General features: G+C 41.4%; 2 protein-coding genes across 4 annotated transcripts; both read left to right on the plus strand.

Annotated features, from left to right (window-relative positions):
• The first annotated feature begins 12,816 nt into the window (after positions 1-12,816).
• Positions 12,817-110,561, plus strand: LOC147891218 (homeobox protein knotted-1-like LET12). Of its 3 annotated transcripts, none has more exons than XM_087389955.1 (6): positions 12,817-13,219; positions 13,417-13,834; positions 35,932-36,052; positions 36,177-36,367; positions 36,590-36,718; positions 110,302-110,561. In XM_087389955.1, the coding sequence occupies exons 2-6, from the start codon at positions 13,487-13,489 to the stop codon at positions 110,422-110,424; spliced, it is 912 nt and encodes a 303-aa protein (XP_087246081.1). In that variant the 5' UTR covers positions 12,817-13,219; positions 13,417-13,486; the 3' UTR covers positions 110,425-110,561. The 3 variants fall into 3 exon arrangements, with proteins under 3 accessions (XP_087246081.1, XP_087246082.1, XP_087246083.1); XM_087389956.1 differs by having other exon boundaries at positions 110,311-110,561; XM_087389957.1 differs by lacking the exon at positions 110,302-110,561 and adding an exon at positions 109,829-109,901.
• A 14,946-nt stretch (positions 110,562-125,507) lies between these two features.
• Positions 125,508-125,912, plus strand: LOC147891219 (toll/interleukin-1 receptor-like protein). The gene has a single exon (XM_087389180.1). The coding sequence runs from the start codon at positions 125,508-125,510 to the stop codon at positions 125,910-125,912; it is 405 nt and encodes a 134-aa protein (XP_087245306.1).
• Positions 125,913-144,179: the final 18,267 nt, after the last annotated feature.

The raw sequence follows: 144,179 nt of genomic DNA on the forward strand, positions 1-144,179 counted from the left end.
AACTCTGGGAGTTGTGCTATTCGTTCCTCATGTCAAAGAAAGTGGTCGTACACAATGGAAATTGTTGTGACCAACTTGTTTGGACTAAGTCATGCATTGATCACAACTTTGTTCTTATTTCGAATGTACTCAATAATGTTGCCATATTACTAGAATGACTGGTTCTAGCACATTTGTTATTCTATCCATTGGGTGATAGGTAGCCAAGTGAGTGACTGGTGTGGTCTGTGTTGACCATCCCTGTTTAAAAAAGTTTCCATGTCTTTAATACATGGACTATGTTAGAACTTTGCTCGTTGCCACAAACAGTTATGGACTTAGAGCTTCCAAATCTCAAATGCAATTAGATGTCCATTCTACTATAAGAGCCCACCGATCTTATGTTTGCTTAATTAAAAAAAACAAAACAAAAAATAGCCCCTGAGAGGCCCAGGTGCACGCAGGCATGACTTTGGGCCAGACGGGGACCTCATCTGGCCCAAAGTTGTGCCTGTGTGCACCTGGGCCTCTCAGGGGCTACTTTTTGTTTTTGTTTTATTGGGGGATGCATCTCCCATCACTTACACACACACTCATCACACACACAATAAATACATTAAAGAAAACAAAAAAAAGTCACTATACCACTGGCCCAAAGTCACGCCTGCACGCACTTGCGCCTCTCAGGGGCTTTTTTTGTTTTTTTTAAATTGGGGGATGCATCCCCCATCACTTACCCACACCCATCACACACACAAGAAATACATTAAAAAAGACAAAAAACCAAGAAATACACAAAAAAAGTCCCCCGAGAGGCCTCTTAAGGGCTTTTTTTTGTTTTTTGTTTTTGCGGATGCATCCCCCATCACTTACACACACCCATCACACAAAAGAAACAAATACACCCATCACAACCTGGGCTTTTTTTTGTTTTTTGTTTTTTGGGGGAATGCATCCCCCGTCACATACTAGTGTCTAATCACATTCTACCATGATTATTGACTAATTACATACTAGTGACTAATTACATTCTACCATGATTATTTGCCATCAACAATCAATTACATTATATACATACATCAGATATGGAAGTAAATAATACATTGCAAGATTCCACTTGAAAATGAAAGCTCAAAGTTGAAAATCTACAAGAAAAATAGTTTCCAAAGGATTCTATTACAAAAAATATTTACAACCATCTTTGCACAAAATTGCTTTTGACAACCAAAATTGGTGTCCATAGTGAATATAACAAAAAATTTGATCTATGGCCTAAGTTGTGGGTCTTCTTTGATCCGCCTTTCCAGCTGCATGTCTTTTGCCATGATCGTAACCCTCTTGGCATGGATTGCACACAAGTTTGTGTCCTCAAGAAGAGTTACGATCGCCACTTCTACTGCTTCTTGTATGGCGGCTAGTGCAATTGATTGAATACGATAGTCGTCCCTGTAGGACTACATAATGTTTTTCACCAATTGAGCAAATGGTGCTCTTGGGATTAGAAGGTTCATGCTACTTTGATATTTTCTTATCTCTTGAAGTGCCTTCCTTCCAGGCTTTCTGTGGTGTCTCCTAGGGACTCCACCTCCTCCTCCACCTCCACCTCCACCTCTGTCTCCACCTCGCCTACTACAAGCTTTGCCTTTTCCTTTTGCTGTGTGATGCAATTGTGTGATGCAATTCTGGCAAAGATTTTCCACCCTATCTAGAATGTGGAAAGTCCTGAGTAGCTTTGTGCCGTGCGGGTCATAATTGTTGGCTCTCCATTTGTGCCCTTTGTTGTTGAGCCAATTGAATTCGCATTTGCCTTACATCTTCTTGTCCTTTGGCCTATTTTTCCTATCTGTGTCTTTTGCGCTCCTGTCCTTCTAGTCTGCTTTCTGGCTCTTGAGGTGCCTCGGGTTGTGACTCTAAGGATTGGATTGCTCCCCATGATCTTCTTCGTTGTCATGTGTTTGCTCATTGGTTTCTGTCTCCTCCTCCTCCTAACCCCTCTTTCTTCTCTCTTCGATCATTACATTGTATACATCGGGAGGGATTGGGAGCTTTGTCCTGGAATCAACCGGTCTTCCAGTTTGCTTTGTTCTTGCCATGTCGGTGATGGTGGAGCTATTTGAAATGTGATGGTAGGAAGGAATATACTAGTATGGGAGAGTATTGGCACTGGTACTGAGAAAATGAAGGTATTTGCATATATATAGGGGTATATTTATTTTGTGCATCATTATTAGTTAGCCCCCACCTCTTCCCCCTTTACCCCCCCTCAACCCCTCCTCCCCCCCCCTATTTGTCATTGTCCCCTTGGGGGTTAACCTCACAAAATTTTAGTGTACCACCTGCATTGTAAAGAAGTCACATTTATCAAAAAATTTACTTAGTTTATTAAAACATTGGGTTTTTTCATTCAACTTTAGGAAAAAATTACACAAAGAAGAGGGGTGTTTGTTTTGGGGAAAAAAACTTATTTAAGGGGTTTTTGAAATTCCCCTTGAACTCCCATGAGGTCGCTCCCCCAACCTTTTCTCATTGCTCGCCCTTGTTGGGTCCACAAGTACAAAATTTAACGCTTGTTTTAAAAAAAAAGAGCCAATTAATCAAATGTCCTCAAGAAAGATTGAAGTGCAATTTTAATTAACATCAAAGTACATTTGGTTTAGCGATCCAATGCTTTCCAACACGACTTCTGGTTGCTATCCAACTTCTATGTATTTGGGAAGCTTGCGAAGATATCCATGAATGCCTTCTTTTACTCATTTGAGTTCGATGAACTGCTTGGGCTAAACTCTGTTTGCAAAGCTTTATTCCTTGCATATGAGGACCTGACTATATCATGATAGAACCACTCGAACATCTCATGAAGAGCATTACTTCCATTAATCCACCCTCCATGTCATGTACTCTTGAAATAAGCACCTCGAGCTCTATAACGAGACTTTTCCATCGCTTGGGCACTCCAAGCATTCAAGGAACCATATTGGCAAAGAAACCATGGACCATGAGCATAAAGAATGTGCTGCATACATAGAAAAAACACAAGGTAAACAAGAATAAATTGATTGCAATTAAAATTTTGAAAATAGCAAAGACTAAACACACCATGTAGTGAGCAATGTGTGATTCACCCCATCCAGCTACCATGGCTTCGATGAACTCTTTCATGCTGACTTTATATAGTTGGACATCATCATCGTCTATGGAAGGCTTCCTCAAGATCTTTACCGGAGTATCCAATTCTTTCCAAACACGTATTCTCAAGGTTCTGACATAAGGATCAGCTTCCAAATTAGTCTTGCAATCACATAACTTTTTGCAATAATTCCAATGCAAATTTAATCGATGTTTTCCATGATTGGACAAAAACCTTCATGCCTTAGAGCCTCCCATGGACACTTTATTTGGAAGATTTCTTGATTTTCCTGAGAATTGTGCGTCTTTGATTAGCTTTACATTCCCCCATATAGACCCATGCTCAAGAGTAAATCTTTGACCCTTGCTATACATGATGCCACTCTCTCCTCCGATTTCATGTTTCATGCATATACAATGTGCAAGTAAAGCAATAATTTATCAATGAGCCGCATCTCCGCACGTAACACACATAAATGCACTCTTTGTAATGGAATGTTTAAAATTGGATCCCAATTTTTATTGGTTTGATTTTTGTTGGGTGCAGCATCTTGATTGCAGCTCATTACTCCATTGCTCCAATACATCCATTTGTTAGCCTCATCATTTGTGATGTCATTCATTACATCTTTAGCATTCCCAAAGTCTTTTCCTCTTTTTACTTGCTCTTTCCCTCTATGTATTCCTATGTTACTACCTCGACTTTGGTGTGAGTGCATACAATAAAGACACGGATATGTCGCATTTACACTCAATTCCATTCCAAACATACACTTCAATGTCTTCAGATCTCCTGCCATGTGCCATTCAACTTTAAATGATCCGAACCATTCAACTTGAAGCAACTCTCCTTTCATTTGCCCATCTATGACAGTTGGAATTGGAGATCTATCAAATACCCATTTCAAGAATGAGTGTGTCTCTTTAGGAAGTTCAAACGTGGCAAGCCACCAAATGTGCTTTTCTGATTGCACACTAAAATCTTCCATAATTTCCTTATCTTTGGCATGTCTGAGGGCTTTATTCATCAAAGTAATACTAACCCTCTCTAACTTGTGGCCTTTTACAACCTCACACTCATCCAATTTGATAACGAATACTAACTTTCCTTCACAATCTGAAAGATTAAATATTTACATGATTAGAAAAGATTTCATTAAAAATTCAAGCTCTCTAAACAATATAATTTTAACATACCCAATGCTTTCATGTTCGTTTCCTTTTGCTATGTTGGACATTTGTCTTGTTTGTGCCTTCCAACGTCATGCTTTATGAGATGTGTATAAATCCACCCAACAAATCTTGAACATCAAAATTTGTTTCTTTCCTTGCATTTCTAATGTATACTGGTCTCGGCAATAGAGGGTTCTTAATTCCTTGACCTCGAAGTGCATTTACAAAGATATTATACACAGCTAAGTACCCTTGCTGACTAATGCCAGCAGCATCACATGCATGGACAACTTCTGATGGATCTACAAGATTCTCTAAATCGGTTGCAACCTCTTGTAATATTGCATGTCGCAATGCACGCCAACGAGGGTCCTTAAGAATAGAAATGAATTCTTTCTTCTTAATTACACTCTTTACAGCACAAAGTTTGTTAGAGGAATTTCTTCCAATAACCTCCTCCATAAAATTTTTAGAGAAATCATGATAACATTAGAAATAGTTCAAGTCAAGTTACTTCATGCAAATCTCTAGTAGCTTGTGATAGTTTGGGAGCATGCAAGGGAAACAAAATTGGATAAGGTGGACTAAATACATGAGATTTTGGGAATTTAAAAGATAAAAAGTTGAAAATACGTTCTATTAGGTACTAGTATGGGTGTAAAGCATGCATCTCCATACAAATTAAAGGGATTTATTCAATTATACAATATAATTTCTCATAAGTAGTGTCTACTTCAACTAACACTGAAATGTACAAGAGGAGGGCAAAAAATATAGCCTCCTCAAATTTAAATTTATTGAAGGGATATAATTATTGATAAAAAAATTCACAGTAGGGGTATATAAAATAGATAAAATGTGGTTATAGAGGGGTTTTTTAAATACCTTTTGAATGCACGTTGTATAGCTGGCTTATGTAAGGTGGACCCCCCGAGCTTTTCAGACTCATTTGTAAGTAATGCTTCATAATTACAAAATAGTCCAAATATACATAGCTTTCACCCTGCATTTCCTTGCTCCACCACCATATGCCAAGCTCTCCGTTGGTTGCACGGGCTTGATCCTATGCTTGTAACCTAGAGGGGTTCTTTTTATCCTTTCTAATCTCCTAGTCAAAGTAGCAAGCTCTTGTTGGATACACCAAGCCTTTTTTAGTAGTTTATTCTTCTCATCTGTTAATCTTGTGATTGTCTCTTGTGACCTCTCTTTCGCAAATTCTAAGTCAGCAAGTTTTTTTTGTTCTTGGGTTAGTTGTTCTTGGAGGTTATGCATGATATCTCTAAGTATCTTTGTCTCTCCTTCCATTCTCAACAAGTGAACCTTCGCAAAGTGTGCTTCAGCACTGGAATGGCCGATGCGTTTACAATATCCTAGTAAGCCTTGAAGACCATCACCTACGTATTGAATCAAACTCTCATCACATTTTCAAACAAAGATGGAGCACCTATCAAAGGATCCATTGGATAGAGTCTACCAACACTCCATAAGTCAACATGCTTTGTTCCTTGTTGTCGTAATTGATCTAGTGTATCTTTGCCAGTAACCTTGTAGCCATAACATTGACGAGTTGTGGCATACTCTAGTGCAACTTCGATGTGCAAGGTGCTTTTTCGTGGCTTGTTGGTGTGATCTTCCAATGGAGCCATGAGAGAGATTTAGAAATAAGGCCTTGGATCAGTTCAAAGAATAGAATAGCATCAATGGAAACAAGTTTGGTACAATGGAAAGATATAATAGGACCAATGGAAGCAAGTTTGGGACAAAATGATGAGAAGAAAATGGATTTGGGTGTTGCAAAGTGCTCACGATAGAAGGAGTATGAATGTGGGATTGAAAGATGAATACGGTGAGAAAGAGTAGGATTTAGATGTTGAAAAGTGATTTGGGTGCATAGGCGTGGTTTGGGGGAAAGTTTTGGGCCATTTTGGGCACTTTTGAAAATTTTCAAAATTTTGGGCTAGGGTGTACCCTCGAGATACTTTTTGGGAATCTGGACCACTAAAGGTTGTTAAGAGAGTTAACTTTTTGAGAGTGGGGGGGCCCTCCAATGCAGAGAGGGAGGTGCACTTTTGGGGACCACCAAGGACCTAGGGAGATGTAATTTTTTGTCCCCATATGGGATGATGGGACCCTTTGTAGGCCTTATTAGTTCTTAATCCATTTTGCTAATCCACTCCTTATGAGGCCCTTTTGGAGTCCAAAATTCCCCTAATGAAATGAGAACGAAAGAAAAGGATAGAAGAAAGAAAGACAGAGAAAAAAGGAAGAGAAGAGAATAAGAAGAGGAGACAAAGAGAGGAAAGAGTGGAGAGGAAAAGAGAAAGAGAGGAAAGAGAGAACAAGAGAAAGAGAAGAGGGAGGAAAAGAGAAAGAAAAGGAAGGAGGAGCAAAGTGAAAGCAGGATAGGAAAAAAGAAGAATAGGAAGAGAAGAGAAATAAGAGGAGGAAAGAATAAGAGAATAAGAAGGGAATAAGAGTAGGAAGAAATAGAGAAAAGAAAAGAGAGGGAAAAGAAAGAGGAATAAGAAGAGAGGAGAAATGGAGGAAATAAGAGAATAAGAAGGGAATAAGTAGAAGAACAAATGAGAAAGAAAGAAAATGAAAGAAGAAGAGAATAAGAAGGGAATAAGAGGTGAGAAAGAAGAAGACAGTGAGAATGGAATAAGTAGAAAAAGAAAGGGGAAAGAAAGAATAGGAAGAAGTAAGAAAGAAGGAGAAAAGAGGAAGAGAAGAGAATAAGATGAGGAGAGAAAGAAAGAAAGGAAGAGTGGAGAGGAGGAGAGAAAGAGAGGAAAGATGAAGAGAAGAGAATAAGGAGAGGAGAGAAAGAGAAAAATAAATAGAGGAAAAGATGGAAAGGAAAGAGAAAAAGAGGAAAGAGATAACGAGGGAAAGAAATAGAGAAAGGAGAAGAGGGAGGAAAAGACAAAGAAAAGGGAGGAGGAGCAAAGTGAAAGAAGGATAGGAAATAAATATGAATAAGAAGAGAGGAGGTAAGAAGAAGAGTATAAGAAGGGAATAAGAGTAGGAAGAGAGGAGAGAAAGAAGAAGAAAATAGGAAGGGAATAAGTAGAAGAAGAAAGGAGAAACTTTAAGAAAGAAAATGAAGAAGGAAAAAGAGGAAGAGAAGAGAAGAAGAAGAAGAAAGGGAGAGAAATAGAGAAAGAAAGAGAGGAAAAGAGTGGAGAGTTCCTATGCCCATCACTGCAGGCCAATGTATGCCTGAAAAGGAAAATAAGAGAGAGTGAAAAAACATTCTTACCTAGAAAGTATATGTCTTACGCACGACCATGGATGATCCCGCTCAAGGTTTTTCTGTATTTTACGCTATAAAGAGAAGAATCATACTATTTTTAAGAGAACTAGTTAGTGAAAGGAGGAGTTTGGAGAAGCAACATACCAAAGGAATGGAGAGGAGACAAAGCGAAGCCTACAAACAAGCTTTCTTACTCCTCTCTTTCACGATTTTTTTTTCATACATTGTTCTTTCATTTCATAGTTTTGAGAGAAAGAAAGGGAAAGGAGGAGAGGAACATAAGAGAAAGGAAGGGAAACTAGAGAAGAGGGAGAAGGAAACATAAAGGAAAGACAAAGAAACAAAAAGAACTTGAAATAGAAGTAGATGAGAGAAATTCTTACGTTGAGGTGGAGAGGGAACTTTTGCAAGGCTTGTAGGTGGAGAGGGCGAATGTAGGAGATGATGGAGAGGTGGCAGGGGAGGGAGAGGCAAGGATGGAGGGCGACCGTGAGCTAAAAGCAAGGAGGGAGGATGTAAGAAAGAAAATGCGAATGGAATTGCGAGAAGGGAAATTGCGGGTTTTGTCTTCGGTGCCATTAGTTAATCGATGGTATCAACATCGTTATATATACCAGAGGCTTCGGTATGAGTGTTAGTATATACTGATGCATATACTAAGAAAATAAGGGTTTGGGGGTTCTGGGTTTAGGGGCTTGGGGGGTTTTAAGTATGTTTGAGGGGATTTAGGAGTGATTTAAGGGGGGTTTAGGGGGTGTCTGAGGTTTAAGGGGATTTAGGAACTAGGGTTTGGGAAGGTTTAGGCAATTTGGATGGGTTCATGGGATTTGGGAGGGTTTAAGGGGGCCTGAGGGGATTTAGGGGGGGTTAGGGGTGTTGGGGGTTTAAGGGGGTCAAGGGGGATTTTGGTTTTGGGTTGTGGAGGGGGGGTTTGGGGGTCTCCAAGGGACTTGGGTGTTTTACTTGACTGGGGGGGATGGTTTTGGATGTGTTCAAGTGGAGAGGACTATGACACTATCCACGCTAGCTTGCCCTAGTGATTGTATTTTGTTTCTCCATGAGTATGGAGATTTGGTTAATTGTCTGGAGTGTACTGGGGTACAGTGCTATGAATAGGACTTGTAGGGGGAGAGGATCCCAGTGAAGTTCTTGAGACATTTTCCAATCATTCCCAAAATATAGCACATGTTCAGATGCAAGTCCATTGCATAGCTGATGACATGGCATGCTACACACTAGTCCACCTATGACACTTTGAGGATCCATGCAAATTATGTTGCTTGGAGCTAGCACATAGACAACATGTGGTTGGACTTTGTGAGGGAGCCACATAGTTTACATCTTGGGTTCGCAATGGATGGCGTGAACCCTTTTGGGTTACGCTTGACAGCGTGGTCAACATGGCCCATAGTCCTGGTAAACTACAATATTCCTCCATGGCTAACAATAATAAGAGACACCTCATGCTTGCCTTACTTGTGCCAAGATAGTACAAGGCAAAAAATATGGATGTGTACATGACACCCTTGATAGAGGAGCTGCAGACCCTATGGCAACGTATGTGCCTTTGATATTTCTAGAGCCCCAAGGCGGGCCGTAGACATTTTCATCAGGGGGATTTTGATCTGGACCATGTAATACTATCCAGGATGCACAGGTACATGCTTGTGCATGCCTATTATAACTTTATGCTTGATTGTGGTGTGATCTATGCATGTCTAATGACCGTGCCTCTCCAACTGACAAAGCAGTGTTGTAAGATGTCAGTACCACTTTGACCATGGTATGCCTCTAAAGATAAAGGGCACTTTGATGACATTTGATGGAATGACGACTAACTATCTAGGTGTTTGGTACTCCTCTCATGACATTTGATGGAATGACCACTACCTGTTCAGGTGTTTGGTACTTCTCTCATGACATGGAGGGTGGCTATATCTAATAGGTATTCTAAGAGTTCAAAGTTGATTGTGAGGTGAAACCTAGCCTTAAAGGATGTATGCAAGGATAGGCCACTAATGCCACCCTCCTTTAATTTTGATGCACTAGGCTTCGCTTTTGATGGTGACCAATTGTTGGTGTGAACTAACAAAATGGGAGGAGGGTGCTAGATCCCTATCTCTATACGTTAAGGGTAGACATTGATGGTGACTAATAGTTGTTGTGAACTAGCAAAATGGGAGGAGGGTGCTAGATCGCTGTCTCTGTACGTTAAGGGTAAATGGGAGTTAGGCAAAAGGACATAGCTATCATTGCACCAATTCAAAAGTGACCAAGCTATGGATGCACAACTTTAACAAATGGATGAGCATTTGAGGGTGTTGACTCAAATGAGGGAAACAACCATGATGAAGAGGGGAGAGGAATGGTGCAAAGGCAAATAATAACATGAGATTTGTTCATGTGCATGTGAGTGTGTACATTCATAATGACTTAAACTTGGTCTCATATACATGTGCACGTGACTGTGCATGTGTGTGTGTGTGTGTGTGTGTCGTGTGGGTGTGTGCGTACGTGCATGTATGTGTGAGAGTTCACTAAAGAGAGAGAGAGAGAGAGAGAGAGAGAGAGAGAGTGCGCATGTGTGCATGTGTGTGTGTGTGTGGGTAGGGTTGTAAGTGTTTGTGCACGTGCACGCATGCTTGCATAGGTAGATGCATGCATGCATGTGTATGCACACAGGCATACACATGTGTGTGTGAGAGAGAGAGAGAGAGAGAGAGAGAGAGAGTTTGTGTTTGTGTGTAACACATCTAGCCTTGGTCTCATCTGTGTGTGTGTGTGTGTGGGGGGAGAGAGAGAGAGAGAGAGAGAGAGAGAGAGAGAGAGAGAGAGAGAGTTTGTGTTGGTGTGTAACGCACCTAGCCTTGGTCTCATCTCTATGTGTGTGTGTGGGGGGGCGGGTGCATGTGTGTACAGGTGTGTGTGTGTGTGTGTGTGTGGAGAGAGAGAGAGAGAGAGAGAGAGAGAGAGAGAGAGAGAGAGAGAGAAAGAGAGAGAGAGAGAGAGAGTTTGTGTTGGTGTGTAATGCATGTAGCCTTAGTCTCATCTCTATGTGTGTGTGTGGGGGGGTGGGTGCATGTGTGTACAGGGGTGTGTGTGTGTGTGTGTGGAGAGAGAGAGTTGGAGAGAGAGAGAGAGAGAGAGAGAGAGAGAGAGAGAGAGAGAGTCTGCTTATAACAATTAGCTCATATGCATGTGCATGTGACTATGTGTCTATATGTGTGGGACCTGTGTCATGTGCATGTGTGCGTGTGTGTTGCACCTTGGTTTCATGTGTGACGTGTGTATGTGTGCACGTGCATGCATGGGTGTGTGTGTGTCTCTGTATGTCATCCCGTGTGTCCCATGTGTGTGCACGCTTGTGTGTGTGTGTGTGTGTGTTTCTATGCATGTCTGTGTGTGTGTGTGCGTGCATGCATGTTTGTGTGTGTGTGTGTTTGTGGTCTCGTATGTCCTCTATGTGTGTGTGTGTGTGTGTGTGTGTGTGTGCATGCATGTTTGTGTGTGTGTACGTGTTTGTGGTCCCGTAGGTCCTCTGTGTGTGTGTGTGTTAAAAAAAAAAGAGAGAGAGAGAGAGAGAGAGAGAGAGAGAGGAGAGTTTTGTTTTCCTTTTAAAGTTTAGGTGTGTGTGTTGGCAACGTCTTTGCCTTGGTCTCATATGCATGAGAGAGAGAGAGAGAGAGAGAGAGAGAGAGTCTCACAACAATGCCTTGAGCATGTGCATATGAGAGTGTGTAAATGTTAGGAAATGATAACTTAAGCCTTGGCATCTCTCATGGCTGTGCATCACCACCACCTTCCTTACATGATAGTGCACAACCACACACACAAGCACTTGCACTATAGCAGCCTTTGCTAATCCCCCTCCTCCCTACCAAATTGACTATGTAAAAACAAGAAAAGAGTAAGTCTATATAACCCTTATGTGCCTTATATATGTACACATATTCTACATGACTGCACAAGAAAATAAAACTGCTTTATTGAATATGCACACGGTGACTTTTGTGATACTCATAATGACATTAGATGTGTGCATCTAGTCATAGCACTGCTTCTCTTGTGAAATTATTGGTAGTCTCGAAGCTCCTTGGATTTTCTCCAGTTTCATGCATACATATAATTAGAGTTAAAGAGGATCCAACTAAATTTCCACCTCAAAGAAGTACAGAAGCCCTTAAACAATGTCATTATTTATAGGTTGATAATGGGTGGCATGGTTGTACTAGCTTATTATAGCTTCTCAGGATAGAGTTCTTTGATGACATTTGATGGAATGACCACTAATGGTTTAGGTGTTTGGTACTCCTATGATGACATTTGATGGAATGACGAGACGACTACATATTTAGGCATTTGGTACTGTTTCTCTTATGACATGGAGGGTGGCTATGTTACTCTCACAAGTATTCTAAGAGTTCAAAGCTGATTGTAATGTAAAAGCTAGCTCTCAAAGGAAGTATGAAAGGTAAAGCCTCTCATGCCACCCTCCTCAAATTTTGATGCTCTAAGCTCCATATTTACTTTGATTATGATGGTGTTGGCTGATAGTTGCTGAGAACTAGCAAAATGGGAGAGATGGTGCTAGATCTCTTTCTCCGTACATTAAGGATAGGGCAGAGTTAGGAAAAAGTGACATAGCTATCATTGCACGAATTCAAAAGTGACCAAGCTATGGATGCACAACTTTAATAAATGGACGAGCAGTTAAGGGTGGTGAGTCAAACGAGGGCAAACGACCATGATGAAGAGGGGAGAGAAGTTGTGATAGGGCAAAGGCAAAGGGAAAAGGGGGATTTGATGCCTGGCAAAAGTGAGGACAGATAAGAGTATGAGATTTGTTCATGTGCATGTGAGTGTATACACTGGTAATAATTTAGACTTGGTCTCATATGCATGTGAAGGGGTGTGTATGTGTGTGAGAGAGAGAGAGGGAGAGAGAGAGAGAGAGAGAGTATGTTTGCAACATCCTAGGTCATATGCATGTGCATGTGAGCATATGTGTGTGTGTTGCACCTTGGTCCCATGCGCATGCATGCACGCGTGTGTGTGTGTGTGTTTGTTGGAAAGCTCATAAGTGCATGTGGGTGAGAGAGAGTGCATGTGAGAGAGAGAGAGTGCGCGAGTGTGTGTGTGTGTGTTAAATTTAAAAAAGTGTAGGGGTCTCACATGCATGAGAGAGAGAGAGAGAGAAAGAGAGAGTGTCATGCGAGAGTGTAAGTATGTTAGGCATTTCCCGTGGCTGCGCACTATCACCACCTTCCTTACATGACAGCGCACCACAAACACTTGCACTGTAGCAGATCCCCCTCCTCCCTCCCGAGTCCTTCTATCCTTCTCCCGTCCCCCTCCCCATTTGTTTCCTCTCTCTCCTTCGCCTCCCCCCCACAATCAACATCGTACACTCTACACTCGCACTCTCTACAAGACAGCAGCTCCGCTTTCTGCTGCCTCGGTTTTCTGCAACTTCCGCTTCGATATTCTGGCTCTCTAACATCTCACCGAGGCCTGCTTATGCCGAACCGCTCCACTATCTTTTCACTTGCCGCCTGGGTGACTTCTAGATCAGTGAGGTCACTGAGGTGTAGGCTAACGAGATTCTCGTCCCTTGGACCGTAGCTGCGACGCTCCCGTCTCTTCGACGTCAGTACTTAGACCTGGCACTGGCAGGGCCAAGACACGGTATGGATCTGAATATTGGATGATCAATTTCTCTAATTCGACACACTCAGCACAAATGAAAATCAGCATTATAGATTCCAGCTTTAGCAGCGTCAGCGCTTAGCAAGCCCTACTTCGAACACATTTGGCAAAGGATTTACATTTCTCTTTTAAAATGTATCATTCCGCTGACAGTCCTACACCTTGTCTGTCTTCAGCGAACAAGAAGATAAGTGAGCGAGTGGTTCGGAGTACGCAGCTCTACTTCAATCAGATCTGTCTAAGGGCATGGCCGAGCATGCTTTTTTTCCTCCGCAGCCTATGGAAGGCAGCTATTCCAACATAACAGTTTCTGCGGAAAGGGAGAACGACTTTTGTAGCCATGCATCACAAAGCTATCTTCTTGACGAGCTTCGGAACTCCGCAAAGTTGAAAGCGGATATACTATCACATCCGTTGTATGAACAATTGTTACAAGCCCACGTTTCGTGCTTGTGCGTCGGACTACCAGCAGATTACATTCAAGCGCTCGAGGCGCAGCTCGCAAGCAAGCACGATGTGGCCATCAAGTATCTTATGCTGGGCAAGGACACAGGTCCAGAGGTCGACGCCGGCACAGAGATAGACGATTTCATGGTAAGTCCTTGTAGTCCTTTTTCAAACGTTGCAAGATTATTCCAATTTATTTAAAGTAAGTCAGAGCATTTATTTTAACATTGCGAAATTGTTTCAATCTACTTCAATTACGTCAAGAGTATCTATTTAAACATTTCAAGATTGTTTCAATCTACTTAAACCAAGTTAGAGTATCAAGGCTGAACTCAAAGTATTGTATCATAAAATTTACAGTCTTCTTAGCCTTTTAGGCGTATTTGCTCGATCTTCTACTGCGTTACTTGATCTATTAGTACGTTCGATTGAGTTGTCTCCCTTAAATTCTGCGTCTTACCTAGTTTGCCTTTCCTTTCACCCCGAACCAAGTATTCGCCATTTTTTGCTGCATCTCTTCCAACTTCAATAGCAGAAGGACTTTTGCTTCAGTTGGAAAGAAATTACAGGGTTCGTACTTGTATTCCAAGGATTGTCAAATATAGATCGTTATCGGAACGTCTGTGTCCGTTTCTGGGTTCCGTTGGCGTATTAATGAACAGGAAAGCTCTGAAACAGTAACGTACGAGTCTGAAGTAGTAATTGTAATTTGTGAGCAAGAAGTGTTTAACCACAAGACAGTCTCACACAGGTTCATTTTTCTTCAAACCCACGAGCTTGCAGTCCCTTCCATTGGGATTGTGAAGCGTGCAATCCCCCAAGTTCACGTGAGTGGTTGCATTGCACCCCCACTCGTACCAGGGAATGAGACAAGACCTTGGATGGCAACTTCATGTGGCTGTAATTAACGCAACTCGAAGATCAAAGTTCCCCTTAACGGGAGAACCGAATCTTGGAACAACACACACGTTCATGACGTATAAGGAAGGCACAAGGGGGATGTTTGGAAAGAAAGAAGTTAGGAAGTATCATAGTGACTTCCTCACTAGCATAATATCTTCTCTGCCTGTTTCTGATAAAAGACTAGCTAACAGGCATCATCTTCATCATTTGAGACTCCACTAATTAACTGAAGATGATGCAAGGGCAATGACAAAGAATAGCCTACAATACAAAGAGCGATAGCTACTTATAGGAGATGCTATGGTGATTCTATATTTTTCATAAGCATCACGAGGTTATATCTTTCTTTGGATATAATAGAGAGAGAAAGAGAACATGGCTGGCCTGTGGATGGATTCAAGATTTTTGGTAGCAAGGAGTTGTAATCACGGTGCTGTTATATCTCCTTCCATTTAGATTGAAGAGGTGTTCTTTCTTAAGATAGTAGATAGAGCAATTATGTGGTAATATATTTGGAGCTTGAGAGCATCTTATATACAATAGCATGCTCACTCTTTATGAGTTTATGATCTCAATTGTGTAAAGGAAACACTCGATCATGAATTTAAAAACAAAATAGATTTAGTTGGTCATTCCACTTTGAGCGCATCTAGAGATTACATGCCTAATCTATGAGATTTAAAATTGAAGGTCTATATCGTATTTAGTATTTGTGGCATTTAAATTGATTTTCACTTTTGAAATAGCATATATTTTTTAGCTTTTGTATGCAATAGTTCTATCATTCCATAGTATCTCAAAGGGTATCTTACAACATAATCCATTGAATATGTCAAGTCTTACATGACATGATGGCATTGAATGCGGAAGAAAGGAGCTATCAGCAATAGTTCAAATGAGGAAGGATGGAGGCCTCTATCGAGAATATATATTAAATTGAAACTTAGACTCAAACATATGCCTTGATGAATGTTCTATTAGCAAATTTACTTAGAGAGTTCTAGGAGGACAATGAGCATTGATTAACCCCATAGTTGAATATTACTTGGATATATGTGTAGTAGATGACAAGGTTTATATATTGTGATACCATAAAGATCTTGCAATTCAAGCCAATTCCTACACATGGATTTATCAATATTGTAAAATATATTAGGAATATATGTCAAAATGTGTGTGGTCTATCTTGCTCTTCATTGTTTACTCAAATATGTTACACTTGAATGAAAAATTTTACCTATCTTCTAGCTAGTGTCCATTACAATTGCTCTTTGCTTATTATTCAAGTCAATGTTCACTGAACATTATACTACCTTCAAAGCACCATGAGCCATAAAAGCTAGAGAAGTAAAGAAGGTAAGTGTAGTATTTGCTCATGAGTTGCTCATTAACTCTAAATGCAGTCCACTTCCATGTCCTAAACATTGTAATGCTACATAAGTTATAAGATCTCTCTACAAAACCCTCTTCCATTAACCATCCATTTCCTCCATATGTTTTAATGCATCTTCATGGCTTGAAAACTCTTTATAAAACCTCTTGAATATTAACCATGCACTTGACTAGTAGGTTTTAAAGCATCTTTACGTCTATCACTTAGTATGTGGAGAATTTGTCAATCAATTTTCTCACACATATTCTAATTGATAGTTTCCACATTATATACGTAAGGAAAACCTCTTGGTCAAAATAATAATTAGATTTAGACACCTAGTGATGCAAAGCCATCTATTAGTAAGGAAGTAGCAATATGTCATGTAGAGGATTGCTAATTATGACTTCATTTAGAATCCTTGCAATGAAAATTAATGATATATTTAATGAGATCATTACAAAATTTTTGGAGTTGAAAGCTCATATAGATGCATCATCTATAGTTGTGACAAGTCAATTGACAAAATTTTGTTACGTCGTTTATATATATATACATTGGTTAGTATGAGTATTTCCGAAGTTTTTATGTTTGTACCATCAGCTATATGAGTCAAAATGTCTATACCATAAGTTATTATGAGTCAAGCAATTAGTTTCAAAAATAATTTTAGGCTTAGAAGTGTTAATATTCGTACATATTTGTATCATTTAGCTTGAATTCATGAGTCAATACTAAGCATAAATAATACTAGAGTTAAAGTATTCTCTTAGTACTTGTATGGCTATATAAGTGCCTATATGACATACATTGACTATAAAGGCTTATTCTGACCAACATTGACCAATAGATCCACAATATGGTCCTCTAGGAGCCTACATGGCTCTATAAAATCCTATAAATGTATATATGGAATATACAAGATTTATAGAACACTAAAACATATATTATTAGGTCTTGTATTCATTAGTGCTTGTTCTAGCTAGTGAATGGCTAGTATTAGTCAGTAAGCATATAGAATATTTGAAATTTTATACATTATAAGTACTGCGATCATGTTCTACACTGGTATCCATGGACCTATAAATTATTACATGGCCTATTGGTTCTTATATTGATGTACATGTCCTTATAATGGTCCTATATCTACTATAAGGGCCGCTCTAGACATATTTATAGTAGCCGCTCTAGACATACATGTGCTTCAGACCTATACTTATGTAGAAAGGCTAAAACGTAGGTTTATAATGAACCTATAGTCCCTTATAAAGGGCCTACATGAATTATAATGAGCGTATATGGTCTTATAAGACCTTGCATGGCCTTAAAATATCAACATGAATGTGTACACACCTACATGGCCCTAAAGGAAAGCAAATGTGTGCAACTACATATACATTGCAAAGAGTACAATTGCTAGTTTTTTTAGAGTTTTAGTGCTTGTATGAGTTAATATGAACCGTGAGTACTTGTAAGTATTAGCATTTTCTGAGTTTAGTGTTTTAATGAGGTGGCATGAATCTTAGTTATTCCAAATCAACTTTTATATTCATACAACTCTTATTTTTTAGTCATATATTAATGAGTCGGTCCTAATGCCATAGAGAATACTTGTTAAAAGCTTAGAATCTTTGTATTTCAAATGTTAGCTCAATAATTGTTCTAGTATTTTTAAATTGCTTCTTATAAGTACTTACATGGCCCTTTAAGGGCCTAAGGGCCTACATTGCCCCACAATTGCATTTCGCTATTACAAACTAAATGACACTAATTACACTTACATGGCCTTGTAAGAGACTAACATGGCACCGTAAGGAAGTACTTTTAATGGACCAATATAGACTATAGAAGACAAAAGTGGCCCTATAAGTGACAACATTAATGTATAATAGCTTATATTGTTTCTATAAGGGACCTACATGGACATATAAAGGCTAACATGGACATACAATATATTATATGGCTTCTATAAGGGACATGCATGGACTTATAAGGACCTACATAGCCCTAAAATGGCCCTAAGTAAACTTGCATATACATGTAAGGGCTGATATGGTCTATTTGACATATATAAGAGTATTGATAGAATCTTAATATTTGGTTAGTTTAACCATATAAAAAGTTAGAAGCAAATACCTTGATGTGGGGACTGGCCCATGGGTGGTGACCAAGATAACCGCGAGGAGCCAACGTTGGAAGGCTTCGAACTAGTTTATGAAAGGATGCCTTTTGGTAGTTCACACATGTATCAGAGAATGGTGACTAGAGGTATGGCACAAGGGACGGAATATGCCTCAGAGACAGGGGGTAGAGGGTACTGCAATGGACACCAATGATCGTATAGAGGCCAATGATGGTATTGTAGTGAACACTCGTGGTAATACAGTGCCCGACGTTGATGACATTGGTCAAGCTAATGCTTATGGTACTCTAGCATACAATGATGGTACTACTGTATACGATACTAGTATTGCACAGGACACCAATGGTACTCCAACGTACAATGATGGTACTACGGAGTACAATGATAGTACTACGGAGTACAATGGTGGTAATTCAGAAGATAGTAGCACTAGTGGAGAAGACATTGATGGTGATGGTTCTTTAGAAGACTATTGGCCCTATAAGGAAAAACCTAACCCCAAAAGACAACCTACATGTCCCTACAATTGGCTTATATGGTTCGATAGAGACTTACATGGCCCAAATTGGATATAAACCCCTAACAGCCATAGTCTAACCATGACAATGCATTCAATTAATCAAGTGTATACTTGTGCAACAAACAAATCACCTTAGTGTTCATTACACCATTCATTATGTGTAAAGTGGGTCTTAATTAAAGTTCATGAAAGCCAGTAGATTTTGCTCAATCATTGTTAGCAGCAATGATCTAGTATTTTAGAGTTGTTGCTCCTATTAGTTCAAAACAAAAAGGAGCCAAAAGAAAACTAATTCTGCTTCATAATATCTATAGAGACCACTAAAGAGTTTTTCTTCTAGTAGCTACTCTAATAAAAACTTGGGGGGTTCACTCAATAACTTATGTGACTATTACGTGAGTTTAACATAAGGGAATATTTAATTTAATTTTTTCTCACGTTTTCACAGATAGAACAATGCCAAAGAAGATATTTTGGAAAAGAATTTACAGATCGAATAGGAAAAGGTTACACTTTATTTGTGAAAATTTCACAAATAAAATCCCTAAGGGATTTTATAATTAGATATTAAACACATGTGATATATAGGGTTCATACAAAGTGACCCCCCTGCCCCCGAGAATAAAAAAGAGAATAGGGTTTGTTGAATTAGAATTAAAATGGATTTAAGTGGCTATAAAGGCCTTGCAACAAATAAGCTTTATCTCATCAACTCAAATGGGCTTACACAAGTGTAGCCAAATTATATTTTATTTACCCACTCTAATGCCTAATTGTGAAAAAGTGTTTAGAGTAAAACACACTAAATTTGATTAAATTTCCAAGGAGTTAATGAACAAAGTAATCTAAGATAGCACATGATTAGAATAAAAGGGTTTTTATTTGGTTATCAAGTTACACATAGAATGTACATACATAATATCAATAAGAGGTACTTAAACTACTTCCATTAAACACATGTGACATAGGGAGTCTCACATAGTGAATATTTTGGGGCTAATTTCCAAGTTCAAATGGACTAAAATAATGATTATTCCTAGTACTAACTTTTATTCCATGAAATACTATGGATTTGCATACCCATGGCCCAAGTGGATCCCTTTTTTCAAGTCTAAAGACTTCATATATGAAAAAGTCTTGGGAGATCTAAAAAATTCTAAATTAGATAATGGGTAGATGAATTGGAGTATAAAATACATTCAATTAGTGAGAAGAACTTGCATGATGCTTATCTCATCAAGGCATATGGACTTGCACCCATGGCCTATCTTGATTCTATGTAAATCCATTATAGATTATTAATTAACAAAAATATGCTTTGAGTAGACCATGGTTGGTTGAATTGGAAATGAAAATGTAAATAAGTCCTGATAAAGTCATGTAATAAGCTTTATCATAGACTCATATGGCATTACACACCCGTGGTTCAATTAGACCCTATTTAACCACTTTAAAACACTTACTCTATTAAAAATATTTAGTGTTAAAAGTGCTAAATTATACCATGCTTTGTTGAATATGTGGTGGATATGAATTGAAGTGGAGATAGGGCCTTAAATCACACTTGATCTCTTCAAGCAATATTAGCATGCACACTCATAGCCTTGTGCTCTTTTTGGGGGAAAAAGTAAGTCCTTAATTGATACTATTTTGAGTTGTAACTTCTAAATGAGCTTGGATTGTACATATATTTACCTTGAAGCATCATTAGTACTAAAAACTTAATTAGAGCATGATCTTAATTAAATTAATCTACGCATCTATAGTGATTTAGAGGGACTATGAACTTTGTTCAGCTTTCAAAAAGCTTCTTTGACTGTGGCTTTTAAAATATTTTTTAGATTCTTACATTTAATAACGCTTGTGTCATACTTTATCTGAAAAAATGGCATGGTTGATGAACTTAAAAGACGAAAGATGTGGCTATTTAGGATGTTACAAAGTTATCAAAAAAATGCTTAAAGAAGATTGTGGAGGATTAGGAAATATATAGTATGGAATGTTGTATCTAGCTAAAATCCAAATATCATTTTCTAATAAATATAGAAAGTTGTATCTAAATACTATATAATATTGTCTCTAGCTAAAATATATATCTTGGGGAAGCCTACTACCATATATAATGGATTATGAACAATATTGTCTCATCTAATTTAATCTCCTTTTTTCGATGGTTTTGGTTTCATTAAGACCCATCCCACTTTGATATTTGCATGCAAAGATGTGAACTGTTAAGTTTTGATCATCTCCTAAGAACTAGAGCCATTAAATTGGATATTGCATAATACATTAGAGATCATGAATTTGATAACATGTGGAGTAACCTTAATCAAACTGTATATGATATTTGGTTGATCAAATCCAACCATAAAATATAAAGGCCTTTATTTGATTGGTTGCAGACAAGGGTGTAATTTGATATTTGATCAAATAATATATATGTCATTTTTATCTTTATATGTACTAATTTTTTAAATAAGCATATCGTTGCATGAATGCATCCATGTAGAGCAATGATGATATGGCATACTAGATGTCATTGTGTTTATGACTTTCACAAGTTTATGCATGAGAGGATCTCGTGGTATCCATGCATAGATCATGATGATGTTGCATAGGCAATGATGAAATGTCATCTTTTTCTCTCTTAAGGAGAGCTTTGGGAGAGGTCGATTGGAGAAAGGTGGGCCCTTAGATTTAATGTGATGAATGTGAGGCATTTGATTGTTGGATTTGACAATGGAGGAGTATGGATCATAGAATTTGAAGTAAGAAATATGCATGATGACAAAAATCCATTTCAACCATCACATCGTTTCATTCCTCCCTCTTCTTGATTCCAAATTCCAACCTTAAAGCCTACTAGCAGTAGTCCATAAGATTAAGAGCGGACCGTCTATGATTTGCATGAGGTTACTACATGACGTTACTAGAATTGATTACTCCGTGGTGATTACGTGCGTGCCCGGTCTCTTTGAACTTCTTATCTCTAATCCGCTTGAATATGGAGCATCCGTACTGTGGGCCTACCAAAAGATGACCCCTCTGTGCCCATCTGCATTTGTGTTTTCGATCACCACGAGTAGATGGAAGATTTCTTCCCAATTGTAGAGCAGGCCACAGGTCGAATGGTGAAAAAAATTGAAGAGAAGAGTGCGCAAGTATATGGATTCCTTTATTTTCAATAATGGAGCGCAAGACATGCTCAGGGTGCTGATGGAAGCAAAGCATGTGCATGGAGCCTATCGAGCTTAACACTCCGTTGTCCTAACTCTACCGAATGTGGTTAGACTTCTTGAAGCCTTCTTTGAGGAAGGCAACCGAAAGTCAGTGAAATTTATAAACACTTCGAGGCTCGAGCAGAGCAAACATGAAAGGAAGCTCGTTCAATCCTACGCAAGCAATTTGCAATTCCTTCTTTACAACCCAATGTTAGCATCAATCTCAAAGAATTTCAAATTTCAGAGGTCTATAGCAAAAGAATCGACCGTATGTATCTGAGAGATCGTCTGTACAGAGCAAAATAGTAGACCATGCATATTTGAGAGATCGTTTGTAACTCAATCATGGACATCTTCTAATTTCACTAAGTAGGGAATGTGAGTGCGTTGTTCCGCGATCATCTCTGAGCCAGAGGCCGCATGCTGGGCAATTAATTAATGAGGCACAAGGCATGCGTAATCTAAGAGACCATTTCCTTGATGAGATCAATCTACTTGCGAATTATTCTAACTCAAGCGTGATGGAATGTTATTCGTTTGGCAATGGTGGAAGACCATCAAGATCGTAAATGGAAGGCAAATAGAAGCAGCACCAAGAGACGATGATGGACAAGACTCTATGTGTGTGTGAGAGTCACTGAGTGAGCAAGAGAGAGACCTCTGTGGCGAAGCTACAGGTAAAAGAACATTCTTCCTTTAACGATGTGACATGAGGATGGATATATGACATGACATGTTGCATGGGGTGATAAGACACTAGGAAACCAAGTGAAATGTCCTTGATGGCATGTCACCATGCACGATGCAAGGCATAGACGCACATAAAGCGATTTGAGATTGAAGATAGGAGTTTTATTATAAGATGGAAGTTTTACAACACAAACACTTCAAATTTAAAAAAGTGAAGTACCGCCCTACCACCCAATAAACCACCACGTATTGGAAAAAAGAGAGCGCACAACGAAGGCTTGTGGTAATTTCGTGTGTCTGTATGAGAGAGAATGATAATCTTGTCTATGAATGAGCAACTATAGATCTATAAGTGCATCCTAACATCAATGTCTATATCTCATAGATAGGTATATGAGTTTATATGAAGGTCTTACTAATGTATTTTATTGTGTGATGGCAATATTTAATCCTTTACAAAAGAGTTTTCATACATATGCGGATACAATTTTAAAGCATGTGCTCTATAGAGTGTGATTTTTATAGCATAATCACTGATGTGGATTAACACAAGGCATGTATCATGCAACCAATGAAAGTGAAGATAATGGAGAGCTCCATGTATACCAAAAATCGCAGATAAGAGCGACAAAAAATAAAACCCATTGTGCTTGAATTCGAAATCACACCTTGAATGTAGAGTTTTAACATATCCTGCACATTGATGTACTAGCAAGATTTTATAATAACTCAAATGCCTATGCAGATCCCGAACCTTTGACATATCCTACACATTGATGTACTGGCAAGATTTTATAATAACTGACATGCCTATGCAGATCCCAAACCTTTGTAATAACTCGCATGTCAATGTAAATCCCAAGAGCTTTGGGCATAGGTGTCGCAATAATTAAGCTCTGTGCCAACTGCATAACATAAAAAGCCCTACTGTTCTATTCAATATAGAATTTTCATATTGTTAAGAAAATCGACCTGGAAAATATCAATAGGAATAGTTGACTTAGACACAACCAACGAGCACTTTCTGGGAGCAATGCTAATAGAAAATACCTTCTTTTCTACCAAATTATCGCTTGAATTTGATGGAGGTTTGATAAAGCACCTCTTCATCTCTTGAGCTTATTCCTCCACTTTAATTCTATCTTCTCATTAAACCACCATCTCCCTGCTTCTAGCTTCTCCTTAAATCACACACTTAATCACACCAAGAATCCTCCCATTCATGGGTCTAATACCATGTTGGGAGGGAACGCACAGTGGAGGCTTATGGTGATGGTGTGTATGTGTGAGAATCAAATTGCCTGCAGCCCACAGCTCCTATGCTATCGAATTCAATGCTGCTAGCCTTCAGATCACATGTGGCACTTAAATGGAGCTCCATATAGCCCACCTTGTTAGATATTCCGAACCAGTCGATTGCTCTCTAGCCACACGTAATGCTAGAAATAACGTTCACCATCAACTTCTAGGATTTCCAATCTCTACCACAAATAACAAGATGAATAACACGTCATTCAATAGGCCTACCCAAAATAAGTGGGGAGGCGAAGGGCAGGGGCTAAGGACGAGTGGTGGAGTCAGGGAAGCTAAGAGAGAGAGTGGGGAAGCGAAGGGTAGGTGGGCTAGGGATGAGTGGTGGAGTGAGGAAAACAGAGAGAGAGAGAGAGAGAGAGAGAGAGAGAGAGAGAGAGAGAGAGAGAGAGAAACCCAAAATCGTTAGTTATGCATAATCGCCCCATTTATTGGGCTAACACCTTTAACAAAGGCTAATGAGAAAAATCTAGATTTTATGAAATTTAAAAACTCCCCTATTTTAGCTTTGCCAAAGTAGAACCATTGCTAAGGCTACCTTGTAAGGGTAGGCCAAAAATCAGCACTCAGCCTTCCTCTAATCACCTGCAACCTATAACATCTTGCTTCTGAGCTACCTTCAAAAGGCCATGATTATGATGAGCAACCAATAGCACACACGGGAGGTGAAGAAAGAAACTCCACTTTGTAGCTACTCGTCATCAACTAAAGCAAAGAAAATCCATCACCACAGGATTATAAAACATGACCAAGGCTTGACTCAAGATCAACTGGCTGCCACTCAAATAGAAGCCTCCATAACTAGAGTCAGTAACTTTCTGTGATCACTATGACTTTTTCAATATTCCTCAGTGTCGAATTGATATAAGCGACAAGCTCGGTGTGGGTAGAGAAATCGGCTACTCTTCCCTTCTACTGATGTGCCATGCAAAGCCTAAATGGAACAAATAAATAAGTGCTGAAATAGGATTGACCTCCTATTATCATCCATGAACCATTGGAGCACACAAACTTGCCTTATCAACTTGGCCACCTTGTAGATCTGATGACCCAGCCACATGTTTACCTGAATCAAGCTAAACTCCTCTACAATGAGCACAAGCTCATGAAACCATCCATACAATTAATGGTGCCTTCAACAAGAACTGAAAATGAGACCAAAGCTCATGAAATCCTTGATCAACTGCTCTCTATTCTATGAGACGAGCAAGAAGATGGTCTGTCCACTCCTCTTATAAAGATCCAACTAGTAGCTCTACACTAATCCACATCTCTCCTTTTCCATGCAAATCTTTGGCCATTGATTATTGATTGGCTGGTGGTAGCCCCTAGAGTGTAACCAACCACCATGCTAATGATGGCTTATCCTACACTACCATCATGCTATCCTAAAATGGGTGCTATACTAAAACAGTCCCCTTTGGTTATCTTTATCTATTGTTAGATTTTAACCACCAAGCTGGTGACCACAAATCCTAAACGAATGAATCATATGCCATTTATCTTGTAATCCTAGTGTGCAACTAGCCTCCACGATGAAACCAACTAGTGCTATACTAAAATGAATCCTATTCTTACAAAGTGCTATCCTAAAATAGATACATTGCCCAAGTAAACTTTGGAGAACGTTAATGATTTAATAAATTACATACAAATTTACATAGATTACATCTCAAAGACTCGTTTCCTTCAGGGGGCTGGTTCCACATTGCTTTGAGTAGGTCACCTTTTTGAGCTCCCTGATTGCAGGCTCGACCCTCCTTTCTCCTTTCCTGAAGGGGGTTGGTTCCTCCCTTTATGGCAGGCCTGTCCCCTCCCTTTATCTCACTTCCTCTTTCCTTGCTTTGAACTCCCTGGTTACAGGCTAGGCCTCTTATTTTCCAGTTCCTGTCTTCTCATCTGGACTCTGTCATAATGCTGAAAAGCTAGGTCCCTATCTAATTGCATTACCTGTAGTGCCAATAATCTCTCCTTAAAACTGTCCACAGGTTCATGTCCTTCTTCAACTAAGAATTGTAGAGCTGGTATTTTTACATCCAATGGCAAAAGCGCTTCCTTCCCATACACCAAGTGAAATGGAGAAAACTGAGTAGTGCGCTTCATTGCTACCTTGTATGCCCACAGGACTCTATTCATCTCTAGATCCCAATTCTTGGTCTGGCTCTGTGTCATCTTAGTTAACATCATCTTAAAATCCCCATTGAAATTCTCATTGAGACCATTACATTGCGGGTGGTATGGAGTAATATACTTGTGATTAATTTCCAGCTTCTTGCAGAGATGATCCGTCACCTCTCCTCTAAACCCAGGCCCACTGTCTGACAACAACTCTAGGGGAATCCCAAATCCATAGCATATATGCTCAAAGACAAAATCAGCAACCCCTTTGCTGTGCACCCTCTTCACTGCCTTCACCTCTACCCATTTTGACAGATATTCTACTAAATAAAGCATATAACATTTGCCTCTAGTTGTTCGGGGTAAAGGGCCAATTGCATCAATGCCCCATATTTCAAAAATATTATACACTAACATCACATTTCGTGGTTCCATCTTGAGAATTCTCTTCCCTTGTTATTTCATTCCAATCAATAGCCTCCAACGAAAGTTAAACCCTATTTTGACTCTCAAGTGAAACCTGCATGAATAATGTTATATCATCTACCTACAAACTCTAAGCTCAACACCAACTCTTTGTGCAAGATCAAGAGCATTTCTGCAAGGTAAGTCCTCTATGATCAAAGGAAACAACCTAGTGTCTCTACCATAAAAAGGAAATGAACAGGGCTTGAGGAGAGACTTGATGCACTTAATGGGAGAGTGAGATCAAGGCCTCTCCAATTTTTCCCCAATGAGAACCTAGCTAGATCTACTTGCATTGTAAAGGGTAGAAATGCACCCATTGTTTTAGAAATGCAAATCTCTATATGGTGCCCTCCAAGCAATCCTAGTCCTCGGGGGGGTCACTATGTAAAAACTCTCTATATCACGTGCGTTCAAGGCTTAATTGTAAAATCCCTTATCTGTAGATTTTTCATTAATAAAATGTACCCTTTTTCTATACAAATATGTAATTTTTTCCTGGAATGATTTTAAATAATCCCTTATGTAAGTTAAATTTTGTAAATTTTAGAAATTAAAAATATCCTTCTGTTGAACTCACGTGATAGGGTTACATAAGATGAGTGACCCCCCCGAGTCCTAGTCCACCCTATTGTAAGCTTTTTTAACACCCACCAGTGAGGAGTAAGAGGTTGAAAATCCTTCCATGCCCAACTTATAACCTATGAATATAGATAGTTGTTGTCTAGGATGTCCCTCTCCTAAACAAAACATGTATCAATGTTGTGCATGATGTCCCCATGATGTCAAAGAGTTGTGGATAGAACAATAAGTTCAAGCCCCTCATCATTTAATATTGCATGTGGTGTGTAGTAAACAACCACTACTAGATCTCAACCTAATAGCTAATCCATGAATGATGCCTCTAGTTGTTCCATAATGCATAGAGTGACCATAGAGGGTATAACAGTTTGCATATGTATTAAAACAATTAAGCCCTCTTGAGCTTGTCCTTTGCAAACCGTAGATTGTGGTAGTTATTTCCACAACAATCTAAGAATCCATGTCTAGTAGTTGCTCCATAGATTCGTTATAAACGAGTGCCAAAAGGGTATTGTATCTACTAACTGCATGCACATCTAGACATGTTTTTAGGATCCTTAGTTGAGTATAGCTCTTCCCCAATCCCATGCACCTTATTATCCCAATATGGTCCTCATATATGAGCTCCCATTTATCAAACACCTTTGACACCAAGGCCTCCCTACATGCACATGCATACATGTCTTTAGGACCCCTAGTGAAGTATTTCCCATCCTCAACCCCATGCAGCCAATAACCCAATATGAGCCTCATATGAGCTCATGTTGATCAAAGACCTTTGACACCAGGCCCTCCCCCATTGAGATGCAAACATGAGCAAATATATGAGACCCTTGCTCTAAGAAGGTGCCTCTATTTATGGATATTTGAGGCTAAAAACATATGCTCTTAAAGCATGAGGATATCAATTGGCCACCCAAAAGACGCTCTTAACTCGTCATAATACTAAGTGATGTGATTCGTCAGGTGATTGATCATGGAAACTCTGCACATTCTAACTCGATAGTGTCCAAATGTAGGATATAATAGAGGTGACAAACAAGTGACCCCTTTAATGGGTAGAAGTCTACATGACCACTTCAAGAGACTAAACTTTGCAGGAGGCTTAGAGGGTGAGTAAGCTACTTTTGTGTGCCATTGCACACTAGAATCAAGGGGCACTAAGCAATATCTAAGATAGCACATGCACTCAATGGAAGGGATGTTATATTTTTATGTGTTACAGAAAATATACATACACAAGGGGTTTTTTAATTCAAAAAATAAAAATTTCCATACATAAGGGATACTTTTATCATCTCAAAATTTACAGAAGGGGTGTAAGGTTACAAAAATCTATTGGTAGGGGGTTTTTAAATACCCCTTGATTGCAAGTGCTATATGGGATTTTTATATAGTGATGCCCATGGGATCTGGAACTACCTTAAAGGACTAAGACATCAAGGAAGAGGCCGAGAATCCTTGCTTGAGTGCACATTAAAAATACCAATGCATCACCTATTTTATCTTCTCTACTACTACATACCCATGCCACAAAGTACCACTCAGTATAATTACAACCACCCCTATCTCAAGGAAAAGCAATATCAAAGCTGATTGCATTATGACTTAATGCTATCTAAAATTTTGAACTCATTTGGCCCCCAACCACTCCTTGAGAATCTCTATATTCTACACATTAAATATAAGGACAAAAAGAATTAGGGTCCACTGCTTCTCTCTTGAGGCCACAAAGTGAAATCCCTTGAGCTGATGGGTGGAGATGCCTACCTCTCCAATGGTGCTTGCTCGGTGCTTGTCTTAATGGTCTACCAAAATAGAATCAAGATCTTTGAGGTGAGGGTACTCTTTCGGTGTTTTTTTATAGTTCAAGGGTCTAGGCACCCAAACTCTCATAGGAGTGGTTGGACTGAGGAAGGCTTGCATCTTAGAATCTAAATGAGAGGAGCCAAGCTTTGGGGAAGATACTAAGACAAGTTTTGGAGAGGGATGGATGAGGCCTAGGTTGGGCTCTTAGAGGGATGGGGGAGGACACAGGGTAATGAAGGAACCATGACTACAAGGGGGCCCAAAGGGAGATGGGGGATGATGAGGCCTAGAATCAATCAAGTAACAAGGATAAGAATAGGTGATGGAGGAGGACGTCAAGTGATGGGATGGGTCAGGGGATAGAGAAGTAGGCTAGTTTGGAGGTGGAAATGGGAGCAATTATAGGGGAGAGCTAGAGTAGTCAAAGCCCAATCAGAAGGCTCAAGCAATAGGAGCAATAGGGTTAATGGTAACGTAGAGATATGAATGAGGATGGAGGACAAAGGAAGTGGGAATGTCTAATGTTGGCTATGAAGCTATTTGCACCTCTATGTGTTTGTGTGCATGTGCATGCCACAATGGTGATGGTAGAGCTAGGAACAAGGATGCGGTACAAAGGTAGGGGGGATGTCGAGTGTTGTCCCTAAAGCTATTTGGACCTCTATGTGCACGCGCACGCACGCGCATGTGTGTGTGTAAAGAAATAAGTGTCTACATGTGCGAGATACATTTTTAATCAAAATTATTATGTGTGTAAGTGCACGTGCACACACGTGCATGCGTGCATATGTGTGTGTGTGTGTGTGTGAAGAAATAACTATCTACATGTGTAAGATACATTTACTAATCAAAATTATTGTGTGTGTGCGTGCATACATGTGCGTGTGTGCATGCATGCGCACACGTGTGTGTGTATGCATGAGTGTGTGCGCATGTACACATGTGTGTGTGCGTGTGTACATTCATGCATGCATGCATGTGTGTGTGTGTGCACGTGCACATGTGTGTGTGTGTTGGCACATAAAGGAAAGATGGTGATAGAATTTGTGTAGGGTGATCAACCGTGGTCTGTTATAATGTGCCACTTTCTTTCATAGTTGACCACTCATGCTTTTGGGCATTGGCATTCCAGCCAATGGGATTTTCTTTTTAGCATAGTAAAGGGATGCCCTTTTGTCACTAGAATGTTTCCTCATTGGAACAAAATTATTTATCACCTCAAATGGCATGACCGCAACTCTCTTAATGGAAATTCTTCTGTGCTAAGAGTTTGCATTAGTCAAGGTGTTTGATTATTTAGTTGCCTTGTAGGAACCTAGATGCTCTTACTTAATTTCATCCAAAGGGATTCAATTGGTAGGTGGTGTGCTTCATACAGAGAGTACTTTTCTATCTTTTCCATTAGCAATAAGGCAATATAGTGTAGGGCAACATTATCATCCCCTTTGATATTATATTTCTCAAATGCTTCAATGTTCCTTACCGGTTCCAAAGTTAGAGCTGATTTATCATCTTACGGATTGGCTCTCCATTGTGAGGGCTGATGCACTTATCTGCTACTATTGGTTAATGTCTCAATGGCCAATTTATATAAGGCTTTCTTGCCTCTGCCTTGCATTTTTTATTGGGCCAATCTACTTTGGTCCAAGAATGGTAATGCCATGTGATGGTGCAAAAGATTGCAAAGGAGCTTTAGAGCTGTAAACTTCATCTTCGGCAATAGCTCCTTTTATGGCAAGTGATGCTTGGAGTTATTCCATTCGTAAACTCCTAGCATGATGACATATTTGAGAGTGCTCTCAACAAAAGCAAGAACGGAAGAGGGAGAGAGAGAAACAGAGAGCCACACAAGTTTTGGTGGGTGCAGAACACCCTAATCTTCTTTTTCATTCATTCATATATGTGTTTTAGTATTGTACATAACCAAGGTAAAGGCACAGTGAACTTTAACCCCCACAACCTCCCACTTAAATGTGCCTTTAAGGGAGAACAGCCAAGGAGCATACTATCCAATGCCCATCAATACATGACAATACTCAAACCGCTGACTAGGTGGACTCTTCGTCAGCATATCTGTAGGGTTATCATCTATATGAACCTTGATTGTATACCTGTGGGAGTACTTGGTGGTACCATTTCTTGCACATTTGGTGCATGGACAGCTTGCTGTCTATCAACATATGCTGGTGGATTCACGTCCTAAAAAGTGATTCTCCTCATTTCCACATCCCTCATGGGTGCCTTATGCATCTTCTTCTCATTGAAGGCTACATCATGGCTGCGTATGATCTTCTTTGCTTTTGGATCCCAGAGACGATAGCCCATCTCTCCACTTTCACCATAACCTAGAAAGATGCATTTCCTAGACTTAGGATCTAGCTTTTTTCGAAGCTCTTTTGGCACATGTGCATATGCCTCACACCCAAATATATGCAAATGAGAGTAAGAGGGCTTCTTGCTACTCCATGCCTCTTCAGGAATACCACCATCCAAACTCTTACTAGGTGATCTATTGATCACATGCACTGCAGTCTTCATTGCCTCAACCCAAAAACCACCAGAAAGGCTTGCATTGGAAAGCATGCATTGCAACCTTTCTTAAATAGTACAGTTCATCTTTTTTGCAACTGGATTTTGCTCTGGAGTACGAGGGGATGTGAGCTCCCTCTTAATCCCACGTGTATCACAGAAATGCTGAAAGTCATGAGAGAGATACTCTCCACCATTGTCAGTTCCTAGGCATTTAAGCATTCTACCTGACTGATTCTCAACCAAGGCTGACCATTTCTAAAATACCTGGAACACATCACTCTTCCGAGCTATGGCATAAGCCCACACTTTCCTAGTTGCATCATTAATGAATGTCACATAGTATTCAGCCCCACCTAATGACCGTGTAGGCATGGGACCACATACATCTGAATGCACCAAATCAAGCTTTTCAAACTCTTTCTTTCCCCTTCTTTTATGGGCTGATTTAGTCTGCTTCCCATAGAGACAGTGCTCACAAAATTCAAAATCAAAGGAACTCAAATGCGGTACATAACCCAAATGATATAAGAGTTTTATCCCATTTTGGCTCATATGGCCCAACCGGCAATGCCATAAAGAAGTGCTTGGCTGCTCGGTTATTGCAACAACATGATCAAATACCCCTGATACATGTAAGGGATACAAAGTCCCACACTTGGCACCCCTGGCTAAGAGCATAGAGCCCTTCTGAATTTTCCAAGTCTGAAAGCCAAAAGTGGTGTGAAAACTAGCATCATCTAGCTGACCCGTTGAAATGAGACTCTTGGTTAGCTTAGGCATATGTCTCACATTTTTTAGAATAAATGCAGACCCATTTGCAAAAGAAAACTTTATGTCACCTACTCCCACTATGTCACATGCATAGTCATTTCCAAGATGCACACAACTTGTCTTTCCACTATCATAAGTGGAGAACCATTCCCTATGGGGAGTAACATGGAATGAAGCACCAGAATCCAAAATCCAATCCTGGGAATATGCATCATCTGAAGTGGTAAGCAACTCGACAGATAAACTAGACATGAAGAGAATGTCATTGTCACTATCATGTGTGACTGCATTGATCTCCTCGATCTTCACTTTTCATTTGTCCTCCCTTCGACTCTCTTCCTTCTGATTTGCACCCCAATTTGCATTCTTTTTCTTATCCTTTTGCTCTCTTTTCATCTTGTAGCAATCCTTTTTCATTTGGCCCTTCTTGCCACAGTGGTAACACTCAATGTTCCGTGCCCTGGATTTGCTACGAGACTTCCCTCTTTCTTGGGACGTCCCCCTGAACTGTAATCTACCCCTTTGCACATTTAAGGCTGCATCTTGCGTGTTGCCATCCATAGACTTCCATCTAATCTCCTTAGCCAAGAGGCTACCCACAACATCATCAAATTTTAGTACTCCACCATGTGCAAAGTTACTGACAGCTATACGGAAGGTATCCCATGAGGATGGCAATGAACATAAGAGAAATATTGCCTTAGTCTCCGCATCAAAATTCATCTTCTGAGCCTAAAGCTGGCTGAAAATAATATTGAATTCATTCAAGTGAGAAGCAATGGAGACCCCTTCCTTCATCTATAGCTCAAACAACCTCTTCATGAGGTAAACTTTATTAGAGGCAGTTTCCTTCTTATAAGTGGCACACAGTTTCTTCCACAAATCTTCCGTAGTTTGCTCATTTACTAGTGTGAAATAAACAGACTCTACAAGATGAAGTCTAATAGTAGACTTTGCGAATGCATCCAATTCATTCCAATCATCATCAGCCATATCCACAGGCTTAGCTTCAATACTTGCCAAGGGTTTAATCTACTTCATTTGAATAAGCACATCCCTTATCTGTTCTTTTCACAAATAAAAGTTTGTCCCATCAAACTTTTTAATGCTGAAAAACTCCTTTTCAAACGTGGAAGAGGATGCCATGATGCAAATGAAGCAAAATCCTAAATGCTAGTGCCTGCAAGAGAGAATCACACTAAATACTAGGTGCACCCAAATGTGTATACCACAATAGAGTGAAATATCACCAAAACTCAAAGCTCAAAGCATCAAAAGATGCAACTGGCTCATGTGCATGTACTATGCATCCATATGAGCAAATCTGGATCAAAAGAAAATGCCAACTTCAATGGTAATCCAAAATGCCAATAAGTGCCAAATGGCTTAAGCATAAACACCGTCCATGGGCATATGCATCAATAATATCTCATCCAAGAGAGCATAACACTATCAGTGCATCACCTGCAATGTGTCAAAGCTGTCCCTCAGCATAAAATAGCATCCATGTGCAAAGCATCCATAAAAAATAGCATCCCACAAGGCAATCTGAGCCTATCAGTGCATCTAATAAGGATCACAATGCATCCAAATGGCCTATAAATCATCTATTGCAACCCAATGCACACCACAAATGAGCACACAAAGCTCAAACTGCAACCAGAGTGATCTGCATAAGGTATGCTCAAGAAATCATGGTCCTATGGCAATAATCGCTATTGAAAATAGAACCTGAGATGCCTCCAAACATGGGCGCCATGGCATAATCAGACTCAGCAAGAAAATTTGCAAATATCTCTCTTCTGCTGGAACTCCAAAATCCCAACCGATGAGTGAGAAATGGGAGTCAATACTTATCCACTGCCATGTGGCATAAATCTAAGGTTTCAAAAACTTAGAATGAAAAATGCATAACAAAGAGATGAAATCCAATACACAGAGATCTAGAACTCTAAAAATACTGCACCGAATCGTGCAAGAACTAATAGGTAGGGGTTTTTAGGCATCCGAAACACAATGGGATAGATGGTTTTGGAAACTATGGTCCCAATCACTAGGTCCAACACATGGACTAAAAAACGTTTTTGGAAACAGAACTATTTGTAAACTCCTTCGGAGTGCAAATGATGAGCAACATAGAAGCTTTAGGACCTCCTGAGTCCACTAGAACTGACAGATCTACAAATGGTTACTCCAAACTTGAGTTCCAACACCTGTGCAGAAAAACGTAGAAACTGACACAGTGAGTCAGAAATCCAATGAAATGATCCCAAATTCAAGAATGAAGGTGTTTCCAAGCTCCTGAAGTGAAATGGACACCAAACTTGCAAGCAATAGTTGCCTCTACAAGTCTCTGTCATCGAATGGAACATGGAAAATCTTAAAAATGACTTTTTCTTTCAAAACACTTAATAGGCTCTCAAAACCACTTTGCAAAACCAAAGTGACTTTTCCAAAGGTTCCTTCAAGATCTTTACGCACTCGGATGCAAGTAAAATCACCCACAAGCTTCCCATAGAGCTTCTCCTTCCTCCCACAGTGCTGTTGAGCTTCTAGGCATTCAAGCACGCTCAGCTAGATCACTCGGGCTCTGATACCAGTTGAGAGTGCTCTCAATGGAAGCAAGAACAGAAGAGGGAGAGAGAGAAACAGAGAGCCACACAAGTTTTGGTGGGTGCAGAACACCCTAATCTTCTTTTTCATTCATTTATATATGTGTTTGAGTATTGTACATAACCAAGGCAAAGGCACAGTGCCCTTTAACCCCCATAATATTGCTCCTCTTGTTTGTCATAGATTCTAGGCTCCAAGGGAATCCTTGGTTCATCTATTCTGGCAATGCCCTATGACTCATGATTTTCTACTTTTTCTACGGCAATGTCTCTTGGTAAGCTATTCTCGGTTTTTGAGATCCATCCACAAAGACTATGAGTAGACCTTTTCTTCACTTGGGTTCAATATTGGGGGACTCGGGACTCTATGGGAAGAGAAAAATCATAGACTTTTTTGAGATTTGACTTTTCCAAGATTCACTACTTCTAGATGTTGCTCAACTAATCTTTCTATGATTGTATGTGTATTCGATAGATAGGTTCCAATGATTACTTCTCCTATATTGAGATTTTCTGATGCTGTAGTTTTAGGTTCCCTCTTTGTGAACTGCCTCTTGTAATAAAGTGTGTGTGTGTGTGTGTTCCCCACCCCCCCGCCACCCACACACACACACACACAAAAAAAAAACACAAAACACACAAACATACATACAAAGTTTTTAAAGTTTGCCAACGTTTGAATCTTTTATGCAAAAGATATGAAAATTTCACCAATTTTCTAAAAGAAAATCGGAAAAAACTATATAATATTTTTAAAATATTATATAATCAGAAAAGCTAGTCATGTATTCAATGTAACCAATGTATGGGGGGACATACTAAAGCTAGTCATGTTAGCTAGTGCCAATATTTCATATTAGTATATAGGCATACCCTCTTGATTGAGGACTCTAATAAACTCACACTAGTGCAAAAAGACCAAATGATAGGGTACTTAACCCTTAGCTTCACCCTTTTTTTAAAAAGTGACATAAGTACGCTCCTCACTTCAACAATGTGAAACCTTTAAATGGAGATAAGTGGGAATCTTTGAAACTTGTGGAAATGCCTGTGCTTCTTTTTCAGCTTCATATGAAAAGTGCTCCCACGTTCTCCTAAGGGAGAAGAGTTCACATATTCTCTTGCTTTTAGCCCTTCTTTATTCGTTGATGCCTGAATATTTCTTTGAGTCAAATTGTAACGTGATATCTTGAAGGAAAGCTACCTCCTCTTGCTCCACGCCTTCAAGAAGCAATTAGAAGAGCACGTTCTTCCTCCAACGAATAAGGCAATGAGTGCATATTCCGAGCTCGAGCAGGCCTTTCGAGAATTGACTGGTAAACCATTCTTTCAGGCTTTTTATAAGAAAGCAATCAATGGGTACTAGAGGTAGGATTCTGTGCTTGCTTATGCATCCTCAGGTCCGTCTTCTTTAACCACACAATGATTGGGATGGCACAGAAAGATCATGTGCGGTAATAGCAGGCACAACGACTTCTGATACAGAACTTGAAGACGGAGATGGGGACTGTGAAACTGGGGAGCTATATGACGACATTGATGGACTGAAGGTGGGAACAGAGATCCAAAGCGAGTTTGATCGATCACTCCTCGAGCATGTTCGCAACGCACTAAAAGTTGAGCTGAAAGAGGCAATTCCCATCCCTGCGACAGTTCACTCAGTTCTGTTGGGTTTTATCTGGCAGATGGGATGAGACATGACAACGTTTTTCGAGTGTCTATGTATTCTCGTTAAAAGAGTCGAATCGGAGTAATTTTTCTTTCAGGACGGGTCACGGCACTCGAGTGTAGTGGTACAGCATGGATAAGATACAACAGAATAGAGCTGATCAAAATTTTTTTGTTGGGTACAGAGCTATATCGAGAATATAACCGCTGTAAGGGAGGAGATCTGGAGGAAACGACGGGCGGGCAAGCTTCCTGGTGACACCACGATTCTGAAGAGGTGGTGGAATGAGCATTGCAAGTGGCCATACCCAACGGTAAGTGCTGCGCTTTGTCGTCATCAGACTCACTTCTTCTTTTTTTGGGTAAACGTGATCTCTCTCTCACACAAAAGGCACACACACACACTCTCTCTCTCTCGCACGCACACACGCACACTACCAAACATGACAGCCTCAATAATTCCCCTTATTATCATGTGGATTTTGTCATTTTCAACTTCAAATGCTTCTCCAAGTCTTTCTTCCCACCTCACTTGGCTTTAACAAAATGGGGAAAAAAACGTACGGGACCATATGCCATCTAATTTCCTTGTACCATATTATTTAAAGCTCAAAAAAGTGCCAAAGACTAAGGTTTAGTCCATGAAACTAATGAAGAAAGTGAAATTGTAATATATAAAGCAACAATGAGATTAAAGAGAAAGCCAGTTTCATGCACTCAAAGATGATACTAGCTTACAATCCATATACTTAAATAGGGTGGTCATTGGGCATGAAGCTATGGCCCTTTTAGGTGAACTTTTTCTTCTTTACTTTATAAGAAAGAAAGGACAACTAAGATCATGCATATCAAACAAGGCATAAGGTCTATCGCGACTCAATTATCCCTGTAAATGTTAAAAAGGCTACTTTTAATATCGACTTAATGATATCCAAAGAATGACCTTTTTTTGGAAATTAAAAACACGACCAAGAGAGCACAAATATTATGGTCACTACCTTGTAGAAGATAGGTGACCTGATAAGCATAAGTTTCATGAAGACCAAGAAGACTTACTGTGGAGAGAAGGAGAAGATTCTTTAAAAGATCTATTTAAACTAGTAAGTCTAATAAAAGAAATTTAAAAAAGAAGTAATATGTGTACATTTTTAAAACAAAGTGTCCAAGTCTTCACTATGTTAATACTATCTATGGGGAAGAGCGATCAAAGAGAGCAATGATGATGAAGGGAACTGCGACTACTTTATTGAAATTATCCATCGTTCATGTAGAACAGGGAAGTTGTTCATGTTAGTTACAACAGATTTGCATGAGTGCTTATGATGCATGTGCACATCATGTTTATTAACGCATAATTGGATTTATTTCCAATACCCCCCTTAACTCCAAATGTGTGAGCTTTTGAGCGACTATGGAATAGTAAGGGCGATAGCCTTGTAGCACTTCTAGTGTGGAGCGATAGGAAGAGCTTTCGTAAACACATCCCCCATCATATCAGCTATAGGGATGTAAATGACTTGAGTCATCCCTTGTCAACATGGTCTTTTACAAAATGGAATTTTAAGTTGATTTGCTTAGTGCGGTCACTTTGGGAGATGTTTTTGGCGATGGTGATATAGGAGTGATTGTTGCTATGTAAGGTAAATGGTTGTTGAAGTAGGAAACCGAGCTCAGGTAGCCCCTTATCCAAATGCCATCATAGATAGCTTCAATAATAGCTATATATTCTGCTTCAGGTGTTGGGGTACCAATGGTTACCATTGCTTGTTTCTTGGAGTGCCATGCAACAGGTCTGTTGGCGATCTAAAATACATACCCTGTGGTGGACTTGTGGGTGCCCAGGTCTCCACCTTAGTTTGCATCCCACCAGCTAGTGACCTTGATTGAGGAATTTGTGTGATATGTCAATCCTACATTCTGTGTGTACCATAAGTATTAGAGAAGTCGCTTCATCGCATTCCAATGGAGAGGTCCAGATTCTGCATGTGCCATGAAACCTGCGACATAGAGTAAGTGATGTCAGGGTGGGTATAGGTAACCAAATATCGAATGGCACCTACTGCTTGATGATATGGCACGTTCTTCATCAACATGTGGGTTTCTTCATCGGTGGGGCTCATTGACTTTGACAGCTTCATGTTGACTTCCATAGGTGTTGCGATGGGCTTTGTTTGAAGCATTTGAAATGTTTTTAAGATGTCTTGTCAGCTATGCAAGTGCATGACTGATCAAGATTGAGGATTTCATTGTATTGAATGCCAAGGAAATACTAAGTCGGCCCATTGTTAGTCATCTCCAATTCCAGAGATAACTAAAGTTTGATTTAGAGGAGAAAGTCGATTTCATTGCAAGCTAATAGGAGATCATATACATAAAGCCCAAGAATGCATAAATATTTTCAAGAGCGCTTGATATAAGCGATGCTACTGGAATGAGTGTAATGAAACCCCATTTAGAGCAGGAATCGGTTGAGACATTGATACCACATCCTCGGGGACTGTTTGAAGCCATATAGGCTCTTCAAGAACAGGCATACCTTATGTTCTTGTTTGGATGCTTCATACCCTTTTGGTTGACAAATATACACATGTTGGGATCGGGGAAGAACTCTGTTCAAGAGTGCTATCTTCACATCTATTTGGTGTAGATGGAGTCCCTATGTAGCACTAATCGTGATTATCAATCGAAGTGATTGAATTTTCACAACAAGGGTGTAAGCTTGGGGGGTTCACCTCGTAAAATTTTAGTGTAACACATGCGTTCAAAAGGAGGGGTATTTGAATTTAACTTTTTGGAAAATTTTAACAGATATAAAATAACAAGAGGCATTTTTAAATTCAACTTTAGAAAAAAATCTCTTAGTTCATAAGTAAAGAGGGGTGTTTTTATTCAGGGAAAAATTTTAGTTAAAGGGTTTTTTTAATACCCCTTGAATGAACATGATACATAGGGTTTCTTAGTAGTGCACCCCTCGAGGGTGCAAGTTTCAACATAGTCTATACCCTGAATCTGTGAAAATCACTGAGCCACCAAGTGGGCCTTGTAACGTGAGATAGGACATTAACACCTGCTCCACCATCCAATATGGCTTGGAATTCATCATATGCCTTATGGATCAAAGGCACAATGATGGGGTAGGGGGTCGATTAGTAGCCATGGTCAATTTTGCGTGAGGGAATTGAACTCGTCATCCATGGCATTCCGCCATAGGGGAGCTTCGAGTAAATGGAGGGCGAGTTGAATCGGCACATTAGGGGAGAATTGGGGTCTCAAAAGGGCCTCATCAAGAATGGATTTGTCCTAATGAAAGCGCTAAGGTAGGTCCCCAAAAATCCTAACCCTCCCTCACCAAGCCCTCACCTAGGTGGGTTAAGCCCAGAAGTGACCCCACCTCTTACACAACTCTTACTCCTAGGTGGGAACCAAAAAATTCAAAATTCAAAATTTGAATTTTGAAATTTGTCCCTCCTTCTCTCTCTTCCTTCCCTCCCTCCCCCTCCTCCCTCCCCCTCCCTCCCTCCCCCTGCTCACTCCCTCCTCCCCCTCCCTTTTCCTCCCCCTCCCTCCCTCCCTCCTCCCCCTCCCCTCTCCTCCCCTCCCCCTCCCTCCTCCTCCACTACTGCTCCTCCTCCCCCCTCTCTCCAACTCCTCCCTCCTCCCTCCCTCCTCCTCCACGCCTACTCCTCCTCACCCGCCACACTTGCTAGTCTGCCCCAATTTCCTCCTCTTCAACTACTGGTCCTCCCTCCCCCATCCCTCCTCCTCCTCGCCCTCCCTCTTCCTGCGTGCTGCTCCTTCAAGCCTGCATCTCCACACCTTCTCCTTCTCTACACTCGTTTAGTCATGGCACCATTTGAGGATGTCTCTAACAAGTACCAGGTTCACTTAGAGTTGGAGGCTGAATATGCAAGCACACGTAGTCTAGGATTGAGGGGAGCTTCCAAAATCCACAGTTTTTGTTCACAAGGAAAGAAGCATCTCGACCTTTGGGTAGAAGGATCCTTGTATCCTTTAGATCTTACCAACCAAAAGAGCCCTCCTTTCTATAATGCATGAGCTAGTTCGGTTTGTTGGAAATGGACATGCGGGGTTGCTTGGTTATTGCAATCGGTTGAACAATGCTCAGTCAATGGCTATCCAAGCAAGCGAGATGTGTAGAGCCCAAGCAGAGATGATAGCACATTTAGGAAATAGCACCATTGTTGCAATGCATAACTCTATGCAGGATCTTCAAAGGGAGAACCAGGATCTTCATGATAAAGCCAAAGCATTGGACTTGGAGCGAAATGCATTGGACTTAGAGCGACATAAATTAGAAGAGTCACTCTGTAAGCTAGCTGAGTCCAAAAAAGTCTTGGAAAGATCTATATATAATCAAGTTCGACGAGCCGTAGAGAAGGAACGAGAGAAGGCTGAAGAACGAGTGCAAAAGATGAAAGAAACACCTTTGGGATTGAAGGAGAGGAAAAGAAGGTACTTACATAACATGGATGCATTAGCACCCATTGGTGGTGCTAGAAAGAGGAGAGTCCGGGCTACAAGGTTGGTTATCAAATGTTTCAATGAGATTACACTCTTTTGTGCTACACTGTTTGTGACTAAGTTTTTATTGTGTTCTTCTTTAGGAACTTCATGGAAGATGTGATGAGAAGAATGGACAGGGATGATTTTGACTGTTCATATGCTCTAGCTAGCTTATTGAAGTCAAGCGATGTCATTCGGATACTAAGGGACCCAAGACACAAGTGCCTACATGTGCAAGTTGCCGAGGAGGTGATGAAGGACTTCAAGGATATTGTGGATGCAAAGGAGATGCTTGCAGCTTGTGATACTGCCAGTGTAAGTCGTGAAGCTTACACATCTATTTTCAAAATTTTCAAGTCTGCTATTTTGGGAAAGTATAAGAAGTCTACAGTGCCCCTACCCACACCTTGGTTTATGAGACATGCATGGCGAGAAACAAACCAATGTGCAAGAGAAATGCTTGGAGGGTACCATTGCATAATTAGAGGCACGATGACTTGGAAGAGTAAAAACTAATTTGGCTTGCAGACCTTTGAGATGAATGCTTTCAACAATGTCTACTTAGATGTTGAGAAACTGCAACAAGCAATGGTCAAATTCTATGGCATGACAGAAGATTGTAAGAGGAAATCCATTATAGCATTGCACTTTACTAAGTTCATTTCCTATATCATGTTTATCCTAACGATTTTTCTCTTTTGTTGTATAGATTGCAATGGAAAGCTCATATTTGTCATCAAAATGGATGAAGCTCAATTAATGAAAGAACACAAGTTAGAGAGAGTCAACATCTACATTATGAATAAAGCCTTTGCCTTTGTTCAAGGAGATGAAGAAGTAGAGTAATATTTCTCAATGCAATCAGAAAAAGATATATGGTGGCTTGCAGCATTTGAGACTCCGAAAGAGTGCCATGAGACATTAAAGAGGGTTCTAGATGTAACAAGGATCCCATCGACCATTCAAAGATAAGAGGAAGGACAAACATTGACAGTCGATAGCCATGGAATCTTTCAAGTTGAATGGCATCTTGCTGGTGATTTGAAAACCCTCAAGTGCTTGCATGGTGGTGATACAGGGGCAAATGCAATGAACCCATGCCTTTATTGCATGTGTTCGCAACATAAGCAAAAGGCTGGCTTATAATGGGAGAATGGCATTCTATGTTGCAACCAAATGCAAGCGCCCAATCATGACAAGAAGGATCCAAAGTGGGATCCCATATTGCCCATCCCACTTGAGAGAGTACACATATGTACTTTACACGTAGAACTACGTGTAGTTGATAAGTTGTATTTGCATCGTGTTTATGCTGGAATTTACTTCCACAAGAAGTATCCACACAATGCATTGCAGAAGCTAAGAAGTTATTGTTAGAGATGGGATTCCATGGAGGACATTTCAAACTTAAGGAGGATAAGAAAATGTCTGGGGCAACATAGGATCTTCCTGCAAAAGTGTCCATGGGTGGAGGGAAGGCAAGGAGATTCCTATCGAACCACAATCTCGACAAAGACAAACATACATTGTCTCAAAGTAGTTTGGGTTGGGAATAATGGAAAGCATTGTGTGAATGTACGACCAATAAGGCTTCTCATCCTCAAGTAGCAACTTTAAGAGCTAAGGTATGGACAAAGGTAGATGCATTTATAAAATTGCTTTGCCAGGTCCAAATCGATGAGATGTATTATGAAACATTCAGGATGGCTCTGAAAGAGTTTATGCAATTAATGGTGAAAGCATGGGGGGAGTCGCAAATTATGCATTACATGGTAATCTTGGCACCATCGTAATATTTAGCACTTGCTTTATAAACAATTTTTGTTGCTGATTTGATTCTCATCATGTTTGCAACATATTCTCTATGCACATGGACCATGGTTTGTACAAAATTGGGGTCCTTTGTCCATTTGGAATACACAAGGCTTGGAGGTCACACTATAGAGCCAAGATAGCCTACTTCAAGAACTCAAGGCACGGTGGTGGTGTCACTTGCAGCAATGCATTGCATGAGATGTTTGACTAGTTTTTTAGATGTTTACTAGGAAGGACTTTGAAGTTTGAAAAGGCGAAGGCATCAGAACTTGCAAAAGCAGTTCAAATTGTATCAAAGAATAGAAGGCATAGTGCTTGGAAAGCATCCATAGGGAGTCAACGAGTCACACGTTGGTTGCAAGCTAGAGTGAGAGAAGGGAGCAGATGGGTCCAACCACCAACAGAAGCTATGGTGTAATTGTATACAAATATGAAATAAATATATTGATTATTTTGACCACAATTTGTGTACTCACTCTTTAATATCTTGCTTATTTTGATGACAATTTTTGTACTCACACGAAATTGGGGAAAGTGGGGACATGGAGGGGGGAGAGAAGGGAGGGGCATGGGGCGGGGCAAGGGGAGGGGTGGAGTGGTAGCTAGGGTGGGGGGAGGGGGGATGGGGGTATAGGGGAGGGCGACGGGTGTGGGCAAAGCAAGTAGGGGGAGGGCAAGGCAGGGGAGGGTGACAACGGTGGGTGGGGGTTGGAGAGGTTAGGGCAGGGGCAAGGGGCATGATGAAACCCTAAATGTAATTAAAAGGGATATCAAAACATGATGGGCCCTTATAAAACATTAAAAAAGACCCTAACTCTCATTATTCAATGGCAAGAGTGAAGAGCACTGCTAGACCCACTAGATTGCACCTCCACCCTTCCTCCTCTAGCTCCACCACCTCCATGGCATCTGCGCACATGAACCTATCTGGGTCTAATGGCGCCTGCCCTGACTCTCGTGAGCGCTCCCCCAACTCTCATGAGGTCTCTCAGGCTTCTCCTCAGCTTCAGCCTTCCCCTCGGCCTTAGTCTTCCCCTCAGGCTTCTTCCCAGCCTTCCCCTCAGCCTTTCCCTTAGCCTCAGCCTTAACTTGACCCTCAACCTTCCCCTCAGCCTTAGCCTTCCCGTTAGCCTTCTCCCCAGCCTTCCCCTCAGCCTTCCCCTTAGCCTTCCCCTTAGCCTCAACCTTCCCCTCGGCCTTCCCCTCCCCATGAGAGCCCTCTTTGGATCAAACAAAATGTGTTTGATAACCTCCCGGACATAGAGAGGCTTCCTGAGGGCCAACAAATTGCCAGGAAGAGCACCATCTTCCCTCTCCTGGAGATACAGCCCACCGCTTTGTTCGAGGATGCCAACTTATGTGCCATCCATGCAAAGCACGTCACGGTCATGGACAAGGACATGGCTCTGGTGAAGCGGCTATGGCGTGACCCAAGTTTGAAGCCCTAGATTCTCTTGTAGCCCACTCTTAGGACTTAGACCACCCCCTGCCCTTGAAGGCACTATCTTGTATCTAAGGCCCAAGGATTGATTTTTTAAAATAAAATATATCGACATTCTCTACACTCGCATTGTTGTGTATTTTCCAGTTCTATGACTGCAGTAACTGATCATTTTAATGTAAGTTTTGATTTCTATCAAATCCTGAAGGAATTTCACTGTCGTGTAGAAGGGAAAAGTGTCTGGCATGTTGCCAGGACCAAAAAGCCCAAAACCCATCCTAGCGATGTGTCGGACACTTTTCCCTTGTGCACGACGGTGAAATTCCTTCAGGATTTGACAGAAATAAACTTTTGAAACCAAGAATTGGTGAAAATGATGCTAAATTGGCTAGAAATATATTAAATTAACACAATTAAAGTGATGGAGAAGATATATCATCAAAGACTTAAACAAAATATAATGGAATTCATGACGAGAAATGATAACTTAAAACAAATAATAAAGATATGTAGTCATATATCCATTTAAATATATGTTTATATATACAAAAGGCCTCACAGGCTATCTTTCTTCTTGGCTAGTTCGAGTACATCGAGAATAAGGGTCTTTGAATCCCCTAGTGGATTCCTAGATATAAATCTAGCTGCAACAGCACTAACATCCTCCTCTCATGCTGCCAAAGACATAGCCGTTGCCGTCAATGCCCTGCCATGAATGTTTGATACAAAGGCATTGATAGCAGTCAGGCGGTGTACCAAAATGACTTTGTCGGCATTCCTAGTAATGTTGGAGTATCCGATAGTGCGCAACAAAGCCTTGCACTTCAGCAGGTCTGAAGGACCTCGAGGAGAAACTTTGCTGTGAAAGACCATGATATGCTCTGCAACTTTGCCAAGGTAATGGGTCAAAGAATGATCTCGCCCAAATGCGTTGCGAACATTACCCCATCGAGATGAGAATTCATCAAGCTCAAATGCATCCTGCAACAATTCAACAAACATTAAAAGACCGACGCAACAAATTATACTGAAAGAACAACAAAATAAAAGATATTGTTCGAACTTACCACTACAATGTCGGTGGCTTCTATCCCTTCCTCATTTGCAATGTTTATGGAACCAGGTGCTGTGTGATGTTCCATTTGGGAGGTGGCCGCTTTCTCCTGACCTGTGTTAGAGGTGGAAGCTTATGCATGAGAGGGTGGTGCATCATATATAGACATGTCTGCATCCCTCATTGAAACCAGCGTCGTCAAGAGAAACTCTTCCATTTTCTAGTCTTCGGAACCTAAAATCCCACGATCTTTGACACGTGTCAACATCGAACCTAGATAGGACTCCGAGTGCCTCATCCTCTCGTAGTCCAAAAAGAATCTGTATGTGATGGAGAAATACGTACTCTTCTCCATCGATGATGACTGGGGATAAGGACCATAATTCTGAGTCTGGGTCAACAGTCTTCGATGCAGATTCTTACTCTACTAGGGGCTCTTGAAGTAGGCTCAATGCTTGAGTTGCTTCCATCTCCTCTGTTGGATAATCAAGACTCTCTTTCATGTAGATGTTTGAGTCTAGTCTAGGGATGACCAGATCAACAGTTCTACTAGAGGGGGTGCTAGATGATGAGGCTTCTTCCTCTAAATTTCCTTCTTAGAGAAGAAAGATGAATGTCATCTCCCATGAAAGAAATTTGGTGCCTATATTTCCTGTGATCCTTGTGTCTAGGATGTCATGAACTTCGACTGTCTTAAACCCTTCGTTTATAAGGTTGTCACAAAAGCAGGCCAAGCGCTTTACAAACTTGGATTCCTCTATGAACATATACTTTATGTAATCTATGGGAACCCATTTCTTTGAAGTGTGGTCAACTGTATAGGCAAAATTTGAGAAATTATCTTGCATGTAAAGGATGAGATCTGAGAAGTCATCCTTGGCTCGCATATATGTGCCTAGGACATCTAAAGTTCTATCAAACACTAAAAATAGCTCTTCCTCACGATTTGCAAATGCAGTTCATGAAATGAAGTCATGGAACACAGTTCTAGCTGAATCCATGGAAAAAATCGGTTGATGGAGGGAGTAACTTCTAAGGATGGGAGTTTCTATGGCTCTCTAAATGTGAAAGTGAGAATGTGCTGTAAAAAGGGCTCTTACCCCTTAATATATATCAAAACCCTAAAAATTAAAATTAATCATAAAATCCTCAAATTTTGTGAAAAAACATTTACCATGAATTGAAAGGAGAAAACATTAAAAGAAATAACATTTTAATTTAATTGTCCATCATCTTTTGAAGCAATAACTAGGATTTGACAGACAAACCATTAAATGCTACACTAGTCAAACACATTGTTAGCAATCTTCAAAGTTGCAGGAGGAATGAAATTGCCACTATGCATGCACTTCTCCACACAGCGTTTGATCTTACCACCATTTAAGATAAAGTAGAAGGACTATGACATGCCGTCCTCCATGACCAATAGGTGTTCTCACACATGTCTTAGAGTCCATTGCGATGTGACATTCACATTCTTGACATCTCCCTCTTCAACATCAATAGACAAACTTACCCCCGTATTGTCTTCATCATTAGAGTCAAGGGGAAGCCAGTAGCCATTTGTTTTCTTCCAGTGCCTATACTGAAAAGCTAAATACAACATTTCGCATGACAAATGGTATCTAATAACCACATTGTCTTTACATGCGTGACATTGAAACACATCACCCTTTTGGTCGCCTGACCTAGGTCCCCAATTCATCCCAAGTAAATCCTCAAGAGCATTTTCATCTACACGCTTGCAGGACCACAAAGTTCTTGTTCTATGCATCTGTATATTTTGAAATAAAGAAGCAAAAATGTGTAGAGGCATAAACCAAGGTAAACTTGCCCAATTGGATCCAAATGTAAACTTCATGGCCATGCCCACATCCTTCGCAATCTTATCCTTGTACAATTGCAATATCCTTAAGTCCACATTGCTACAATCCATGTCTTGAAGTTGTGGTGCTGCAATGGTTTACAGACAGCCATAGCTTGATGTTGCCGTTGGAGTGATGTATGTTGCATTATACCAATAGACATTCTTCATTCGCAAGGAGGCCAACTTCTCCCTAGCATGCATTTGCTTACCTAAATCCTCATGAATCGCAGTGAATTTGCCTATGAATGGTTCAACTGGTTCCCACTCCTCGAGGTCTGAAGGGAAAACTTCTGCCACCATGAATAAGAGCTCTTAGAAACCAAACACAAAATTTCCAAATGGACTCATTACACTTACAGGTGAAAAAGGTACATAGATAGAAAAGCTCACAGTGTGATGGTATCCTAGATTGATTGAATGATGGAGGAAGCCACATATCTTTTCCCATGTAAACATGTTACACTTTTGCGAGCCATCCTTTCTTTCGAAACTTGAACTTCAATATGCTACCCTTCCACTCATGCAAGATGTCACCTCTCTTGCTCTTGGAAAGCTTATGTGGACCTTTGGCCGATCCTTTTATCACTATCCAATCATTTAAGCTGTAGGTGCGAGGGATCCACTCATCCAATGCATTTTTGGTGTTGTGGAAGACACAAGAGGACATAGAATTGTGTGGTCTTGTAGCCTTTCTCCTCACCATGCTTGCAGAGGTTGCAATAGCAAGAATGGGACTCCTACACCAGGCAATGCATCTCCAATAGAGGCACAAAATAGGGAGAAGGAGAGGGATAGAGCAGCAGCAATAGGGGCACAGGAGAGGGTGAAGGAGAGGGACAGAGCATCTCCAACAAAGGCACAAAAGAGGGAGAAGGAGGGGGATAGAGCAGCAGCAACAGAGGCACAGGAGAGGGAGAAGGAGAGGGATAGAGCAATAGCAAAAGAGGCATAGGAGTGGGAGAAAGAGAGGGACAGAGCAGCCCCAATAGAGGCACAGGAGAGGGAGAGGGAAGAGAGAGAGAGAGAGAGAAGCTGCAACAAGTAGGCCAGAGCAAGAGGGAGTAGAGAAAGAGGGGGAAGAGGGAAAATGTATGGGATTTAGTTCAAATTTGAGTGATTTGGCAGGCTAGACCAGAATAGTGGGGGGCAGAGGCCCTAGAAAGAGGGAGGGGAGAAGAAAAATTCACCATTTGGGAACTACCATCCCATTGAATGCAATTGTGGGCTCATGTGGGGGAGGTGCACCTGATAGGAGGGTCAAACATGGGTTAAGAGGGGGGGGATGGTTTGGGTGGTCGCTAGTGTAAGGGAAGCAACCAATAGGGACTCTCTGCAGGCCTGACCACCCTCCACCTCAACATTCCATTGCCCCACACCTTCTAGCACTCTCATTGATACACCTCAAATCACTCTCTAATCCTTGAAATTAGGGAACACTAATTGGAGGCACTTTTGAGACCCCAATTCTCCCCTAATGGCACACGATCATGTGCACACACATCTGCGAGACTGCTTCAAGATGGTTGACAGCCCTAAGGGAGTATTCAAAATTACTTATATAGCTCCCATTCTGACCTTGGGGGGAATCTTTGAGAATGGCACAAGATTGGGTGAGAAGGGGAGTCATGTGCTAGCTCATGGAGTGAGTTGAGCATATCGGGATTCGAGGAGGAGGTTGCATCAGTCGTAAGTGACCTCGTGGCATGGTCCTCTAAAACTAGGTCAATAAAGCCATGGTGAGGCAACTCTATAGGGTTAGGTTGAGTTTGGTCAGATATGAGTGGATTGGAGTGCAGCTTCCTGCATTTAAAAGGGCATAAGCGATGGAGCCAAAGCCACGAGGATGAGATAGATCAAGAGTGCAACCAGTCCATTGTTCATATGGAGTGAGAGTGCCTTTGAAGATGAAGGAAGTGAGATTTTGGAGGTAGCATGTTGTGGATACAACTTCACGCTAGTAGTTGTGTGGCAGTTGAGCACCAAACAACATCGAGCAAGCAGATTCCATGACAAACAATTCATAACTTACACTTGGCCACTGGATTCTAAGAAGTGGTCTCCGGAATTATGGTCTACCTAGCTAAGCCATTTGAACTGCAATAGAGTTGGAACTCTATAGAAGTGAGTTCTCTGCCTTCATCGGTGTAGAGGGTTTCAATGGACACCTTGTTTGAACCAAAGCCCATCTATAGTATTTTTTAAAGCGTTGAAAAGTCTCACTTTTGTGTTTAAGGAAGAAGACACATGCATAGGAGCTAAGATCATTGATAAGGAGTAGGAAGTAGAGGGCACCTCCCAAGGATAGATTTTGCATTGGTCCACATAGGTAAGCATGGACTAGCTTGAGGAGTTCTTGTGCACGATGACCATGGAGGCTAGAGAAAGTGGAGAGGTGGTGATTTCCCATTACACACGATTTGCATAAGGTGTCACACAGTCGAGGTTGTGGTGGAAGGCCAATCACTTGAAAAGATCGGGCTAATTTGGCCAGGGTGACAAAGTTTGGATGTCCTAATCTTCGATGCCAAAGGTGAGCAAGCATCTAATCTATGCAAACATGTTGGCTTTCTTGATCGGCATGTGTGTTTGGCCAAACAGATAGATTCCTTTGTGAGATTGAATTGTGTAGCTAAGTGGCTCGTCTTCAGATGAGTTGGTGATTACACATTATGGACCTTGAAAATTGAGTGAATATCCTTTGATAGTGAGGGCGGCCACTGTGATTAAACTCTTGCACAATTGTGAGACAAGGAGAACATCATGGAGAATGAGCACAGGACCTATTGAGAGGTTGATTTGTACCGAAACTGTGCCATTCGCCTCAATTGGGTGATCATCCCCAAGATAGACCGAGATGGGGGTTTGAAAATTTTGAAAATCCTCGAGCCATCTTGTAGGTGAGGTCATGTGTTTGGTGGCCCCAGTGTCGAGGTACCATTCTGTGTGGTTTACTGCTGCAAGATTGAATCTTGGAGAATAGATGCATAGAACATGTGCATTGGGGGTTAGGTCAAGGCAACATTAGATTGAGGGGTTGATGACCTTGATTGCCACGATGAAGTCATCTTGGCCAATTGACTATTTTTGCATGGACCTCTACGAGAATCAAATTGGAAAAATCCTTGAGAGGAGTTAGGCAAAAATAGGCAAAAATGGGAGAAGCGTGCCTGGGGAACTGGAATTTCCAGGTCAAAAGTTTGATTGGCGTGGCTTCCTGTTGAAGTGATTTGGCTTTGATTGGATGAATATCAAATTCAAAAGTGAGTGGACTCGATTCTAGAGACTCCAATTTACTTGATTACAACATAATGATTCCTTTAAGTTATCCCTTTGACGTCATCTTAATTAGGCTACTCCACTTTTTCACTTAAGAAATTAATTGAATGATTCCATTGAATAATGAAGAACTTTTCAATTACGTTTCGACCCTCGGACGTTTAATGTGTAAAACTCCCCTACATCAATGCGTTATACAACACTGGTTTTAAGTATCCCTTATACCTCTTATGCATGTAAAGTTTTAGTAACTCCACAAGAGAAAAAAACATTTATTATTGAATTGACATGCTATCTTACATACACTTAGTGAACTACCCTTGGCATTTCAACATAGGTTAAGTTATATATATGGAATAAATTATTGAGATTTTAAGGGCCTTTAGAATAGGTAGATGGAAAGTATAATCAACAGATTAATGTGGGAATCAAGTGAGAGAAATTAGGTAGACTATGAGAGTAAATGCACTTTATGTGTGTGTGTGTGTTCTTGTAAAAAAATAAAATATGAGTAGACAATTGGCACACTTCTTTGGGGAATGGGCTCTTTCTTAGGAGTTGTGATTGAGAATGCCATGCATAATAGTGTTGTGGACAATGTCTTAATCGATTTCATCAAGTTTTACTTTAGTATTGAAGAATCTTCTTGTAGATAATGTTCAATTTAGCACTATCATAATTTCTAATAGCAAGCTCTTCAAAAAAATTCAGCACCATAATCTTCTTTTTTATAAAATCTATAACTCTGCATAGTCACATGAGTAGGATTTCAAAGCCAAAGTTTTTGTATATAAAAATCACATGCTAAAAAGAAAACTTAAAATTTCACATAAATTACCTTCTTTAAGGTAGTAATAGGTGGCTAATCCAAGTCCGAGCGGGTGTGAGTTAGGTGGGAAAGAAAGAAAGGAAAAACAAGGTGAAGTAACTTCAGTGGGATTGCCAGAGATGGTGCGCACGAATTGTGGAAGGTAGGCGAGAGAAGAAGAGGAGAGAGAGAGAGAGAGAAAGGGGGAAAAAAAGAAGGGGTGCAAATAGCAAGAAATAAGAGTGACAAGTATAATTTCCATTTTGTTTTTTAAAAAACCCTATTTTCGCTTTGCCAAGGTGAGGGCCATTACTTAGGCTTCCACTTTAAAAGTGGCAGGCCAAAAAGTGTGGCTAATCCAAGGGGAACCTTTAAATTAACCTAATCCTTACCATAACGTAACCACCTGCACGGAAGCATCGATGCTTGGTATCGTTCCCGGACCTGCTGATTTGCATCAAACCAAGATGCCGAGCAGCGAACACGAAAGAGACATATACAAGCAGAGATTTCCACACTCAGACTAGGAAATGAAGCCCACTGGAGTGTGACAGCTCCCAAACTTGAAACCCATCACCGTGCAAGCACGCGGCCTCTCTGCTTCTGTGGTCGCCGAAATTCGGGGTCGAGAGCTTGCATAGTGTCAGAGGCTATCCTGACCCACCTATTCCATGTGAAATGACCTTCTCTTTGTGACTTTGTCCTTGAAGATGTACAGCCAAAGTGCCATTGGGTACATGAGAATTGAATCGCCATATTCAAGGCAGCAGCCCAGTAGGCGAATAAGATTAGGATGCTAAACTGCTGATAGAACGTGAACCTCATTTACAACTTGTTGAATCCCTTATTACATAGTTTCATGTATCGATAGTTCATTCTTTTCACTGCAACCAGCGTGCCAAAAGGTCCGTCGCCAAGCTAGAGAAGCTCTTTCCAAGTCCTTGTACGCCAACCAGCGTGCGGTCCTGAAATTTCCCACGTAGATTGCCAAAAGGACCGTCGCCAAGCTAGAGAAGCTCTCTCCAAGTCCTTGTACGCAAAATCTTTCATAACGCTGTGATTAGAAAGCACTCCCTCGTTCTGCTTGATATCTCTCCTACTCCGAATCTCTCCTACTCCGAATTGACTTCTTACTCACAAAAAACCAGCTACCATAGTGAAGACGACCATAATCGTGCCATGTGTTGCGAAAGGAAGGAAGGTAATGAACACACGAAGAATACAGGGTTGGTCACTAAGCTACAAGCAAATGACATTTTTTGGAGTATCGTGACGTGTAGATGACGTGGAGGACACCCGGATGTAAGGGTCTCTCAGCTTACTTACTGTCGCATGTAAAGCCCATGCTAAGGAAACAAACAAATGAATGAATTTTGTCATTCATAAGGCCTGTCCCCGGAACAATAGTAGTGGAAGAGAGGAAGGAGTCGTTGGGAGTGGGGAGAGAGAGAGAGAGAGAGAGAGAGAGAGAGAGAAGGGGGGGGGGGGGGAAGCCCAAAAAAAGTAGAGAAACAAGGTGAATTGCATTCACTAGGCTCCTCGAAATTTTTTAAAAGAAGGGAAAAACATGGAGGAAATGGTGGAGATTAAATGTTCCCAACCAATGATAAAATTCACATATGTTACGTTTGGTAGAGACGCAATCATCAAACATAGTAGATGGACACTCTGGAACATGGTGAAAATCAAGAACATTCAAGCATTCAGATCACACTTTGACAACACTAGAATGCTGGCTGGTCCAGTCGATCTGCATTGGAATCTCGATCTACAACAATGACTTCAACTATGCAGCCTGCCCATGTTGCAAAAGTCCATCCGAAGGTATTTTTGGGGGCGCGAGATGAAGATATCTACATTTGGCTAGGTTATTTTGATAATTTGGCTGATAATTATTGATGGTCCAGTATGCAAAAGGTAAAGGAAAGCAAGCCCACAATTCAAGGAATTGCCTCCGACTAGTATCTGCAATTAACAAAGTCCTCTTAGATTAATCTTGGAATGGCTCTTTTTGCAATATTTGGTAATACTAATATCATGAAAGATGCTTTAACTTAATCACAAGAGCTCTTTCCATAGATCCGGTGTAAAAATTTAGCGTGAAGTTAACACATCTACTGATGTGAGTAGATCAAAACATCCTAGATGATTTCAAATTGTCTTTTCTTTGGTAGCATCTTAGTCCTAACATTTCACAGAGAACTCCTAAAGCATCTCAATATATCATTGCTTGTCTCCCAAAGGATTGAATTCAATTCCTAATTATCAATCCGGGTCAACATTTGCTTGGGTGTAGCCAATCACGAAACTATTTTCGGGGCCATTTTGGGGCCGCGATGCGACGTGTTGGTGGGTGAGATTTTGAATTATGTACGGACCTCTTGGGGGGTGCACTACTAAGAAACCCTAGGTATCACGTGCGTTCAAGGGATACCCTCAACTAAAATTTTCCCCCCGATAAAGATACCCCTCTTTACTTATGAACTAATAGGTTTTTTTCTAAAATTGAATTAAAAACCCCCTCTTGTTATTGTAAATCTGTTAAAATCTTTCCAAAAGTTCCATTAAAATACCCCTCCTTTCGAATGCACATGGTATACTAAAATTTTGTGAGGTGAATCTCCTGAGGCGGACCTGCGCTCTCACCAAAATTTTTTTCGACATCATGATTGGCCCACTGGCATAATAATGAGACACAATCTTATCATGGTCAATAGCACAGAGCTAGACACATGGCACTATATGCATTTACTCATGAGCACAAAGACTGTTGCTCAACCTCTGGCCTGACTACATCACATAGCCTTTGCCTTGCCATGTTTGATTGTGTAGCTTCGCCATTTGTCACTGTGCAATACAATCTTTTATTGCACTGACCACTATGCTGGCTCGAGCGCAACCACATTGGCCTAACTATAGCATAACAATTTTGCCTTGCCACCTGTCATTGTGCAACTTCGCCATCTATCGCTGCGCAACACAATCTTTTGTTGCGCTAACCATCGTGCTGGTTCAAGCAACGATGTTGGCATGGAGAGACCACCCCGTTGACATGAAGACCACCATGGCATGTCAATCTCTAAAGGGGACCCCTCAAGGTCCATATCCACAATCAGCACGCTGGATGTTAGAGCTATTTTAGTTCTAAACCAAGGAAAATAGTGTTATTTTAAAGATATTTTAGTCGTATTACTCCTTGTGCAATAATTTCTCAACCACCGCACACATTCTTGGAGCTATTTTAGTTCCAAGCTAAGGAAAATGTAGACATTTGCAATTTAGTATACTTTCCTTCCAACCACTGCACTGGTTATTAGAGTTATTATAGTTTTAAACCACGACGGTGGTTATTGATACCATTTTCACTATAGTAACAATAGTTTTTTCAACATTTTCTTGTGCAATGGTCCCTATGGTTGCAGTAAAATGTAAACGAGGGTAGAAATATGCCATTTGTTTTTCTTTAGAGCCACTTTCACTAGAAACAAAAGAAATTACATCCAAAGGAAACATTTAACAAAATAGATTACATACAAAGATGCTAGTACTTTGTCTTTGTGACACTTCTTTAACTACTTTTAGCACTTATCAACACCATCATTGTGGTAGGACTGCGTGTCGCTTTTTGACCTTGTATGAGCACCTCGTAATTAAAATAACATTTTTCATAGCAACTTCTTTCAAGGCACTGGAAGAGGGAACTCATCTTGGAGGTGATCTCAATCGCACACAACATTCAACAGCGGACAGGAAACTCAATATGGTGGTGAGATCTAACACACTAACACATGCTCTCAGTGTATTAGAGTTGATCACCAAGTTGAGTTCCTTCCCTAGTGCCAAAGTTTGTGTGCAATTATGATCTAGGCTCATCTCAAAGTCGAGTTCTCTCCCAATGCCAGACGGAACAAGGACGACCCGTTTCCCTTGGCTCCCCATCCTGCAACATGGTTGGTGATGAGGTTTTTCTTTCAAGTCTTTCAAGGAATTTGTTTCTTCATTGCAACTTCTTTCAAGGCACTAGAAGAGGGAACTAAACTTGGTGGTGAGCTCAATCGAGCACAACATTTGACAGTGGATAGGGAACTCAATCTGGTGGTGAGCTTCGGCACACTCACACATGCTCTCAGTGTGGTACAGCTTATCACCAAGTTGAGTTCTCCTTCCCCAGTGCCGAAAGTTGTGCTCAATTATGAGAGTCTCATCACCAAGTTGAGTTCTCTATAAGTGCCTGACGAAACAACGATGACCCGTTTCCCTTGGCTCCCCATCTTACAACTCCCTTGGTCATGGATATGGTTGGTGGAGTGTTGCAAGATGGAAAGCCAAGGAAAACAATGGATCCCATGACTTGGGCAGCATTATGAAGGGGCATCGAGGTTGCAACAGAAGATTCATCATAGGGGTAGAAGGGGGCTTGGAGAGAGCTTGGAAGGGGGTAAAAGAGAAATTTTCCAAGGTGCGGTGAATTGTTTCTCCGCCCTTAAGGCCTTTATATAGCTAGACTTGCTACCTTCCCACTCTTTTTTCCTTCGTTTCTTGTGTTAGTTGTGCGATTCTCGGTGCCTATCATTGCTAAGAGCACACAATCCACCCACTGGATTTTGCTGGTAGCCCAGTGTAGGCAGTCATGTACATTATCGTCTAGCCATGACGTGCGATTAGATGGTTTTCATGCTAGAATTTTTTAGTCATCGTAGCCAAGATCATGATAATTCAATAGGATGAGGGGGGAGGAGCGGTAGCACATGTACCTAGCTTGTTGGTAGCCTAGCCTAGCCTAGGCAGTCATTTACATCATCGTCTAGCCATGACGAGCGATTAGATGGTTGCCATGGGAGAATTTCTTGGTCATCGGTGCCAAGATCATAATAATTCAATGGGATGAGGGGGGAGGAGAGGTCGCACATACACCCAGCTTTGCTAGTAGCCCAGCCTAGTGTAGGTAGTCATATACATCGTCGTCTAGCCATGACGTGCGATTAGATGGTTAATTATGACGTGTGATTAGATGGTAATTCTAACATTCTGATATGTTCTTACAGTCTATCTCCAGCTTAATGCTAGTTCTCATTCTAAACTATTATTATTAGAGCCTGATAAACCGACTGAATGCTAATATAAGCTTGTGAACTAGATGCAAAGTCATTGTTATTACAGTCTAATTCCGGCTTAATGCTAATCTAAGCCAGTGAATAAGACGGTCTATCATGCACAATCATTGTTATTACAGTAGTCTAATTCTGATTGAATGCTAATATGAACCTATGAATTAGATGGTTCCTCATGCACAATGATTGTCACTAAAACAAGCTCGGTGGTTGTTTGGGATTAGTATACTAATTGGAATCTAAAATTTTGCTTGTTTGGGATTTACTAAAACAAGCACGGTGGTTGTTTGGGATTTACTAAAGGTTATATTTTGTGGAGGTTGCAATTAATACTAAACTAATAAAAATGAATTTCATTGCCAGTGTCTACTCCTCTAGCCAGTGCTTACCTCCTCTAGCCTTTACTGGAGCTTGAGCTAACCCAATCACGATTGCATGATGTTTCAACCACCAAGCTAGTTTAGAACAATCACATTGAGTCAAAAGATAGCCTGGTTTTGGTGTTTAAGCTGAACCAGCCACATGGTTGCATGATATTCCAACCACTGGGTTGGTTTAGGACAATCACATAACTGGTATTTGAGCTGACCCAACCACGATTGCATGATGTTCCAACCACTGAGTTGGTACATTAAGTCCAAGCCAGCCTAGTTCTGGTGTTTGAGCTGAACCATCCACACGATTGCATGATATTCCAACCACCAGGCTAGTTTAGGACAATCACATTAAGTCCAGGCTAGCCTAGTAAACTATCATAAAGCTCAATCACAAAAAACCAACAGGCTGGTTTAGGCAACCACTGACCTGTGTTGTATCAAGAAATGAAACAAGTAAACTATTCCAAAACTCAATCAAAAACAACCACCAGGATGGTTTAGGCAACCACTGACCTACGTTGGATCAAGCATGTGTATCAGGTGCTCGTCAAACATCTTGCATCCCGTTTGCTTTCTACAAATGTCCTTATTATTTAGAGAAATTCTCGAGAGATGCATGAAGAGTGGAAGCAATGCCTGATCATACCAATCCAAGTAGTCTATGGGCTTAAACAAAATGAAAGAAAAGGAGAGACAGCCTAAGTGCAAAAGTCATTGCAATATTGGTGATGTTTTGGCATGAAAATACAAGGTGTTAGTAGGGTTACCACTCTATGAATTTTAGGGTGCAGGCTAAAGCTTGTGAAGACTCAAGACTGGTATTTACCTGAATGGCCTAATGTTGCTTCCTCAAATGCTACCACCAATCGTGAAATCACAGCTCGTTTTCTTTGCTCTGATGGCAATGAACAAATGCATGCATCTGCAATAACTGCTTTCTACTTCTCTACAAGGAGTCTTCTGTTCCTTATGCACTGACCAAGCTTTTCAGCTTTTCTATCTCACAGCCTCTGTTTGCTTCTCTTGAAAGACATGGTGAGCTGCATGTTGCCATGGTGACGATCACTGAAAGACGATAATGCTAAACCAAAATAGAGAGAAGCTAGCTTGCGAGGCAAGCAAAGAATAGAAGACAACTTACCCAAAAGAAGACAATGACAAACCAAAGTCTATGCAAGGTCACATCGGGGTACGTGCGGGTTGCAGTGCGTTTGCAGGGCGGGGACAGGTTGCAAGTACTTAATCTTCGAAGATTTGATGGGTGGGAGGTGTGAAAATTCAAAATTTATGGGAGTAGCAAAATTATAGTGGTTGGTTTTCCCTCCTCCGACGATACACGTAAGCAGAATTGAATATACCAAACAAGTGCAATGTGGCCTAAAATGCTTTAAAACACAAATATGCCAAAGGGCATGCTATCGGGTTTGATGCTATGTATTATTAAATACAATGACCTTTGGCATGCTTATGAGCCATATAGCAAGCAAGTGCATGGAAAAAGAAACTATTCAAAATTGTAAATAGTGTTGGATTTATTAAAATATCTTTTCACATACACAAATTTCACTTTTCCAACTTCTTCCATTTTAGGGTGAATCTAGATACCAAAACCAACAAATATCAATGTTTTAAGACTACCATGCAATAGTCCCACTAGTTTGGATTCCAAAGTTTTAATCCGTTTTGGTTTTCAACAAATAAAAAAAAAGTTATGGAGCGTGGCCTCAAATGGGTATGCATCACTCTAGCAAAATATTGGAGGCCCGTTAACCCATGCCTAATATTCTTATTTTGGTGTGTCCTTGGGTTAAGGAGAAGATCATATAATGTACTTTTGGATGAATACTTGGTTGCATGCATGTATAGAACAAAATTTTGATGATTTTGAATAAATTGCTATATCCTATAGTCTTTAGGATGCATGCTTCACATGCAACATAGCACTTGTAATGCTTTAAAGCTCTCCTTCCAAATCCTGGTTCCATAATTTTTTTCTCTTATGCTCAAGTTTGGAATGTGTACTACAACTTGAAGACAAAGTTTGCCTGAACCTCAAAAAAAGTGGCTACACCCAAGCAAACAATGACCCATCCAGAGTTCCAATGCTTTCATTAGACTACCTGATCATGATCATCAAGGGTGACATAGGTGCTTCTACTACAACCAATATGGGCATGTGAAGAAATATTGTAGACAGAGCCAATTTGAGATTCTGAGCTCACAAATTTCTAATGATTTGGAGTCATTTCTTATTTCGAGAAAAGACCAACTGGGTCCTGAAGAGAGTGACCACCTAGTACCTATCAAAGCTCTCAAGCCATCAATAGCCTTTGTCATCATGAGCAAATTTCAGAATTCAAAAGTGTTGATTTTAGTGGATTCAAGTAGTTCTTTAACTACTTGTCATAAGAAATACATGGAGGAAAATCAATTGCAACTTCACTATACAACACCTACTCTGAAAACTTTTGATGACACTGTGACATGAAGTTGGGGGTAATAAACTTCATGCACCTCTTCACTTCCTATTGCTTTTGAACTGACAACCAAAGATATTTATCATTGAGAATGGGACATTAGAAAAAAGATTTTATGCCAAGATACCACACCATACTTTCCTCCCTCAGATGAGAATGAAGATGGTAACATCCCAAGTGATGTTGTAATCAAGCATAGGGAAAAGGAAAGGATCAGCAGAGGCCATAATCTTAGCGAGCCAGTCTGTGCCAAAGAGAAGAGTGATACATTGTTGAAAGAAGATCTTGCGGCTCAACATGACATGAACTAATATATATCGAGGAGTTTGAAGGGGATGATTGGGTCAGATGGGTAGATTCCGAGGAAACATTGCACCTCCTTCATAGACACCTTTACACTTAGCTCAAAACACTCTACAAACTATCATTAGACACAGAGGCCTATAACTTTCAGTAGAGACATGATATTAGAATTCAAGCATTAAAGAGATGCGTCTTGAGATGAGCTTCGCACTGATATAAGTTTCATTGAAAACAGACAGACGGTTGAAGGGATATGGACAGTTTACTGGAAGGGGGTAAAAACTATCATGAAAACAGACTGTCAAACGCAGAGACTCATAACATTTTGCAGCAGTATCTGATTCAAGATCTAAGCACATAGAGACATGCGCCTTAAAGAGAGCTTCGCGTTGATATATGTTTCATAAGAAACAAAGAAGCGGCCAAAAAGTTATGGACAGTTTACTAGATGGGGGTAAAAACTGTCATGAAAATAGACTGTCAAACATAGAGACTCATAACTTTTTGCAGTAGTATCTGATTCAAGATTTGATCACACATAAACATGCGCCTTGAAGAGAGCTTCGCACTGATATAAATTTTATTACAGTTGGACTATCAAATAGAAAGTTATGAGCAAAACACTAATAGGGGGTCAAACTATTATGAAAACTACCCTCCACCCAAGCTAATTTCGCCTAAGCAATGTGCTCCCTCAAGACTCCACCTTCATCAATGATCCACCCCTCATAGATTTTGCCTAGAAGAGGGGAAGAAGTTTGCATGGTGGCTCGAGAAACAGATGGACCATGTGTGCCCAGTGAGCTCCCACCAGTGAGTAGTCGAATAGAAAGAACTTTTAAGGCTTTAAAAGAGAAAAGGGACGAGACACTCAAGAGAGAGAGAACCTAAAGTGACCTTCATTACAAATAAAGTGAGAATCCACTTCAACACTAGAAACACAAGGGAGAAGAAGAGGTTTCATACATACAAGAGGGAGCGAAAGCTCCAAGACTACTCATAGAGAGAGTATAAACTAGAGAGAGATGGACTCAAGAGTCTACATAAGAGAATATCTACAAGAGGGAGAGAACGCTCATGGAAACAGATGGACCATGTGTGCCCAGTGAGCTCCCAGTGAGCAGTCGAATAGAAAGAACTTTTAAGGCTTTAAAAGAGAAAAGGGACGAGACACTCAAGAGAGAGAGAACCTAAAGTGACCTTCATTACAAATAGAGTGAGAATCCACTTCAACACTACAAACACAAGGGAGAAGAAGAGGTTTCATACATACAAGAGGGAGCGAAAGCTCCAAGACTACTCATAGAGAGAGAATAAACTAGAGAGAGATGGACTCAAGAGTCTACATAAGAGAATATCTACAAGAGGGAGAGAAGGCTCATGGAAGAGGCTTGGGGAGACTAGAGCTACAACAACATGAGGCCTAATGGTGGAAGAGATTGATGGACAAGGGAGAGGAGGGCTCCTTTTATAGAGATTTTGTTACCCTCCTTCACCCATTTACAATTGCTGCCTGTAGATTCCTTTCCCCATCAATCACATAAGCACGTATGTCACCATCCATGTCCTTTTTGGCTACTCTTGCCATGTGTCCCATCACAAGATGCTCAAGACTCTTAAAATATTGAGAAAGTCAAGAGTCTCCTCACATGGAGCCCATAGGGACCCTCTCTTTTCCACATGTCCACATCCTCCTTATTCCACATAGGAGTTCTAGAAGGATTCCTCTTGACTTCACACTCCTCCACATGCCTTCCACACTCTTAGCATGTGGCCTCTCTTATATTATTGGAACACATGGACATGAGTCCACCTCTTTATATGACTCACCCTTCCTATTTTCTAAAAACTCCATAATATCCCATACACAAATAACTCTCACCCCATACCAAGGTATTTATAATTCATACCTATGGTATTTACAATGAGCCATTCCACTCATCCTCTCCATCCCATACAATATCATAGAAAATAGAAATAAGTGAGAGCCGCTAGGCTATCACTTGATACTCAAACTCTTATCAAACATAAAGAAAAACAATACCAATGCCAAATTAGAAATATCAATTTTTGGCATCACAACACCCATACAACCATTCACTCAGAATGGGGATTCAATATTCCAATTTCATTTAAGTCAAGTCAGATTATAATTCAGTTCACATTCCTGACACATCAAAGATTCCCTATTACTCTTGGTTGTAATTAGCTTCATGTAAATAGTGTTTTTATTAATTTTATTTCGAGACCGCCCTCTAGTCGGCCGTTTTGGGTCGACTGGGTCGGTCTCCCAATTGGGTCTAACCGACTATGCCTAGTGGCTATATAAGAGCAAGCGCGTGAAGCCCATCATGATCACTGGCTATAGCAACCCTGATTCCTTAGCATCCAACCTCCGTCCTCTACTATTTCTGACATCCCATCGAAGCTTCTCATACAGGAGTGCATGGCTGGGAGGCAGCGCTATCTATTGTATCAATTTTACAGTAATCAAATTTTTGATTCTCCATACTATCTGCTTTTCTCTCTTGCTTACGAGATCCTATTATCTATTGAGCACAAACGTTGTATTGTTTTCTTACATGGTATCAGAGCTTGGGCTCTAGCAAGAAGATTTGGTAGTATGTGTGAAGATAGTGGGAGAGAGGGAAGGAGTCTCACTTGTGGCTTTCTCATATGCACAATGGGGGAATACACACAAAGGTGGAGGCTGAAAACAGTTTTCCTCTTCTTAGTTGTGTAAGCCAAAAGAACTCTAGTACAAAGAAATAGAAGAACCCTATATGTGGGTCTCAAACCAAACTCAACTAACTAAGGTGGCATACTAACTGAGCCACGAACTAGTGTAGATAAGGATAGCTGTCATCCAGCTATTATTCGTGGGCGGTGTACCAACTGCATCTCCAGCTAACAAGTCGGTGACATAAATGCACAACAGTCACCCTGGCATATCGCGAGTGGAGCTCGATATCTCAACACTCCCCCTCGAGCTCAATCCCAATTCCTGCACACCAAGCAGGTCTCTGAACTTGCACAGCTTCTCTGTGCCCAATGCTTTTGTGAAGATGTCCGCTACCTGATCCTATGTGCTAACATAAACTAGATCAATAAGACCTAGTAACACTTTCTCCCGCACATAGTGATAATGCACCTCAATGTGCTTTGTTCTAGCATGAAAGACTGGGTTCTTTGCCAAGTGTATACTGCTCATGTTGTCACAATAAATGACAACTGGCCCATCTGTAGACTGATGCATATCATAGAGTAGCTTATGCAACCAAGCTACCTCACATGCAGCCATTGCTGCACCCCTGTACTCAGCCTCTGTACTCGACAAGGCAACTGTAGGCTATTTCTTGCTGCTCCAAGTGACTGCAGCACTCCCAAAAGAGAACACATATCCACTGGTAGATCGTCTATCTGAAATGCTACCAGCCCAATCGGCATCACTGTATCCACGCAACTGTATCTGGGGTTTAGCCTCATAAAATAGTCCATACTGCAATGTGGACTTTACATACTTGAGTATGCATCTAGCCGCATCCAAATGCGGTTTCCTTGGAGCCTGCATAAATTGACTTACCAACCCAACAGCATAGCTCAAATCTGGCCTGGTAATAGTCATGTAAATCAAACTTCCTACTATGCATCTGAACATAGTAGGGTCCTCCAGAAGCTCACCTGCATCTGCGCTCAGCTTCACATTCTGTTCCAAAGGAACTGAAATAGGCTTACAGCCTGTTATCCCATATTTGGACAGCATGTCCAATCCATACTGCCTCTGCAAGAGCTGTATCCCACTTGGTGATCTAATCACCTCAATGCCCAAGAAATAACGCAGCTCTCCCAAATCCTTCATCTCAAACTTCTGCCTCAATAGCATTTTCACATGAAGGATATCTTCATCACTATCACCTGTGATGATCAAATCATCAACATAAATGACCAGCAGCATAATCCCTTTCTCTGTTTTTCTCACATAGAGTGAGAAATCTGCCTTGGAAATCTGAAAGCCAATAGTGACAAGATACTGTCCTATCTTGTCAGACCATGCTCTAGGTGCTTGCTTCAAGCCATACAAGGCTTTCTTCAACGTGCAAACAAACTCAGGATGAATAGCATGAACATAACCTGCTGGCTGCTCCATAAAGACCTCTTCTTGCAAATCACCATGCAAGAAGGCATTCTTTACATCCATCTGATGTAAAGACCATCCCTTTGATGCAGCCATAGCAATGGCTACTCTTACGGTTGCCATCCTTGCAACCGGGCTGAAAGTTTCTTCATAATCAATGCCATATGTCTGTTCATACCCCTTGACAACTAATCTTGCCTTGTATCTATTCACAGAACCATCTGCATTGTGCTTGATCTTATAAACCCATTTACAACCAATTGCATTCTTGCCTTTAGGCAAAGGCACCAATTCCCATGTAGCATTAGCATCCAAGGCATCCATTTCTTCATCCATGGCTTTCTCCCATTTTTCATTTCCCATGGCTTGCTCAAAAGAAGTGGGTTCTGGTTCCTGTATCACTTTGACCATATAGGCATAGTGAATGGCTGTAAATCCATCATATTTCAGCCTATCCACAAGATACCTAACCCTGGTAGACCTGCGCAAAATAGGCTCACTTCCAGGTGCTCTCAAAACATCCTTGGTCTTCCTTACTCCAGGTGTAACAACAGAAGGAATACCCAACTCATCATCTATGCTCTGTTCTGAGCCACTGGATTCACCATCCACATAAGAGTGACCTGCATTCACATCAAACATGGGCTGATCTACCTTCTCTTTTCCTTTTCGTGATACCTGCGTACCACTCTCTGCATTGCTTTGAGGGGATTCTCCTGATCTCAATCTACCTGTCCATGGCGAAGTATGTGAACCACTGGTAGAGGACACTCTAGGTCCACTGATATTTTGTGATTGCTGCTATGCATTCTGTGCAGCATTACCATTTTGTGCATCTACATCAATCATCACATTTACTGGTTTATACCAGCTGCTCATCTCATCAAAAACAACATCTCTGCTCACTGTGAACTTACGTGTAGAAGGGTTATAGCATCTATATGTTGAGATATCAAGCTCTATCCCCGACATATCTCCTGGATGACTATCATTTATGTCACCGCCTATGTTAGTTGTACTTGTGGTGTAGTTAGACTACCACGTATGTTTTGGTTTGGGTTCACATATGAACCACGTATTCTAGGTTTTGACATATAGGGTATTTCCCTCTTCTATTGTATTGTTGTTGTGTGCAAAAGTGAAGAAAGCCTTCACCCTCCAACCTTGTGTCCTCTCTCTTTTGTGTGTTGTGAAGAAAGCTGAACTTGAGTCTCCTATCTCTCTCCCTATTTCTTTACATGGTATCAGAGCCTTGTTCGTGGTAAGGAGCTCAAGAAAGAAAGCCAAGTTTGTGGTGTCCTGGTAAGATGACCAGGGTTGCTTTCCTACTTCGAGTTTGGGAGCAAATCTTTGCAGGTAGCACAGCCAGAAGTGCAGGAGTGCACTGCTTCAGATTGAGAGGCCCTTCGCGGTGTGGCGAGAGCGTAGTATATGCTGCGGGAGAGGGCTAAGCCCTTGGTGACTTTATTTTTTTGATTTGAGGCCGTTTCGGGGCCCGTTTTGAAGGCGGAAGTCCTTCGCAGGCACTCAGAAAAAGGCCCTGTTTTTGCTGTGCGACCACTGCGCGCGGCCAGTCGGTGGAAAGGTGCCACAGAAATTGCATCGTATGCCTGTGTGCAGAGATATTGGGAGTTGCAGATTCATGCCTGTTGTTTGTTGATGCAAAATCGTCACTAGGAGGTGACTGTGTGGTGAAATACCACTTTCGTCAGTGTTGCAGATCTGCCCCTGTGAGGCTCTTTGCAGAAGTTTTGCTATTTGCCCTTCTGAGGCATTTGCTGTGTTTACAGGTTACTGTTGCAATTCGTGATTTGTAAAATGTCTGAGAATCTGTCTACCATTGTCAGTGAGAAGCTTGATAAGAACAACTTCCAAGCATGGAAGTTCAGGATGACAAACTTCTTTATGGGAAAGGGAGTTTGGGATTACATCAGTGGTGAAACTGCAGAACCAGTTTTGGGTGCTGCTCCCACTCCTGCTGAACTGAAGGCCTTTAAAGAATGGCATGAAAAAGCCAGAAAATGCCTGTATTGGCTGTCCGTTAGCATTTCAGATTCTATGATTGTGCATATACAGGATCTAGAGACGCCTAAGGAGGCATGGGATACATTGGTGAAGCTGTATAGCACAAATACCAAAGCACGAAAGATGCAGCTAAAGCAGGAGTTGCACAATGTGCAAAGGAAAAATCTGAATATAAATGAGTATTCCTTGAAGGTGAAAGGCCTTGCAGATTCTCTTGCCTCCATTGGAGCACCTGTTGATGATGAGGACTTAGTGTCGTGACCTTGAATGGTCTTGGGAAAGATTATGCACAATTTCGGACATCCATTGGAGTCCGTGAAACATTTCCTGATTTTCAGGAACTTATTGCTCTCTTGCTGAGAAAAGCAAAGGAATGGTGGTTCAGCCACCTCAACTTCTCAAGAGACTGCTTTCTACTCAAATACAGGTAGAGGCAGGGGTAGAGGAAGAGGCCGTTCTGGTGGCCGTGCAGGAAATCAGAACCAACAGCAACAACAGGAAAACCAGTCCTATGGAGGAGGACGTGGTAGTTCTAGAGGCAGGGGGAGCCAAAGAGGCCGTGGTTCATGGCAAAGGAACCAGCAAGTAAATAGCAGCACAGAATGCTATTATTGTGGAAAGCCTGGACACAAGGAGAATACATGCTATAAAAAACAGAATGACATCAAAAGTGGGAAGTTGCAGCAAAGCAATTATGCATCATCAAGTGGGCATGGTGACGACAGAAATGAGCACCTTTTTGTGATGCAGCATATGGTTAACTCCATGTCAGGAGATGCTGCAGCTTGCAATGATGTTTGGTATGTTGATTCAGGTGCCTCTAACCACATGACCAGTCATGGTGAGTGGTTTCATGATGTCAGAAATTTGGATAAGCCAGGTTATGTTGAAACAGGTGATGATACTGCGCACCCAATTACGCAGGTTGGTAAAGTGCCATTGGCTATGCAGGATGGCAAAACAAAGTACTTGGCAGATGTACTTCATGTTCCAAAAATCACTAAGAACCTGGTTTCAGTTGGCCAGATGGTTGAGCAAGGTCTGCAGGTTAGATTTAACCCTGATGGATGCTTCGTTGAGGACTTGAAAAATAAGTGCCGCTTGGTTGCGAAAGGCAACAAAAATGGCAGAATGTTCACCTTGGATGTTGATATGCCTGAGGTGAAAGCTGCTATGTTTGCGCATGGGAGAGGTGTCATTGCAGATATTGAGATATGGCACAAGCGCATTGGACACGTGAATATACAAAGGCTGAAATCTATGCAAACGAAAAACATTGTTGCAGGTTTGCCTAAATTCAGAGTTGAGGGAATGCAAAAGGTATGTGAAGCATGCCAAATGGGTAAGCAGGCCAGACATGCATTTCCCAAAAATGCTAAGGTGAGCAGAAGACCTTTGGAAGTGATCCATTCAGATGTTTGGACAACCAAAGCTGCTTCTATTGGTGGATGCCATTATTATGTGACGTTTATTGATGACTACACTAGGAAGGTGTGGATTTATTTTATGAAGCACAAAAGTGAAGTGTTCAGCCATTTCAAGGCTTTTAAGGCCATGGTTGAAAAAGAGAAAGGTGTGCATATTAAAGTGCTAAGATCTGATGGAGGGGGAGAGTACTTTTCAGAAGAATTTTGTGAATATCTGAAAGAACAAGGAATTCAAAGGAAGTACTCATGCAGGTCTACCCCTCACAGCAGAATGGGGTTGCAGAAAGGAAGAACAGGCATATTGCAGAAGTAGGACGGGCGATCCTAAATGAGAAAAACATGCCTGATTATTTTTGGGCTGAAGCAGTAGCAACTGCTGTTTATATTATGAACAGAACTCCCACTGCAGCTGTCCATGGCATGACGCCTGGAGAAATGTATACAGGCCAAAAACCAGATATTTCTCACTTGAAGGTATTTGGTTGCATAGCGTATGTTCATGTTCCTGATGAGAAGAGAACCAAGCTGGATCCAAAGGCAGAAAAATGCATCTTTATTGGATATGCTCAGCACCAGAAAGGGTATCGCTGTTATAACCCTTCCACTCACAAAATGCAAGTGAGCAGAGATGTTGTTTTTGATGAAATGAGCAGCTGGTATGCACCAACTGTTATGGTAGGAGATGCAAATGCAGGAAATGGGAATGCTGCAATAAATGCAGAGCAGCAATCTCAAGCCTTGAGTGGACCCAGAGAGTCCTCTACTAGTGGATCTAATGCATGGACAGGGAGATTGAGATCTAGTGAATCGTCACATGGCAGTCCTGATAGTGTTGTGCAGGTATCATGTGCAGGTATCACATAAGGGAAAAGAAAAAGTGGACCATACTCCAGTGTTTGATGTGTCTGCTGGTAGCTCTCATGTTGATGGAGAGTCAAGCGGCTCTGAAATGAGCCTTGATGAGGAACTTGGGATTCCTTCTGTTGTTACACCTGGTGCAAGGAAAAGCAGGCATGATTTAAAGACTCGTGCAACTGATCCAGTTGTACGGAGGTCCACTCGTATTAAGTATCTAGTTGACAGGCTGAGATATGATGGGTATACAGCACATCACTATGCTTATATGGTCAAGGTTCTAGAGGAGCCAGAGCCCACATGTTTTGAGGATGCAGCAGGGCATAAAAATTGGGAAGCAGCTATGGATGAAGAGATGGCTGCCTTGGATGCAAACCACACTTGGGATTTGATGCCTTTGCCTCATTATAAGAAGGCTATTGGCTGCAAGTGGGTTTACAAAGTAAAGCACAATGCTGATGGGTCTGTTAGCAGGTACAAGGCAAGATTGGTTGCCAAAGGTTTTGCACAGACATATGGAATTGACTATGAGGAAACTTTGAGCCTAGTTGCAAGGATGGCAACCGTGAGAGCAGTAATTGCTATGGCTGCTGCAAAGGGATGGTCTTTGCATCAGATGGATGTGAAAAATGCCTTCTTGCATGGTGATTTGCAGGAAGAGGTTTATATGATGCAGCCAGAAGGTTATGAGGATAAGTCACACCCCGATTTTGTATGCAGGTTGCGCAAAGCCTTGTATGGCTTAAAACAGGCGCCGAGGGCATGGTCAGACAAGATAGGACAATATCTTGTCACTATTGGATTTCAGATTTCCAATTCAGATTTTTCACTTTATGTGAAAAGGACAAACAGAGGGATTGTGCTTATAGTCATCTATGTTGATGACTTGATTATTACAGGTGATAGTGATGTAGACATTAATGAAGTGAAGCTGCTATTGAAGCAGAAATTTGAGATGAAGGATTTGGGAGAGCTGCGTTACTTCTTGGGCATTGAGGTTATTAGATCCCCGAGTGGGATATGGCTGTTGCAAAGGCAATACGGTTTGGACATGCTGTCCAAATATGGGATGACAGGCTGTAAGCCTATTTCTGTTCGATTGGAGCAGAATGTGAAGCTCAATGCAGAGACAGGTGAGCTTCTTGAAGATATTACTATGTACAGGCGCATAGTAGGTAGCTTGATTTACATGACTATAACCAGACCAGATTTGAGCTATGCTGTGGGGCTGGTGAGTCAGTTTATGCAGGCACCGAGGAAGTCACATTTGGATGCGGCTAGGCGCATACTGCGGTATGTGAAGTCCACATTGCATTATGGACTGTTTTATGAAGCTGGGTGTGCATTACAGGTACATGGATACACAGATGCTGACTGGGCTGGTAGTGTCTCAGACAGGAGATCTACTAGTGGTTTTATGTTTTCCCTTGGGAGTGGTGCCATTAGTTGGAGCAATAAGAAGCAGCCAACAGTTGCCTTGTCGAGCACAGAGGCTGAGTACAGGGGTGCAGCAATGGCTGCATGTGAGGTAGCTTGGTTACGGAAGCTACTTGCAGATATGGGACAGTCAGTTCATGCAGCAGTTGTCATTCATTGTGACAACATTAGCAGCATCATGCTTGCTAATAACCCAGTTTATCATGCTAGAACGAAGCACATTGAGGTGCATTATCACTTTGTGAGAGAGAAGGTTCTAGCTGGTGAGATTGATCTTGTCTATGTCAGCACTGAGGAGCAGGTGGCTGATATTTTTACGAAGGCATTGGGTACTGAGAAGCTTCGCAGATTTAGGAGCTTGCTTGGTGTACGTGAGATGGATTTGAGCTTGAGGGGGAGTGTTGAGATATCAAGCTCTATCCCCGACATATCTCCTGGATGACTATCATTTATGTCACCGCCTATGTTAGTTGTACTTGTGGTGTAGTTAGACTACCACGTATGTTTTGGTTTGGGTTCACATATGAACCACGTATTCTAGGTTTTGACATATAGGGTATTTCCCTCTTCTATTGTATTGTTGTTGTGTGCAAAAGTGAAGAAAGGCTTCACCCTCCAACCTTGTGTCCTCTCTCTTTTGTGTGTTGTGAAGAAAGCTGAACTTGAGTCTCCTATCTCTCTCCCTATTTCTTTACACTATACCCTTTCTGCTGCAGAGAATAACCAATAAAGACGCACTTCTCAGCTTTTGGATCCAACTTGGACCTCAACTCATCTGGCACATGGACATAGGCAATGCAACCAAAAATCTTCAAATGAGAAATATCTGGTTTCCTACCAGTATACATCTCCTCTGGCGTCATGCCATGTATTGCTGCAGTGGGAGTCCTGTTCATTATATAGACTGCTGTAGCAACTACTTCAGCCCAATAATAATCTGGTAGATCTTTTTCATTTAGCATAGCCCGAGATACCTCTCCAATATGCCTGTTTTTTCTTTCTGCAATTCCATTTTGCTGTGGGGTATGACTGCATGAATATTGCTGCTTTATACCATGCTCCTGCAAGAACCTTGCAAACTCATTTGAGAGGTACTCTCCCCCTCCATCTGACCTTAGGCATTTTATTTGCAGGCCTGTTTCTTTTTCAACCATAGCTTTGAAAGCTTTGAAGTGCCCAAACACTTCACTTTTCTTTTTCATAAAATACACCCACAGTTTTCTGCTGAAGTCATCAATAAATGTGACAAAATAGTGACAGCCTCCAATAGATGCAGCTTTTGTAGTCCACACATCAGAGTGGATTAATTCCAATGGCTTTTTACTCTCTTGAACATGCCTAGGAAAAGGTTTCCTTGCCTGTTTCCCAAATTGACAGGCTTCACAGACCTTGTGCATTTCTGCAACCTTGAATTTAGGCAATCCTGCAACAATATTTTGGGTTGCATTGATTTAAGTCGCTGTATATTAACATGACCAATGCGTTTGTGCCAGATATCAATATCTGCAACTACACCAGTCCCATGTGCAAACATTGCTACACTCAATTTAGGCATGTCTGCATCCAACGTAAACATCCTGCCCTTCTTCTTTCCTTTTGCTATCAAGCAACCATTATTTTTCATATCCTCAACAAAGCATCCATGAGGATTAAATCTGACCTGCAAGCCCTGCTCAACCATCTGACCAATAGAAACCAGGTTCTTGGTGATGTTCGGGACATGAAATACATCAGACAAGTATTTCTTTTTCCCATCCTGCATAGACAAAGGAATTTTGCCAATCTGCACAATAGGATGTGCAGTATCATCACCAGTCTCCACAAATCCTGGCTTTTCCATTTTCCTTGCATCTTGCATCCATTCTGCATGACCTGTCATGTGCTTTGACGCATCTGAGTCAACATACCACACATCATTTTGTTCTTCTGCACTTGTCACAGAATTGGTCATATGCTGCACCATAAATAGATGCTCATTTCTGTCATCACCCTGCCTGCTAGAAGATGCATAATTGCCTTGCTGCAATTTTCCATTCATAATGTCATTTTGCTTTTTGTAGCAGTCCTTAGCCATATGACCCATTTTGCCACAATAGTAGCATTCAACATTGCTGTTTGCATTTTGGCTTCTCTGCCATCCACCACGGCCTCTTTGGCTCCCCCTGCCTCTAGAGTTACCACATCCTCTTGCATAGGACTGGTTTTCTTGTGTTTGCTGCATATTCTGATTTCTACCACGGCCTGCAGATCGGCCTCCTCTACCTCTGCCTCTACCTCTGCCAGCATTTGAGTAGAAGACAGTTTCTTTTGAAGTTCCTGCTGAAGAAGATGCACCACCATTTCTCTGCTCTTCAGAAATTAGAAGAGCAATCAGCTCCTCAAAATCAGGAAATTTTTCATGGACGGCAATGGATGTCCGAAACTGTGCATAATCCTTGCCTAGACCATTCAAGGTCACAGAAACCAAATCATCATCATCCACTGGTGACCCAATGGAAGCAAGTGCATCTGCAATTTTCTTCACTTTCATGTGGTAGTCATTTATGCTCAAATTTTCTCTCTGCACATTGTGCAACTCCTGTTTTAGTTGCATTTTCCTGGCTTGCGTATTTGTGCTATACATTTTTGCCAAAGTATCCCATGCTTCCTTTGGCGTATTTGCATCCTGAATATGCACAATCATGGAGTTCGAAATACTGATAGACAGCCAGTACATAACTTTCCTGGCTCTCTCATGCCATCCTTTGAATGCCTGCATTTCCTGTTGAGTGGGAACATTAGGAAGAACAGGTTCTTCTTCATTTCCTATAATGAATTCCCAATAGCCTTTTCCCATCAAGAAATTCGTCATTCTAAACTTCCATGCCTGGAAGTTGTTCTTGTCAAGCTTTTCAGTGACAATCTGTGAAAGAGAATCAGATGCCATTACAGAACACTGCAAAATATTCTGTCACTGCAAAAAACACAGCTTTTGCCTCACACAGGCAGATCTGCAAAACTGACGAAAGTGGTATTTCACCACACAGTCACTTTCTAGTGACGATTTTGCATCAACAGGCAACAGGCATGAATCTGCAACTCCCAATATCTCTGCACATAGGCATACGATGCAATTTCTGCGACACCTTTCCACCGACTAGCCGCGCAGTGGTCGCACACAGTGGTCGCACACAGCAAAAAAACAGGGCCTTTTTTTGAGTGCCTGCAAAGAACTTCTGCCTTCAAAACGGGCCCTGAAGCGGCCTCAAATCAGTATATACTGCGCTCTCGCCACACCGCGAAGGGTGTCTCAATCTGAAACAGTGGACTCCTGCACTTCTGGCTGTGCTACCTGCAGAGATTTGCTCCCAAACTCGAAATAGGAAAGCAACACTGGTCCTCTTACTAGGACACCACGAACTTGGCTTGCTTTCTTGAGCTCCTTACCACGAACAAGGCTCTGATACCATGTGAAGATAGTGGGAGAGAGGGAAGGAGTCTCACTTGTGGCTTTCTCACATGCACAATGGGGGAATACACACAAAGGTGGAGGCTAAAAACAGTTTTCCTCTTCTTAGTTGTGTAAGCCAAAAGAACTCTAGTACAAAGAAATAGAAGAACCCTATATGTGGGTCTCAAACCAAACTCAACTAACTAAGGTGGCATACTAACTGAGCCACGAACTAGTGTAGATAAGGATAGCTGTCATCCAGCTATTATTCGTGGGCAGTGTACCAACCGCATCTCCAGCTAACAAGTCGGTGACATAAATGCACAACAGTTTCCTTGGCATATCGCGAGTGGAGCTCGATATCTCAACAGTATGTTTCTGTTTGCGAGCAGATTGTAAGGGATGGCCAGCCTGCAAGACTGTGAATCCCACCATTTGGCGAAAGCCGAAAGTTGGATGGCACTAACTATCCACTCTGGAAGTTCAAGATAAAGACCATCCTAAGCACATACGAGCTTTGGGATACTACTACTAGGGTGGATGTGAAGCCCAAATCCGGCCAATGCAGGACAACAGATAGTACCAACTGTGGATGAGATTCTTGTGTGGACAAGAAGAAATACAGATGCGCGGTGTTTGTTGAGATATCAAGCTCTACCCCCGATATATCTCCTGGATGACTATCATTTATGTCACCGCCTATGTTAGTTGTACTCGTGGTGTAGTTAGACTACCATGTATGTTTTTGGTTTGGGTTCACATATGAACCACGTATTCTAGGTTTTGACATATAGGGTATTTCCCTCTTCTATTGTATTGTTGTTGTGTGCAAAAGTGAAGAAAGGCTTCACCCTCCAACCTTGTTTCCTCTCTCTTTTGTGTGTTGTGAAGAAAGCTGAACTTGAGTCTCCTATCTCTCTCCCTTATTCTTTACATGGTATCAGAGCCTTGTTCGTGGTAAGGAGCTCAAGAAAGCAAGCCAAGTTTGTGGTGTCCTGGTAAGAGGACTAGTGTTGCTTTCCTATTTCGAGTTTGGGAGCAAATCTCTGCAGGTAGCACAGCCAGAAGTGCAGGAGTGCACTGTTTCAGATTGAGAGGCCCTTCGCAGTGTGGCGAGAGCGCAGTATATGCTGCGGGAGGGGGCAAAGCCCTTGGTGACTTTATTTTTTTGATTTGAGGCCATTTCGGGGCCCGTTTTGAAGGCGCAAGTTCTTCGCAGGCACTCAGAAAAAGGCCCTGTTTTTCGCTCGACCACTGCGCGCGGCTAGTCGGTGGAAAGGTGCGACAGAAATTGCATCGTATGCCTGTGTGCAGAGATATTGGGAGTTGCAAATTCATGCATGTTGCCTGTTGATGCAAAATCGTCACTAGGAAGTGACTGTGTGGTGAAATACCACTTTCGTCAGTGTTGCAGATCTGCCCCTGTGAGGCTTTTTGCAGAAGTTTTGCTATTTGCCCTTGTGAGGCATTTGCTGTGTTTACAGGTTGCTGTTGCAATTCGTGATTTGTAAAATGTCTGAGAATCTGTCTACCATTGTCAGTGAGAAGCTTGACAAGAACAACTTCCAAGCATGGAAGTTCAGGATGACAAACTTCCTTATGGGAAAGGGAGTTTGGGAGTACATCAGTGGTGAAAGTGCAGAACCAGTGTTGGGTGCTGCTCCCACTCCTGCTGAATTGAAGGCCTTTAAAGAATGGCATGAAAAAGCCAGAAAATGCTTGTATTGGCTGTCTGTTAGCATTTCTGATTCTATGATTGTGCATATACAGGATGTAGAGACACCTAAGGAGGCATGGGATACATTGGTGAAGCTGTATAGCACAAATACCAAAGCACGAAAGATGCAGCTAAAGCAGGAGTTGCACAATGTGCAAAGGAAAAATATGAATATAAATGAGTATTCGTTGAAGGTGAAAGGCCTTGCAGATTCTCTTGCCTCCATTGGAGCACCTGTTGATGATGAGGACTTAGTGTCCGTGACCTTGAATGGTCTTGGGAAAGATTATGCACAGTTTCGGACATCCATTGGAGTCCGTGAAACATTTCCTGATTTTCAGGAACTTATTGCTCTCTTGCTGAGTGAAGAGCAAAGGAATGGTGGTTCAGCCACCTCAACTTCTCAAGAGACTGCTTTCTACTCAAATACAGGTAGAGGCAGAGGTAGAGGAAGAGGCCGTTTTGGTGGCCGTGCAGGAAATCAGAACCAACAGCAACAACAGGAAAACCAGTCCTATGGAGGAGGACGTGGTAGTTCTAGAGGCAGGGGGAGCCAAAGAGGCCGTGGTTCATGGCAAAGGAACCAGCAAGTAAATAGCAACACAGAATGCTATTATTGTGGAAAGCCTGGAGACAAGGAGAATACATGCTATAAAAAGCAGAATGACATCAAAAGTGGGAAGTTGCAGCAAAGCAAGTATGCATCATCAAGTGGGCATGGTGACGACAGAAATGAGCACCTTTTTGTGATGCAGCATATGGTTAACTCCATGTCAGGAGATGCTGCAGCTTGCAATGATGTTTGGTATGTTGATTCAGGTGCCTCTAACCACATGACCAGTCATGGTGAGTGGTTTCATGATGTTAGAAATTTGGATAAGCCAGGTTATGTTGAAACAGGTGATGATACTGCGCACCCAATTACACAGGTTGGTAAAGTGCCATTGGCTATGCAGGATGGCAAAACGAAGTACTTGGCAGATGTACTTCATGTTCCAAAAATCACTAAGAACCTGGTTTCAGTTGGCCAGATGGTTGAGCAAGGTCTGCAGGTTAGATTTAATCCTGATGGATACTTTGTTGAGGACTTGAAAAATAAGTACCGCTTGGTTGCGAAAGGCAACAAAAATGGCAGAATGTTCACCTTGGATGTTGATATGCCTGAGGTGAAAGCTGCTATGTTTGCACATGGGAGAGGTGTCATTGCAGATATTGAGATATGGCACAAGCGCATTGGGCACGTGAATATACAAAGGCTGAAATCTATGCAAACGGAAAACATTGTTGCAGGTTTGCCTAAATTCAGAGTTGAGGGAATGCAAAAGGTATGTGAAGCATGCCAAATGGGTAAGCAGGCCAGACATGCATTTCCCAAAAATGCTAAGGTGAGCAGAAGACCTTTGGAAGTGATCCATTCAGATGTTTGGACAACCAAAGCTGCTTCTATTGGTGGATGCCATTATTATGTGACGTTTATTGATGACTACACTAGGAAGGTGTGGATTTATTTTATGAAGCACAAAAGTGAAGTGTTCAGCCATTTCAAGGCTTTTAAGGCCATGGTTGAAAAAGAGAAAGGTGTGCATATTAAAGTGCTAAGATCTGATGGAGGGGGAGAGTACTTTTTAGAAGAATTTTGTGAATATCTGACAGAACAGGGAATTCAAAGGAAGTACTCATGCAGGTCTACCCCTCAGCAGAATGGGGTTGCAAAAAGGAAGAACAGGCATATTGCAGAAGTAGGTCGGGCGATCCTAAATGAGAAAAACATGCCTGATTATTTTTGGGCTGAAGCAGTAGCAACTGCTGTTTATATTATGAACAGAACCCCCACTGCAGCTGTCCATGGCATGATGCCTGAAGAAATATATACAGGTCAAAAACCAAATATTTCTCACTTGAAGGTATTTGGTTGCATAGCTTATGTTCATGTTCCTGATGAGAAGAGAACAAAGCTGGATCCAAAGGCAGAAAAATGCATCTTTATTGGATATGCTCTGCACCAGAAAGGGTATCGCTGTTATAACCCTTCCACCTGCAAAATGCAAGTGAGCAGAGATGTTGTTTTTGATGAAATGAGCAGCTGGTATGCACCAACTGTTATGGTAGGAGATGCAGATGCAGGAAATGGGAATGCTGCAATAAATGCAGAGCAGCAATCTCAAGCCTTGAGTGGACCTAGAGAGTCCTCTACTAGTGGATCTAATGCATGGACAGGGAGATTGAGATCTAGTGAATCGTCACATGGCAGCCCTGATAGTGTTGTGCAGGTATCACATAAGGGAAAAGAAAAAGTAGACCATGCTCCAGTGTTTGATGTGTCTGCTGGTAGCTCTCATGTTGATGGAGAGTCAAGTGGATCTGAAATGAGCCTTGATGAGGAACTTGGGATTCCTTCTGTTGTTACACCTGGTGCAAGGAAAAGCAGGCATGATTTAAAGACTCCTGCAACTGATCCAGTTGTACGGAGGTCCACTCGTATTAAGTATCTAGTTGACAGGCTGAGATATGATGGGTATACAGCACATCACTATGCTTATATGGTCAAGGTTCTAGAGGAGCCAGAGCCCACATGTTTTGAGGATGCAGCAGGGCATAAAAATTGGGAAGCAGCTATGGATGAAGAGATGGCTGCCTTGGATGCAAACCACACTTGGGATTTGATGCCTTTGCCTCATGATAAGAAGGCTATTGGCTGCAAGTGGGTTTACAAAGTAAAGCACAATGCTGATGGGTCTGTTAGCAGGTACAAGGCAAGATTGGTTGCCAAAGGTTTTGCGCAGACATATGGAATTGACTATGAGGAAACTTTCAGCCCAGTTGCAAGGATGGCAACCGTGAGAGCAGTAATTGCTATGGCTACTGCAAAGGGATGGTCTTTGCATCAGATGGATGTGAAAAATGCCTTCTTGCATGGTGATTTGCAGGAAGAGGTTTATATGATGCAGCCAGAAGGTTATGAGGATAATTCACATCCCGATTTTGTATGCAGGTTGCGCAAAGCCTTGTATGGCTTAAAACAGGCGCCGAGGGCATGGTCAGACAAGATAGGGCAATATCTTGTCACTATTGGATTTCAGATTTCCAATTCAGATTTTTCACTTTATGTGAAAAGGACAAACAGAGGGATTGTGCTTGTAGTCATCTATGTTGATGACTTGATTATTACAGGTGATAGTGATGCAGACATTAATGAAGTGAAGCTGCTGTTGAAGCAGAAATTTGAGATGAAGGATTTGGGAGAGCTGCGTTACTTCTTGGGCATTGAGGTTATTAGATCCCTGAGTGGGATATGGATGTTGCAAAGGCAATACGGTTTGGACATGCTGTCCAAATATGGGATGACAGGCTGTAAGCCTATTTCTGTTCCATTGGAGCAGAATGTGAAGCTCAATGCAGAGACAGGTGAGCTTCTTGAAGATATTACTATGTACAGGCGCATAGTAGGTAGCTTGATTTACATGACTATAACCAGACCAGATTTGAGCTATGCTGTGGGGCTGGTGAGTCAGTTTATGCAGGCACCGAGGAAGCCACATTTGGATGCGGCTAGGCGCATACTGCGGTATGTGAAGTCCACATTGCATTATGGACTGTTTTATGAAGCTGGGTGTGCATTACAGGTACATGGATACACAGATGCTGACTGGGCTGGTAGTGTCTCAGACAGGAGATCTACTAGTGGTTTTATGTTTTCCCTTGGGAGTGGTGCCATCAGTTGGAGCAGCAAGAAGCAGCCAACAGTTGCCTTGTCGAGCACAGAGGCTGAGTACAGGGGTGCAGCAATGGCTGCATGTGAGGTAGCTTGGTTACGGAAGCTACTTGCAGATATGGGACAGTCAGTTCATGCAGCAGTTGTCATTCATTGTGACAACATTAGCAGCATCATGCTTGCTAATAACCCAGTTTATCATGCTAGAACGAAGCACATTGAGGTGCATTATCACTTTGTGAGAGAGAAGGTTCTAGCTGGTGAGATTGATCTTGTCTATGTCAGCACTGAGGAGCAGGTGGCTGATATTTTTACGAAGGCATTGGGTACCGAGAAGCTTCGCAGATTTAGGAGCTTGCTTGGTGTACGTGAGATGGATTTGAGGTTGAGGGGGAGTGTTGAGATATCAAGCTCTACCCCCGATATATCTCCTGGATGACTATCATTTATGTCACTGCCTATGTTAGTTGTACTCGTGGTGTAGTTAGACTACCACGTATGTTTTTGGTTTGGGTTCACATATGAACCACGTATTCTAGGTTTTGACATATAGGGTATTTCCCTCTTCTATTGTATTGTTGTTGTGTGCAAAAGTGAAGAAAGGCTTCACCCTCCAACCTTGTTTCCTCTCTCTTTTGTGTGTTGTGAAGAAAGCTGAACTTGAGTCTCCTATCTCTCTCCCTTATTCTTTACAGTGTTCTATTGTCTGCAGTGTAAGTGATTTTGTCATGGCATTAGTTCAACATGTCACCACAATGGAGGAGGCATGGATGGTCTTGAAAAATTAGTACGAGACCACAAATCAGATGCGAATTCAAAATCTGGAGACTCAACTTGCGAACGAGAAACTGTCTGAGTCTGAAACGATAGAGAAGTTCATCACCAGGGTGAAGAATGTGTGCGATCAGTTGACTGCGATTGGCATCACCATCACCAGCAAGAATCTAGCACGAAGGTGCATACTGATTCTACCACCAAAATACGATGGTCTTGTTACAGTGCTGAATAAGCAGAACAGAAATCCGCCCCTCAACTTTGAGGATTTTAGCGCCATGCTTCTGGAGGAGGAGATGCATCAAAAGATGAGGACTGGAGAAGATTCGGATTTCTCGACGATCAAAGAAAGGTAAGGGCAAGGACTCTAGTAACCCATCTTGTTCTGATGATAAAAAGAGAAAGAAGAAGATCAAGTGCTTCTATTGCAACACTTGAGGCAGGGCACAAGCAGAATGAGTGCCGAAAGAAAATTGCAGATGAGAAGAATGGAGTAAAGAAAGAGTCCAGCAATAGCACGTAGGCAGTACTAATAGAACTATTCGTAGCAATTGAGGAGATTTGCACAGAGGCAATTCATGTACCTGTGGATGAAACCTTGGATTATTGACAGTGGTGCATCATGCCACGACCAGTCGAAAGGATTGGTATACCTCTCTACATCTAGTAGGGAATGACATCCTGGTAGCAGTCAGCAATGATGCAAAATGTCTAGCAAAAGAAAAAGGTACGATTGCTCTCAAGTCAGATGGAGTTGTAAAATAGTTGTCTGATGTTCTTTATGTGCCAGATGTCAAGAGGAACTTGTTGTCCATTTCTGTGATCACAGATCGGGATCTCAAAGTTCACTTCGATAAGAATGGTGCACAAATTTTGGATCTTCAAGGGAAGGTCGTTGATAAAGGTACATGGCGCAAAAATATCTATGAACTCTCAACTTTCAGTGCTCGAGCCGATGTGAGAAATACTAAGCTGTGGCATGAGAGGTTTGGTCATCTAAACCTTAGTTCTTTAAAGGAGATACATAAAAGTGGAATGATTGTAGACCTACCAGAAATTACAGATCTGCCCGATGTATGTGAAGCTTGCATGATGGGCAACCAGCATCAACAGCCCTTTCCTAAAGAGGCCAGCGGGGCAAAGGCTCCTCTAGAGCTCGTTCACATGGACCTCTGCGAAAAGATGGAGATGGAAGCTTTGGGTGGTTCCTACTACTTTATGATGCTAATCGATGACTACAGTAGAAGGATATGGATATACTTCCTAAAGACTAAAGATGAGGCTTTTAGTAAGTTCAAAGAATGGCATGTAATTGTCGAGAAAGAAACGGGGAGGAAGGTGAAGAAGTTGAGATCAGACAGAGGTGGAGAGTTGAGATCAAGTGAATTTGAAAGTTACTGCAAAAGTCACGGGATCAAGAGGCAAAAACCCCCACCACATACATCACAGCAAAATGGAGTAGTAGAGTGCAACATGCACGTCATCTGTGAAATGGGTAGGAGTATGATGAAAGGGAAAGATTTACCAAAGACTTTCTGGACTGAAGGATGTAACACGGTAGTTTACATTCTGAATCGTAGCTACACGAAGACTGTGAACGAAATGACTCCACTGCAGGCCTTTTCTGGTAAGAAACCTTCAGCTGCACATTTCAGAGTTTTTGGATGTGACTGTTTTGTGCATGTCCCTGATGCTAATAGGACCAAATGGGAACCAAAGAGTCGGAAGTGTATTTTCTTGGGCTACAGTGAAGGTGTGAAGGGTTACCATCTCTATAATCCTGTTACCAAGAAGGTAATAGTAAGTCGGGATGTGGTCTTCTCAGAATAGCCGCATCAATTGGAGGATGCTTCCTTCCGAGACAACTAGGACCAGGATATCCATCCAGTACAGCCACCAATAGTAGACCGAACTCCCCTAACGGTGCTTGGGAGGATTCAAGATAAAGAAGAGTAAGAAGAGCTTGCAGAACCACAACGGCCATGGCCATTTCCGAAGTGGGTAAAGTAGCTTTTGGATGATAGAGAACCTCCAACCATTGAGGAGGAACCATTCGAACACCACCGGTCCAAGAGATTAGAGGAGCAAAGAAGGGCGCAGGAACACTTGGTCAACTACGCTTTGATGGTAGAGGTGATTTGTGTTGAAGAACCCAGGTGTCTTGAAGAGGCACAGGGTGATGATAGGTAGATGGAGGCTATGCAGTCAGAGTATGGCTCCATAATGAAGAACAACACTTGGGACCTTGTGGATCAACCACCAAAATGCAAGGTAATCGGCACCAAGTGGGTGTACAAGACCAAGTACAAGTCCGACGACACATTGGACAAGTACAAGGCTCGACTCATGGCAAAATGATTCGCACAGGTACATGGTTTGATTATTATGATACTTTTGCTCCCACAGCTTGACTAACCACAATTCACAGTGTTTTGGCTTTAGCAGCACAGGAAAGTTGGCCCGTGCTTCAGATGGATGTAAAATCCGCCTTTCTAAATGGAGGTCTCAAGGAGGAGGTATACATGGAACAACCACCAGGTTTTGTGATCCCTGGTTCAGAAGCTAAAGTCAGTAAACTGAAGAAGGCACTTTACGGGCTGAAACAGGCCCCATGAGCGTGGTACCAATGGATTGATGCCTACTTTCTGCAAACCGGGTTCAAGAGGAGCCCATCTGATGCAAATTTGTATATCCACAGAGAAGGAGGCAGGTGTATGATTGTGGTCCTTTATGTGGACGACCTTGTCATAATAGGGAACCATGAAGAGAAGATCTCGCAGACAAAGCATTTGCTAGGAAGAGAGTTTGAAATGACAGACCTCGGACTGATGCATTTTTGTTTGGGGATTGAAGTTTGGCAAGAGCCAAAACAGATCTTCATTTCATAGCTAAAGTATGCTGGAGAGATATTGAAGGCATTTGGCATGGCTGAGTGCAAGATAGTTGACATCCCTGTGGAGGTTGACATGAAGCTCTCAAATGAGGATTCGTCACCACTGGTGGATGAATCAAAGTACAAAAGGCTTGTGGGTAGTTTGATTTACTTGTGCAACACATGGTCGGACATCAGTTTTGCAACTGGTGTACTAAGCAGGTTTTCCAATTACCCCTGGGAGAACCATTGGAGGGCAAGGATGCGGGTGCTGAAATACATCAAAGGCACACTTGATTATGGCATCACCTATACCAAGGGCAACATCTTGACCAGGTTCTGTGACTCGGATTGGGCAGGAGACGTGGACAGTAGGAGATCAGTGACAGGTTATTGTTTCTCACTTGATCTAGAGTTGTGTCATGGGTCAGCAAGAAGCAACCCATAGTTGCTCTTTCTTCTACCAAGGCTGAGTACAAATCAGCATGTTTTGCTTCTTGTGACGCAGTGTGGTTGAGGAGGACTTTAGGGGACATGGGTGTAGTGCAGAACAAGCCTACGCAGTTATCATGTGACAAATAGAGTTGCATGGCAATCGCAAAGAACGCTGTGTTCCATGCTCGCACAAAACACATTGAGATTCAATATCACTTTGTACGTGAGCTCATCTTGGATGGAGAGGTCGACTTGGTATACTGTTCGACTATAGAGAATGTTGCGGACATCTTCACGAAGGCTCTTGGAAGAGACTTGCTGGAGAGGCATCTTCATCGACTTGGCATTGGGCCGAAAAAGTAAGTTCACTTGCGGGTGGACATTGAGGGGGGGTGATAGATATAAATGCTCCACTCTTGTGTAACTATGTAGGGACTAGCTAACTCTACTTGCAAGTCCCCCATATGAGGAGAAGGCATTTGAGTAGCTCGGTTATCCTGGTTTTGACACTAAATGGGGGCCATGTGTGGCTTGATGGCTAGATGGCTTCAGATAGAGTTGACACACTACCAACCAGGCTACATGCAAGTGCAAGAAGGCATCCCATGACTGACCGCATTGAGGGTAGATGGAGCATTTTCCAGGGCAGCCCACTCTTGGGTTGCGGGGCCCGTTTGGAGCCCTAGATGATCTCGGATGGTGGCTCTGGGCCGAATGGAAACCATAGGTGAGTTGCTCTATTCTACACCATGGTTCTATTGTGTGGTCGATGGCCTATTTCGAGACCGCCATCCAATTGGCCGTTGTGGGTCGACTAGGTCGATCTCCCAATTGGGTCTAACTGACTACGCCTAGTGGTCTATATAAGAGCAAGCCCATGAAGCCCATCATGATCACTGGCTATAGCAACCCTGATTCCTTAGCATCTAGCCTCCGTCCTCTACTGTTTCCAGCAGGCCATCGAAGCTTCTCACACAGGAGTGCATGGCTAGGAGGCAGCGCCATCTATTGTATCAGTTTTACAATAATCAAATTTTTGATTCTCCATACTATCTACTTTTCTCTCTTGAATATGAGATCCTATTATCTGTTGAGCACAGATGTATTGTTTTCTTAAAAACCTCCATATCCCAAGTCTAAGATACTCCCTTGGTCTCTTCCCAATTTTATAATACATTTAAACATTTAGGAGGACAAGTGGAGGGTTGGCACAAAGAATCTTGCCACCTCATCCTACTTTCCCATTATTTACTTGCATTCTTAGACTTTCTACACCCCCCCCACATGGGCCTATCCTACATGGAGGGAATAATGCAATATAATATCCATCTCTAGCTATTTTATATTACTTCTCCCATGGTCCTTGGGCCATATCTCACTAAATGCAGGCATGGGACCACCTAGGTGGAGGGGTGGTGCATGGAGGACCCATGCCACCTTATCATTTTATATTATTACTACCATGGATTATGTACAACACACCATATGGGTCCTCTTATGTGGAAGGGTGGCACATGGTCATGCCCTGCCACTTCAACCCTGGGCCTTATGCACACCATATTTTATTATACTATTGCCACACATACAAGCACACACATATTTATGCATTTTACTTTGGTCAAATTTATCCATAACAGTTCCCCCCCCCAAAGGTAGGGAATGCACAGCATTTCCATGCCTGGGACCATCACGCACATAGAAGGGCTTGGGACAATGCTTGTTGATCACCTTCTTACCATATGGCTCATGCAGCTCCTGAACTTGTATAGACCCATTGCTACATTCGTTGATGACTTTGTATGGACCAGTCCACAGTGGTAGGAACTTCTTATCCATTTGGTGGTCCAATATGTTATCAAAGCATAGCACAACATACCTCTCAGCAAAGTGTCTTTTCCATCCCTTGCGAATTTTAGCATCCAAGCAGGCCTTTTGTCGATTCTTTTGGATCTCTGTTTGATGTAGTGCAAGGCGTCCGGTTTCATCTAACTTCTCAAGTTGTACCAACCTAGCCTCTACATGTTCATCTTTTGTCATCCTCTGTTCTCGTGCCAATCTCAAGGCCAGAATCTCTATCTCTAGTGGTAAAACTACCTCAATTCCGTACACCAACTCAAAAGGAGTGTGACCTATAGACGTTTTATGAGTGATGTTGTAAGCCCACATAGCTTCAGTGACCTTCTGATCCCACTGGCTCCTGTTCCTTGTGGCCAGTTTTCCCATGGATTTACAAAGGAGGCCATTGGCTGCTCCGTTTGTCCCATGGATGTTGGATGATAGATGCTAGAAGTGCAATGATCAATACCCATGCGATCCATGAGCAACTCCACTACTTCATTTAAGAATGGACTCCCATGGTCAGATACTATTTCCATGGGTGTCCCAAACCTTGTGCAGGTACATTCAAATATGAAATTTGAAACTGCCTTACCATTTGCAGTGGGAAGAGTGATAGCTTCAGCCCACTTAGTGACATACTGAGTGGCCACCAAAAGATACTTCTTTTTGTGGGCAGTCATGGGTAGGGGCCCAACAAAATCTATTCCCCACTTCTGAAACGGATGGATGGACATCACTGGGTGATGTTGCCTAGGACGCAAATCCTTCCTACCAAAGAATTGGCATGGTTCACAAGTTTTGCAATACATAGTGACATCCTTGAACAAGGTCGGCCAATAGTACCCCAGCATGTAAAATCTTCTTAGCTGTATAGTCACTGGCATAGTGGCCTCCACAAAATCCATCATGATAATGCTTCAATACCTTAGTACTTCATTTACATCAATGGCCCGTCTTAGTATCCCATCCAGGCCTTGATGGTATAACACCTCATCAAAGAGAGTGTAGCGCCTACTATCTCTACGGATTTTCTTTCTCTCATAGCTAGTACTTTCTGGAGGAAAGGAGAAAGCGGTTAGAAACCTGTAGATTCCACCATACCATGGATCCCCAACTTCTATGGCCGCTACAAGGGTTACATCGAGGCACTCCTCTAAATCAATCAAAGCATTCTTCAAGTTGGAACAACCCCTTTTTATAATTTTGAAAGAAAAATCATATTCTTGTAAAACTGCCAACGATTTGGCCAACCGGCCCATGGGATTTAGTGATTGAAGAACCTGCTTTGCAAGACCATTACTACAGATTATAATGAAGGACTTTCCAGCAACATAATGCTTAAATTTCTCAATGCAGAACACCAAAGACAAAGCATGCTTGTCAGGCTCAAAGTAGCGTTGTTCAGTTTCGAGCAATTGTCGAGAAGCAAATCGAACGGGATACATGAACTGATCCTCCCCTTGCTGAAGAAGAATACCCGCCAGAGTGTGCTCACCAAACCTAGGATCGATATAGAAAGTCTTTGACCAATCAGGATTGCGTACAATGGGTTCTGAAGCCAGAACACTCTTGATTTGTACAAACCCATGATCACAATCCTCATCCCAATCCTCATCCCAAGAGAAATCAACTGGACCATCTTTTAATAGCATAAACATGGGTCACGTCAAAGCAGCATATTGATCAATGAAGCGGCGATAGTATCCTGCTAGATTGACAAATGAGCATACCTGACATTTGGTTGTTGGTGAGGAGAGCTTGAGGATAGCTTCTACCTTCTCGAATGAGACAAATGAGACAATATGTCCCAGTAACCTCCCTTGAGTCACTCAAATAGGCTTGATGCCCTCAAATGAGACAATATGTCCCAGTAACCTCCCTTGAGTCGCTCTAATGGTGCATTTATCAGGGTTGAGGTTGCCATTTGTATCATTGACCCTTTGGAAGGCCAACCTAACCTTCATGATGTGCTCCTTACTTGCCGAGAATATACAGAAATCATCTAAAAAAACCTCCAAGAAAACCCCCAAATAAGGAGAAAACACCATTTGCATAAATCTTTGAAAGGTAGCAGGAGCATTGGTGAGGCCAAATGGCATTACTTTGAATGCAAATGTCCCCCAAGGTGTGGCAAATGTGGTTTTAAGCACATCCTCCTTAGCAATTCTGATTTGATAAAACCTAGAGTAACCATCACAGAAAGTATACATCTCATGACCACTTACCTTTTCAAGAATGAGGCCTTGAAAGTGAAGAGGATGATGATCCCTCTTGGTGGCTGCATTGAGTTTCTTATAGGCGATGCAGACCCGCCACTTGTTGTTTTTCTTTGAGGTGACTACCACTTGTGAAACCCATTCAGTATTGTGAACCGGAACAATAAACATAGCTTCTACAAGTTTTTGCAACTTTGAGTGCAAAGCATTGGTCTGTAGGGGCCTTAATCTCCGATACTTCTGTGCCACAGGCTTTGCATCTAGCTTCAGCTCTATCTTGTCTTTATGATAGTCACATGGTGAAGGTGGCGGTAGCTAGTTGGGAAGAGGTTAGGGAAATCTTTGAACATTTCTAGGAACTCGTCTTTCTCACTTGGAGTGAGGTCTTGGGAAAGCATAGATTCAAGTTGTTGAGGACTAGCTGTTACCTTTTCTGTAGGTGGCGGGGTCAGAGACACCCCCATCATGTAAACTTTCTCCTCTGAGAACTCCTCCCTCCCGTCTAATTCTTCCATTGATTCAGACACCGAGGATGAGAGAGTATCACTGTCTTGCTCCTCTTCTTCTTCTGGTTCTGTGGCACCTGGTTGCATCGGGATCTTCTCCTTAGAAGCACCAAAAGACATGTGTCCTATCTTCCAATAGCTGACTGCATCACTCTTTCTCAACCATGGTCTCCCGAGTATGGTTGGGTAACTCGTGCGTGTATCTTCAATGTCCACTACATAGAAATTAACGGTGGTGGTCAACCCATTGACAGTGATGGGCAAATCTTCAATGACTCCCAGGGTGGCGAGTCGTCGATCATCTGCTACCTTGATTCGAGTGGAGGAATGCCTTGTGCATTTTAAATTCAATTTCTTCATGATTCCGGGCACCATGATATTACATGCAGCTCCCCCATCGACACACACACTTTTGACATGGCAATTGTCTAAAATGACATCTATTGTATGTGGGTGCCGATCAATTTCTTCAGAGATAGAAGAAACCTCTCGTACCTTTTCCTTTTTCTTGCTCCTCCTTGTTGAGAGTCCTTGCTACAGCTCACGTCTCACCTTAGGGCTTAATGCTATTAGTTGAGGGAGCGTGATGCTCAAAGAACGATGAGCAAGGTCCTAAACAATCGAATAGTCCTCTTGCCCCGAGCCGATGGGAAAATCTGAGGGTAACCACTTACTCCTGCGAGATCTTTTAGTCTTCTCTATTGGTGGGTCTGCCATCTCAGCATCTGAGGGCTCTGAGAAGGACACCTTCTTCCTGGGGTGGCCCGGTCCATGGTTTGGAGAGGGGTCCGAGGTGGTACGACTTCTTTTCCCAAGGTCAAGGATCTCTATGTCAGAATCCTCGGTGCCTGATTCACTCAAAAGATTCACCCTTGGAATATTAGGACATTCTGTGCAATAATGACCCTTTTGGTGGCACTTATAGTACACAACATTGGCACGTTCTCTTGGAGGGTGATTGGCTTGATTTTTGATGCCCACCATCTCAAGCTGAAGATCCATTCAGGGCCTTGGCTAGGTTATTGACTCCGGGTTCCTTAGCAGGAGGGCCCAGGGGAGTAGGAAGGAGGGGGGCTCGTGGGCAAGGCCTCGGGGGGGTCACTCATCATATGTAACCCTATCACGTGAGTTCAACATAAGGATATTTTTTATTTCTAAAATTTATGGAAATAAATATACATAAGGGACTATTTAAAATACTTTTGGGAAAAATTTACAGATTTGTATAGAAAAGGGGTACATTTTATTAATGAAAAAATTTACAGATAAGGGATTTTAAATATAGGCCTTGAACAAACGTGATATAGAGGGTTTATACATAGTGACCCCCCCAAGGGCGAGGCTAGGGAAATCTTCCAGGCAGAGGTTGAGGATACACTCCTTGTTGAGGGTAAGCATCTAAGGGAGGACCATATACATTTGAGGTGGAGGCGGTGGATACATCCCTGATGAGGGGTGGGGGTATGCCCCTGAGTTAGACCCCCCAAATTATTGTTGCAAGAATTGAGGGGGTTGCGGAAGGACAATCATCTTCTTTGAAGCAAGGTCGGAAGCGAGGTCAGACTGAACTTTATCAAACTTTTGAGCAATCTCATGTGCTAGCACCATAGTTTCTAGATTCTCCCATTTAAGCTTGAGGTGGAATTTGTCACTTGCTCCTGCTACAAGGTAGCCCAGCACATGCTGAGTCATTCCAGCTCAAAATTCGACATTGTCCTCCTACGTGGCAATTAAATGGTCCAGGAGCACGGTCGCTCAATCCACATATCGACGCGCCATCTCACCTTCTGATTGCTTCAAGTTTGCCACCTGCAGGTACACATTCTCTGGCTCCTCTTCTTTGCCGAAATACTCAATCATCGCTGCTGTTAACCTTGGCCAGCTTTGGCGAACATCGTCGGCCTGCTTCTCATACCACACTTGAGCCAAACCCTCTAGAAATGTGGAAAGAACCAATAGCCATCTACCTTCAGTAAAAAAGTTAAGAGAAACACAATGGCGCTTGAAGGCCACAAGATACTCATTTGGATTTTCTTCAACCCATCCACAGAACACGGGAATGTTAGCCATGCTTGAAAAATGGAAAAGAGAGAGTCAAAATGAGGCTTATCTATTGGAAAACAATGGAAAGAGGTAGCTTGAACTGAAAATCAGGTGAAGATACATCCACAAAGCACATAGGTAGGATAGGGTGTGACTAGTGTATTGTGAAATACTATACGGGAAGAATCTTTAGCATAGAATAGCTCATAGATAATCTTAAAAGGACCAACCCTCATGATATCAGAGCCATCTTTACAAGGGAGGGTTAGAGACACGGCGCTGCATGAGGTTGTTCATCAAGGCAACCAAGAATGCCATGACAAATGTCAATAGTTAGAGAGCTTGCACATTCTTCCAGTTCTTGTAATTGCCATGCTATTTCTTCAAGGGGTGTGTGGTCTAGCATTCTTCTTTTGAGCAGTGTCCTTGAGGACCTTTCTGATGATCTTCCAAAGTCGATAAACTCGTATCAAATATGCCCAACACTTAGTTTCATGATGACCACAACCTTTGCATTCCTTATAAATGATCACCCTCCTTCGTGGCTTGTGGCTTTGTTGGGGCGGTGCTTCCACTCGCTTCATGCGTGATTGAAGTACAAGCTTCACGTGCCAAGAAATCAGCAACTATATTTTGAGCATGAGGGATATGCTTAATTTTTACCTCTTCAAATTGTTGGCAAAGTTCTAATGCTTGTTGATGTCATGGAACCAAGTCTTTGCTCTGCACCTTCCACCTTCCACTAACTTGTTCACACACGAGTTGAAAATCTCATTGCACCTCAATTTGCTTGATGCGATGTTCTTGCACCTTTTGTAGCCCAAAAACGAGTGCCGAGTACTCAGCTTGGTTGCAAGTACTTGCTGGTGTAGACTTGCTATAACAATACACCTCACCCTCTGGTGAAGTGAGCTTCACACCCACACTAGTAGCCTTGGTCGAAGGTTTTTATGCGCCATCAAATTGGAGGAGCCCAGATGTCATCACACCAAGACTAAAATCTAGACATCCCAAGTTTCTCGGTAGTCCAAGATAGGTAGAAGGAGAGGGTGGGGAGAATTCAATACTTGAGCAAGACGTTCAGCACTAAATAAACTTGCAATCCTTTGTTGATAGTTTATCTTTAGACCAAAAAGAATTATAACTTGAAGCTCAAAATAAGGCACAAAAGGTTGATTAGGTACAAAGGGATTCCTTGGTCGAAACATTACCACGAGCCCTAGAAACCTTTGTAATGAGATCGAGAAGAAATCATTCAAGACGAGCTTATCCACAGGAATTAATAAGCAGATGCGCTAAATCTCCCCCCAAGCTTGGGGAGCATCCCACCCTTCGAAGAATGTCACCCTTTTAATTACCTCCGATGCAATAAGTAGCTCGATCACCACACAATGAGTAGAATTGAAATCAAAGTCCTCCCAATGTATCACTAATTCTTCACCTTGAATCATCCATGGTCTATCATCCCACCCGTCGTCTCCTTGAACAATGCATTGTATAATCAGTTATTACTGAAGATCGACATGAAGATCAAGAAAGAGATCTCGCCAATTGGTAGTCATAATGAGCGAAGGACCAAGCACCAAATCCTTGAACTTGTCAAGAAGTGACATAAATATCCACCCTCCTCGTGTGGCATGCATCCAAGGAGTAAACTTGAAAAAGTTCAGAATCTATGATCTAGTATCAGATATGAATAGAGCACATGAAATCAAGTAGTTTTGCTTTTTACAACAAGAGGAAACTCCCTACGGTTAGAGAGTTATAGTTCATGAGATTTCACCATATAAGCAATATCTTTACACTTTCTTCACTTCTTATTTGCTGGCCCATTGGTAAGTCTTCCTTTTGTGAATGGGGAGGTCTTGGGTTCAATTCCCACTCCTTAATAAAAAGAGAGGAGAGGAGAAGAGAAGAGAAAGAGGAGCAGAAGAGGAAGAGGAAGAGGATAGGGGCACGAGATCTTTTGCAAGAGCCCAAAAAGTCTGTCCGCGATGCGTAGGTGCACCAGAAGACGTAGGAACCCAGGAAAACAGTCGCGATCTATCCACAATGCGCAGATGCACCAAAAGATGTAGGAATTTAGATAACAATCATGATTCATGATCTGTCTGTGATGCGCAGATGTGCTAGCTACAATCAGGGGGCATGCGGGTGTTGCAGATGCGTAGGAGCGATTTTGTAGGTGCGATTGACCAAAAGACATGTGGCATCACACAGAAGATGCTAGGAACCTAGAAGATGCACATGAACCGCAGGAACCCAGAAGATGCGTAGGAACCATAAGCTAAAGGCATAGAAATTCAGAAGTTCTGCAGTCGTAGAGACGGAGAATTACGAGCAGAAGATACGCGGATTGGAGGCACAGAAGCAAAGAACTGCACACGAAAGATACTGCAAAATTACACCCAACCATAGGAGTAATGAATTTTACACCACTAGCCGTGGAGATTTTGATCCCAACAACCACACCAATTCTATTAACTAGAAAAGAATCCAAGGCATGATGCTAGATGCAAGGCATGGCGACGCTCGAGGGCCATAGAGGAAAAGGGAACATGAGGGAAGAAGCATTAACATAGATGGGAAAAAAGGATTAAAAGGGGTGGGAACGAAGAGAGGGACTATGCCACAAGGGGGAAGAGAGAGGGGGAAGAGGAGCATGTACATGATGGGAGGTGGAATGTAGAGATGGAGACATCAAGGGAAGAGGGTCATGCTTTATTTGAAAGGAAGGATGGGGGGGGAAATCAAAGAACTAGCTAGGTGGCTTTATAAGAATGAGCGTGTTCCATCAAGGAATAGCCCGCTCCTTTTATAGCCAAGAGAGGGGGTCTTTCCTAATAAATGCATCCTCCCACTTGCATGGTGTGTGTGGAAGAGTGTCTGATGTGGGCTAGGTGATTACGCACTCTCAATTGTGTGCAACAACCCTTTGCCTCATTTTTCCACGTACATCAAGCCCCATATCCCAAGTCTAAGATACTCCCTTGGTCTCTTCCCAATTTTATAATACATTCAAACATCTAGGAGGACAAGTGGAGGGTTGGCACAAGGAATCTTGCCAGCTCATCCTACTTTCCCATTATTTAACTTGCATTCTCGGAATTTCTACACCCCCCCACATGGGCCTACTATCCTACATGGAGGGAATAATCCAATATATTATCCATCTCCCCTATTTTATATTACTTCTCCCATGGTCCTTGGGCCATATCTCACTAAATGCAGGCATGGGACCGCCTAGGTGGAGGGGTGGTGCATGGAGGACCCATGTCACCTTATCATTTTATATTATTACTACCATGGATTACATACAACACACCTTATGGGTCCTCTTACATGGAAGGGTGGCACATGGTCATGCCCTCCCACCTCAAACCTGGGCCTTATGCACACCATATTTTATTATACTATTGCCACACATACAAGCACACACACATACACATATATTTATGCCATTTACTTTGGCCAAATTTATCCATAACAGCACCCAGATTTTTCCAAGCCATTTTTTATTTGCATAGATGCTTGAGATAGTGGTTTAGGTGTGGTGATGATGCAAGAAGATGAACATGATGGCCAAATGGCATCCTATTATTTATGCAAGTAAATCTTTGTACAATGTTCAAGCAGATTATTTGGCAATTGACTTGAGTACTTTGCTCTAGTTTGGGGAGTACAAAAATTCCATCCTTATATTCATGCTGCCAAATTCCACCTAAAAACATATCATGTTGCTTCGATCAGCCTTCTAACAAAAAATAATGTTTATGATTGTTTGGTGAGATTGGTACTGTGATGCCAAAAATTGATATTTTTTATTTGGCATTCGTATTGTTTTCTTCTATGTTTGATAAGAGTTTGAGTATCAAGTGATAGCCTAGCGACTCTCACTTATTTCTATTTTCTAAGATGTTGTATAGGATTGAGAGGATGAGTGGAATGGATCATTGTAAATACCATGTGTATGAATGATAAATACCTTGGTATGGGTTAAGAGTTATTTGTGTATGGGATATTATGGGGTTTTTAGAAAATAGGAAGAGTGAGTCATATAAAGAGGTGGGCTCATGTCCATGTGTTCCAATAATATAAGAGAGACCACATGTCGAGCATGTGGAAAGCATGTGGAGGAGTGTGGAGTCAAGAGGAATCCTTCTAGAATTCGCATGTGGATTAAGGAGGATTTGGACATATGGAAAAGAGAGGACCCCTATGGGCTCCATGTGGGGAGACTCTTGACTTTCTCAATATTTTAAGAGTCTTGAGCATATTTTGATGGGACACATGGCCAGAGTAGCCAAAAAGGACATGGATAGTGACATACGGGCTTATGTGATTGATGGGGAAAAGAATCTATGGGCAACAATTGTAAATGGATGAAGGAGGGTGACAAAATCTCTATAAAAGGAGCCCTCCTCTCCCTTGTTCATCATCTCTTTCACCATTAGGCCTCATGTTGCTGTAGCTTTAGTCTCCTCAAGCCTCTTCCATGAGCCTTCTCTCCCTCTTGTAGATATTCTCTTATGTAGACTCTTGAGTCCATCTCTCTCTAGTTTATTCTCTCTATGAGTAGTCTTAGAGTTTCCTCTCCCGCTTGTATGTATGAAACCTCTTCTTCTCCCTTGTGTTTGTAGTATTTTGAGTTGAATTGGAGTGGAGTCTCACTCTATTGGTAATGAAGGTCACTTCAGGTTCTCTCTCTTGAGTGTCTCTTTCCTTTTTATATTATTTTCTCTTCCAAAGTGCTCAAAAGTGTTGTCTATTCGGCCGCTCATTGTGCATACATGGTTTATCTATTTCCCAAGCCACAAAGGGAGCTCTTCCTTCCCTCCTAGGTAACCTCTATGTGGGACTTGGATCATTGATGAAGTCTAAGCAGTGGAGCACAAGATTGAGTTGAAGCCAGAAAGCAAGCCAATTGTGGAATGCTTAAGGTGATTGGGAGTGATCCAAGCTGATGCACTAAAGAAAGAGATAAAACAACTACTTGAGGCGGGATTCATCTTTTCTATGGATGATTCAGAATGGATATCTCCTGTAGTTTTCACAATAAAGAAAGGAAATAAGTGGTGGATTTTTGTGGACTTTCATCCTTTGAATGCATGCACTAAGAGGGATCATTTTCCTTTGCCATTCCAAGATGAAATACTAGACCAAGTAGCAGGGCATGAGCTGTATTCTGTATGTGATCGGTATTCTGGGTACTTTCAAATTCGTATTCGAGAGGAAGATCAAAAGAAAACATCATTTGTCACACCTTGGGGAGTTTTTGCTTACAGAGTGATGCCTTTTGGGTTGACCAATGCACCAGCTACATTTCAAAGGTTCATGAGTCAAGTGATCAAGCCTTATTTGGGAAAGTTCATAAGGGTGTTTTTCGATGATTTTTGCATTTATTCTCGGTGCATAGATCACATGGAGAAATTAAAAATGGCCTTAGCTAGGATTGATGAAGTAAAAGAGTGTTTAAATCCTAGCAAGTGTCATTTGGCTCAAACAAAAGTAGTCTTGTTGGGGCATATTGTGTCTGAAGAAGGCCTCAAATGGATCCCGACAGGGCTCAAGAAATCATGGCATTGCCAAGTCCTGAGAGTGTCACTAGTGTTCACAGAATTCTAGGAAAGAGCAAGTATTATCAACGCTTTTGTGATGATTTCACAGAGATAGTGCATCCTATGAACTTGTTGACAAGAAAAGGAGTTTCTTTCCAATGGGGTGTGGAGCAACAAGAGTCTTTTCAGCAACTTAAGGAGGCCATGAGTAAAGGCCCAATATTAAAGCCCCTTGATTGGGGTCTCGAGACTTTTATGTAAATCCAAGTGTATCTCTGCATTTAGTTCTTGTTGTATTGCTACAAAAAGGAGAGGCAGGTAGAATGCAGCCCAACTATTATGCTAGCCGATAGCTTACAGAGTTGGAAACTATAAGAAAATAATACAACTCTGTGCTCAACAATGCAAGAGAGAAAACAAGATAGTAAAAATTTGATTACTGTAGAATTGATACAATAGATGGCGCTGCCTCCCAACCGTGCGCTCCTGTGAAAGAAGCTTCAATGGCATGCTAGAAACAGTAGAAGACGGAGGCTAGATGCTAAGGAATCAGGGTTGCTGTAGCTAGTAATGAAATGGGCTTCACGGGCTTGCTCTTATATAGCCATCAGTCGTAGTCGGTTAGGCTCAATTGGGTGACCGACCTAGTCTGCCCAAAATGGTCGACTGGGGGTTGGTCCTGAAATAGGCCACTGACCATATGATAGAACTGGTGTGCAAAATAGAGCAACCGACCTATGGTCACCGTTCGGCCAAGAGCCATCCGGGATCTCGGGGGGGGTCACTCATCATATGTAACCCTATCACGTGAGTTCAACAGAAGGATATTTTTTATTTCTAAAATTTACAGAAATAAATATACATAAGGGACTATTTAAAATAGTTTTGGAAAAAATTTACAGATTTGTATAGAAAAGGGGTACATTTTATTAATGAAAAAATTCACAGATAAGGGATTTTAAATATAGACCTTGAACGCACGTGATATAGAGGGTTTATATATAGTGACCCCCCTGAGTCCGGGATCAATCTGAGGCTCCAAACGGGCCCTGCAACTCGAGAGTGGGCTACCCCGGGAAATACTCCATCTACTCTTAGTGCGATCAGTCAAGGGATGCCTTCCCGCACTTGCATGTAGCCTAGTTGGTGGTGTGCCAACTCTATCTGAAGCCGTCCAGCCATCAGGCCACACATGGCCCCCATCTAGTGTCCAAACCAGGACCTACTGGATAACCGAGCTACTTAAATTCCTTCTCCTCATATGGGGGGCTTACAAGTAGAGTTAGTTGGTTCCCGCATAGTTACACGAGAGTGGAGCATTGATATCTAACAACCCCCCTCAATGTCCACCCGCAAGTGAACTTACTTTTTCGGCCCAATGCCAAGTCGATGAAGATGCCTCTCCAACAAGTCTCTTCCAAGAGCCTTCATGAAGATGTCCACAGCATTCTCTGTAGTCAGACAGGACACCAAGTGAACCTCTCCATCCATGATGAGCTCGCGTACAAAATGATTTTGAATCTCAATGTGTCTTGTGCGAGCGTGGAACACTGGGTTCTTTGCAATCGCCATGCAACTCTGATTGTCACATGATAACTGCATAGGCTTGTTCTGCACTGCACCCATGTCCCCCAAAATCCTCCTCAACCACACTACCTCGCAGGAAGCAAAGCATGCTGATTTGTACTCGGCCTCGGTAGAAGAAAGAGCAACTGTGGGTTGCTTCTTACTCACCCATGACACAGCTCCAGATCCAAGTGAGAAACAATAACCTGTCACTGATCTCCTGCTGTCCATGTCTCTTGCCCAATCTGATTCAAAGAATCCGATCAAGATGTTGCCCTTGATATAGGTGATGCCATAATCAAGTGTGCCTTTGATGTATTTCAGCACCTGCATCCCTGCCCTCCAATGGTTCTCTTATTGGAAAACCTGCTTAGTACACCAGTCGCAAAGCTGATGTCCGGTCACGTGTTGCACAGGTAAATCAAGCTACCCACAAGCTTTCTGTACTTCGCTTCGTCCACCAGTGGTGATGAATCCTCGTTTGAGAGCTTCGCGTCAACCTCCATAGGGGTACCAACTGTCTTGCACTTAGGCATGCCAAATGCCTTCACTATCTCTCCAGCATACTTCAGCTATGAAATGAATATCTGTTTCGGCTCCTGCCAAACTTCAATCCCCAAACAGAAATGCATAAGTCCGAGGTATGTCATTTCAAACTCTCTTCCTAGCAAATGCTTTGTCTGCGAGATTTTCTCTTCATGGTTCCCTGTTATGACAAGGTCATCCACATAAAGGACCACGATCATACACCTACCTCCTTCTCTAAAGATATACAAATTTGCATTAGATGGGCTCCTCCTGAACCCGTTTTACAAAAAGTAGGCATCACTTCACTGGTACCACGCTCGTGGGGCGTGTTTTAGCCCATAAAGTGCCTTCTTCAGTTTGCAAACTTTACCTTCTGAACCGGGGATCTCAAAACCTGGTGGTTGTTCCATGTATATCTCCTCCTTAAGATCTCCATTCAAAAAGGCAGATTTCACATCCATCTGAAACACGGGCCAACTTCCCTGGGCAGCTAAAGCCAAAACACTGCGAATTGTGGTTAGTGGAGCTATGGGAGCAAAAGTATCTTGATAATCAAAACCATGTACCTGTACAAATCCTTTTGCCATGAGCCAAGCCTTGTACTTATCCAATGTGCCATTGGACTTGTACTTAGTCTTGCACACCCACTTGGTTCCGATTATCTTGCGTTTTGGTGGTCAATCCACAAGGTCCCAAGTGTTGTTCTTCATTATGGAGCCATACTCTGATTGCATAGCCTCCATCCACCTATCATCGCCCTGTGCCTCTTCAAGACACTTGGGTTGATCAGTACGGATCACTTCTGTCATCAAAGCATAGTTGACCAAGTGTTCCTGTGCCCTTCTTTGCTCCTCTAATCTCTTGGACTGGTGGTGTTCAGATGGCTCCTCCTCAATGGCTGGAGGTTCTCTGTCGTCCAAAAGCTGCTTTACCCACTTCGGGAATGGCCATTGCCATTGTGGTTCTACAGGCTCTTCTTCATCTTCTTTGTCTTGAATCCTCCCAAGCACCGTTGGGGGAGTTCAGTCTACTATTGGTGGTGGTAGTAGATGGATATCCTGGTCATGGTTGTTGGGAAGAAGCATCCTCCTCCAATTGATGTGGCTGTTCTGAGAAGACCACATCGCGACTTACAATTGCTTTCTTGGTAATAGGTAGCATCAGGGACATGCACAAAACAGTCACATCCAAAAACTCTGAAATGTGCAGCTGAAGGTTTCTTACTAGAAAAGGCTTGCAGTGGAGTCATCCCATTCACAGCCTTCATGTAGATACGATTCACGATGTAAACTGTAGTGTTACATGCTTCAGCCCAGAAAGACTTTGGCAAATCTTTCCCTTTCATCATACTCTGGCCCATTTTGCAGATGATGCACATCTTGCGTTCTGCTACTCCATTTTGCTGTGATGTATGTGGCGGGGGTTTCTCCCTCTTGATTCCATGACTTTTGTAGTAACTTTCGAATTTAGTTGATGTGAACTCTCGACGTCTATCTGATCTCAACTTCTTCACCTTCCTCCCCATTTCTTTCTTGACCATTACATGCCATTCCTTGAACCTACTAAAAGCCTCGTCTGTAGTCTTCAGGAAGTATATCCATATCTTTGTACTGTAGTCGTCGATCAGCATCATGAAGTAGTAGGAACCACCCAAAGCTTCCGTCTCCATCTTTCTGCAGAGGTCCATGTGAACGAGCACTAGAGGAGCCTTTGCCCTACTGGCCTCTTTAGGAAAGGGCTGCCGATGCTGCTTGCCCATCATGCAAGCTTCACATACATCAGGCAGATCTGAAATTTCTGGTAGATCTACAATCATTCCACTTTTATGCATCTCCTTCAAAGAACTAAGGTTTAGATGACCAAACCTCTCATGCCACAGCTTAGTGTTCTTCACATCTGCTCGAGTACAGAAAGCTAAGAGTTTGTAAATGTTGTTGTGTCGTGTACCTTTACCAATGACCTTCCCTTAAAGATCCAGAATCTGTGCACCATTCTTATCGAATTGAACTTTGAGGTCCTGATCCACGATCGCAAAAATGGACAACAAGTTCCTCTTGATATCTGGCACATAAAGAACATCGGACAACTGTTTTACAACTCCATCTGACTTGAGAGCAGTCGTACCTCTTCCTTTTACTGGACATTTTGCATCATTGCCGACTGCTAGCAGGATGTCATTCCCTACTGGCTGTAGAGAGATATACCAATCCTTCTGACTGGTCATGTGGCGAGATGCACCACTGTCAATGATCCACGGTTCCAGCCGTGAGTACATGAACTGCCTCCATGCAAATCTCCTCAATTGTGACAAATAGCTCTACTAGTACTGCCTGCGCGCTGTTCCTAGACTCTTTCTTTACTCCATTCTTCTCATCTGCAATCTTCTTTCGGCACTCATTTTGCTTGTGCCCTGCCTTGTTGCAATAGAAGCACTTGATCTTCTTCTTTCTCTTTTTATCATCAGAAGAAAATGGGTTACCAGAGTCCTTACCCTTACCTTTCTTTGATCTGGTCCAGAAAGCCGAATCTTCTCCAATCCTCATCTTTTGATGCATCTCCTCCTCCATAGCATCGCGCTGAAATCCTCAAAGTTGAGGGGTGGATTTCTATTCTGTGTATTCACTGCCGTAACAAGACCGTCGTACTTTGGTGGGAGAATCCGTATGCACCTTCATGCTAGATTCTCACTGGTGATGGTGATGGCAATTGCAGTCATCTGATCATGCAAATTCTTCACCCTGGTGATGAACTTCTCTGCCGCTTCAAACTCAGACAACTTCTTGTTCGTGAGTTGAGTCTCGAGATTCTGAATCGGTGTCTCATTCGTGGTCTCGTTCATATTTTTCAAGACCATCCATGCCTCCTCCACTGTGGTGACATGCTGAATTAACGCCATGACAGAATCACTAACACTGCATAGAATAGAACATAGTGCATCTGCATTTCTTCTTGTCCACCTTAGAATCTCATCCGGAGTTAGTACTATCTGTTGTCCTACATTGGCTGCATCCGGTCTCACAACCGAGGCCTCACGTCCACCCCAGTAGTAGTGTCGCAAAGCTCGTATGCACTTAGGATGGTCTTCATCTTGAACTTCCAGAGTGGATAGTTAGAGCCGTCCAACTTTCCACTTTCGTCGAACGGTGGGATTCGTACTCTTGCAGGCTGGGCCATCTCTCACAATCTGCTCACAAACAGAAACACACTACCAAATCTTCTTGCTAGAGTCTAGGCTCTCATACCATGTAAGAAAATAATAATACGTCTGTGCTCAACAGATAACAGGATCTCGTATGCAAGAGAGAAAACAAGATAGTATGGAGAATAAAAAATTTGATTACTATAGAACTGATACAATAGATGGTGCTGCCTCCCAACCGTGTGCTCCTATGAAAGAAGCTTCGATGGCATGTTGGAAACAGTAGAAGATGGAGGCTAGATGCTAAGGAATCAGGGTTGCTGTAGCCAGTGATGAAATGGGCTTCATGGGCTTGCTCTTACATAGCCACAAGTTGTAGTCGGTTAGGCTCAATTGGGTGACTGACCCAGTCCACCCAAATGGTCGACTGTGGGTCGATAGGCCACTGACCATATGATAGAACCGGTGCACAAAACAGAGCAACTGACCTATGGTCACCATTTGGCCCAGAGCATCCGGGATCATCTGAGGCTCCAAATGGGCCCTGTAACTCGAGAGTGGGCTGCCCCAAGAAATGCTCCATCTACCCTCAGTGTGGTCAGTCAAGGGATGCCTTCCCGCACTTTATAGCCTAGTTGGCAGCGTGTCAACTCTATCTGAAGCCGTTTAGCTATCAGGCCACACATGGCCCCCATCTAGTGTCCAACTACCAGATAACCGAGCTACTCAAATGCCTTCTCCTCATATGGGGGGCTTACAAGTAGAGTTAGCTGGTTCCCGTGTAGTTACACGAGAGTGGAGCATTGATATCTAATAGAAATAAGGTATGAAGAAATGGAGCAGCAAGCCCTCTCTTTCATGTTCTGAGTCAGAAAGTTTCACTCCTATTCATTACCTCGGCCATTTTACCTCTCAGTCTATATTAGCATATCTAGTTTGCAAGCCTAATCCTGGGGGGAGATTTGCAAAATGGTTGTCAGAGCTTCAAGAGTTCTCTTTCTCTTTTGTCACTGAAAATACCACTAGGTCCACTATGGCAGATTTGCTCACAAGATGAGAGGATCTAGGAGAAGAAAGGGATACACCACCAACAGCTCTTGTTTAAATTTTAATGGGGCTTTTAGTCCTTCACACCAACAAGGAGCCAGGGGGATAGTCTTGATGAATTTTGAACGTCAAGAGGTGTGGGCCAAAGGACAAGAGCTTCCAGGTATCACAACTAACAATGCAGCTCAGTATAATGCTTTGATTCTTGGTTTGGAGGGTTGTCTTCAAAGTCAAGTTAAAGAATTGGAAGTAAGAGGAGATTCTCAGCTTATTATAAAGCAAATGCAAGGGCATTACAAGACAAGAAGTCCTCATTTGAAGGAGCTTAATCAAAAGGCTATGGCACTATATAGTCAATTTGATTTTTACAAATTTGTTCAATATATAAACAGAAAAGAAAATCAAAGGGCTGATGAGTTGGCTACTCAAGCCATTGTAGTACAAGACCGGGGGGTGGTTTCCTTGGTAGAAACTGGATGGCTAGACCTGCAAGATGTTCAGTAATATGTGAAAGAAGGCCTGTTTCCTCGAGGGTTAACTCCACAACAGAAGCAGAGATTGGTTACTTTTGGCCATGCCTCCATAAGGATGTATATGAATGTCACCAATGGAACCTATCAGCTTGAGGATGTTGATGGCATGGTGATACCCAGACGCACCAATGAGTATCGCCTTAAATTCTTCTATGCTCGACCACCTTGAGGGTTAGTAGACCCTCTTTGTCACTAGAGAGGATCTGCTAGGGGGGGAAAGATGTGATGCCAAAAATTGATATTTTTTATTTGGCATTGGTATTGTTTTTCTCTATGTTTGATAAGAGTTTGAGTATCAAGTGATAGCCTAGCGGCTCTCACTTATTTCTATTTTCTAAGATGTTGTATGGGATTGAGAGGATGAGTGGAATGGATCATTGTAAATACCATGTGTATGAATGAAACATACCTTGGTATGGGGTGAGAGTTATTTGTGTATGGGATATTATGGGGCTTTTAGAAAATAGGAAGAGTGAGTCATATAAAGAGGTGGGCTCATGTCCATGTGTTCCAATAATATAAGAGAGGCCACATGCCAAGCGTGTGGAAGGCATGTGGAGGAGTGTGGAGTCAAGTGGAATCCTTCTAGAATTCCCATGTGGAATAAGGAGGATGTGGACATATGGAAAAGAGAGGGTCCCTATGGGCTCCATGTGGGGAGACTCTTGACTTTCTCAATATCTTAAGAGTCTTGAGCATCTTTTGATGGGACACATGGCAAGAGTAGCCAAAAAGGACATGGGTGGTGACATACGAGCTTATGTTATTGATGGGGAAAAGAATCTACAGGCAACAATTGTAAATGGGTGAAGGAGGGTGATAAAATCTCTATAAAAGGAGCCCTTCTCTCCCTTGTTCATCATCTCTTTCACCATTAGGCCTCATGTTGCTATAGCTCTAGTCTCCTCAAGCCTCTTCCATGAGCCTTCTCTCCCTCTTGTATTTATTCTCTTATGTAGACTCTTGAGTCAATCTCTCTCTAGTTTATTCTTTCTCTATGAGTAGTCTTGGAGCTTCCACTCCCTCTTGTACGTATGAAACCTCTTCTTCTCCCTTGTGTTTGTAGTATTTTGAGTTGCATTAGAGTGGAGGTGTCTCTATCCTTTTTCCATTGTTTTCTCTTCCAAAGTGCTCAAAAGTGTTGTCTATTTGGCCACTCATTGCGAATACATGGGTTATCGATTTTCCAAGCCACAAAGGGAGCTCTTCCTTCCCTCCTAGGCAACTTCTATGGGACTTGTATCATTGATGAAGTCTAAGCATGGAGGTAGTATTCTCCCAAGTCGGCACCAGTAGAAGGAGTAGGTTTTTTTAATGATAGTTTGACCCCCTGTCAGTATTTTACTCAACTTTTCACTCAGTGGTCTGATTTGGACCTATGTCTTCAATTATTGTATCAGGTTTCAAACCAAAAATCTATGACTCTGTGTGTGACTATTTCTTTTTCAGACAGTTTTACCCCCATCCAGTAAAATGTCCATATCTTTTTGATTGCTTCTCTAATTCTTATGAAACTTATATCAGAGCAAAGCCCATTTCAAGGCACATCTGGATATGTTTTTGAATATTTTATATCATGTCTCTCTTGAAAGTTATGGGTCTCTATGTCTTATGATAGTTTGGAGAGTGTTTTGATCTAAGTGTAAAGGTGTTTATGAAGGAGGTGCAATGTTTCCTCGAAACCTACCCATCTGACCAAATCAGCCCCTTCAAACTCCTCAATATATATCAGTTCATGTCATGTTCAGCTGTAAGATCTTCTTTCAATAACGTATCACTCTTCTCTTTGGCGCAGACCGGCTTGTTGATATTATGGCCTCCGCTGATCCTTTCCTTCTCCTTATGCTTGAGTACAACATCACTTGGGATGTTACCATCTTCATTCTCATCTAAGGGAGGAAAGTATAGTGTGGTCTCTTGGAATAAAAGCTTCTTTTTAATATCCCTTTCCCAATGATAACTCTCTTTCACTCAATTCGAAAGCAGTAGGAAGTGAAGAGGTGCGTGAAGTTTATTACCCCCAACTTCATGTCATAGTACTTCATCAATTGGATTATAATTTTGTAGTCACTTATCCCCCAAGTAAATTTAATCAAGTAGCAGATTCTCTTTCTTGAATTCATTACTAGTTGGTGCAGGTCAATGTCCTAGGTCCTTCACAAAATGATTTACCAGTGGCTTCATGCACTCCACTCCATGGTCTAGTCATTGATCTCTCACTATCGGCCTTAGAAGATTTATGCAACCTATAATTTTTGAGGGATTTCATAGGCCTGGTCATTATTAGATGGTAGGAGAAGACCGCATAACTAACACCTTGTAATAGTGAGGAGAACACCATGTAATGACTCATGATGGAAATAGTAATATTGCTCGTTCATGCAAATGTGAAGTAAACTAACACATTTCGATAGTTTTCATTTTAGATATGGATTTGAAGATACTACTCATTCTAACTATTGCTAGTAAAATATAGTAATTATAAATCTTTAATTTTTTTCTTGATATTTTAGTCTTTCAATACCAATATATAAATTTGAAAGTTACTTCTCTTTTTATTCATTTATATTAAATGTACAACCTTACTGAATGACATCCCTACAATAACTACTCAAATCAAGTCATCGCAATAGTGCTTGAGTGCCTTGCTATGGTTTGGGCAGTACCAAGACTCCATTTTTATATTCACGATGCCAAATTCCACATATAAGCAGATCATGTGGCTTTGATTAGTCCTCTAATAGAAAATAATGTTTATGATTATTTGGCAAGATGGGTACTAGATTATACTTTTGTAATTATGTATCCCCCAACTAAATTTAATCAAGGAGTAGCTCGAATTCATTACCAATTACTACAGGCCAATGTCCTAGGTCCTTCATAAAATGATTTGCTAGTGGCTTCACACACTCCACTCCCTAATCTAGTCATTGATCACTCACTATCATTCTTAGAACATTTATGCAACCTATAAGTAAACAATCTAGATATCTCAAAAATAATTGCTCAAATCAAGTCATCTAGCAAGAATTTATAGAATGTATGATGGTTTGTTTTATGTGTAAGCCTCCTTTCTAGCCTAGACTTTACATTCTAGCTATAAGTTTAGCATTTGTAGCCAAGATCTTTTCATGATAATATGTTTGGTGGTCTTTAGGATTCACAAATTGACATAAAGTAGCCCATTTGAGGCTCTTATGGGTTGCCTGCCTAGGTATCCAGCTGAGAAAAGTTTCATGAAGCTTTTCGACTTCAAAAATGAAGATACGACTAGATGGTCTCATTTCCTATAGGATGCATTGCAATTTGTAAGGGAGAATCCAAAAGCTCATTTGTAGAAGGCACGTGTGTCAAAAGAGGCACTATGACTAGATGCATGTAATTAAAGAATAATAACTACGAGATTTGGTAATGTTGTATTGTACCACAAGAAAAGTATATTTGGGAGAGGGTTTTAGCAAACGAGTCACGCCTTATCAAATAACATCTAGAAATGGCCGAACCATGTACACCTTGACAAGATGTTCCCTCCTCAAAAAGTAAAAACACCTTCCCACATTGCTGTGGAATCAAGCTATTCCATGCATGCATTGTCATCTTTTCATGGGTGGAAAGCATGAAGGACATGTCGATGTAAAGGCCTCTCAACTTAAGATCAAATGTAGATGGCATGGAGGACACGTCAATGTAAAGGCCTCTCAACTTAAGATAAAATGTAAATACCATTTAAAGGAAACAATGTTGACCATTGATGTAACCAATTTTCAATTGATGCCCATGATCCAATGTTGTCCTAGGGGTATCAAAATCTCTATAATAAGGTCAAGAGATGGAAGAGAAACCCATAAATGCACTAAATGAGGACGACATAATGTAAAAAAAGATAAGAGCTTGCTTTGATCCTCCTCTAAGATGAAAGAGATGATGTCAAAGTGATTAAGAAGGATCCAAGAATTGACCATAACATGATTTTTTAGGAGGAGAGCTTACAATGTGAAGAAAACACAATGTTATATGAAGGGGCATGCAAATCTCATCTTGCATGGACCTCTTTACAAGAAACCTATGGCTTGTGAAACACTAGTGTTTCATCCCCCTTTAATAGAGCTCTAGGTTACTCTAATGAATAATTTCATTGCATGTACATGTAATTTGATGTTTCAAAAACATTGGATGGATCTAGAATGCGCATGCTCTCAAACTTCTCAAGACAAGTTCATCCCCCTGCACGGAAAGGTTTAAATGAATCAACACAAAAGGGCCACTTACAAGAACGCATTGCTATCACAATCATAAACATAGCAAAAATGAAATTTATACTTCATCATTCAGCTCAACTTATGATAACACATAGAAGTGACCCTATCTCTTTACGTTTCTCATTGATATGGTGTATAATCGCCTTGCAAAATCTTTGCATCATGTAAATCACACAAGATCCGTTGATATAGTTTCCCTTTACTAGTGTCTTCTTTGGGTACTAATGATCTTGAAGACATCTGGTCCTACTACACCATGTCACAAAATCCTAGCTCAATGATAAAAAATATTGAAGATGAATTCAAAGCCTAAAGAATCATGCAAATGCTCTATTTTTATCTCAATAAGGGCTTTGGAAAAATGCTAGTGTCAATATATTTGTCAATAAAATGTCAATAAAAGCATTAAAAAAACTGTTTGCAATTTGGACTTTGTAATATTTCATACATTTCACATTACCTCATAGCATTCATAGAAGAAACATAGCATGCACTCACAGATTTTGATATAGATTCAATATCATTATGGTATCAATTAGAAAAAAGAAATACACTCACTGCTTTCCAACTAGGTCCTTCTAAGATTTGTGGGTTTCCTTGTGTGACATGTAGTTAGTAATAGTGCTCTCAGACTAAGACTTTGTTCATTCCAAACCTGATTTACACCATGTAGTTAGTAATAGTGCACTGAGACTAAGACTTTGCTCATTCCAAACTTGATTTACACCATTGGTACATTGATAATGTGTATGCACCCTAATTCCTATGGGATATATACCACTTTATGTCCACTTCACTAAGTTGAGGATAAAAGAGAATTGTGTACATGTTGTATAAGTACTCATGGTGTCATGTGACTCATCTCTCTCTCTCTCACTCTCTCTCTCTCTCTCTCTCTCTCTCTCTCTCTCTCTCTCTCTCTCCATTGTTCAAGACGGTATCAAAGAAATGGTGCTCATGTAGCTTTAGCCTTCTATACTCTTGCATAGTTCAAGGACTATGTGCATCTCTAGCCATGGTAGTAAGGTGTCTTCTTGCCATAGCTATTATGATTGTCATGAACCTTCATTGGATTTTAAAGAGAGGGAATTTTTTGACGTTTACATAAAAAAATTATACAAGTTTCAAGTGAGACAATCTTCTTCTTTCTAAGGTAGTGCGTCTCCATCACAAACCTTTCAAGGCCTATGTAATAAAGTTTTATAGCCTCCTCGGTGGGGTCACTCATCATATGTAACCCTATCACGTGAGTTCAACAAAAGGATATTTTTTATTTCTAAAATTTACAGAAATAAATATACATAAGGGACTATTTAAAATAGTTTTGGGAAACATTTACAGATTTGTATAGAAAAGGGGTACATTTTATTAACAAAATTTTTTACAGATAAGGGATTTTAAATATAGGCCTTGAACGCACATGATATAGAGGGTTTATACATAGTGACCCCCCCGAGGTAGCCTCAAAGAAAAAGTTTCTTCAAGATTCACAATGAGTTTAGCAAGCCTTCAAAATACAATTTCAATCAAAATTTAGTATTCTCCATCTGAATATATTTCAATTTCCAAGAAGTATGCATGTGGTCACAAGGCTTATTTGAAGACATTGGGTCAACCCTCCATTAATAGAGCTCGATTTATTCCCCATTGTTCTCCACACATATATCCAAAGAAGCTCATAGTTCGATATCACAATTTTTGGATGCCATTATACATGACATGATCCAACCAGCATTGGCATTAGACATGTCTGTCTATGGCATACTTCTAATGTATTCCAAAATAGTTTGATATAGTGACTGTTTTTGGATTCTCTAGCACTATAATAGACTCAAATTCTCAAAATTCCTTCACCTTCACACGAATACCTTGTTTCATTCTTGGTGTCAAAAGTTTTATTGGTGAACCAGGTGCATTTTCAAGCTCCATCATGCTTGCATCATGATTCAACTTTTCATCACAAGATCAGTGCACCTATCATTGAATATGGTTTTTAAAGTACGTTATCAATCTTGGGTCACAAATCATATGATACTTTTTCTAATCAGAAGCTAGCATGACTTTGGCATAATAGTCTTCTACTACATTCCATACTAGCACAATTATATTGAATATTTTAGCAACTCATTAGCCTTGACAATGCCATATCATTAACGCTAGTCACAAGTACACAGTATCAATTTGGAACATCAATTCCTAGATTCCATTCTAGATCCAAGGTGCCGCATCAGTAATCTAAAATCTCAATCGAGATCCTTAGCTTTTGTACTCTCACTATGGGGTTATCATTCCAAAAGTTTCATCTCATTTCAGAGCTCAACTCATATATCTCCTAAGTTATTCTATCAACAATGAATATGTGATCTTTTACCATAAACCATTAGCTCTAATAGAGTCTATTTTGTTTCAAAATATATTTTATGGTGCTATCCTTCATCTTGGTTCAGTGACACCATTGTTTGTCACAACCATCTGAAGTGTGTCCTTCCAATTTACTCAATCACCTTCATCTCTACTTCTATAGATCAACTTTCATAGTCCTTAGTCCCTTATGACATATATTACACTTTGGATCCGCCATCTATAGCACATGGATGTTGAGAATCTTATTAGTCTTTAACCTAGGAGGATGTTTTGACTAGTCTTTAACCTCATCATAGTTGTTGTCCCTTTGGCTTATTTTCATGGTTTTGCTACCAAAGTCAAAGGAGGATTTAGAACTGGAGCAAGGGAAAGGGAAAGCCCATGTGACTTGTCACAAATTTTACATGCTCATACAATTTTCTTACTAATAACAATTTTTTGACTTTTTGCTTTTAGAGTAGTTTTTGCTATTTTCCATTCCACCCTCATCATGGAAATACAATTTAAGAGGGTATGTTGAGAATGTAAATTTTACCATCGGTGTGCATTTGCAATAGTAGGGACCTTATCCCCTTATCCTCTTACTCGTATATAATCATACTCTTACTTGTCAATACCCACTTCAGGTTGTCTCCATGAAGTGAAAGATAATAGAGCATCTTATATGTGGATACCTATCCTCTTACTTGTATATACCCACTTTGGGTTGGCTGCTTGAAGTGAAGGGTAAGCATTGTGTACATGTGTAAAGCAACCAATGGTATCATGCAATTGATGTCCTTCTCTCCCTCCATTTCTTCAACAACATGGTGGTAGTCAAAACAAAAAGGAGCTATTAGAGAAAATAACACAAGCAAAAGAGTTACGATCATGTTGTATAAAAGATGTAATTGCAAAAAATAATTTAGAGTTCTTAGCTACAAGAAAAAATGATATAGACATTCTTAGGAACATTTAAGCAAATGGAATTTATAAAATAATTGTAAATTCCAAAAATGAATTTAGTGTGCTTAATTACAAGACAATATGATATCGATATTTGTTACATAAATTTAGGAACATTTGGACAAATGAGATTTATAAATATGGCATCAAATTAATCAATCCATTTGATATGGCATCAAATTAGTCAATCCATTTGATAAAACACAATATATATGTATCGTTATTGATAGGAAATAAGGCATGCAAGTATCATATTGAATCTAATTGATGGAGACATAAAGGGATTTCTTGAGTTTATAGTGTGTAGGCCCTATATTTTTTTTCTTGAGTTTATATACCACAAGGTTCTTTTTTAAGTTTACATGGTTTTAAAAAAAAAGGTTTACATGGTATAAATTCTTTTCCTTTTTACCTCAAAACTTCGTAGTAGTTGTTGCATGTATACCTCATTCAGTAAATCCCAATGAGAGCATACCTTTGATGAATGTATTAGTACAAAGTCCAAGTAGCTAGAAATGTAATTGTCTTCATTTTGATGAATTCATTGATGAATATATCAATCCAAAATGCATGTAGCTAGCAGTAGTAGCAATGTGTATGTCTTCATTTTGTTCACTAGTTGCAAAAGTTTGCTCCTTGAACCTTCTTGTTTTGATTAGACTTTGGATACAAATCTAGCCTTGTCTACCATTTCAATCAATTTATTTTTATAATCCCATCTATAATTAGCTATATTATCATCCAGATGTGGATCCATAACTTCTCACATGTTATCTTTTATCATGCCTTTGTATTCTTCGTCTATGCTTTAACTAGTCTACTTCTTCAAAATAAATTTTCTCTTCGACATTTGTTAGTAATAAAATTTGAACTTTGTTAGTAAGAAAAATAGACGATAATTTCTAGGGTTTTTTACTTTGATAACATCTTCTTACTTCCACCCACTTTTTCTTGATCTTAATTAAGGTTTTGATATTGATGTAAGTTGGTCAAATGTTCTCCATTACAGAGAATTTAATGCTCTAAGGGCAGCAGATTGGACGGAGGTAAAGAGGTAAAGATAATAAATTACATATGCGGGGATGATTTTTGCATATAGGAGTGATATCATCATCATGAGACAATATATTGCAATTTTAACAAAAAAGAAAACATGAGCTAAGTAAAATAGGTGATGATACAACTTTATGAGAACATCCCAAGTTCTTTTTGTACGAATTAATACAAATAATTTTGTATTTAGAAAAACACTTTTTTAAACATATTGCTCAATTGAAAAATGTGAAGATACTTACAAAATCAAGGTACTTGCTGGGTCTTGTATGGGATATGTGTTCATTTTCTTATTTGTGATGTTTAATACTACAACTAGCAAAGATGAATAGCAATGGAATGAAATTTATACAGGAAAAATCCAAATGTGCATCTTTTACATTTAATAAATTCAACTCATAAGTAGAAATGATTATTATTATCGAAAAGTTTTTGCAGGAGGATGAGAAACGGCAAATGGTTCAAGAAACCGGTTTGGAACTCAGACAAATTAACAATTGGTTTATCAATCATCGTAAGCGTAGTTGGAGTGGAAAAAATATTCCTCTTTGATATCCTACAACTGAAGCATAGTGTTAGACTTGCTCCTTCTTTAGTTTTACTTCATATGAAAATGCACATTCAGACTCTCAAAAAAGCATTTATTTTTAGTAGTCTGGTGTAAGGGTTTCATGAAACTTTACTTCTTGGGTGAGAATTTTTTTGTACATATTTGAAATTTTTTGTGAACTCAAATAATCAATTATAAGTATTTACACTAAAATATCCCATGTTATTACATTCTAGAACTCACCAAGTAAATTTTTACAAACTAATTATTTTAGTGATAACTTATAAGTCACATGGAGATTTGATTACATTGAAATACAAAGAAAAAACTCAAATTTTATATGATATTGTAGAAAAACCTTAATTACTATGCTTGCTACTTACCATATATAACTAGAAACTTCCTTTAAAATGTCCCCTCAATGTCTTTATGTAGAAAAGTAGTTTCTGCTACCGTTTAAAGATCAAAACTATGGCATTAAATGGTAGATTGAATAATTACTAAAAAGGCCTCATATGGTTTCTAATGGATTGAAGGAGGTTTGGGAGAGACAGTGGACTCACACACACACACACACAAAGGAACATGCAAATATGCAGGCTCGCACACAAGAACAATCCTCTACTCACCATTTCCTTTCCCCTCTCATGTCCTTACCATCCCATCTCCCTTCTTTATGTGTGTGCATGTGCACATGCACATGGATCTTAGTGGGTGCACTATTAAGAGATCCTAGATATCACATGGGTTCAAGGGGTATTAAGAAAACCCCTCAACTAAAAGTTTTTCCCCAATAAAACCACCCCTCTTTACTTATGAACTAATGGAGTTTCTTCTAAAGATGAATTAAAAATCCCCTCTATTACTATAATCTTGTTATGATTTTCCCAACTTAGAATGGGATTAAAATACCCCTCCTTTTGAATGAACGTGGTGTAATAAAAGGAGGCGAAATCCCTGAGGCATGGTTATCTTGTCCTCTCTCTCCTTACATGTGTGAATCTTGTTGTGCATGTGTGCATGCATGCATGCATGTATGTGTGTGAGGTGAAAGAGGAGAAGAGGAGTGGATATCTGCCGTATAGTCCCCTTCATGGTCCTGCCAGCCTTCGTACAACCCTTTGCTGATTTCGTATAGCCTGTACAAAATCCGTACAGGTCCACCTATAGGTCCGCACACTTGACGATTGCTGTCCGTACACTTGATGATTGCAAGCTACCTGTCTGTACACCTCAAGGCATTCTATCCCCTTCAAGGTGCTCTCAAACTGTTCTCCCTCAAGCTTTTCTCCCTTTCCTTCTCCCCTTTTTGTCATCTGGTCCACCTTTTTCTACATGTAATTTTTGACTCTTTTTTGTTGCTATTTTTCCTATTTTTTGGACCCTCTTATTGGCTTTTACTTCTTCTCCTCTTTCTGTACATATATATACTTTTTTGGGTAGAAAGAAGTTTGTGTTATATTAGAACATCATCATCATAAATATTTACATTACATGTTCTTTAGCAAAGAACACCCAGCTCCCAAGGGGAGAGTTTCTTTATCAAAACATTTTTGAGAAATAGTCTTGGAATTGTCATAACAGTAGTAACCGAATAAAAAGAGAGAAACATAGGAGTCATTTGTATCATCTGTGTTGTCATCATTGAAGTAGTCAGAGTAGTTGAAGCTCTCTGAGTTCCCAGAGTTGTCAATGTCATCTGCCTGGGCTTCACATGATGAGTCTGGCTCCTTTTTAACAGTTGAGGGGGGGACCTGTTTAAAGGAATCAGTAACCTCAACAAGATTTCAAAAGGTGTGGTGTTGTCAATCCCAAAATAGCTTTGAGAATGTTCTTGAAGGTCAACATTGAAGAGGGCAGCCTCTGCTTTGAACAACCATGATGAGCTCATGTACAAAGTGATATTGAATCTCAATGTGTTTTGTGCAAGCATGGTACACCGGGTTCTTAGAAATTGCCATGCAACTATGATTGTCACATGATAACTGCATAGGCTTGTTTTGCACTACACCCATGTCCCCTAAAATCCTCCTTAACCACACTACCTCACAGGAAGCAAAACATGCTGATTTGTACTCAGCCTCGATAGAAGAAAGAGCAACTCTAGGTTGCTTCTTACTGACCCATGACATAGCTCTAGATCCAAGTGAGAAACAGTAACCTGTCACTGATCTCCTACTGTCCATGTCTCCTGCCCAATCCGAGTCACAGAATCTAGTCAAGATGTTGCCCTTGGAATAGGTGATGCCATAATCAAGTGTGCCTTTGATGTATTTCAGCAGCACCTGCATCCCTGCCCTCCAATGGTTCTCCCGCGGCTTATTGGAAAACCTGCTTAGTACACCAATCGCAAAACTAATGTCCGATCGCATGTTGCACAAGTAAATCAAACTGCCCACAAGCCTTTTGTACTTTGCTTCATCCACTAGTGGTGATGAATCCTCATTTGAGAGCTTCAGATCAACCTCCATAGGGGTGCCAACTGTCTTGCACTTAGCCATGCCAAATGCCTTCACTATCTCTCCAGCATACTTCAGCTGTGAGATGAAGATCTGTTTTGGCTCTTGCCAAACTTCAATCCCCAAACAAAAATGCATCAGTCCGAGGTATGTCATTTCAAACTCTCTTCCTAGCAACTGCTTTGTTTGTGAGATCTTCTCTTCATGGTTTCCTGTTATGACAAGGTCGTCCACATAAAGGGCCACGATCATACACCTGCCTCCTTCTCTATAGATATACAAATTTGCATCAGATGGGCACCTCCTAACCCTGTTTTGCTGAAAGTAGGCATCAATCTACTGGTACCACGCTTGTGGGGCCTGTTTCAGCTGGTAAAGTGCCTTCTTCAGTTTATAGACTTTACCTTCTGAATCGGGGATCACAAAACCTGGTGGTTATTCCACGTATACCTCCTCCTTGAGATCTCCATTCAGAAAGGCAGATTTTACATCCATCTAAAACACGGGCCAACTTTCATGTGCTGCTAAAGCCAAAACACTGCGAATTGTGGTTAGTCGAGATGTGGGAGCAAAAGTATCCTGATAATCAAAACCATGTACTTGTACGAATCCTTTTGCCATGAGCTGAGCCTTGTACTTGTCCAATGTGCTGTTGGACTTGTACTTGGTCTTGTACACCCACTTGGTGCCGATTACCTTGCGTTTTGGTGGTCGATCCACAAGGTCCCAAGTGTTTTTCTTCATTATGGAGCCATACTCTGACTACATAGCCTCCATCCACCTATCATCACCCTGTGCCTCTTCAAGACACTTGGGTTCTTTAGCACGGATCACCTCTGTCATCAAAGCGTAGTTGACCAAGTATTCCGGTCCCCTTCTTTGCTCTTCTAATCTCTTGGACCGGCGGTGTTCGGATGATTCCTCCTCAATGGCTGGAGGTTCTCTGTCATCCAAAATCTTCTTTACCCACTTCGGGAATGGCCGTTGCCGTTGTGGTTCTACAGGGTCTTCTTCCTCTTCTTTATCTTGAATCCTCCCAAGCACCGTTGGGGGAGTTCGGTCTGCTATTGGTGGTTGTACTGGATGGATATCCTGGTCCTAGTTGTCTAGGAAGGAAGCATCCTCCTCCAATTGATGTGGCTGTTCTAAGAAGACCACATCGCGACTTGCTATTACCTTCTTAGTAATAGGACTATAGAGATGGTAACCCTTCGCCTCTTCATTGTAGCACAAGAAAATACACTTCCAGCTCTTCGGTTCCTATTTGGCCTTGTTAGCATCAGGGACATGCACAAAACAATGACATCCAAAAACTCTGAAATGTGCAGCTGAAGGTTTCTTACCAGAAAAGGCCTGTAGTGGAGTCATCCCATTTACAGCCTTCGTGTAGCTACGATTTAGAATGTAAACTGCCATGTTACATGCTTCAGCCCAGAAAGTCTTTGGCAAATCTTTCCCTTTCATCCTACTCCTACCCATTTCGTAGATGACACGCATCTTGCACTCTGCTACCCCATTTTGCTGTGATGTATGTGGCGGGGGTTTCTGCCTCTTAATCCCGTGACTTTTGTAGTAACTTTCGAATTCACTTGATGTGAACTCACTGCCTCTGTCTGATCTCAACTTCTTCACCTTCCTCCTCATTTCTTTCTCGACCATTACATGCCATTCTTTGCACTTACTAAAAGCCTCATCTTTAGTCTTTAGGAAGTGTATCCATATCCTTCTACTGTAGTCATCGATCAATGTCATGAAGTAGTAGGAACCACCCAAAGCTTCCGTCTCCATCTTTCCACAAAGGTCCATGTGAATGAGCTCTAGAGGAGCCTTTGCCTTGCTAGCCCCTTTAGGAAAGGGCTGCCAATGCTACTTGCCCATCATGCAAGCTTCACATACATCGAGCAAATCTATAATTTCTGGTAGGTCTGCAATCATTCCACTTTTACGCATCTCCTTTAAAGAACTAAGGTTTAGATGACCAAACCTCTCATGCCATAGCTTAGTGTTGCTCACATCAGCTCAAGCACTGAAAACTGAGAGTTAGTAGATGTTGTTGCACTGTGTACCTTTACCAATGACCTTCCCTTGAAGATCCAAAATCTGTCACCATTCTTATCGAAGTGAAATTTGAGGTCCCAATACATGATCGCAGAAATGGACAACAAGTTCCTCTTAATATCTAGCACATAAAGAACATTAGACAACAATTTTACAACTCCATCTGACTTGAGAGCAATCGTACCTTTTCCTTTTGCTGGACATTTTGCATCATTGCTGACTGCTACCAGGATGTCATTCCCTACCGGATGTAGAGAGGTATACCAATCCTTCCGACTAGTCATGTGGTGTGATGCACTAGTGTCAATAATCCAAGGTTCATCCATAGGTACATGAACTGCCTCCATGCAAATCTCCTCAATTGCTATGACTAGCTCTACTGGTACTGCTTGTGCATTGTTGCTGGACTCTTTCTTTACTCTGTTCTTCTCATCTGTAATCTTCTTCTAGCACTCATTCTGCTTGTGCCCTGCCTTGTTGCAATAGAAGCACTTGATCTTCTTCGTTCTCTTTTTATCATCAGAAGAAGATGTGTTACCAGAGTCCTTACCCTTACCTTTATTTGATCCATCCGAGAAAGCCGAATCTTCTCTAGTCCTCGTCTTTTGATGCATCTCCTCCTCTAGAAGCATCGAACTGAAATCCTCAAAGTTGAGGGGTGGATTTTTGTTTTGCATATTCAGCATCGTAACAAGACCATTGTACTTTGGTGGGAGAATCTGTATGCACCTTCGTGCTAGATTCTTGTTGGTGATGGTGATGCCAATCGCAGTCATCTGATCACGCAGATTCTTCACCCTGGTGATGAACTTCTCTGTCGTTTCAGACTCAGATAGTTTCTCGTTCGCGAGTTGAGTCTCCAGATTCTAAATTCGCGTCTGATTCGTGGTCTCGTACTGATTTTGCAAGACTGTCTATGCCTCCTCCGCTGTGGTGACATGTTGAATTAACGCCATGATAGAATCACTTGCACTGCAGACAATAGAACACAGTGCATCTGCATTTCTTCTTGTCCATGCGAGAATTTGATCCACAGTTGGTACTATCTGTTGTCCTGCTTTGGCTAGATCCGGTCTCGCAAACAGCTTCACGTCCACCCCAATAGCAATATCCCAAAGCTCGTATGCACTTAGGATGGTCTTTATCTTGTACTTCTAGAGTGGATAGTTAGTGCTGTCCAACTTTCCACTTTTGCCGAACGGTGGGATTCGCAATCTTGCGGGATGGGCCATCTCTCACAGTCTGCTCACAAATAGAAACACACCACCAAATCTTCTTGCTAGAGCCCAAGCTTTGATACCATGTAAGAAAACAATATAACGTCTATGCTCAACAGATAACAGGATCTCGTATGCAAGAGAAAAAAGCTGATAGTATGGAGAATCCAAGAATTGATTACTGTAAAATTGATACAATAGATGGCACTACCTCCCAGCCGTGCACTCCTGTGTGAGAAGTTTCGATGTTGTGCTGGAAATAGTAGAGGATGGAGGCTGGATGCTAAGGAATCAGGGTTGCTGTAGCCAGTGCTAATGATGGGCTTTACAAGCTTGCTCTTATATAGCCACCAGTCATAGTCGGTTAGACCCAATTGGGAGACCGACCCAGTTGGCCCAAAATGGCTGACTGGAGGTGGGTCCCGAAATAGGCCACTGACCACACATTAGAATCGTGGCACAAAATAGAGTAACTAACCTACGAGCCCAAAGCCATCCGAGATCATCTAGGGCTCCAAGGCCCCACAGCCCGAGAGTGGGCTACCTCGGGAAATGCTCTGTCTACCCTCAGTGCAGTCAGTCATGGGATGCCTTCCTGCACTTGCATGTAGCCTAGTTGGTAGTGTGCCAACTCTATCTAAAGCCGTCCAGACATCAGGCCACACATGGCCCCCATCTGGTGTCCGAGGACCTACCGGATAACCGAGCTACTCAAATGCCTTATCCTCATATGGGGGGCTTGCAAGTAGAGTTAGCTGGTTCTCGCATAGTTACACGAGAGTGGAGCATTGATATCTAACAGTGTCTAGTGTGTGACATAAGTGATGATGTAAGCCAAAGGCCCCCACATGGGAGGTTCCTTTGATTTAGGCCAGTCCCACTGATGTAGGGGTTGATTGGCACTAATAGGGAAGGTGCCTATGATCTAGGCCACCCTCTTTCCATTTCTATACGAGAGAGTCACCTCTCTCACAACCAATAAAACACTCATTTCTATATCTCATGTGTTCTCACTCCTTGCCATAATGCGTCTCTTTTATCCCACACTCTTCTACATTTGGTATCAAAGCCTTAGGTTCTAGATCTAGCCTAGCCTAGCATCAGATGCTCTCTCTAGCATGAACTACTAGTTTTTTTTCAAGTTTCTTCATCATCTCCATTTCTTTCCCTCTTCTTCTCCAAATTTGTGAGAGCTTGTTCTCTGAGTACAGCTCGCCATTTGCAAAACCCTTTGAACTGGAGCTTCTAACCCTTGAGGTACACCTCTAGCTGATAGCATTCTCCAAGATTTCATGCGAGTCGCCCATGCTAATCTAGACAGTGTGCATCGAGACTGATCATCCAATTCTATGCCTATAAAGAAAATGGAACCTTCCCTCTAAGCACGAGTTGAGTGATGCTACAAGCAAGCTACTGATGAGTTTTGATCAAGTTTGGTCAAGTATTGGAGGAGAAATAGACAAAAAACAATCAAACTTACTAAGCTTGGCTATGGCAACATGTCACAACATTGCATGTTTCCTTGGTTGAGGACCTTCTCTAGCATAAGATCTTTATTTCTACATAAAAATCCCCTTGAATAGAGCTACGAGCTGTGCGAATTGTGGCCTCCAACTTCCATGTTTACTGTTTGAAGAAATTTGGCAATTTTGGTTGAAGAATCCATTGTATTGACTTTGAGCAAGTGGAGGAAGTTCAAGACCTTTATTCATATGCAAGTATTTGATTAGTTTGAATTGATAGTTGAAGGGAATATGCTCAATTTTTGTTGTCATTGAATGAGACTCTAACTACTTCAAGAAGAAGAAAAGAGTTTTTTTGAGAGGCTTGATGCTTGAAAATAAGTACAAATGTGTGTTGAGGTTGATGCATTGATAGGAGACTTCAGTTCTAAAAGCATTGAGGCATAACATGGTGGATGAGCAAGTATGATATGCATATGATGAGACAAACTCTATTGAATTCTTCTCTACAATCATGAAGTCTATGATCACTCATAGAGGTGAACAAATGGATGCCAATATTGATGACTATGTTTCAAAGTATACTTCCTTTTGGAAATACTTTGTACTTTTCAAGTACAACATTCTTGATGATGAGATTTTCTTGGTGCTATCAAAGAAAAAGGGAGATCTACTCTCTCCACATTGGAACTTCATGCCAACCTCTTTGGCAAATGACAAAATATATATGGATGTCAAGATCAACATACAAGGCTTCCTCAAAGTTTTCAAGATGAAGAATGATACTCATATTTCTTGTGAGTTTTTTCAATAAGAGGCATCAATTTTGGACACTGGAAATCTTGAACATGATCAAGCATTTACAAAGAATGCCAAGGCAAATCTGATTGAACTCCATCAACAAATGAAGCATCCAACTTTGTGGTAGAAGACAAGGACTTTGCCTTTGAGCAACTTGTCTTTGAATTTTTGTTTATCATCACTTGGTCAAATTTTGAGGTTCTCTGCCTGGAGTAGTACTCCAAAAAGAATGTCATATGTTTTGTCTTTTGTAAATCACCTCTGGTCACCATGTGATATGTGTTTGATCTATCCCAGTTTTATAGACCTTGACCCTTGGGCACCTTTGCTAGCATGAGATCCTAGACATAGATTTATCCTTGACCACCATGAGATGGCATGAGAAACTATGTGACTAGATGTATCCTTGACATTGAAAGAGGCAAACCCTTGAGGGGGAGTATGTTGGGATAAGTATGGTCAAGGGCTTGCTCTATGGTGCATGTGTGCATCTAGAGAAGTCACATGTTTGTGTGTGTGTGTTGTAGAGGAACATCTAGTGCTATGATGTGTCTAGTGTGTGACCTAAGTGATGATGTAAGCCAAAGGCCCCCACATGGGAGGCTCCTTTGATTTAGGCCCATCCCATTGATGTAGGGGCTGATTACCACTGATGTAGGGAAGGCGCCTATGATCTAGGCTACCGTCTTCCCATTTCTATAAGAGAGAGTCACCTCTCTCACAATCAATAGAACACTCATTTCTATATCTCATGTGTTCTCACTCCTTGGCATGATGCATCTCTTATATCCCACACTCTTCTACACCATCACCTTGACAGCTTCAAAGGGCTCATCTATAGACAAAGGTTTTTCTAGGTACTTGTTATTATCAAAGGTGAGTACAGTGTTAGCTTCCCTACAAAGTTCCCTAGGCTTGATCACTTTAGTGTCTACTTGTATGGTGGAAGACAGTAAATTCTGAAAGTGGAGCTGGATGAGGTCAATGTTTTCCTCACTAGAGAGAGCAAAAGATTTGTCAACTTTTTTAAGAAGGGGAACCTCTTCATTAGACCTTTTCCTTCTAATAAGTTTGAAGTAATCTTTGGTAGGTCTTTCAGCTTTACCAACCCACCAATCTCTGAAGTATATTTTGGAATCATTTAGAAGAATCTGTTCTTGAATTCTAAATTCATTTCTTTTAAGAACCAAGTCAGCTTGAGCCTATGGGTCCCCCTATCTAGCTAGAACACTTATTTTATTAATTTTGGACTTGTCAATGTACAAATTCATTTTTACATATACTTTTGGACTAGTTTTCAGATAAAATTTAAGAAAAACCCAATCTTCAAAGCACATATAAAAACATAAAAACAAGCATTTTTTTATATATTTTTTAAGGACATGCAACTAAAATTATAAAATTTAATGCAGCCTAGATAAGTTACATGAAAAAATAAGATTCGGTTGTTGTAAACTCTCTTAATATTTAATGGTGTTAATAAACACCTTCAAAAGTTAAGCCTGAGATTTTCAAGACTATAGCCATTCAATTTGATGAATTTTCTATTTTCAAGTCCTTAGCCTAAATTCAACCCATTCAAGAGCTGAGCTCATCTCATCCTCATCAATGTAGTTAAAATTATAGAAGAGAAGTAAGGATTGATGAATTTTCTCCTGCATAACACTTTGTTTATTCCAAATGGCTTGCGCTTCCTCGGGGGAAAATCTTCCATAATGAGCCACACGCGAAGATATCTCACTTTGAAAGTCTATCAACTCTCTCCTATATGACTGCAATTTATCTATTTCAGTAGTAGCCATACTTATTTTTCTTTCCTCTTCCTTCTCTAAGCCCTTCTGACAAGCAAAGTCATCCTTCTCGTACTGGGTTTATGGAGCTGGATTTTGCTTTCTCTCCTCTCTCTTTCCTTGGTTCTCGGCAATCCATTCTTTAAGGCTGCTAATGGCTTGCTCGACAGAATCGATTACCTTAAAAAGATCCATAATGGCTGCAAGATGAAAGGAGTATGCTTGAGAAGAGGAGGTAAGGCTGCGGGCAAGATGGAAGGAGCAAGCTTGAGGAGAGGAGTAAGGTAAGAAGAGTAAAGTGGAAGAAGTGTGGAGAGGAGTAAGGTAAGAACAGTAAAGTGGAAGAAGTTTTTGCTGCGGGTGAGATATAGAAGACGAACGAGGAGCAAGCTTGAGGAGAGGAAGGAGCAAGCTTGAGGAGAGGAGTAAGGTAAGAAGAGCAAAGTGGAAGAAGTGTCTGCTGTGGGTGAGATATAGAAGATGAACGACTACTAGGGAATTTATAGAACTACAGATGCAAGACCGTAATGCGAGATGACTAGATGTAAGACCGTAATGCGAGACATTATAAAATAAAATGATGGGATGCAAGACCGTAATGGGAGACATTTGAGACATGTAAGATAGTGATAGTACATTGAAATCTATAAAATAAAATGATGGAACACAAGAATGATATAATTAATAGAATCTCATCGTGAGATATTCTTTTAATATAATATAAGTTAGACTTGCTGTACATAATAAATGATAGATTTTGAGTACATTGAGATCTATAAAATAAAGTGATGGAACATAAGAATGATATGATTATTAGATTCTCATCATAAGATATTTATTGTACATAATAAATTAGACTTTCAAAAAAGTAAAACCTAATGTATTGTAATGAATAAATATCATAAAATATCCTAATGTATTGCAACATTTAACATAAGTTTTAAAAACACTATCATTAATTAATACAAACAAGATAAAAATCTTCAAGGACTCATGTTTCTTTCTACATGTTTTACAACTGAATAGAGTCTGATGAGTCCTCTTGAGGCTGTGATTCTCGAAGAGTACATTGAGTCTCTACTTGTGTGGATGGTGTACATTGAGATTCTACTTCTGGTGCAATTGGGATAGACTTAATCTCTTCCTCCTTTACAAGATGTGATGTTGTAGATGCACATTGAGTCTCCACTTCTTGTGTAGGAAGAATGCATTGAGTCTCTAATTCAACTGTAGACTGTAATGCTTCTACTTCAGGCTGTGATACAGAAGGAGACTGAATTGTCTCTTCTTTTTCTTTGGCTCCCTCAAGTTCTTCATTGAGTCCATCATGTTGTTTCCCAATGATAGCAGTTAGATAGTGAACAGTCTTAGCCACAAAATCTTGTAGCTCGAGCTTGGTATATGCTTCTATTGAGACATGTTCAAAAATTTCATTGAGATACAACATGAAGTTGTAGGCAATTCTCCACCCACTACTAAACATGTCTTTCTGCTCCACTGTGAGGCGTGTCTGGAAATTTGGTTGGTCTTGATGCTCCCTGATTTTCATAATCGCAGAAACTAACTTGTTTGCAGACCTGTCCATCATGACATATGACAAAGTGAATTTGTGTAGTAAATAGTAAGATGCATGTTCATAAGGATATGATAAAAGAACACTTACCTGAACACCACGTGAAAGCCTGTAAATGAGTTGACAAACCAACAATGGTTGTCATCAAGGTCCCATACTATCAGGCTCCAATGTGAACTACATCACCAATAAAGAGCGATAAGATTTATCACAATATTAAGTATTAATTGACACAATATTATAAATAAGAGAGTAAAAGAAAGATTGAGACCATACTTACTTCTCATAGTATGGCATAAAGACAATTAGTATGCCATCCAAGTCTAAAGGTTGTAGAATTGAACAAACATCATCTACTGTCTTCTTGGTATCACTAAGTACAGCTGAAAGAAGAGAATCGAGCATACAGACGCGATCCTGTACTGATCTAGGAAAATGAGATATAACCGTACTACAACAATAAATAAACAAATGTTAGAAGCAGATTGAATCAAATGATTGAAGTATCAAGCCAAGAGATGTTCATATCAAACCTGAGGATGGCCATCATGACTTTGTCATTAGCCTCTTTCAAAGGGTCGGAGAGGATTGTAACTTCCTCGCTACCAAAAGTCAAAACACGAGGTTGCTTGCTAATGATGACCCTAACCTCAGAAGAGCTCCCCATTTCGTCCAATACAGCGGTTACATTAGGACAACTTATGGGCGTAGCAACCAATGTTTCCTCTGGATGCTCCACCACGTTATCAATAAATGCCTTAATGATAGATGACATAAATGCATATAGATGCAAGTCTGTATATGTCGACAATGAGGTTTCACCGCCTCTCAAATTAAAAATTTGAGCAAGGAGCAAAAAGCAGTTATATCCGACTCTCCACCCACAACTATGGTCATCATTCTGCTTCACTGCAGGGCATGTTACATACTCTATTTGATCTTCCAAGTCACCCTCCATTTGCATAAGTGCATCTATAGCACCTACCAACTTTCGAGCAGATCTACACATCAAAATAGAAAACATAAATGAATGTGCACATTGCATAGGATGCATCTCATTGACATAATTATGACACAAGTAGGTTATACTTACTCTGACACACTGCCATGGATAGATGCTATTGAATTGACAAAGAAGCATTGCTTGGCTAAGATGTCCACAATTACCAAGCTCCAATGCAAGCTGCATTATCAATTAAGAATAATTATTATTTGATATAATCCTCCACAATATAAGAGATAAGCTAGGTAGGGATTGATACTCACTCCTCGTGATATGCGGTAAAGATAACTCGCGCCGCAGTCAAATCAATAGGTTGCAACCACTTAAAAACATCATCTATGGTCTTCTACTTATTGCTAAGTACACTAGAAACAAGAGGATCAACCATATATGCATATCTTTGTATATATAGGGGAAGCTGTTGTAAAACCATACTGCAATAAAAAGAAAAGAATATTAGTCCATTTGATCCAATGGAAATACAAAAGCATAAAGTCAGTAAAAAGTTTGTGTCAAACCTGAGGATGGCTATTATGACCTTGTCATTGACCTCTTTCTTGAAGTTTATGAGGATTGAAATGTCCTCTTCATCGAATATAAAAGTAAGAGGTTGTTCTCGAACTTGAAACCTAACTTGAAATGACTTCTCCATTTGCTGCAATGTATGATTATTTTCTAGAGTCATCCAACAGATAGCCAGAGCAGCTTTGCTTTCTTGAGATGAGCTTTCTATATTCTCTACTCCAGCTATGTCCTCCTCATCCTCCTCCTCTCCCTTCTCCTATAAATTGATAAAATAATTATGAGATTCAAAATTTTAAATTAAATTTAAAAAGACCTTTAAATAAATAAAGAAAATTAAACATAAGTTTTCATACCTCTACATATCTTCGTGGTCTTTTTATGTAACCTTCAGAGGCAAGGTCAGTGTCATATCCATCTTCTTTTGCTTCCTTGCTATCGCTGGTGTCCTCACTATTATATCCAGAGCTTTGATCATTTTCATCATCTTTCTTGCTCTCATCATACATGATCATCTCTATGTCATCCTCTTCATGTGAGATCGGACCTTTCTTATCAAACTTTATTGTGAGAGAAGCCACGGTATCAAGGTATTCCAAGCAAGCAGGGCTCTCAATAATATTTACATTGTGTCCTTTTCTAATAAGAGCTTCAAACAGATGTCCCATTCGACACAATGTGACTTCCCATCCAGACGGTAGCAAAAATTCCATCATACTAATTAAAAGATCAGCACTTTTTGCTGGCCTTTCATAGTGATTTGCATTGTGATGGACTCAGGGGGGTCACTTGTCATATGTAACCCTATCACGTGAGTTCAACAGATGGGTTTTTATTAATTCAATTACTTACAGATTCATATATACATAAGGAAGTAATTTAATACCCAAAGGTTAATATACAGAAGGGCATTTTATATTAAAAATTATCTAGAAGTTTGCAAAATGTGACATGGATATTTGCGTAGAGTGACTTATGTCATGGGAAAACCAAAACATCCTAAATGACATGCCAAAATCCCTTATAAAATTCAACCATGAGGCCATCTTGTTTTAGAGCATTCTCACAAGTCCTCTCCCATTCACTATCAACCATAGGGGAAGAATTGTCAAAGATGCAATCGCAAAATCAATCCGACCATGATGTCTAGGTTGTGCAATATTGTGAGAATATTCTTGAAATATGGAATCAAATGATATATGAATAACACGGTTACAACTCTCTACAAGCTATGAAGGTGATAGCTCATGCAATCTTATCTAAATCTTACTAAATCTTGCTGCCAAAATTTAATAGCCCTCTAATGGGCCGCCGCTTTTGAAATCCCCTCCTAATCATCTTCCATCTTCCTCGCCATCTCCTTCTTCCCCATCCTCCATGATCCCCTCTTGCTAATTCAACACTCCTCCCTCCAGAGAGTACGCTTCATCGTCTCGTGTAGGCTCGCTCCTCAAAAAAGCTATACGCCTCCACCTGCAACTATCTCCATCGCCTCGTTCTCCAAGATTTTGTTCTGCACCTTAACTTAATGGACGAAAGCTAGGTATTTCCAATACAGAGGTCTCTCAATACACATCTTGGCTGTTTATTTGAAGTTTGACTGCTCCCCAATCTAATTATCAGCATTGTTTGGCTTCGCATTGTTCTCAATCCTCCATTTCAGTAGTTGCAGGCCTACACGTTCATTAACACAGAGACTACTTCGCAGCAACAGGAAGTCAACACGCCCCGTTAGCTACAGCACTTCTCGACCTATGGGTTCTCCAATTGGTTCCAACTGTTAGCCGCAACGCTGCTCGGTGAAACTTCTGTCCAAGTTCAAACCTGCAGGTAATATAATTATGAAAGCAGACTAGAGCAACGTCCTATGGATTTTCTCATTACCTTCTCTTTGTGGAACTAGTTAATGGTTCTTTTGTTGTGTGATGCATCGGCTGTCATTGCTCTTGTCACCGATCTTGGATCTTTGTGTCATCGATTTTAAGCAGACTCAAGCAATCGATGCCTACTTTTCCTCCCATTTGTATTCGATTCTCTAAACCAAAGTAAGTTATTTGGCTTGGGTACCTCTCCATTGTCCAAGGAAGAGTAGCAGGAGTTGTGACTTGTAGCCATGCACAACTCGAAGAGAAAAAGGGACGCTGATGTGCCCGAGTGTGGCAAGGCCATTTAAAGGAGGGCGGCTCTCCGTCTATTGGCATGCATCAGGTGTTTATCAGTCATCGTGGTCTAGAGATGAAGCATAAGTTTGCTAATCACCTGTACCGTTTTCTAGAGTTACTGGGAATCAAAGCATTTTTGGACATGAAGGAGCTCCTGAAAGGAGATGACGTTCGCCCTTATATGCTAGACGCTGCTAGGAGAGCAATCATAGGAGTGCCTATCTTTACTAGAATTTACGCAGAGTCTCGGTGGTGTCTGGATGAGCTTGTGCAAATGATGGAGAGTAACACCACCCAGACGTCTAAGGTGATTCCAGTCTTTTATGACGTGACGCCAGAAGAGCTGAGGAAGAAGGATGGGCCGTTTGCAGAGGCTATCAAAGCCCATCGACAAGAAGGCAAGTATGATGAAGATTTTTGGTTGTTCCAAATCTCTGGCTGAGGAAGAAGGATGGGCCATTTGCAGAGGCTATTAAATCCAAATCTGGTTGTTCTATGCTCTCTGAATGATCCTTTAGTTCAGATTTCTTCTGATCTTTGTCCACTTGTATTGTTCCACAATTCTTACCACATCTATGTCAAAGACTGGAATAACTGACTCATTGGCCCTGAGGAATGCTTCCTCTTCATCCTCCTCTATTTCATTTGCCATGCTAATTGCCTGAGCATGCAATGCCCTTGCATGAATTGGTAAGATTGTAGTTGGAACCATATTAAGTCTGATTTTCTTTTTGCCTTTTCTGAGTGTAGCTCTACTCTTTCCCAAATCCATTTTAAGCTTGGCCTGATTAAACCATGGTCTTCCTAACAGTAAAGGGTATGGATTGTGATTTTCCTCCATCTGAAGCACCCCTAAATTCACTAGGTAAGACAAACCTGCCACCACTATTTCCTGTCTTCTGAGTATGCCCAATGTCTGTATCCTCCTCTGATCAGCCATCTTTACTTGGAATGGCACCTCCTCCAATCTGGGTAGTTTCAGCTTCCTATACAGGAATTCTGGTAATATGTTCACACCTGAACCTCCATCCAACAGAACTCGCTGAGAATTGTTTCTTTGCTGAATTGCAATTCTATCTTGGGAACTAGATAGTCCACATCTTTTGGTTCTACTTTGACAACATTAACATCATCTGGCTTCCCCTCTGTATTCAGATCTGACCCCAGAAACTTTGTCAGAACATTCTTTCTGAATTCAGGGACCAAACTGAGCAACTAATCTAATGTGACTGTTGTATGCTCCATCATCCTAGAAATATCTTTACTTTGTTGGATTTGATCCTGTACATGTTTGTCAGCCATCTGCTCTTCCATTTTCTTTTGGATCTGATTCTTTCTGAAGCTCTAATACTTTGTTCCTCAGCTTGTGAACTTGTTTGAGCACTTTCTTTTGGCACTGCTGTTGTGCCTCCCAAACTCTGGGATCCTCTAAAGATAATTCTGAAACATCTAAATCACTTCTGTGAAGGATACACACTGTGGAAGCACACTGAACAATGATGCAATGATTGGGATATATTGAAGAATGAAAAGTACAAGGCTTTTAAGCCCAGATCCCAAATGGGATAAAATAGTGCTATCTAAGCACACCCCTAACTAAGCACAATGCTAGCTAAGCACAAAGTGCTGTAAACTGAAATAGCTAAATAATAAATGAGATATCATAAGGCCATGTGGGCCCCATGGGTCTGGGGAAAAAACCTCCAGCTACTGGAGTAAAAAGTGTCCCGAACCACTACAGTGTGATCACTGGCACTCCCGTGGGTGCATACTGACGGTAAAACCCAACAATAATGCTCATTAGCATTTGCAACATCAAATGAATCTGGCTCCTCTTGATCTACACATACTGCCATAACATAATCTGATAGATGAGCTTGCTCATGCAACTTAGCATCTGCACGTGTACGGCCAACAACAGGAGTATCTAGCCCGCTGTCCCACATAGTAACTGTATACCACTTGGATACTCGCCTGGCTTCCTGTATACCTTCCAACTCTTGCTGTACTTCTTGTTGCATTTCGAAATCTGCCATAGGCTGATTTTCAGCAGCAACTGGAGGTGCTATTGGTTGTGCACGACCACCAACAGCAGGAGTACAAATAGTGTCATCCATAGACATAGGCAGAAGCCTCTCAAATATGTCAGGAGGAGCTTGATAAGACTCATAACCAGCCAAGGAAAGTTCTGATTTTTCATCGAAAATCACATCCCTACTAGTCAAGACTTTCTTACTGACAGGATTATAGAGCCTATAGCCCTTGCTTTCCTTACTATAGCCAACAAAAATGCATTTGACTGCCTTATCATCCAGCTTTCTTCTGATCTCCTTTGGTACATGAGCATAAGCAATACAACCAAAAGTACGAAGATGTGCTACAGTAGGTCTCCTGCCATACCAAGTCTCGAAAGGTGTAACCTTCTTCAGTGCCTTTGTAGGACACCTATTCAAAATGTGGCAAGCTGCCATGATTGCCTCCATCCATAGGATATTCGGCAACTTCTTAGCCTTGAGCATACACCTGGCCATTTCAAGATGTGACCGATTCTTACTCTCAGCCAAGCCATTTTGCTGAGGAGTATAGGGGCATGTGTACTGATGAGAGATCCCTCTCTCCTGTAAAACAGTATTCAAAATTTTAGACATGTGCTCCCCCCCTCGGTCAGATCTGAGAGACTGCAATTTACATGAGGATTGATTTTCAACCATGGCAATCCAAGCCATGAAGGCATCATACACCTGAGATTTCCTGGTCAAAGCATATATCCAAGTGAATCGAGAAAAGTCATCAATAAAAGTGACAAAATAGTAGTGACCCCCTAATGACTTAACATTCATGGGTCCACATACATCACTGTGTACAACCTGAAGTTTCTGTGTGGCTCGAAAGGACGACCTGGCAAAAGGGAATCTGTGCATTTTCCCAAAATACAGCCTTCACAAACATGTGGTGGTGGCTTCTCCATAGGAGGCAAATCAGCCACCATATTGTGCCTGTGCATGAGCATCAAACTTCCAAAATTTACATGCCCCAGACGGACATGCCACAACTCTGCAGTGGACTGTGCATGAGTAAGTGGGGTGGGCTAAAAAGCTAGCCTGATCAACAGGCTATCGTGTATCCAATTGATACAAACCACAAGTCAAAGTACCTGTCATCAAAAGAGAGCCATGCTGGCTGTGTACAACACACTGATCTCCCTCGAAAGCAACAACAAGTCCACCCTTCACCAAGGAAGATACTGATAACATATTCTTTTTGATTCCTGGTACAAACAGAGAATCCATGAGGCAGATTGTGGAGCCATCTATGGCTATAAGCATAATCTTACCCACACCTTTTACTGGATAGGTGGCACCATTTGCACATGCCACTGTCTTTTTGAGAGGTGGAGGAACTATGGACACAAAGAAATCACGCCTGGCTGTAATGTGCTTTGAAGCACAGCTATCAAAGTACCAAGCATCATCAGACTCACCAATTTGAAGTGCATGTGAAGCATCATAACTGCAAGTATAAAAACACCAATTCTGCTCTTCAACAAAATCAGCATTTTCATCTGAAGTACCTGCAGTAGAGGCATTGGCAACCAAGCCTTTCTCCCTTTGCTTTTCTTTTGCAATCCTCTTTGGACACTCTGTAATAAAATGCCCTGGCTTTTTGCAATAGTGGCATTTGCCCTTCTTTTTAGGCTTGCTGCCATCCTGCTTCACACCGGAAGAGGTTGCTGCACTTTCACTTCCCTGCCCAATAGGTGCATGTGGTTTTGTTACAGGATGGGGTTTAGGCTTAGTTTTGCCTTTCCCTCTGGACCTAGCATAAAAAGCATCCTCTACTGCACCAGATCTCAAATCTTTGTTCTTTCGAACCTGCTCTTCTTGCAACAATAAAGAAACTAGCTCCTGAAAGGAAAGTGGCTGTGCTGCGTTTCTCAAAGAGAGATTCAAAGAAGTATGAAATGATAAATAAGACGGTGGCAAAGAGCTCAAAGCTGTCTGAACAAGCTGCGTTTCAGGTATAACCTCATCAATGTTTATCAGTTGCTCTCTCAAATCCTGTATTATGTTCAAGTGAGTCTGCATAGCATCACCTTCCTTCATCTCTAAATGATCCAGCTCCCTTTTTAAAAAGGAGATTTTAGCCTCATTTCTGGCTACGTATAACCTCTCCAGCCAGGCTGCTCTAGCATCTATGCAAGAGCGAATGTGAGGAATTATCTGTCTTTGCATTGAAAGAGATATAAGAGACATCGTCTGTGCATCTCTCTTGTCCCATCTTTTCTGATCATCTGTCCTAGGAGGAAGTGGAGGTGGTGCTAGTTGCTGATGTCTACCCCCCTGTGGTGGAGTGGCAGGTGCAACTATGGGAGGCCGAAGCTCGTCACCATTAACATACTCCCAAAGGCCTTTGGCCACCAAGATGTTCTTCATCATGAAGGACCACATCGAAAAATTAGTGCCATCAAGCCTGTCCTCCTTGGACACAATCTATAACACATCATTTTGATTCTGTGCCATTGCGTGCAATCAAAAAGACAAATAAACACTGTATGTGTTCTCACACTGATTGTACCTGCAGCAAATAAAAGAATACCCAAATAACGAAGGTCACCTTATGTGACACTTTTGGATTAAGAATTCTGATTTTTCTGTTGCACAATTACTAATGCATCGAATGTTCTGCTGCTGCATACAACATTGCCCAAAATCTCCCACTGTTGACTGTTAAGTCAATATCAAATGCAGTCACCACTGAGAGTACTCAAAGCATATAAATCTGAATATTTAAATTCAGGTCTGCATTATTTTTTAGCACAAATGCCAACCAAATCCACTCACAAACTGAGTATTTTTGCCCAAGCTTCATCTGATACTTCACACAATGTTCCTGAGCACAAAGGAATAAAAAGCCCCTTTTTTATCCACCACAAAACTAAGATTCACTCAGTGTGGATCAACAAGTACGAATCTGAGTAAAAAACTCAGAAATCAACAGCATAATTCCTCCTTAGAAACCGTTCTACAGTAGCAAATGATGATTGGCAAAAATCTGAAGTGAATTGCATAAACCCACAGCCAGTGTCTTGCATAAAAACAGATGTTCGCAATGTACTTGCATACGATTGTGAGAGACCTCGAAAGTAGAAGAATGGGCTAGATGCCTACGTGTGGTGTGTAACACTTTGCCTACTTGGCTGTGCCTGTACGGCCCGCTGCCTGCGTGTCTACCGCCTATAAGGGAAGTCACAATGCTGGTGCTGCTGCTGCTTGTGGTCGCCAAGAAGCCACAGAATAGTGTAGCCCAGCAGGTCGCCCAGCACAGAACAGGAAGCGGCGTGTCTAGTAGAAAAAACGGCAGCTTCAGCGTGATCACGAACTGAAGAAATGTATCACCCAGTAGCAAACAGCCTGTAGCAGCTTCGTCCAACTCGCCCACAGCCAAAACGAAGAGCAGGAGTAGGGTAAAACAACCAGCAACCACTTCGCCTAGCCCACAGCTCGAGTAGAGCAGGTCGCAAGCCTCCAAGAGTTTGCTAGGTGAGGAAAAATGAGCAGGTAGACAGAAACAAACAGCCTACTTCTCACAAATCGTGATCCCCAACAGCAGCCTCAAAAAAATGACAGGAGCAGCTCCACAAGTAAGAGGGAGAGCAGCAGGAGAGGAGTCACGGCTCCACATTTCCTACTCCAAGAGACGACCTCTAAGAATGAAGATGCCAAGAGAAGGAGAGCTTGCTCTGATACCAAATGAAGGATACACACTGTGGAAGCACACTGAACAACAATGCAATGATTGGGATATATTGAAGAATGAAAAGTACAAGGCTTATAAGCCCAGATCCCAAACGGGATAAAATAGTGCTATCTAAGCACACCCCTAACTAAGCACAATGCTAGCTAAGCACAAAGTGCTGTAAACTGAAATAGCTAAATAATAAATGAGATATCATGAGGCCATGTGGGCCCCATGGGTCCGGGGAAAAAACCTCCAGCTACCGGAGTAAAAAGTGTCTCGAACCACTATAGTGTGATCACTGGCACTCCCGTGGGTGCATACTGATGGTAAAACCCAACATTCTGAACTGCTTTCCAGATCTTGTGATAGCCAAAACTTCAGGTGGATCTTCAGGGACTTCCTCTACTTGAATGCATTTAGAGCAGTCACACTCCACATGCAACACCTTTGAATCAGACTGGTCCACTTTCATCTCCTCCATAATGGTTTTCTGTTCCATTTGATCCACAACGACTACATTAGCCTGTGGCATTCTGTTTGACTGAAATGGCTGTTTGCCAGTTGCTTGCCTTTGATTATCATACCTTATAATTGGTATTCCCCTTTCCTCTCTGTGCTTGCACCAAAGTGGGCAATCAGGACCCTGTCTGTGATCTCCTCCACAATAAGTGCAGCTATTCTGTGTTGATGATGATGATGCACAAGCCTGTGGGCCAGGTGGTCCCCAATTCCTTTGCTGGAATCTTTTTGGTGGTCCCCTTGGTCCCCTACTACTCTCATCTTGCACAATATTTGCAGAAGTTGGTGGTTGCACTACTTCTGTTCTGTTTTTATATCTGTACTAGCAGGTATTGTCATCATGATTAGTCATGTTACAAGCATTACAATATCTTCTACTTCTTTCTTGGGTTGATGAAATGCCCATGGTTTTCAAGGTATCAGCAATCATCTTGCCCAGATCCTCTGAAGTCTTCTTCTTGGACTTCGTGTGTTTTCTGGACTTTTCCTTGCTTTTTCCCTTACCTTTCTTCTTTCTCTTTTTTCTGTCCTCATCATCAGAATCTGAATCTTCTTCCTCCTTAGAATCTGAATCTGAATTCTCACTACCTGAGTCAGAGTCTGCATCTGAGTCTGACTCATCATCAGAATCTTCATCTGAATCACTATCAGAATCTGATTTCTTGCTATGATTCTTGTCCTTCTTACTTTTGTGTTTGCTCTTCTTCTTAGAGGGTGACCCTTTGAATTTCCCCATTCTCTTTTCTGCTCTTCTGGCAGCACCCACCAATGTATTGAATCCTCCCGCACCTGCAGGAATATCTTGGCTTGCAACTGATGTCCTGAGAGATTTTCTGAGTCCTTTACAGAACCACTCCCCCAATGTCTCATTGGTGGGCCTCTCATTTGCAGCCAGTCATCCATTCAGATCTAAAAACTTCTGAGCAAAATCCTCAACAAGCAATTTTTTCTGTTTCAATCCTTGCAGCTTGGTTCTGATATCTGTGGGAGTCTTTTCTTTTCTGAATCTCCCCAGAAATGCCTCCTGCAATGCCTGAGTAGTATTGAAGTGAGCAATTATACCATATTGCCTAAACCAATTCATAGCTTTGGCCTCAAATGTGGTAGCATCAATGATCAACTCTTAGTGCACATCAAGAGAAGTCTATGCCGCATAGAGGAAACTCCTTATCCATGTAAAAGACATTGCACTCAACTAGCTGATGACATAAATCTTGATGCCCAAGTGCACATGTCTTCAAAGCTTTCTAGTAGATTACTAAGCCCAAATATTCTTGAACTTTGGCAACGTGAATGTGATAGAGTTAGATCAAAGCTAAAGGAAATGGTAGTGTCAAGGGATGATAAGTTTGAGTTGCATTCTGAGGACTTCAATGGGGTGCCCCATGTGCGAATTTGGTGTCATGAGTGTAATGAACTTTATGGTAAAGGATTGATAGAAGGCAAGCATGCAGCATACAATTGCTTCTCTAACTTCATGAGATTTCACATATTAGAAAGTAAAAAGCATGAGCTCAAGTATATGGTTACTCGAGGACTACGAAAAGAAGATATGCCCAAAGTAGTGCATCAACTGACAAAGGATGACAAAAGACAGATAGAAGATGCGATAGAGAAGATGAAATCTTTTATGTCCACAAATGAAGGTATTATTTGTTCCTTTATTCCTCAATTAGTATTTGCCATCTTCTTACATTAAGTCTCTTACTCATTTCCTATCATTTCAATAGGTTGGGATTTTGAGGTTGTTGAAGCTACAATACATGATTTTAAGGACAAAAGCTTGGTGAAGGTGCGATGCAAATATGATGATGCATGGTTGCGTTTATGTCCTCCAAGATCAGATTTGTACACGGTTCTCAATGAACACACAAAGTCAAACTCTCATATCAAGTCGCTCATGAGAAAAGATGAAAATCCAAAGGTAGCACTCACTGGCTTGCGAGGGCGTCCTCGAAAGGATAAGGAGCATGATCCAAAGCAAAGATCTCTTAGCAACTTTTTGATTTCAACAAAAACTAGAAGCCCAAGTATGAGTGCTTTCTCTGTTGATTCAAGTTTTAATAGAGAAAATGGATCTTCTTTTGTAAATTTTGACTTGCTATGTTGGGGCCTTTGGAGCCATGAGGTCAAAGTAGGTAACAAGTATGTCAAGATAAAGCCTTTCTTAGATGATCAATGTGGCGGGAAGTATTGGTTTATAGAGCGTCATGTTAAGGCAACGTTAAATAATGGATGTACGGATATTCATGTGGATGGATGCTTTCGTCACATAAGTTGCATACGCATTTCACAAGATGGGCAACCATTTAAAGGCTTTACATGCCACCATTGCAAGGGGATAGTTAAACTTGCTGACTTTAGAATGAGATTGTACAGAGAAGAGAAGGTTGAGAACAAGAGAGGAGATAGGAGTACCGGTTATGGAAGAAGGCTAGATTATCTTACAAAGAGTGAGCTTAGAAATGCAACTCTTTTTGCTAAAAGTCGAGTAAGAGACCTTTCTAAGCAACTATGGTGGACAAAGTCTCAGGTTGCCATTCTTTCAGTAAGAGTCTACACTTTAAGAGAAGCTAGCATAGAGTCTCTCAATCGAAAGGATGTAAAATGATTTTGCAACAATATAATCGAAGCCCATAGATTGGAAAAGTTTGGTGGTAAAGTTGCCTTATGGGACTTTCTACAAGATGTTGCCACAAACATAATCAAGTCAAGTGCTGGACAAAGATATAGCGAGAACACAAAGGCAATATTTGAGGTTGCAAGGATGTGGGGAGGTCCAAGGTTACATGACTTCTTGAGTTCCAACCTCAATGGGCCTTCTTTATGAACGACAAAGCGAGGGCAAAGACTTGCTACTCAGTTTGTACCTGGTATACATGAATATCTTTTTGATGCAATCACTGAAATTTATGAAAAAGAAAAAGAAAAGCATGGAATCATGTCAAGGATTCCCTTCATCATAGTGGAAGATGAAACTGCAATAAAGAAGCGGATAAGGTAACCTCCTTTTTCTCTAAATTATTTTCATAATCTAAATAGAGGATTGCATATGATCTTACAGACTTGTGCTTATTATTGCTTGTAGGTGGAATCCAAAGGATGACATGCTTGTAGGTTTTGATGGATATAAAGTAGATGATCATGAGTGCATGACCACGTGCATGATCAAGTGGGAGAAGGACAAAAAGGATATGATCAGATTATTGATGCATTTCAAAATTGTGTCATTGGTGGACGTGCAAGAGTTTTTCTTGCCAATCCATTGCATGATGCACTCCCACGCTTGGTTCTTACACTTCATTGCACTTGTGGCCGATTTGATGCAAGTTTTGTCCGCACGCAATGGGATGCTATTTTAAACTTATGGAATGAGAAGCTAAAGACCACGGTTGGTCCAATTATTGGACATGCATCTGATGGTGATAGTCGGCGAAGAACATTGATGATCTCCGATTATCTAGATAAAAGAGGTAGTAGATTTGGGATAAAATGGGATGGATGGCCTCTCTCAGCAAAAGTTTTAGAAAATCAAGTTTTTGGGCTGCATGATCAAGATTTTGTACATAATGGAAAAAAGTTAGTCAATGTTCTTGACAAGCCTAAGCGTCAATTGGCTATTGGCAATGTTTGGATCACCTTAAATCATGTCATTATTGTGTATGATGCTTTTTCTATCGACAAGCATATGCTAAGGGAGGGAGACATTAGGCGAGATGACCGCCAAAATTGGGCTGGAGCTCAAAGAATATGCAATAGACGAGTGCAATGGTGCTTGGGAGAATTGGCAAACAATGGAATTCATAGAAAAGAGAGGAGCATGCTAGGAACACAAGCTTATCTTGAAATTGCTGGAGACTACATCGACATCTTCTTATCTCCACATTTGAATCTTGTGGATCGAGTCTATCTTGCGGGCAAAGTCTCTTTTTTCTTTCAAATTTGGAGGTCTTGGATTGTTCATCATGCCAACTATACGTTGGATAGAAACTTCATAACTAAGGAAGCCTTCTTAGATGTGCAACTCTCATGCCATTTTGTGGTCCTACTGATCAAGTACTTTAGAGAATTTTGTCCAGGCCTAAGGTGTCCTTTACATCTTACAGGTTCAGATGCAGTTGAAGTCTTCTTCAGCAAGATTGGAAGCATGGTGGGACAAGAACATGCTTATGACTTGATGGATATGCTACATAGTGCAGGTAGTATGAATAGGCTTGCACACTTTGAATGCAAAGAGGATAGTCCTCTATTTACAAGGGCACATAAGAAGCAAGAACATGTCTGGAGAGAATTGAATCTCAAAGAGAACATGCAAGAAGCGAATCTAGGGGACTATGAGTGTGTGTCAACTGATGATAAAATCATCGAAGCATTGAAGAAGGGACTAAAAAGTGCTCAAGAAAGGTGTGAAAGTTTGCATATGAAGCCAAAGGGTGAGAATATGAAGTGGTGGATGGAACCTTGGTCAAATGGATTTGTAGATGCATATTCACAAGAATCTGATTCTGAAGAAGAAGACCAATGTCAAGCAGATCATGTGTCAGAAATAGATGATAATGACAACGATGCCTCCATAAGTGAAATCAGACATGTGGTGGATTCTCTCCTAGATGAACAAGAAGCAGTGAGCCCAGTTGTTACCATTGATGGTAAAACTCTCTTCAAGTCCACATTGGTAAGCCAACTTAATGGAAATCCCACACTCTCTAAAGATAGACTCACAAGGGTTTGCCAAGGAGTATACTACTCTAAGGAAGATATACCTCTTGCTACATCAAATGAGAACCTATTTGGAATAGGTTCCGATTGTGCCATATTCTTTCATGAAGAACACAAAACAAGGAAAAGCAAAAGGAAATGCAATCCATGATCTTTGCAAAAAAAGAAAACACAAGCTATATGGTACCTTGGACGAGTTCAAAAAATGAGAAGAAAGGTTGGTGGGGGGTATGTGGAATATAAAAGAGGGTTCAACCTTTCAGATAGACCTTTTGGAGTAGAAGTCCAGCTTGGGTGGTATCAAAAGGCAAAAGGTTCAAGATGCTTCACATATGACCTTACAGACCTTGACATGATAAATATTGAGAGCGTAATTGCATTGGCAAACCTCACCTATGAGGGTAATAGCAATAAGTATACTTTAGATGAGAATGATTGGAATGTATTCAATGACTTTGTAAAGGGGCATTAAACGCACTTGGTAGGGGCTTCTTTGTAATCTTTCTAATATGATAAAAGCTTTATTATGATTATTACTATGCACTGAGTTTAGTTTGATTTATCTTGATGGATTTTTTAAATTATTTTTTTGCAGGATCTTGAATCACAGAAGTGGATGATTTGCAACCGCTTGGGTACTTTTGTTTATATGAATGCCACTAAGCAAGTTTGAAAATTCTATTTTGGCATCGGGTACAACAAGATGTTGTATGAATGTAGCCTCTATGGTTTTAATACCATGGTTTGATATGACTTAGTAGATGTTTGTATTTGGCAAGAAATAAATATTATATATCGTCATTGAATGCTTTGTAAAATTGGCTAATCTATCATCCCTTCTCCTAGGTGAAACACCAATACATATGGTTTTGTAAAAAATGGAAAGATATAAAGCATTTATAAAAGCTCCCAATCTTTCATGTAGTATTTTTATAAAGGTTGTTTCTTGAGCTCTTTACGTGTTTCAAGTGACTTTGCACAATTCTTTGCTCTTGGTGTATGGCACACATGATTTGTCTTGTTTGATATTTGTTCCTCTTAATTTTTGCACAATAGTCTTTATTCTTTGTTTCTCTTGCCTTATGGCATCATCAAGACACAAACCCATCTTAAACTTATGCATTGCCCATTATTGCAGTCGGTACCTCAATTTTTTGTGTGTAGATTCAAATAATGCAGGTGATGTAGAGATCTTGCATTCTAAATATCTCATCCTACCTAAAGGGACTCCAAAAGTAGTAGTGCATAAGGACTTTTAAAATTCCTCTAGGAAAATAAATATACTTACAGAAGGGGATTTATAAAATTTCCCAAAATTTACAGAGGGGATACTAGGAAATACTACAAATAGGTTACATAGGGATTTAGAAAAGAACCCTTGAACGCACGTGATATAGACATATTACACTAAGTGACCCCCCCGAGGTGATGGAGGGGACTTGGAGCTTCATGCTCTTCCAGCAGTAGTTGCAATCTCTTTGCATTCCCTCTTATATTGTTTTGTAAGGAGTGATCATTGGAAGGGCTCTTCATGCACAAGAAAAAGGTTTCTAGACTCTGTATCTTGAGACCGCATTCTCTCTTGTCCCTTTTTCTTGAGTATATCCCATTGTAAATCTTAAGCTCATTGCCATATTGTTTTTCTAGGGTAGCAGACATTTGTTCCTTGTCATCTTTATCAGTAAATATGACTATATTACATTGTCCCACTTTACCAATGATGGTATGTAATATTCTGTCAAGGAGTTAACGAATGTCATCCGGTGATATTTCATAGACAAAGAAAAGCTGAGGTCTCTCCCAAGCAGTGTCATCGGACAAAAAATCATTCAATGAAACTCCCTTGCACTCAACACTCTTTCCAGACTCTGAAATGATTTCATGTATGAAATAAAAGCCCTTGTTCAAAGTTTTTTCTTTTCTGAGAGTGTGCTTATTGATGAATTTTTGTGCATATTCATACACATTTTCCGGAATGTCACTTCTCATAGAGGGAGTAATTTCACCTTCACCCATTTATGCGCCCAAGCCTTCTGTTTAGCTGACGGTAAAGCTGATGCCATCTGCCTCACAATGTTATGATCAATTTTACATTGGCTAATTGGAATATTTTTTTCTCCCAATAAATATTCAATTGCACTCTTTACTGCATCACGCTTGACCTGTTGGATGATACAATCTTCCATGCAATGATCTTTATCCTTTTTGCCAAAAAACCATTCTTTGGACATTAATTTGTCTGCAGCAAGACTTGCGTATATGTCTGGTAGGTTTCTTAAAGGCCTCCACATCCGAGCTGTCATCTCTTTTTTCTCAATCTTCTTTGCCTTCTCTTTAATCAATGATGGAGCCTCATATGTGACATCTCCTTTCTCACATGCAAGACACACGTCTTTGATCTGATGAAAAACTTCATCACTACGGAAAAGTATGCTTGTGTAGTCTTGATACCTATCCCTTACTGTCTTAAAGCTTGTAATCACCTCTGCTCTTTCCTGCTTTCCCCTTGGTACAATGGCACTCAAGCATGTGTAGAAGTCAACAAGATTATCCGCTTCCACTTTAGTTGCAGTTCTTTTGAGAGTGGTCAAAGGAGAATTAAAAGTTTTCCATATGGTCCTAGCTTTGAGCAACATCTCTGAAGAGGAGGTGATTTTTCGTAGTGTATAAATGTCATGATTAAGTCTTTCCGACTCAATCAAATATTTTTTCTCGTTCTTGAAGATACAAATGCATGCAGAATAGTAGTAAAATTGAGGCACACTCGCGAAGGTTTGATAAGTAATTTCTCCTTTCTTGTATGCATCTCTAGAGCGCTCATTACAAGCATAGGCATAGTGCTGACCATCTATTGCCTCAAATGTACAACGAGCTAAGAAATTTCTCTTGGCATCCCTTATATGTTGTTCTGGATCATTCACTGAACTCTGTCCTTCTTGAAGTGAGGGAACTTGTTTTATGAGGAACTTAGTGAATTGCATCTCAAAATCTATAGGCTGAGAGAAATTGATGGTTGGATTGACTATAATCTCCCATGACTGGCCAAAATGTTCTTGGACGGAGTACCAAATTAGAAACAACTAGTTTTTTTCCATCAATCAAAGCCTGAAAAATCTTTTCATCATAGGTTGTATCTAAGGTCCTGCTGTTGGTGAAGACACTTGCTTTGACCACTGTTGAAGCATGTATAACTTGAGTCTTCTGGCCCCATATATATCCTGGATGCTCATCTGTGACAGCCTCATTCAAGCGAAGATTTAGGTTCTTCATTGATAACATTTTTGCTTCTAGATCTGACTCCATTTCAAGACCCTCCGCATCCTCTTCATGTTCTTCCTCTTCTCTTCTTTGCCCTTTCTTTGTATATGAACGACCTCTTTTTCCAGTTATAGGACTTGGAACTGTAGCTCGTGAAGTACTTGCCTTTTGCATTTGACGTCGAGGTTTATTTTTTAGGGGCTCAATGTGAACTGCTTTAGATCGCCCTACTTCTTCTTCTATTGCCTCAACTTCAGGTATACTTAAGGGCTTCACTTGTTCTGTTATTCCATCAACTTCATGAGTTACACCATCTAAGTGAGTAATACCATGAACAAGAGATGTGTGTGCATGTCCTATCTTATCTAATGCATGTCGTGCCCCCTTGAATCAAATTGCTCTTTGAGAAAGATACATTTGATGCCCACTCATCTTTCTCCAACTCTCTCTTTGTCATCACTAGAATGAGATTTCCTTTACTTAAGACCAAGAACCATGCTTTCTTTTTAAGTTTTATTCTTCCCAATCATATAAGTATCAATTTCATGCTTTGGGAATAGCCTAAAAGGCTTTACAAGGCTTAGAGCATAAATGCTTTGGGAATAGCCTAAAAGGCTTTACAAGGCTTAGAGCATAAATGTGAAAAAAAATAAGGATTTACAATGATCTCTGAATACAAATTTGAAGTCTGTCATATATAAGTGCAAAATGCTCTGTCAACTCCCGCAACTGATATAAGTGTAAAATGCTCTGTCAACTTCCACAACTGTAATCTGTCATGTCCACTGATACAACTTTCAATCATCTTGAAAGTTTAAAAACCTTAATCGTTGCTTAAATGGTAGGGTTGTTGTGACTATGAAACCGAATGTGAACGAATGGACTGACTCCGATCAGGAACTAGTCGGGAAATTTTGAGCATGGCTTTGATTGGTTTTTTTGGAGTTCTCTCCTCTAAGGACAAACTAATCTATGCTAATCTAGACTACACCAACCGTCGAAGTGAAGAAAAGCAAGAAATAATTTATTTTCCATTGTTCTTTTTAATATCCTTAGGTTGCGAATTAAAAGCAAAAAATAATCTATTTTCCATTATTCTTTTTAATACACTAAGGTTGTGAGTTTAAAAAAGATAAAATTTATATTTAATTTTTTTTAAAACTCACACCCCTTTCTCTCTCTCTCCCCCCCTTCTCTCCCCCCCCCTTCTCTCTCTCTCCCCCCCCTTCTCTCTCGCTGCCGCCCCCATCCTCCCACCCCACCTCCCCCATTCTCACTCCCACGCCCATGCCCATTTTTTCACCTTCCCCATTCCCACTCCCTCTCCCACTCCCATCCTCCCACCCCTTTCTCTCTCTCTCCCCCCCCTTCTCTCTCGCTGCCGTGGCAGCGGCCCCCCCCCTTCTCTCTCTCTCCCTCCCCCTTCTCATTTTAAAAAAGATAAAATTTATATTTTCAAAAACTAATTTACTTACAACTCATAAGAATTGAACATTCACATTAATAAGAAGTTAAAATCTTAATAAATTTGAATTTAAATAATAAAAACTATAAAGTAGTTTAACTTAAAGTTTAACTTAAAGTTTATGAAAAAATAACGTAAAATAAAGAAAACAAGACTTAAAATTAAAAATTTAATATTTACCTAGAAGAATATACTAATTCTTCCTAAAAAGAAATAAATTAAAGTAATAATAACAAATGTAAGTTAAACTACTTTTAAAATTTTAATTTAAAATGTAATAAAATTAAAATTATACTTTTTATATTCCAAAACAAAATGCATTATAGTCTAAATTAAACTAGTAAATTGAAAATGAAAGTGAAACTCATTTTAAATTCAAAAACAAAGAAAAATTTAAAATTCAAGTTTCTACAAGTATTGCTTTTAGCATACATTTGTCTTTTCACATCCACGCGTTTGTCTTTTGAAACACAAGGTTGTCTTTTATCACAATTTTCAAGTTTTCACACGTTTATCTTTTCAAACACAAGGATTCATAGTTTAAAAAGAGGCGGGAAATTTGAAATTCTAGTTTCCACACGTTTCTCTTTTCAAACACCAAGGTTTATAGTTTTGTTTGTTTAAGTTTCGACTAAATCACACACCAATCTCCTCTAATATGCCTCATTGATCGTAGCTCCCAAATTCTTCCATCAAAACATCTCTCCTTTATCTCTTCTTGATCGTCGCCCACTCATTTTTTCTCCTCATTGGTAAGATTTTCTATCTTGATCGTACTTTCTCTTGTGCCCTTCCTCTCTAAATTTTCATCAAACACCAAGGTTTATAGTTTTGTTTGTTTAAGTTTCGACTAAATCACACACCAATCTCCTCTCATATGCCTCATTGATCGTAGCTCCCAAATTCTTCCATCAAAACATCTCTCCTTTATCTTTTCTCGATCGTCACCCACTCATTTCTCCTCTTCATTGGTAAGATTTTCTATCTCGATCGTACTTTCTCTTGTGTCCTCCCTCTCTAAATTTTCATCTCTCGTCCATCTCTCTCACTCTTCTCTCTCTCTCTTTCCTCTCCGCTCTAGTCTACGTTTCCTCTCATCTTAGTCTACTCTCTCCCCTCCTATTCATTTCCCCTCTCTCTCTCTCTCCCCCACTCTCTCCTCACCTTTTTCCTCTCTCTCACTTGCGCTCCCCACTCTCTCTCTCACTTGCCGCAGCCTCCCCCCTCTCTCTCTCTCCCCTCCCCTCTCTCTCTCTCCCCCCTCTCTCCCTCTCAGTGCCGCGGCAGTGGCCTCCCCCCCTCTCTCTCTCTCTCCCTGTCTCTCTCTCTCTCTCCCCCCTCCCTCTCTTTTGCTGCCGCGGCAGCGGCCCCCCCTCTCTCTCTCTCTCCCCCCTCTCTCTCGTTGTGCCTCCCCCCCTTCTCTCTCTCTCCCCCCCTTCTCTCTCGCTGCCGCGACAGTGGCCCCCCTCTCTCTCTCTCCCTCCCCCTCTCTCTCACTGCCGCGGCAGCGGCCCCCCCTCCCCTTCTCTCTCTGCCGCCCCCCTCCTCTCCCACCCCCTTCTCTCTCTCTCCCCCCCTTCTCTCTCACTGCCGTGGCAGCGGCCCCCCCTCTCTCTCTCTCCCTCCCCCTCTCTCTCGCTGCCGCGCCCCCTCCTCTCTCTCTCCCCCCCTCCCCCCCTTCTCTCTCTCTCCCCCCCTTCTCTCTCGCTGCCGCGGTAGCAGCCCCCCTTCTCTCTCTCTCCCTCCCCCTCTCTCTCGCTGCCGTGCCCCCCCTCCTCTCTCGCTGCCGTGGCAGCGGCCCCCCCTCTCTCTCTCCTCTCCCCTCCCCTCCCTCCCTCTCCCCCCCCTCCCTCTCCCCCCCCTCTCTCCACTGCCGCGGCAGTGGCCTCCCCCCCTGTCTCTCTCTCCTCCCCCCCTTTCTCTCCCCCCCCTCCTCTCTCGCTGCCCCCCCTCCTCTCTCGCTGTCACGGCAGCGGCCCCCCCTCCTCTCTCTCTCTCCCTCCCCCTCTCTCTCGCGCTACCGCATCCCCCCCCTTCTCTCTCTCCCCCTCGCTCCTCTCTCGCTGCCGCGGCAGCGGCCTCCCCTCTCTCTCTCCCCTCCCCTCCCCTCCCTCTCCCCCCTCTCTCTCTCTCCCCCCCTCTCTCTCGCTGCCCCCCCTTATCTCTCTCCCCCCCCTCCTCTCTCGTTGCCGCGGCAGTGGCCCCCCCCTCTCTCTCTCCCTCCCCTTTCTCTCGTTGCCGTGCCCCCCCGCTTCTCTCTCTCCCCCCCTCCTCTCTTGCTGCCGCGGCAGCGGCCCCCCCTCTCTCTTCCCTCTCCCCCCCCTTCCCTCTCCCCCCCTTCCTCTCTCGCTGCTGCAGCAGCGGCCCCCCCTCTCTCTGTCCCCTCCCCTCCCCTCCCCTCCCTCTCCCCCCTCTCTCTCTCTCCCCCCCTCTCTCTCGCTGCCCCCCCTTCTCTCTCTCCCCCCCCTCTCTCGCTGTCGCGGCAGCGGCCCCCCCTCTCTCTCTCTCCCTCCCCTCTCTCTCGCTGCCCCCCCTTCTCTCTCTCCCCCCGGGGACCCTCCTCTCTTGTTGCCGTGGTAGCGACCCCCCTCTCTCTCTCTCCCTCCCCTCTCTCTCGCCCCCCCTCCTCTCTCTCCCCCCCGTTCCTCTCTCGCTACCGCGGTAGCCCCTCCCCTCCTCTCTCTCCGCCCCCCCTCCCTCTCCCCCCCCTCTCTCCGCTGCCGCGGCAGCGGCCTCCCCCCCTCTCTCTCTCTCCCCCCCTCTCTCGCGCTGTCGTGCCTCCCCCTTCTCTCTCTCCTCCCCTCTCCTCTCTCGCTGCCACGGCAGCGGCCCCCCCTTCTCTCTCTCTCCCCCCTCCTCTCTCGCTGCCGCCGCAGCTGCCCCCCCTCTCTCTTTCTCCCTCCCCCTCTCTCTCGCTGCCGCGGCCCCTCCCCTTCTCTCTCCCCCCCCTCCTCTCTCGCTGCCGCGGCAGCGGCCCCCCCTCTCTCTCTCCCCTCCCCTCCCCTCCCT

The sequence above is a fragment of the Dipteris shenzhenensis genome, chromosome 18 (genome assembly GCF_047967505.1).
Source record: "Dipteris shenzhenensis isolate YYH24624 ecotype China chromosome 18, Dip_SZ_1.0, whole genome shotgun sequence".
Lineage (NCBI taxonomy): Eukaryota > Viridiplantae > Streptophyta > Polypodiopsida > Gleicheniales > Dipteridaceae > Dipteris > Dipteris shenzhenensis.

Coding starts and splice junctions, on each gene's coding strand:
- LOC147891218 (XM_087389955.1), top strand. CDS start 13,487: ATGGCCGAGCATGCTTTTTTTCCTCCGCAGCCTATGGAAGGCAGCTAT. Junction 36,053..36,176: donor GGCCTTTCGAGAATTGACTG/GTAAACCATTCT, acceptor GGGATGGCACAG/AAAGATCATGTGCGGTAATA. Junction 36,368..36,589: donor TAAAAGTTGAGCTGAAAGAG/GCAATTCCCATC, acceptor TGTTGGGTACAG/AGCTATATCGAGAATATAAC.
- LOC147891219 (XM_087389180.1), top strand. CDS start 125,508: ATGCATCAGGTGTTTATCAGTCATCGTGGTCTAGAGATGAAGCATAAG.